Below are 144,179 nucleotides of genomic sequence, written 5' to 3'. Positions count from 1 at the left end.
CGGCACTATGTGCCAGGAGCGATCACGGACCGCCCCCGGCACATTAACCCCCTGGCACACTGCGATCAAACATGATCGTAGTGTTCCGGCGGTATAGGGAAGCATCGCACAGGGAGGGGGCTCCCTGCGGGCTTCCCTGAGACCCTCCGAGCGTCTCTTACCTCCTCCTCCCTGCAAGCCCCGGATCCAAAATGGCCGCGGGGCTGCATCCGGGTCCTGCAGGGAGGTGGCTTATCAAGCGCCTGCTCAGTGCAGGCGCTGGTAAGCCAGGAGCGCTGTAAGTCAGATCGCTGATCTGACAGAGTGCTGTGCAAACTGTCAGATCAGCGATCTGTGATGTCCTCCCCTGGGACAAAGTAAAAAAGTAAAAAAAAAAATTTCCACATGTGTACAAAAAAATAATTCCTAAATAAAGAAAAAAAAATATTATTCCCATAAATACATTTCTTTATCTAAATAAAGAAAACCAAACAATAAAAGTACACATATTTAGTATCGCCGCGTCCGTAACGACCCAACCTATAAAACTGTCCCACTAGTTAACCCCTTCAGTGAACACCGTAAAAAAAATATTAAAAAAACGATGCAGAAAACAACGCTTTATTATCATACCGCCGAACAAAAAGTGGAATAACACACGATCAAAAAGACAGATATAAATAACCATGGTACCGCTGAAAACGTCATCTTGTCCCGCAAAAAAACAAGCCGCCATACAGCATCATCAGCAAAAAAATTAAAAAGTTATAGTTTTCAGAATAAAGCGATGACAAAATAATAATTTTTTCTATAAAATAGTTTTTATCGTATAAAAGCGCCAAAACATAAAAAAATGATATAAATGAGGTATCGCTGTTTGGTCATTCTGCCTCATAAAAATCAGAATAAAAAGCGATCAAAAAATGTCACGTGCCCGAAAATGTTACCAATAAAAACATCAACTCAACAAAAAACAAGACCTCACATGACTCTGTGGACCAAAATATGGAAAAATTATAGGTCTCAAAATGTGGAGACGCAAAAACTTTTTTGCTATAAAAAGCGTCTTTTAGTGTGTGACAGCTGCCAATCATAAAAATCCGCTATAAAAAACGCTATAAAAGTAAATCAAACCCCCCTTCATCACCCCCTTAGTTATGGAAAAATAATAAAATTAAAAAAAATGTATTTATTTCCATTTTCCCATTAGGGTTAGGGCTAGGGTTAGGGCTAGGGTTATGGCTAGGGCTAGGGTTATGGCTTGGGTTAGGGCTAGGGTTGGAGCTAAAGTTAGGGTTAGGGTTGGGGCTAAAGTAAGGGTTGAGGCTAAAGTTAGGGTTAGGGTTGGGGCTAAAGTTAGGGTTAGGGTTTGGATTACATTTACAGTTAGGATTAGGGTTGGGATTAGAGTTAGGGGTGTGTCAAGGTTAGGGGTGTCATTAGGGTTACCGTTGGGATTAGGGTTAGGAGTGTGTTTGGATTAGGGTTTCAGTTAGAATTGGGGAGTTTCCACTGTTTAGGCACATCAGGGGCTCTCCAAACGCGACATGGCGTCCGATCTCAATTCCAGCCAATTCTGCGTTGAAAAAGTAAAACAGTGCTCCTTCCCTTCCGAGTTCTCCCGTGCGCCCAAACAGGGGTTTACCCCAACATATGGGGTATCAGCGTACTTGGGACAAATTGGACAACAACTTTTGGGGTCCAAGTTCTCTTGTTACCCTTGGGAAAATAAAAATTTGGGGGGCTAAAAATCATTTTTGTGGGAAAAAAAAGGATTTTTTATTTTCACGGCTCTGCGTTGTAAACTGTAGTGAAACACTTGGGGGTTCAAAGTTCTCACAACACATCTAGATAAGTTCCTTGAAAGGTCTAGTTTCCAAAATGGTGTCACTTATGGGGGTTTCTACTGTTTGGATACATCAGGGGCTCTGCAAATGCAACGTGACGCCTGCAGACCAATCCATCTAAGTCTGCATTCCAAATGGCGCTCCTTCCCATCCGAGCTCTGCCATGCGCCCAAACAGTGGTTCCCCCCCACATATGGGGTATCAGCGTACTCAGGAAAAATTGGACAACAACTTTTGGGGTCCAGTTTCTCCTGTTACTCTTGTGAAAATACAAAACTGGGGGCTAAAAAATATTTTTTGTGGAAAAAAAATATTTTTTATTTTCACAGCTCTGCGTTATAAACTGTAGTGAAACACTTGGGGGTTCAAAGTTCTCACAAAACATCTAGATAAGTTCCTTGGGAGGTCTAGTTTCCAATATGGGGTCACTTGTGGGGGTTTCTACTGTTTGGGTACATCAGGGGCTCTGTAAATGCAACGTGACACCTGCAGACCAATCCATCTAAGTCTGCATTCCAAATGGCGCTCCTTCCCTTCCGAGCTCTGTCATGCGCGCAAACGGTGGTTCCCCCCACATATGGGGTATCAGCTTACTCAGGACAAATTGGACAACAACTTTTTGGGTCCAATTTCTCCTGTTACCCTTGGGAAAATACAAAACTGGGGGCTAAAAAATAATTTTTGTGGAAAAAATGTTTTGTTCACGGCTCTGCGTTATAAACTGTAGTGAAACACTTGGGGGTTCAAAGTTCTCACAACACATCTATATAAGTTCCTTGGGAGGTCTAGTTTCCAATATGGGGTCACTTGTGGGGGGTTTCTACTGTTTGGGTACATTAGGGGCTCTGCAAATGCAACGTGACGCCTGCAGACCAATCCATCCAAATCTGCATTCCAAATGGCGCTCCTTCCCTTCCTAGCTCTGCCATGCACCCAAACGGTGGTTCCCCCCACCATATGGGGTATCAGCATACTCAGGAAAAATTGGACAACATCTTTTGGGGTCCAATTTATCCTGTTACCATTGTGAAAATACAAAACTGGGGGCTAAAAAATCTATTTTGTGAAAAAAAAAAAATTATTTTCACGGCTCTGCGTTATAAACTGTAGTGAAACACTTGGGGGTTCAAAGCTCTCAAAACACATCTAGATAAGTTCCTTAGGGGGTCTACATTCCAAAATGGTGTCACTTGTTTGGGGTTTTAATGTTTAGGCACATCAGGGGCTCTCCAAATGCGACATGGTGTCCCATCTCAATTCCAGTCAATTTTGCATTGAAAAGTCAAACGGCGCTCCTTCCCTTCCAAGCTCTGCCATGCGCCCAAACAGTCGTTTACCCCCACATATCTGGTATCAGCGTACTCAGGACAAATTGCACAACAACTTTTGGTGTCCAATTTCTTCTCTTACCCTTGGGAAAATAAAAAAATGGGGGCGAACAGATCATTTTTGTGAAAAAATATGATTTTTTATTTTTACGGCTTTGCATTATAAACTTCTGTGAAGCACTTGTTGGGTCAAAGTGCTCACCACACATCTAGATAAGTTCCTTAAGGGGTCTACTTTCCAAAATGGTGTCACTTGTGGGGGGTTTTAATGTTTAGGCACATCAGGGGCTCTCCAAACGCAACATGGCGTCCCATCTCAATTCCAGTCAATTTTGCATTGAAAAGTCAAATGGCGCTCCTTCCCTTCTGAGCTCTGCCATGCGCCCAAACAGTGGTTTACCCCCACATATGGGGTATCAGCGTACTCAGGACAAATTGTACAACAACAGTTGGGGTCCATTTTCTCCTGTTACCCTTGGTAAAATAAAACAAATTGGAGCTGAAATACATTTTGTGTGAAAAAAAGTTAAATGTTCATTTTTATTTAAACATTCCAAAAATTCCTGTGAAACACCTGAAGGATTAATAAACTTCTTGAATGTGGTTTTGAGCACCTTGAGGGGTGCAGTTTTTAGAATGGTGTCACACTTGGGTATTTTCTATCACATAGACCCCTCAAAATGACTTCAAATGAGACGTGGTCCCTAAAAAAAATGGTGTTGTAAAAATGAGAAATTGCTGGTAAACTTTTAACCCTTATAACTCCCTAACAAAAAAAAATGTTGGTTCCAAAATTGTGCTGATGTAAAGTAGACATGTGGAAAATGTTACATATTAAGTATTTTGTGTGACATATCTCTGTGATTTAAGGGCATAAAAATTCAAAGTTGGAAAATTGTGAAATTTTCAAAATTTTCGCCAAATTTCCGTTTTTTTTCACAAATAAACGCAAGTTATATCGAAGAAATTTTATGAGTATCATGAAGTACAATATGTCACGAGAAAACTATGTCAGAATCGCCAAGATCCATTGAAGCGTTCCAGAGTTATAACCTCATAAAGGGACAGTGGTCAGAATTGTAAAAATCGGCCCGGTCATTAAAGTGCAAACCACCCTCGGGGCTTAAGGGGTTAATATGCACCAAATCTTTGGCGTCCTCCTAAAGCTACTGCGCATGTCTGTGACGTGTACTCAAAAGGACTCATAGCATTATGGTCCACGTCTGTTCAGCGCCCCAGAGTCCTGGTCGTTGCAGTACTGTGGCTCCGCCGCTAAGGGGGGCTATGGTACGTCTGATGGCACTGAAGGAGTTCATCTGACCAGGTATCACAGACACCAATACATTTCACAGTCGGGCCTCCAGGGGGAGCTAAGGGTACTATTCATTAGGCCACTCCTCACAGTCTGGTAAAACTGGGGGTCAGGCAGGAAGTTAGTGAGAAAGCTGGCTGGGTTGGAACCAGGCAACACCTTGTGGCAGAGGGTGTTGTAGGGGAAGATTCGGTAGGGTCCCTGTCAGGGGTGGGATCCTGACAGAGGCCTGGCAATCAGAGAGAAAGCTACGGGACCGCGCCTGCACTTCATAGCGGCGGTGCCCTAAGAAAGGACGAGAAGCGAGATTTATTGTGCTGAGTGAGAAACGAGATCAACGCAACAGGGAGAAATACCAGTAGGAGTCGTGCTGTTAGACCGAGGCAACATCCTACTGAGGCGTAAATAACCAGTGGCCGGAACGCCGAGGAAGTACAGAGCTCTAAGCATTACTTCAAACCAACGGCAGGGCAGAGAGCTATAGGCTGGCTGTGTCACCTACATCACCTACGCAGACATAGGGGGCAACCTTTGGAGAGGGGCAACTCTAGGGTCCCGGAAGAGCTCCGAGCCTTCCCGTCATACGGGTGCGTCCTACCATAAGATCTGGGGGGCGAGAAGAAGAAGAACATCAGAATCGAGTTGTTGTGAGGGAACACGAGGAACAGACACAACAGTTGTGGGGTACTATCCCGTAAGCACAGCAGGGGAGGACCACAACACACAAGCGCTAGAAGGAAGGCACAGATTTCCACCTGCAACGGGAACTCTGGAGGTGCCATCGGACCGGCCGGACATGCGCAGCCCGGTTAACCGTATTCCGGACTGAGGACCCAGAAGCCTTCAGTAAAGAGGTAAAGAGACTGCAACTTTGTGTCCTCGTTATTAACTGCGACCGGCACTACACCGCACCACTACCACCATCCACATCTATTACTGTACGCCCCTCAGCAGGGTCACGGACCGGGTCTAGCCACCGTGACAACCCCAGAGCAGAGACTCAGAGGCCCGGTACCAGGTACCCCTCGGCCCTGCGGCAGTGGGGGCGCTACATCTGCACCGAGCTATTCTGAGGATAACGGCGCCATGTTGGTTAAGGTATACCCCATATTTGCAAAAAAAAAAACTTTGCGGTTTTTTGCAAATATGGGGTATACCTTAACCAACATGGCGCCGTTATCCTCAGAATAGCTCTGCGCAGACGTGGACCATAATGCTATGAGTCCTTTTGAGTATACGTCACAGACATGCGCAGTAGCTTTAGGAGGACGCCAAAGATTAGGCACATATTAAGGAATACAAGTGTAAGTGTGCTGTGATGTTGTTTCATAAGACGGGGACACCTGATTTGGTTTAATTGATTGTTTAGTAAATTTTATTAATAATCACATTGCACCTTATGCTGTCTATATATAAATAATGTATTTTAATGAATCAAAAATGTACTTAGGCACTTTCTTTGATCACCGATCATGAATGCACTGACGTTTAAAAACTCTAAATATTGTTTAATAATTTATTAATGAAGAACATATGTGTTCTCTATAAAAGTGTATCTCACTTGTATGTTCATTGCTTGAAAAAGGATATCACATCCGAAACGTTGCCACGCCGTTCAGGCATTGAAGTCCACTTTTTTCTATTTTTTGTGTGCTGTTTTCCTTTTTTATTCTTATGATTGGAAACCATTGGACCAGTGGTTGGGAAAGCTCTGCACAACAATTGCGGTAATATTGTATATATATATATATATATATATGTATATATACACACAGGTATATATATATATATGTATGTATATATATATACACATATACACACTAGATGGTGGCCCGATTCTAGCGCATCGGGTATTCTAGAATATGTATGTATGTATATAGCAGCCACACAGTATATAGCACAGGCCACGTAGTATATAGGAGGCATGTAGTATATAGCAGACAAATAGTACGTGGCCTGTGCTATATACTGTGTGGCTGCTATATACATACATACATATTCTAGAATACCCGATGCGTTAATACAGGCCACGCAGTACATAGCACAGCCCAAGTACTATATAACACAGCCCACGCAGTATATAGCAGCCACGCAGTATATAACACAGGCGACGTAGTATATATCACAGGCCACACAGTATATAACACATCCCACGCAGTATATAACACTGCCCGTGTAGTATATAGCACAGCCCCCGCAGTATATCACACAGCCCACGTAGTATACAACAGCCCATGTAGTATAAAGCACAGCCCCCGCAGTATATCACACAGCCCAGGTAGTATATAACACTGCCTATGTAGTATGTAGCACAGCCCCCGCAGTATATCACACAGCCCACGCAGTATATCACACTGCCCATGTAGTATATAGCACAGCCCCCGCAGTATATAGCACAGCCCACGTAGTATATAACAGTGCCCATGTAGTATATAGCACAGCCCCCGCAGTATATCACACAGCCCACGCAGTATATCACACTGCCCATGTAGTATATAGCACAGCCCCTGCAGTATATCACACTGCCCATGTAGTATATAGCACAGCCCTCGCAGTATATCACACTGGCCATGTAGTATATAGCACAGCCCTCGCAGTATATCACACAGCCCCCGCAGTATATCACACAGCCCACGCAGTATTTAGCAGTGTGGGCACCATATCCCTGTTAAAAAAAATAATTAAAATAAAAAATAGTTCTATACTCACCCAACGGGATCCACCGAAGCTTTGGCGATGCACGCGCGGCTGCCGCCACCTTCCGTTCCCAGGATGCATTGCAAAATTATCCAGAAGACTTAGCGGTCTCGCGAGACCGCTAAGTCTTCTGGGTAATTTCGCAATGCATCTCTGGGAACGGAAGATGGCGGCAGCCGCGTGCGGCTCAGCGGACTACGGAGGGTGAGAACAGCAGGTTTTTTATGTTTTTTTTATTATTTTTAACATTACATTTTTTTACATAGTTACATAGTTATTAAGGTTGAAGGAAGACTTTAAGTCCATCTAGTTCAACCCATAGCCTAACCTAACATGCCCTAACATGTTGATCCAGAGGAAGGCAAAAAAAAACCATGTGGCAAAGAGTAAGCTCCACATTGGGGAAAAAAATTCCTTCCCGACCCCACCTACGGCAATCAGACTAGTTCCCTGGATCAACGCCCTGTCAAGGAATCTAGTGTATATACCCTGTAACATTATACTTTTCAAGAAAGGCATCCAGTCCCCTCTTAAATTTAAGTAACGAATCACTCATTACAACATCATACGGCAGAGAGTTCCATAGTCTCACTGCTCTTACAGTAAAGAATCCGCGTCTGTTATTATGCTTAAACCTTCTTTCCTCCAGACGTAGAGGATGCCCCCTTGTCCTCGTCTCAGGTCTATGATTAAAAAGATCATCAGAAAGGTCTTTGTACTGTCCCCTCATATATTTATACATTAACATAAGATCACCCCTTAGCCTTCGCTTTTCCAAACTAAATAGCCCCAAGTGTAATAACCGATCTTGGTATTGCAGACCCCCCAGTCCTCTAATAACCTTGGTCGCTCTTCTCTGCACCCGCTCTAGTTCAGCTATGTCTTTCTTATACACCGGAGACCAGAACTGTGCACAGTATTCTAAGTGTGGTCGAACTAGTGACTTGTATAGAGGTAAAATTATGTTCTCCTCATGAGCATCTATGCCTCTTTTAATACATCCCATTATTTTATTTGCCTTTGTAGCAGCTGCCTGACACTGGCCACTGAATATGAGTTTGTCATCCACCCATACACCCAGGTCTTTTTCATTGACGGTTTTGCCCAGAGTTTTAGAATTAAGCACATAGTTATACATCTTATTACTTCTACCCAAGTGCATGACCTTACATTTATCCCCATTAAAGCTCATTTGCCATTTATCAGCCCAAGCTTCTAGTTTACATAAATCATCCTGTAATATAAAATTGTCCTCCCCTGTATTGATTACCCTGCAGAATTTAGTGTCATCTGCAAATATTGAAATTCTACTCTGAATGCCCCCTACAAGGTCATTAACCCCTCTGTGACCTTTGACGTACTATCCCGTCGAGGTGACCTGGGCCTATCTGACCCTTGACGGGATAGTACGTCATAGCCGATCGGCCGCGCTCACGGGGGGAGCGCGGCCGATCGCGGCCGGGTGTCGGCTGCATATCGCAGCTGACATCCGGCACTATGTGCCAGGAGCGGTCACGGACCGCCCCCGGCACATTAACCCCCGGCACACCGCGATCAAACATGATCGCGATGTGCCGGCGATGCAGGGAAGCATCGCGCAGGGAGAGGGCTCCCTGCGGGCTTCCCTGAGCCCCCCGCAGCAACGCGATGTGATCGCGTTGCTGCGAGGGTCTTACCTCCCTCCCTGCCTGCTCCAGACCCGGATCCAAGATGGCCGCGGATCCGGGTCCTGCAGGGAGGGAGGTGGCTTCACAGAAGCCTGCTCAGAGCAGGCACTGTGAAGCAGCCTGCACTTCAATCAGATCGGTGATCTGTCAGAGTGCTATGCAAACTGGCAGATCACCGATCTGTATTGTCCCCCCCTGGGGCAAAGTAAAAAAGTAAAAAAAAAAAATTCCAAATGTGTAAAAAAAAATAAAAAAAAATATTCCAAAATAATGAAAAAAAAAAAAAATATTATTCCCATAAATACATTTCTTTACCTAAATATAAAAAAACCAAAACAATAAAAGTACACATATTTAGTATCGCCGCGTCCGTAACGACCCGACCTATAAAACTGGCCCACTTGTTAACCCCTTCAGTAAACACCGTAAGAAAAAAAAAATAAAAACGAGGCAAAAAACAACGCTTTATTATCATACCGCCGAACAAAAAGTGGAATAACACGCGATCAAAAAGACAGATATAAATAACCATGGTACCGCTGAAAGCGTCATCTTGTCCCGCAAATAACGAGCCACCATACAGCATCATCAGCAGAAAAATAAAAAAGTTATAGTCCTGAGAATAAAGCGATGCAAAAATAATTATTTTTTCCATAAAATAGTTTTTATCGTATAAAAGCGCCAAAACATAAAAAAAATAATATAAATGAGATATCGCTGTAATCGTACTGACCCGAAGAATAAAACTGCTTTATCAATTTTACCAAACGCGGAACGGTATAAACGCCTCCCCCAAAAGTAATTCATGAATAGCTGGTTTTTGGTCATTCTGCCTCACAAAAATCGGAATAAAAAGCGATCAAAAAATGTGACGTGCCCAAAAATGTTACCAATAAAAACGTCAACTCGTCCCGCAAAAAACAAGACCTCACATGACTCTGTGGACCAAAATATGGAAAATTTATAGCTCTCAAAATGTGGTAACGCAAAAAATATTTTTTGCAATAAAAAGCGTCTTTCAGTGTGTGACGGCTGCCAATCATAAAAATCCGCTAAAAAACCCGCTATAAAAGTAAATCAAACCCCCCTTCATCACCCCCTTAGTTAGGGAAAAATAAAAAAAAAGTATTTATTTCCATTTTCCCATTAGGGCTAGGGTTAGGGCTAGGGTTGGGGCTAGGGTTAAGGCTACAGTTAGGGTTGGGGCTAAAGTTAGGGTTAGGGTTGGGGCTAAAGTTACGGTTAGGGTTTAGATTACATTTACGGTTGGGAATAGGGTTGGGATTAGGGTTAGGGGTGTGTCAGGGTTAGAGGTGTGGTTAGGGTTACTGTTGGGATAAGGGTTAGGGGTGTGTTTGGATTAGGGTTTCAGTTATAATTGGGGGGTTTCCACTGTTTCGGCACATCAGGGGCTCTCCAAACGCGACATGGCGTCCGATCTCAATTCCAGCCAATTCTGCGTTGAAAAAGTAAAACAGTGCTCCTTCCCTTCCGAGCTCTCCCGTGTGCCCAAACAGGGGTTTACCCCAACATATGGGGTATCAGCGTACTCAGGACAAATAGAACAACAACCTTTGGGGTCCAATTTCTCCTGTTACCCCTAGGAAAATACAAAACTGGGGGCTAAAAAATAATTTTTGTGGGAAAAAAAAGGATTTTTTATTTTCACGGCTCTGCGTTATAAACTGTAGTGAAACACTTGGGGGTTCAAAGTTCTTACAACACATCTAGATAAGTTCCTTGGGGGGTCTAGTTTCCAAAATGGGGTCACTTGTGCGGGGCTTCTACTGTTTAGGTACATTAGGGGCTCTGCAAACGCAATGTGACGCCTGCAGACCATTCCATCTAAGTCTGCATTCCAAATGGCGCTCCTTCCCTTCCGAGCCCTCCCATGCATCCAAACGGTGGTTCCCCCCACATATGGGGTATCAGCGCACTCAGGACAAATTGGACAACAACTTTTAGGGTCCAATTTCTCCTGTTACCCTCGGGAAAATACAAAACTGGGGGCTGAAAAATAATTTTTGTGGGAAAAAATGTTTGTTTTATTTTTACGGCTCTGCATTATAAACTTCTGTGAAGCCCTTGGTGGGTCAAAGCGCTCACCACACATCTAGATAAGTTCCTTAGGGGGTCTACTTTCCAACATGGTGTCACTTGTGGGGGATTTCTACTGTTTAAGTACATTAGGGGCTCTGCAAACGCAATGTGACGCCTGCAGACCATTCCATCTAAGTCTGCATTCCAAATGGCGCTCCTTCACTTCCGAGCCCTTCCATGCGTCCAAACGGTGGTTTCCCCCCACATATGGGGTATCAGCGCACTCAGGACAAATTGGACAACAACTTTTGGGGTCCAATTTCTCTTGTTACCCTCGGAAAAATACAAAACTGGGGGCTGAAAAATAATTTTTGTGGGAAAAAATTTTTGTTTTATTTTTACGGCTCTGCATTATAAACTTCTGTGAAGCCCTTGGTGGGTCAAAGCGCTCACCACACATCTAGATAAGTTCCTTAGGGGGTCTACTTTCCAACATGGTGTCACTTGTGGGGGGTTTCTACTGTTTAGGTACATTAGGGGCTCTGCAAACGCAATGTGACGCCTGCAGACCATTCCATCTAAGTCTGCATTCCAAATGGCGCTCCTTCACTTCCGAGCCCTTCCATGCGTCCAAACGGTGGTTTCCCCCCACATATGGGGTATCAGCGCACTCAGGACAAATTGGACAACAACTTTTGGGGTCCAATTTCTCCTGTTACCCTCGGGAAAATACAAAACTGGGGGCTGAAAAATAATTTTTGTGGGAAAAAATTTTTGTTTTATTTTTACGGCTCTGCATTATTAACTTCTGTGAAGCCCTTGGTGGGTCAAAGCGCTCAAAACACATCTAGATAAGTTCCATAGGGGGTCTACTTTCCAAAATGGTGTCACTTGTGGGGGGTTTCAATGTTTAGGCACATCAGTGGCTCTCCAAACGCAACATGGCGTCCCATCTCAATTCCTGTCAATTTTGCATTGAAAAGTCAAACGGTGCTACTTCCCTTCCGAGCTCTCCCATGCGCCCAAACAGTGGTTTATCGCCACATATGGGGTATCAGCGTACTCAGGACAAATTGTGCAACAACTGTTGGGGTCCAATTTCTTCTCTTACCCTTGGGAAAATAAAAAATTGGGGGCGAAAAATAATTTTTGTGAAAAAATATGATTTTTTATTTTTACGGTTCTGCATTATAAACTTCTGTGAAGTACTTGGTGGGTCAAAGTGCTCACCACACCTCTAGATAAGTTCCTTAGGGGGTCTACTTTCCAAAATGGTGTCACTTGTGGGGGGTTTCAATGTTTAGGCACATCAGGGGCTCCCCAAACGCAACATGGCGTCCCATCTCAATTCCAGTCAATTTTGCATTGAAAAGTCAAACGGTGCTACTTCCCTTCCGAGCTCTCCCATGCGCCCAAACAGTGGTTTATCGCCACATATGGGGTATCAGCGTACTCAGGACAAATTGTACAACAACTTTTGGGGTCCAATTTCTTCTCTTACCCTTGGGAAAATAAAAAATTGGGGGCGAAAAATAATTTTTGTGAAAAATATGATTTTTTATTTTTACGGTTCTGCATTATAAACTTCTGTGAAGTACTTGGTGGGTCAAAGTGCTCACCACACCTCTAGATAAGTTCCTTATGGGGTCTACTTTCCAAAATGGTATCACTTGTGGGGGGTTTCAATGTTTAGGCACATCAGGGGCTCCCCAAACGCAACATGGCGTCCCATCTCAATTCCAGTCAATTTTGCATTGAAAAGTCAAATGGCGCTCCTTCGCTTCCGAGCTCTGTCATGCGCCCAAACAGTGGTTTACCCCCACATATGGGGTATCGGCGTACTCAGGACAAATTGTACAACAAATTTTGGGGTCCATTTTCTCCTGTTACCCTTGGTAAAATAAAACAAATTGGAGCTGAAGTAAATTTTTTGTGAAAAAAAGTTAAATGTTCATTTTTATTTAAACATTCCAAAAATTCCTGTGAAGCACCAGAAGGGTTAATAAACTTCTTGAATATGGTTTTGAGCACCTTGAGGGGTGCAGTTTTTAGAATGGTGTCACACTTGGGTATTTTCTAAATGACTTCAAATGAGATGTGGTCCCTAAAAAAAAATGGTGTTGTAAAAATGAGAAATTGCTGGTCAACTTTTAACCCTTATAACTCCCTAACAAAAAAAAATTTTGGTTCCAAAATTGTGCTGATGTAAAGTAGGCATGTGGGAAATGTTACTTATTAAGTATTTTGCATGACATATCTCTGTGATTTAAGGGCATAAAAATTCAAAGTTGGAAAATTGCAAAATTTTCAAAATTTTTGCCAAATTTCCATTTTTTCTGCAAATAAACGCAGGTAATATCAAAGAAATTTTACCACTATCATGAAGTACAATATGTCACGAGAAAACAATGTCAGAATCGCCAAGATCCGTTGAAGCGTTCCAGAGTTATAACCTCATAAAGGGACAGTGGTCAGAATTGTAAAAATTGGCCCGGTCATTAACGTGCAAACCACCCTTGGGGGTGAAGGGGTTAATATATATGTTAAAAAGAAGAGGGCCTAATACTGACCCCTGTGGTACCCCACTGCTAACCGCGACCCTGTCCGAGTGTGCTCCATTAATAACCACACTTTGTTTCCTATCCCTGAGCCAGCTCTCAACCCACTTACACATATTTTCCCCTATCCCCATTATTCTCATTTTATGTATCAACCTTTTGTGTGGCACCGTATCAAAAGCTTTTGATACTATGCCGCATAGGCAGCATCAATAGTAAAAAGTTGGGGACACACAGGGTTAATAGCAGCGGTAACGGAGTGAGTTACCCGCGGCATAACGCGGTCTGTTACCGCTGCCATTAACCCTGTGTGAGCGCTGACTGGAGGGGACTCGGGATTATGGAGTGGGCGCCGGGCACTGACTGCGGGGAGTAAGGAGCGGCCATTTTGCTGCCGGACTGTGCCCGTCGCTGATTGGTCGTGGCCGCTTTGCCACGACCAATCAGCGACTTGGATTTTCATGATAGACAGAGGCCGCGACCAATGAATATCCGTGACAGACAGAAGGACAGACAGACAGATGGAAGTGACCCTTAGACAATTATATACTGTATATATATATATATACAGTATATAGACTGTATATATGTTTTTACGAATATTTAAGGCCATGGATCCATTATATGTCCATTTTGCAAGCCGGCGAGAAAATCTCGCCGTACGGATGCCATACGGATAATTTTTGGAGAAAAAAAAAAATCACATCCTCACATTGAATACGGATCACTGTTCAGGAAATTTTCTGTGTATCTCGGCCATCAAAAACGGACCGTATTTTTATACGTTGTGTGTGACTCCAGCCTATAGCAGATTTACTGACTTACTATGAGCGCCGACCACTGGGTGGCGCTCACAGCAAGCCGGCACTGACAACCATAGAGATCTCCAGGAGACCTCAGGTTGTCATGCCAACACACCGGTGACCCGCGATCACGTGACAGGGGGTCACCGGTGTGCATATTTCCGGCACGATTTAAATGCCGCTGTCAGAGTTTGACAGGGGCATTTAACTGGTTAATAGCCGCGGGTGGATCGTGATTCAACTTGCGACAAAACAGCTGACATGTCCCCGGAAAGATGTGGGCTCACCGCCGGAGCCCACATCAAAGGGAGGGAGACCGACATCGGCATACTATTACGCCCGATGTCGGTAAGGGGTTAATGTTATTATATAGTGATTAAATGTCATAGTGTTTAGGGAAACTTTAGAGATAAGGATAGAGCATAGATCAGGATAGGATTGGGAACAGCACAGTGGGGGCACAATAGAGTTAGGAAACTAGGGTATAAGTATAGGAATAGTTAAAAGGAAAAGGGATTTTCCCAGTTGGGAGAGGTAGGAGTGAGTGAGTTTTTCAAGGGGAGACCCAGATCCACAGACTTTCTGATTCCCAGTCAGTCAGGGTTAGCTGCGGAAAGTAGTGTATTATAGTTGTAATGTTAAGAAAGTGCCAATATGGTGTCTGTTCCTGAGTGTGTGATATCGTCTGGAGATGAGATCAGCAGGATCTGCAAACGCGTGGGAACATACCCTAGGGTAATTTACGCAGCAGAGACTGAGTGTCTCCACTACATAGACATGTTGCAGTATGGAAAGACGTGCTGCATGTCCGTCTCTGCGTGTGGTCCGCGGGCATCGGTGCACGCATAGTGGGCATGGGATTTCTTCAAATCCCATCCACTATGCTGTAACATCTGGACGCTGCGGGTTGGACATTGCATACAGCCGCAGCATCCAACCCGCAGCGTTTACTGACCGTGGGAACATACCCTGAAAAACAGGAAATCACTTCTTTTTTTTTTCCTTCCCAGAAGACAATTTTCAATTAGCTTTATTTCAAGTGACAAAAAAAAAGCATGCAATGAAAATCCGCATCAAAAACGCAGGTGACCTGCCAGTGACCTCAGATGCAGATTTGGTGCAGATTTCTGCGTCAAATCCTGAGCAAATACTGAGCCATTCCTAACCATGGAGGTATGTTTCCACTGGGTGTTTTCTTATGCTAATTTTCAGCTGCTTTTTGAAAAAAAACGCTGCAACATCGCAGCAAAAACACAGGTATTATTTGCAGCATTTTTTTTCAGCAGAAAAGTCATGGGGGCACTATGCACAAAGAGACACAAGTTAGCCCAAAAAATGCACCAATACCTGTGTTTTTGCCACAGCTTCTTTCCTGCCAAGAAATCAGGTTTTGCTGCAGGAAAAAGCAGCAAAAACACCCTGTGTGAACTTACCCTAATAGTGGATGTAGGAGAACCTCAGCGGATGACCGCGCTGTTACTGAAAATAATCTCTATATAAAGACCAGCACTGATATTACAACCATATAATGATATGTAGTGGTAGATACCAGTCCTACAGATCATATAAGAGATTACAGCACAGTCAATCATACATGGTGACTTACCGCTGATGTTCTTTCTAATGGAATTGTTCATTTTTCCCATCTGGCCCAGACCGACATGACAACTTCTTCCAGCCACGACTTGGCTGCAGAGAATACAACAAAGACACATTTCACTTCTTACATTCCAGCCATCACCATCTATTTCCAACCTGCACAAATTCCTCATCCTGCTGATACCCCAATGTGTGGTTCTGTGTGCCCTCTAGATTCTAAAGCACCCTTCTATAAAATATAGTAATGCCGGGTGCAAGTGCCCTAGAAAACAGTGCCCACATTTTGCCTCCTAGAAAGAATGCCCTGTGTGCCCCTTTGACAGTCACAGTACCCCGAGTTCCCCTATAGAAATGAGTGCCCACTTAACATTTAATAATATCCTGAGTCTCCCCCCTGTACAGCTCCCCTATACACAGTATGATGCTCTCTTATACACAGTATAATGCCCCCTCACTGCATATATACTGAACTCTTAGTATCCCCCCAAACTGTTTTATGGCTCCAACACTGTATGATTGCCCCATCACTGTAATCTCCACACTGTATGATGGCCCCTAGATAGCTTCCATATAGTATAATGCACCAAATAGTCCTCAATAAGGTATAATGCACTCCCCAAAGGTAGACTCTATATAGTATAATGAACTCCCCATAGGCAGACTCTATAGTATAATGCACTCCCCATAGGCAGACTCTATAGTATAATGCACTCCCCATAGGTAGACTCTATATAGTATAATGCACTCCCCATAGGCAGACTCTATAGTTTAATACACTCCCCATAGGCAGACTCTATAGTATAATGCACTCCCCATAGGCAGACTCTATAGTATAATGCACTCCCCATAGGTAGACTCTATAGTATAATGCACTCCCCATAGGCAGACTCTATAGTATAATGCACTCTCCATAGGCAGACTCTATAGTATAATGCACTCCCCATAGGCAGACTCTATAGTATAATGCACTCCCCATAAGCAGACTCTATAGTATAATGCACTCCCCATAGGCAGACTCTACAGTATAATGCACTCCCCATAGGCAGACTCTACAGTATAATGCACTGCCCATAGGCAAACTCTATATAGTATAATGCACCCCCATAGGCAGACTCTATATAGTATAATGCAGCCCCCCATAGGCAAACTCTAATATAATGCACTCCCTTAGACCTCTATAGTATAATGCACCTCCATAAAAAAATGAATACAATACTCACCTCTCGTCCTCCTAGTTCCTCCGTTGCTCCCAGCGTCCACACATCTCCGGACAGCGGGCACTGAGTAGTGACGTCATCATGCCCCTTCAGTGTCTGCGTCAGTGATGGGAGAGGGAGCGTGATGCTCCTCTCATCAATGCGGTCAGCTGTATTGACATCCAGCCGATAAGGTTGAACCTGCAATGATGGGTGGGAAGGGGGGGGCCCACTGCTGGCACAGGACCTCCCTCCTGCTCAGGGGCCCCATAGCGGCCGGGTGGCAGAGAAAGTAGATACATTCTATGGCAGAGCAGGGAGAACCTAACTGTATCAGCGTGCCTATAATTACAGTAGCCTAGCTCCGGGTGGGCCCCATCAGAGCGCGGGGCCCAGGGCGACCGCCCCCTCTACCCTCCAGTAGCTACGCTACTGCTCCCACACCACACAACAGACAAGGCATTATATTTTCTTGGCAGGGTGCTAGGGTGTGTTGAAACAGCAGCCCCTTGCCACGACTACCACCCTAACAACCTCACGGATTAACACTTAGATTAACACTTGTCTTCTTTCTAATGACCACTAGGTGGCACCATAATACAAGCACCGACACTGAGCATAACGTTGTATTACATGTTCACACTATGACTATTGGATGCAATATCTGCAGTTATGTCTGTGTTTGGAGTGTTTCTTTTTAGATTCCTTTGTAATGGTAGACACCAGGGGCACCTGTCAGGCCCCAATCACTTTCAGTAGCCTCTGTTGGCTTACACTGATGTTGCAGCGCCCCAGAGTCCTGGTCGTTGCAGTACTGATGCTCCGCCGCTAAGGGGGGCTATGGTATGTCTGATGGCACTGAAGGAGTTCACCTGACCAGGTATCACAGACACCAATACACTTCACAGTCTGGCCTCCAGGGGGAGCTAAGGGTGCTATGTATTAGGCCACTCCTCACAATCTGGTAAAACTGGGGGTTGGATAGGAAGTTAGAGAGAAGCTGACTGGGTTGGAACCAGGCAACATCCTGTGGCAGAGGGTGTTGCAGGGGAAGATTCAGGGGGGTCTCTGTCAGGGGTGGGATCCTGACAGAGGCCTAGCGAACTGAGAGAACGTTACGGGACCGCGCCTGCACCTGATCGCGGCGGTACCCTAAGAAAGGACAAGAAGCGAGGTTTATTGTGCTGAGTGAGAAACGAGATCAACGCAACAAGGAGAAACACCAGTAGGAGTCGTGCTGTAAGACGAGGCAACATCCTACTGAGGCGCGCAGCCGGTGGCCGGAACGCCGAGGAAGTATTGAGCTCCAGGCCAAACTTCAAACCTACGGCAGGACAGTCAGTTATAGGCGGGCTGTCTCACCCAAATCACCTAAGAAGACATAGGGGGCAACAACAGGAGAGGGGCGACACTAGGGTCCAGGAAGAGCTCCGAGCCTACCCGTCATACGGGTGCGTCCTAGCCATATCATCTGGGGGACGAAGAAGAACATCATAATCGAGTTGTGAGGGAACTTCAGAAACAGACACAACAGTTGTGGGGACTATCCCGTAAGCACAGCAGGGGAGGACCACAACACACAAGCGCTAGAAGGTAGGCACAGATTTCCACCGGCAAAGGGAACTCTGGAGGTGCCATCGGACCGGCCGGACTTGCGCAGCCTGGTTAACCGTATTCCGGACTGAGGATCCTGAAGCCTTCAGTAAAGAGGTAAAGAGACTGCAACCTGGTGTCCTCGTTATTTACTGCGGCCTGCACCACATCATAACATCATCACCATACCTCCACCTTCATTGTACGCCCTGTTGTGAATTCTGTTGTGGGTTCTGCTCTTGGGCTCCCTCCAGTGGTTATAAGTGGTAGTGCTGCTGTTTGTCCTTCACAGCAGTCATCAGGTGCTTCCACTTTGGACGGGGCTATTTAGTCTGGCTTCACCCTTTAGTGAGTGCCAGTTGTCCACTGTTTTTCTGGAGGATTCACATCTCTGCTTGGTTTCTCCTGCTGGATTGTCCATATCATCAAAAATAAGTCCTGGCTTTGTTTTTGCAGTCCACATGCGGTGGACTTTATAGTTCAGTGAATTGCTATGTTTTTTTCTTGTCCAGCTTTGTCTGTGTAAAGATTTGTTCAGCCAAGCTGGAAGCTCTGGAGTCGCAGAGTTACCCTCCATGCCTTTAGTTAGGTGTGGAGATTTTTGTATTCTCTGTGGTGGATTTTTGTAGCATTTTAATACTGACCGCACAGTACTCTGTCCTGTCTTTTCTTTCTAGGTAGCGTGGCCTCCTTTGCTAAATTCTGTTTTCAGTCTGCGTTTGTAATTTCCCTCTCCTCTCACAGTCAATATTTGTGGTGGGCTGTCTTTCCTTTGGGGATTTTCTCTGAGGCAAGATAGCTTTCCTGTTTCTTTCTTTAGGGGTAATTAGTCCTCCGGCTGTGACGAGGTGTCGAGGGAGTGACAGGAACATCCCACGGCTACTTATAGTTGCGGTGTTAAGTTCAGGGTCTGCGGTCAGTATAGAGGCCACCTACTCCAGAGCTCGTCCATGCTGCTCCTAGGCCACCAGATCATAACAACGCCCCTCAGCAGGGTCACGGACCGGGTCTAGCCACCGTGACAACCCCAGAGCAGAGACTCAGAGGCCCGGTACCGGGTACCCCTCGGCCCTGCGGCAGTGGGGGCGCTACAACTTGGCGTCACGAACAGGATCTACTTAAGCCTGAAGAATCAGGTCTTGTGTGCCTTGGAACTGTGATTTATTATACTTGGACTGTGACTTATTGCAAAGACTGTGTATTGCCACTTGCCGCCAAAAGTTCCCGCCAAAACCCGCCGCCATTGCAGCGCCACAGGGAGCGCAGAGGAAGAAGAAGGGCGTGTCATGGGAGGAGACTACCAAAGCGGCGCCAAAAGCAGCGACCGCCCCCTCCGACTTCTACTGCGAGATGACGACCTGCCCAGCAGCAGAGGAGAACCGTCCCCTGATTTGCAACAGCGGAAGCGAGGTGAAGAGGGAGCTCGACCTTGGAGAAATGGCGGAGCCAGGTGCATGCGTTGCCGCCGAATGCCGGACAGCGATGATGATCAGCAAGTGCCCGAGCGACGGTGCAGTGATCCCGGCTTACCCTCACCCTCCAGAGGCGGAACCGCATCCACCGCAGCTGAAGGATCTGAACTCCATGGAGCCGCCGGTGGAGGATCCAAGCCCGCCTATCAAGACCACGGAGCCAGCAGGTGCGGAGCCATGGAGAGCGGAGCCACATCGAGAGGCCACCTTGGAGGAGCCGTGGTCCGGGCTGCAGCCGATTCCAGTGTCCTTGTCAACGGAACAGATCGACATCGGTGGAATCACATCAGGCGCAGGTATGGAAGGCGCCCCTACTCCCCCGGCCGATTCTGCTCCCCCGACCGATCCTGCTCTCCTGACCGATCCCGCGACCGCTCCTCACCCCAACAATAACTGTTTCCTCTCGGTGGAGCGGGTGATCCTCACCCCCGACACGATGGGGAGGCTGGTACCTCCACTACCGACCAAGATGGGGGAACCCATAGACGTGAGCGCAGACGGGGTGGTCCTCCGGTGGGACACCCCCTGGATCGGGCCAGATGGAGCTCGAGAGGAGGGCCTCACCCTTGCTGTGCTCACTTGGGAACAATATAAACAATGCCTGATCTTACAATGGAAAAACCGAAAAGAGACAGAACAAACTGATGTGCCAAAAGTGAAACACCCGAAGCCTGCGCATGGCAGGAAAGACGTGATAAAGCGGGGAACTGTGCTGGCCTTTCACCCAAAGCGGGGTTGGGGCTCCATACAGGAACCGGGACTACCGACTGACGTCTTCATTACTAGTCATGATGTGAAGACTCCTTTCCGCAACCGATATGGTGACCCACTATTGCAAAGGGGGGACCAGGTGACCTATACCCGCCACCGGAGTGCACAAGGATGGTGCGCTCGGAACGTCCAACGATGTGGGCCTGAGGGGGCGTCACCTGTTGCCTCGACCATGATTGAACCAGACTTGACAGATCTTGCTACTATCGCCACTGTAAGCCTTGTTGCGGCTACTGAGCTTGCAGCTAAAGTTAGCCTTCGAATCCAGACACCGGGTGACCTGACTGCACCCGAGAGACCAACCACTGACACTGACACTACATCAGCCGGGGACCAGGGGCCGAAGCCTGTACGGTCAGGAGATGTATTGTCCACTATCGGCTGATGTCTTGCAATATACTATGAAGCCCTGATGCTCGACAAGGATGTAAATAGTTAACTGTTCGTCTTTCTATGTGTCTTCTTGCTGCTACAACCCGACTAGGGTTAACTATTAAAGGGATCCCTTTGTTTACCCGGGATCCCTTCTCCTGCTTTTGTTTCCTGTTTTATCATTGTTAAAAGAACTGCTGGATCATGAACACTGCATGATTACAAACTCATTGTAAATAGTTTGCACCTTCTTAAAGGTGCCCTCTACTGGTTTTACAAAAGAAAGGACTCTTTGCGAAGAAACTTTTCCTGGAAACAGCACCAGAGTCCTTACTGCATACGGACTTGCAGCTTGAGAAGTTGCACTACCTCATAGAGACTTGGTCCCCTCTTAAAGGGAACGTTCACCCATAGCACTTAAAGTATAATGATGCCTTAAGAGAAATAGTGATAATGCTTACATGTAAAGTTATATGTAGTCAGACAGTTGATAGTAAGAAATGTTTAATGATGTGTCAGAGAATGAGGACAGGAAGTGGACCCGTACGGGGTTAGTCGGTGAATCCTCTTAGGAGCCATACAGAGATGGCTCAGTGATCTTGAACTGAGAGATGGATGATACGTTCTATACTGTGTATAGTAGCAGAAAGGCAGTAGGCTCGGGCGGAAAGGGGCGGTCCTGCAACAGAACGAGAGGCAGTAGGCCTGGGGCAGATAGACAGGCGGTCCTGCAGATGTAAAGATGGAAAATGAAGAAAAGTTGATTAGCCTTATAGTGTTTTATAAGAAGGTCTTTAGTGGATTCAGTGTGTACGTCCTTAAAGGCAACGTTAAATTATTGTTCAAAAATTTGCACTTAGTAGAATACCCGGTTGGGTAAGAAAAAGTTATTTATAGTACGTTATTTAAAGTATTTAACCATGTTTGTAACGTTCAAGTGTCCGGCCGGACTTGCGCAGCCTGGTTAACCGTATTCCGGACTGAGGATCCTGAAGCCTTCAGTAAACAGGTAAAGAGACTGCAACCTGGTGTCCTCGTTATTTACTGCGGCCTGCACCACATCATAACATCATCACCATACCTCCACCTTCATTGTACGCCCCTCAGCAGGGTCACGAACCGGGTCTAGCCACCGTGACAACCCCAGAGCAGAGACTCAGAGGCCCGGTACCGGGTACCCCTCGGCCCTGCGGCAGTGGGGGCGCTACAATGTGTTCAAAAATCATGTTCAAAGACGTATAAGCTCTGTCCACATCGTCATTGGAGATTAGGTTGGTATTAGGAGCATTCATCACAAACCCCATCAAAAATATGAAAAAAAGCGAAGGACAATTCTGAAAACCTTACAGACTCATCATACCTGAATAGGGTCCATCATGTAATGGATCCAGTCCTATGGGGGAGCAGAACAGCGCCACTCTGCATTCCTCTGAGTCTAAATGGATGCCAACGAGGATAATCATCATTATCACATGACCGGAAACTTTTCTTAAGGGGCACCCATATGTTTGCATAGTTTTAAAACAATAAGAAACTCATAGCATTCGCCGTCCCGGGATCTGCACCGGCTCTGCCAGGGTGCCACATCTGCAAGTGTTATTCACGGCGCCATGTAACCATGTTATGGTCTCTGTGTTTTGGCAGCAGCAGTGACATCAGGACAACTACACACATCACAGCTGCAGCCAATCACTGAACTCGTGCAGTCTGTATCATTAGAGCCACTGAGCTAAGCGATTGGCTGCAGCAGTGCGCTTGTAGTTATGTCACCAGCGACAAAACACAGAGACAGGAATAGCGTCGAAGAACCGACTCTGAATGAGGGGAGGGCGTTTGTTACAATGGTACAGGCACCCACATTCATGAAAGTAGGAGATTTTCCTTTCCTTTTTTGTGTTAATTTTTCTCCTCCTTTTCTTCCAATATATTTCCTTTTCTATTGCCATAGCCATATGTGTTTTCAGGGACAAGTTACTGTTGTGACTGACACCATTCATTCAGGCACTGAAACGTCTAAAGTTTATATTCAGTGATGAAAAAAAAAATGGAATTTCTAAAGATAAAAGAAGTGTGACATTTGTCTTCATTTACTGAGATCCGTAACATTTTCATTTTTCAGTTCATATATGTGTGAGGGCTTGGTTTTTTTTTGGTGAGCAAATTTTTTTAAAATTGTACCATTCTGCTACATATGAGGTTCTGATTGCCTTTGTGAGAGGCACAGCAATTAATACAATATAATTTGGCCCGTTTTTTTTTCTTGCTTTTTAATGTTTACTTAACAGTTACATTTTATATTTTGATAGATCGGGATGTTATGGATTCAGCAACATCAAATTTGTATTTCTTTTATTTTGAAACTCACAAGATGGGGTGCAAATATACAAAAAAAATAGGTATTAGACCTACTGGTAATTATGTTTCCAGGAGTCCATCCTGACAGCACCATGGAGGTCATCCTCCTCCTCCTTACAGGGACAGGAAACACACGAGAGGTTAAAAGGCCCCTCCCCACCCACCTCCCTCAGTGTTTTAACAAATACCACACCATGATTGATGCAACTTAACACATTTATTTCAACCGATATCATATTAAGACATCATTGAAACAACACAACAGAGAGGGAACTAACCATGCTGTCAGGATGGACTCCTGGAAACATGATTACCAGTAGGTCTAATACCTATTTTCCACGACGTCCCTCCTGACAGCACCATGGAGAATACCAAAGTACCTCCTCAGGGTGGGACCACTGCCTGGAGAACCTTTCTCCGAAAGGCAGTTTGTTGACTAGATAATACGTCTAATTTAAAATGCTTGCAAAACATATCTAGCCTGGCACAGGTTGAGGCCTTACAAATTTGCTCAACTGATGCCCCAGCCCTCTCAGCCCAGGAGATGGAGACTGCTCTAGTTGAGTGGGCTCTCAATCCTTAGGGGGAATGTTCCTTTCTGACTGGTAGGCTAGGGAAATTGCTGAGGTGATCCATCTTGTGATGGTGGTTTTAGAGGCTTTGTTGCCCCTATTTTTTCCTCCAAACAAGACAAACAAGTTAGGATTTAGTGGCCTCAAGATATTCGATGACTGCCTGACTGACGTCCAACGCATGCAAGGCCTGCTCTTTCTGATTTAATGGATTTTCACAGAAGGAGGGTAAGATAATCTCCTGGTTTAGGTTCTGCGAGGACACCACCTGACACCACCTTAGGTAATAAGGCAGGGTCTAATTTTAGAATTATGCAATCCTCCCATATCCGAAGGTATGGATCCTGAGTGGACAGGGCCTGAATTTCTCCTACCCTTTTTGCGGTAGTAATAGCCACTACAAACGCCATTTTAAAGGTCCGATATGAGATGGACATCTCCCCTGGTATATAAGGGTCTTTACAGAGGGCTTTAAGTACCAGATTCAAATCCCAAGAGGGAACCGTCCGCCTTATAGTAGGTCGCAATCTCTGAATTGCCCTGATGAACCTAGCCACCCAACGAATAGTCAAAGAACTTAATGCCGATATCTGGACTTTTAGGGTGCTAGGTCTGAGCCCCTTATTAAAACCCGCCTGGAGAAGATCTAGGATCCTAGGGATATCGGGTCTACCCGGAATGACATCAGACCTGCCACCTTCCAAACAGAACCTTTTTTAGATTTTGTTGTATATTGCAGCTGTGACCTGCTTCCTACTAGCCTGAATCGTGGTTATAACCTGGTCCGATAACCCCTGAGTTCTCAGGATGTCCCACTCAGGATCCAAGCTGACAGATGAAGTCTTCCTGTTTCTGATGAAAAACTGGACCCTGATGGATTATATCTTTCCTCTGAGGAAGCATAACTGGATCCTCTAACGCCATGGCTCTTAGCAGTGGGAACCAACTTCTCTTTTGCCAATACGGGGCGATCAGAAGTACTTTCAGCCGATCCTCTTGAATTTTCCTGAGGATTCCTGGAATAAGCGCCATTGGGGGAAAGGCATAAGACAGGGACCTGTCCCACCTCTGACTCAACGCGTCAACAGCCTCTGGATTGTCCGTTGGGTTTAGGGAGTAAAAGCTGGCGACCTTTGTATTCTTCCTGGTTGCGAACAGGTCTATTTGAGGCGTACCCTAGGGATGACACAAGTACTGGAAAACCTCCTCGTTTAGCTCCCATTCCGTTGGACAGACCTTCTGTCTGCTCAGGTAATCCACCACTGTATTCTGGGATCCCTCGATATAGACCACCACCACCGAAAGGACCGTTTCCTCTGCCCACGAGAAGATTCTGAATGCCACGTCCTGGAGTGCCTGGGGCCCCCTTGGTGCCGCAAGGAAGATACCGTTGTTACATTGTCCGATAGGATCTTTACATGTCACCCCTTCAGATATGAACATAAGGACGAATGACCTCGGGGAGATCAAAACATCCAACACCGCGGAGACACCATCACGTGTTTCTCAACGCAGTGATCCAGAACACTGCCCCCATCCCTTATGGGAAATATGCAAATGCATGTAGAAAAGCCGCGGAGACACCATCACTGTGGTGTCTGTGGATGGATATCCACTGTCTGTTGAGAAACACGTGATGGTGTCTCCGCGGTGTTGGATGTTTTGATCTCCCCGAGGTCATTCATCCTTATGTTCATAGCCTTTTCACTAGGCACTGCTCCTAATAATTTTGATAGAAAGTTAGGGAGAAGCTGACTGGGCTTTGCCCAGGCAACACCTGTCAGGCAGACAGGGGGAAAGAAGGAACATCTGAGCTGCAGACAGAGGGCCCTTGTCAGGGGTGGGATCCTGACAGAGGCCTAGCACGAGACAGAAAGACACGGAGCTGCGCCTGCTCCACGTGCGGCAGCATCCTAAGGAAGGACAAGAAAGGAATTGTGTTGCAGGGAGTGAGAAACGAAGTCACAGCACAAGGAGACAACACCAGAAGGAGTTCTGTCCTGTAAGAGGCTGCCTCCTTCTGAGGCGTAGCCGGTGGCCGGAATACCGAGGGAGTAATTGACTCTATGCATTACTTCAAAGACCGGCAGGACAGTCACTTCCAAGTTGGCTGCCCGACCTTAAAACCTAAGAAGACACAGTGGCAAATTGTGGGGGTCGGGGCGTCTCTAGGGTCCCTATAAACAAGCCTCAGGCCATCAGTCATATGGGTATTTCCTATCCATACCATCTGGGGGACAGAGAGGAAGAGATAACATCTAGAACATCTACAAAGGTTGTGAGGACTATCCCGTGGTGCTCAGCAGGGAGGTACTACAACACACAGGCGCTAGTAGGAAGGCTACTGATTTCCACCTGGATAAGAGAACTCTGGATTTGCCTTCACACCGGCCGCACTCTGCCTGCCCTGTGATCTGTACTCTGGACTGCGGATGCTGAAGTCTTCAGTAAAAGGTAAAGAGACTGAAACCTTTGTGTCCTTGTTATTCACTGCGCCTTACATTGTCCACCATCACCACCTACACATCTGGGAAGCCCTGGGGACATACTTCACCTGTGGGAAGGTATACCATCTAGCTGCCATTCCATCACCCCAGCGGACCCCTAAGCAGCGTCGGTCACCCTGACCGAGTACCACAGGTGGCGTCAGGAACCTTATACAAACTACACTTTTAATTGGACACCCCTCAAAAGGGCCACGGACCGGGTCAGGCCACCATGACATCCCCAGAACCGAGAGAGACCCGGTACTGAGTACCCCATTGCCCTTACGCGTGGGGGCGATCCATATGCACAAGCATTTTAGTAGATTGAGGGTTGAGGAAAGGACGGATTCTGGAAATATTTTTGAGCTGGAGGTGACAGGAGGTGGAAAGAGCTTGGATGTGCAGTTTGAATGACAGTGCAGAGTCAAGGTTTACTCTGAGGCAGCGGAGTTCTGGTACGGGGGAAAGCGTGATGTCATTTATTGTGAGAGATAGATCAGGTAAGGAAGATCTGTGACATAGAGGAAAGATTATCTCTTTGTTCCTTAAATAGGCTACCATCTCTGATACCAATTTGGTAAACACTAGTGATGAGCGAACGTGCTTGCCACTACTCGGTACTCGCCCGAGTATCACTATGCTCGGTGGACTCAGCGAGCACGGAGTATTTCCCGGATTATTCAGCGGGAGCTCAGGTCTCCTCCTTTTAATTTTGGCACTTTTGAGAGCGCCAATCAGCATTCAGGGATTGTCTGCCATGCACTGTAATACTGCAGCCATTTTTGTTGTGGTATTACAGTGATTGGCTGGCCGCACAGCGTCATCAGGTCTATAAGAGACCTGGCGCCGCCCTGCTTGCCACATTCTTCTCCAAACTCAGCTAGTGTAGGGAGAGCTGCTGCTGAGATAGGTTCAGATTCTTATATTTATTAGTTAGTATGGGTCTACTAGTGTTCAATCCACAAATCCTGATAAACCAAGAGTCCTTTTTAGGACTAATTCGGGGGTACATAGATTGCAGCGCTAGGTAGGCAGGGGAGTCTATGTGCACATATCCACATCAGTGCAAGGCATGCAGGCACTGTATGTCAGTATACAGATCTCACTGCATACCTCAAAAAGCTCCATTCCTGTCTGCTGCTGCATATTTTATATATACGTAGCTGCAGGTATCCGTGGCAATTTTTTTTTTTGCAGCTTATACCTGCTAATTTTATTAGAAAGCAATCCATAGCCCCCTTATTCTACATTTATTTGCTTGGTCACGCTGCAGACTACAGCCAGTTCATTGCAATACAAGAGCGTGAAAATCTAACAATTTAAATTTTTTTTGTCCCAGGCATCAGATGTGAGTGCACAGAAAAATCTGGCCTTTTTTTGGTACTATATTATTTTTTGGAGTGTCTTACAACTTTTTTGGACACCATTTTGCTGCCCCAAAAATCTGTAGCTGGCCCAAAAATATTTAGCTACAGTTTATATATATTTATCACTGTGATTTGTATGCAACCCGCATCGCATATCATTGTGCTAATATTTTACAATTTTAGTACTCCAATTAGCCTACTTATTGACACAATTTTGGTGGGCCCCAAAAAATCAAGGCCACATTTTGGTCAGTCTGTTATCTCTGTCTGACGCCTGGTCTATATGTGGTCTTCAACTTCTTACTTTTCAGGCATACATTGCATTTTTTTGGTCTGCTGACTTTGTTCTCATTATTTTGTGGTTTAATTTAGGCCACATATTTAAACAGTCTGTTATCTTCGTCAGATGCCCGGTGTATCTGTGGTGTCAAAATCCTCGCTTTGCAGGCATAAATTGCATTGTTTTGTCTGCTAGCCTTGTTCTACTCAGTATTTAGTGGCTTAAAAAATTATTTTTTTTTAAAAAGGCCACATATTTAAACAGTTTGTTATCTCCATCAGAAGCCTGGTGTATCTGTGGTCTCCAAATACTTGCTTTTCAGGCATACTGATCACATATAAGTTTTCTCAAAATTAATCCATTTTTTATTGAACTTTTAAAATATTTCAGTAGTCCATTTAAAATGGGCAAGGCAAAGGACTAGGGACGGGGAAGAGGACGTGATGCTGATGGTGCATGCAGAGGATGAGGCCGTGGCCAAGCTGAAAGTGGGTCACAACAAAGACCCACATCTTCTCACTATACCTTCCTGTCCCAGTTTCTAGGGGACCGCAGCAGACCACTATTGAAGCCAGAGCAGTGTGAAACGGTTGTTGGTTGGATAGCGGATAATGCTTCCAGTCACTTAGCCATCACCCCCACCACGTCTTCCACACGGTCAAGTCTGAGTAGCCGTGAGTGTGAACCGCATATTACTCACCCTGATCCTTCTTCCTCCCACCATGCTGAGTGCCCTGAGACAACTGATTCCACACTTGGACACTCCGAAGAGCTGTTCAGTTTTCCCTTTAAAGATTCCGGAATCTCGGCCGGTCAACTTGAAGTGGGCCAGATTAAATCGCATGTAGCGATGCACAAAGATTTGAACAGCCACAGTCACACGAAGGTGATGGTGGGAAAGTGTCACAAGAGGAGGAAGATCCTCACAATTGCCAGAAAGTCAGGAGAAGGAGCAGGGTGCGGATGTGGAAGACGATGTGGTGGATGACATAGTAACTGACCCAAGCTGGCAGGTGGACATGCAGAGTGAGGACAGCAGCACACATGGGGAAGGAGGCATAGCACCCAAACAGGCAGGAAGAAGCAGTGTGGTGGCCGCAGATAGAAGGTGTTGCATCCGATCCCCGTAACACCGACATGACGGAAGTTGCCATTCCAACTGTTAGATCTTCCCGAGTCTGGTTATTTTATAAAGACTCTGCCGATAACCCCAAACAGGCCATTTTCAGCACATGCCATGCCTGCATCAGCAGGGCTAGCAAAACTACCAGCTTAACAACCACCATCATGATCAGGCATATGGCAGCAAAGCACCTGACTTTGTGGGCCGAACCCCAGGCTCCAGGAACACTGCCTGCAGGTGACACCACTGCTTTTTCCACTGTTTTGTGTAGAAGCTAACCCCTAGTCCACGGTGCATGCGAAGATGCCTTGTGCCCTGCACCTGTTGTTGCCCACAGTCAGCCAGCACCATCATCAAGCCAGTCCATGTCCTTGTCCCAGCGCAGCCTTCAGTTGTCTGTACCCCTGTCATTGGAACGCAAGCGGAAATACCCAGCCCTCGCCCCACAGGCCACAGTACTAAATTCCAACATTTCTCGTCTGCTTGCGCTCGAAATGTTGCCTTTTAGGCTAGTTTAGATGGAAGCTTTCCGCAACCTGATGGCGGCCGCCGTCCCAGGGTACTCAGTCCCCAAAAGCCACTATTTCTCCCGGTGTGCCGTACCGGCATTACTCCAGCACGTGTCCAACATTACCCGTGCCCTCAACAATGCTGTTTCTGGGAAAGTCCATCTAACCACAGACACGTGCTTGTGGGCAGGGACGATACATTTCACTGATGGCACACTGGGTTAATATAGTGGAAGCCGGTACCCAGTCGGACCTTGGGATGGAACACATCCTCCCGACATAGAGGATTGCGGGCCCTACGTCAATCAGGGTTGCCCCCACAGTCTACAGCTCCTGCACCACCTCCTCTTCCTTTTCAGCCTCCATCTCTGAAATGAGCACATCAGTCAGAAGCTGGAAGCACTGCAGCACTGCCTCAGCCAAGCGGCAACAGGCTGTGCTGAAGCTAAGCTGCTTAGATGACAAACCGCACAATACTGAAGAGTTGTGGACAGCGCTGAAAGAGCAGTCATATTTTTGGATGACACCGCTGATCATACAGCCAGGCATGGTCATGTGTGACAATGGCCGGAACCTGGTAGTGGCTCTGAGGCAAGGTGAGCTCACACACGTACCTTGCCTGGCCCATGTGCTTAACCTCGTCATTCAACGTTTTCTCAAAAGGTACCCAGAGCTGCCATGTCTGCCCATTTTAGAAAGTCAGCTACAGCTTCAGCCGCCCTTGCCGTGTTTCAGCAGCGTTTGCAGCTTCTGGCTCACCGACTGGTGTGTGATGTCCCCACGTGTTTGAACTCTACACTGCATATGTTGGAAAGGATTTGTGAGCAGAAGAGGGCAGTTGTTGACTACCAGCATCAACAAGGCCATCGTTATTCAGTTCAGACTCCACACATAAGACCTCAGGAGTGGACATGGATGTCAGACATATGTACCATCCTCAAAAACTTTGAGGACTGCACCAAGATGGTGAGCGGTGATGACGCCATAATTAGCATCACCATGCATTCCGAAAACCTCTCTCCTCACAATTAAAGAGGATACATTGCAGGCGGAGCACGAGGACATGGAGTAAGGAACCATACAGGGTGATTACACTCAGCCCAGCCTCATGTCGTCCCAACGTGGATTGGTAGACAATGAGGAAGAGGAGGAGGAAGAACAGGAGCTACTTTCATGCGCTATAGATGGTACTACAAGCACAGCTGTCATACAGTCTGTTCAGCGTGGATGGCCTGAGGACAGGGAGGAGGACGAGGGCAGCATGGTCAGTCGCATAGAAGTCTTGCTTGTTAGCAGTCTGGCACACATGGCTGACTTTATGTTGCGCTGCAGTTCCCGAGACCCTCGCATTATTAAAATTTTCGATGACAATCATTACTGGTTCGTGACACTTCTAGACCCATGCTCAGGGCTGGACTGGGACTAAAATTCAGCCCTGGCATTTGAAGTCACACAGGCCCACTTGTCACATGGTGACTGTATAATATCTTTGTACACTTGTAGGCTACAAGAAGTGAGGGGAGTGTAACACGACTATATAACATATAATTACAGCTGTATCCAGCATTACAGCTCAGCCCCCATAGAATGTAATACAGCACAGCCCCCATAGAATGTAATACAGCCAGCCCCCATAGACTATAATACAGCACAGCCCCATAGAATGTAATGCAGCACAGCCCCCATAGAATGTAATGCAGCACAGCCCCATAGAATGTAATACAGCCAGCCCCCATAGAATGTAATGCAGCACAGCCCCCATAGAATGTAATGCAGCACAGCCCCCATAGAATGTAATGCAGCACAGCCCCCATAGAATGTAATGCAGCCAGCCACCATAGAATGTAATGCAGCCAGCCACCATACAATATAATGCAGCACAGCCCCATAGAATGTAATGCAGCACAGCCCCCATACAATATAATGCAGCACAGCCCCATAGAATGTAATGCAGCACAGCCCCATAGAATGTAATGCAGCACAGCCCCCATAGAATATAATGCAGCACAGGCCCATAGAATGGAATGCAGCACAGCCCCATAGAATATAATGCAGCACAGCCCCATAGAATATAATGTAGCACAGGCCCATAGAATATAATGCAGCACAGGCCCATAGAATATAATGCAGCAGAGGCCCATAGAATATAATGCAGCACAGGCCCATAGAATGGAATGCAACACAGCCCCATAGAATATAATGCAGCAGAGGCCCATAGAATGGAATGCAGCCAGCCCCATAGAATATAATGCAGCAGAGGCCCATAGAATGCAATGCAGCACAGGCCCATAGAATATAATGCAGCAGAGGCCCATAGAATGGAATGCAGCCAGCCCCATAGAATATAATGCAGCACAGGCCCATAGAATACAATGCAGCACAGGCCCATAGAATATAATGCAGCACAGGCCCATAGAATGGAATGCAGCCAGCCCCATAGAATATAATGCAGCACAGCCCCATAGAATATAATGCAGCACAGGCCCATAGAATATAATGCAGCACAGGCCCATAGAATATAATGCAGCACAGGCCCATAGAATATAATGCAGCACAGGCCCATAGAATACAATGCAGCACAGGCCCATAGAATATAATGCAGCAGAGGCCCATAGAATGGAATGCAGCCAGCCCCATAGAATATAATGCAGCAGAGGCCCATAGAATGGAATGCAGCCAGCCCCATAGAATATAATGCAGCAGAGGCCCATAGAATGGAATGCAGCCAGCCCCATAGAATATAATGCAGCAGAGGCCCATAGAATGGAATGCAGCCAGCCCCATAGAATATAATGCAGCAGAGGCCCATAGAATGGAATGCAGCACAGCCCCCCCCCCCCCAATAGCTCCACAATCCAGTCATCACTCATTGATAAAAAAAAAACAAAAAACACTCTACTCACCTTTCCTCCTGCCCCGCGCTGCTCTGGTCTCAGCAGTCGCAGTCTGCCCGCCCGGTCACACAGCAGGTGCGCGATGATATGGCGTCATCGCGCACCCGCAGTGTCAGCGGCAGGCAGAGCGGGGAATGATGGGAGAGGAAGTGTCAGCAGACGCTCTCTCCTCCATCATTGCATTCAACTGTACCGGCGTCTATGACGCCGGTATAGTTGAATGCGGGGCCGGGAGTGCGCCGACAGCGGGGAGAGTGTGCCGACAGCGGCACACTCGAGCGGCCCACTACTGCCACCGGCCCTTCTGGCATTTGCCAGAACTGCCCGATGGCCAGTCCGGCCCTGCCCATGCTACAAGGAGAGCTTTCAATCTCTTCTTCAGGCAGACAGGTGTACTAAAATGTTGCAGTACCAGAAGTCCGTTGTAGCGGAGTTAATAAAAAAATTCCCATCTGAGAACGCTGGCATCAGATGTCAGAGTTTGTCGTACAACCAAGGAGTCCAAGCGAGAGAGACAGAAGTACAATCCAGCACACGCAGGGGAACAATGGCAAAGTTCTGCCACAGTTTTCTCAGACCCTCCCATCGTGCCTGCACACAGAGGTGCTGTCACAAGAAGTGCAATGTTTGGGAAGATGCTGAGGGAGTATCTTGCTGATCGTACAAACATCCTCCGTGATTTCTCTGTGTCTTTTAATTATAGGGTATCCAAGCTGGACACGTGGCATGATCTGGCTCTCTAGGACTTGGAGGTCCTAGCCTGCCCTGCTGCTAGCATTCTGTCAGAGCGGGTTTTCAGTGTCACTGGTGGAATTATAACAGATAAACGCATCTGCCTGTCAACTGAACATGCTGACAGACTGACTCTTATAAAAATGAACAAGGGCTGGATTGGGCAAGACTTCTGTACACCACCGAATGAAAACAGAGAAATATAACTGCCAATATATTGTCTTTTTTTGTGGAGGTGTATTCTCGTGCACCTCTTCACAACCACACATGGGTATACGCTTCATGATTTGGTCTGTTTGGTGTTATCCTCCTCCTTACCCTCATACTGATCATCCTCAACCACTAGAACACCAGGGTGAACATATTCAGTGATGTAAAAGTCACTAAATTTTTGTGCAAGGGTGTTTTTATGATGCCCGTTAATAATTTGAAACCCAAAATAATTTTACTCCCCCAGGGGGAAATGTTTGTCAGCCCATGCACTTAGTGTATGGGCATTACAAGTCTAGGAGACCCGCTCCTTTACATTGGGCCTTTTCAATGTGGCCTTCATCAACGTCTGTTCATTCTCCGCTAGTGATGAGCGAGTGTACTCGTTGCTCGGGTTTTCCAGAGCACGCTGGGGTGAGCTCCGAGTATTTACAACTGCTCGGAAATTTAGTTTTCATCACGGCAGCTGAATGATTTACACCTACTAGCCTGCTTGATTACATGTGGGGATTCCCTAGCAACCAGGCAACCCCCACATGTACTCAGGCTGGGTAGTAGCTGTAAATAATTCAGCTGCCGCGATGAAAACTAAATCTTCAAGCAGTCATAAATACTCGGAGGTCACCCGAGCGTACTTGGAAAAACCTGAGCAACGAGTACACTCACTCATCACTATTCTCCGCCATTAGGTCACCAGGGTTAACGTGTTCCTTTCTGCTACAGCCAGTCAATTTTTTGGCAAGGGTGTCTATGATCCCCATAAAATATTTTTTTTAAATGTACCCCACATGGGGAAATGTTTGTCAGCCCGTGCACTTAGTGTACGGGTATTACAAGTGTAGGAGACCCACTCCTTTGTAATGGGACAATTTTTTTATGAGGCCCTCCTCCATGTTTCTTCCAAGGGGGATTGTGTTGCATGCAAATGTGGGTCAAGGCGGCCCTTGCATTCAATGCATAAGGAAACAGTATGGCAGGACCAACTGAAGAATGTGAAGTGGGTTTTCCTGTGGCCATCCAGTACCTGGGTTCAAAGGCTTATTGGGGTGCATATGACTTGGTAGCAGGGCAGGCCTTGCAGTTAATACATAAGAAAACAGTATGGGACTACAAAATAAATAATGTGACGTGTATTTTCCTGTGGCCATCCAGTACATCCTGGGTTCAAAGGATTCTTGGGGTGCATATGACTTGGTAGCAGGGAAGGCCTTGCTCTTAATACATAAGAAAACAGTATGGCAGGACCAACTCAATAATGTGAAGTGTGTTTTCCTGTGGCCATCCAGTACCTGGGTTCAAAGGATTCTTGGGGTGCATATGACTCAATAGCAGGGCAGGCCTCGCATTCAATGCAACATTTTTTTCAGAAAGCCCTCCTGTACCTCTCATGAAAGGGGTATTGGGGTGCGTCGTAATTCTTGGCAGCCCAGCCACTCACTGCATAGGCAATAACAGCATAGGAGACCCACTGTTTAATACTGGCCCTTTAAGAATATTATTGCCGCCTGATGCACCAGTAAAAATAGGCTCTGTGACTTTAAGAGTCCCTCCTTCATAAATGAAACAAGATGGGTCTGCTTATGTGTCGCACACCAGGGGTGTCAAACTGCATTCCTCGAGGGCATCAAACAATGCGTGTTTTCAAGATTTCCTTCTCATTGCACAAGGTGCTGGAATCATTCAGGGGCATTAGGGGCAGCACGGTGGCTCAGTGGATAGCACTGCAGCCTTGCAGCGCTGGAGTCCTGGGGTCAAATCCCACCAAGGACAACATCTGCAAAGAGTTTGTATGTTCTCTCCGTGTTTGCGTGGGTTTCCTCCAGGCACTCTGGTTTCCTCCCACATTCCAAAGACATACTGACAGGGAATTTAGATTGTGAGCCCCATTGGGGACAGCGATGATAATGTCTGTAAAGCGCTGCGGAATATGTTAGCGCTATATAAAAATAAAGATTATTATTATTATTCTGTGCAGGTGATTAAATGATCACCTGTGCAATACAAGGAAATCCTGAAAACATGACCTGTTTGCAGCCCTTGAGGAATGCAGTTTGACACCCCTGTCGCATACCACATTGCCAGCTAGAGTTGTTAAATGTTACAATGCCATTTCCCAGTGAATGCATTTGTATTGGTTGAAAGCAATGTTAATGTTGAAAAACAGATCAAAAACGCTGCGGGTGAACATAGCCCAAGTGGTGGAGGAACATTTTGGTCTGGGGTTAATTATTTTGCCTTATATACAAGTCATTACCCTGGAAAAGATGTACCTTAGCATATTCCCCAGCATAATCCATTTTGGTTTCGTTTTTGTATGTTTTTTGGTGCACCTGTAAAAATGGCGTGAAACTCTGACAAGATTGCTTACAGCTGTGAACTAGGAGTCAGGAATGCTTCCAGGGGCGATCCCCATGATGTCCCTGTGTCTTTTGAGCAGTGTTTCCATAATTTTCAGACGTATTTAGACCTTAAAAGGACCCCCGGGGGGATCGCAGTAAAAATACTCAGGTTTCCCATAGACTTACATTGGGCTCGTTGCTCGGGTCGAGTACCCTAGTATTCCAATTTGCTCGACCCGAGCAACGAGCACCCGAGTATTTTAGTGCTCGCCCATCACTATTCCTTACCATTCACTCTGTCCTGCAACTTAGGGTTTTGTCTATATTACCCACTTCCTATGATGATTCATTTGAGAATCCCAAGTGCATGATGGGATACTCAAAAGAATCATCATCTGCTGGCAGAAACTTCTGTCACTCTTCTTTCCGCCCTGAAAGTGTCATCAGAGGTCCAGCGGGGAAGGCCGAGACATCTCGACACTCCTCTTGCTTTGTTTGCCGCCCTGAAATAAATCATCATTAGAGATGCTTGTTTCAGGCTGGTCCCTGCTCTGTCGTCCTTGTGCAGTGTCTCCCCCAGTGTCCAGTGCGATGAGTGTAGCATCCGATCTGCTGTCTGCTTAGCTGAATAGTAATAAGCAGGCAGCAGAGCAGTGTCACTATACCTGGTGTTCAGGAGACATCTCTGCTCTCTGTCGGCATACCTCCCAACCGTCCCGATTTCAGCGGGACAGTCCCGCTTTGGCACCGGGGTCCCGCTGTCCCGCTTCGGGCATTTAAAATCCCGAATTTGCGGCCGCCGGTGAAGCCCCGCCCACTTCCGGGACGTAGAGACGATTAGGACTAGTCCCGCACTCCGGGCGGGGTCAGTGACGTAAGCGGCCGGCATGATCACACTCTGCAGCCTTTGTTTAGTAAATCTGGGCCAGGAGATCGGGGAAGGAGGGACCAGCTGCGTGCGCGGCGCCGACTCCAGCCTGGTGTCTCCCCCACCACGCACCGCAACGCGCATGCGCGGGAATCTGTGGTACCCGATGCTGAGGCGCAGAGTCTGGTCCTTGTGTCACTCGGAGGCGGCAGCGGCGTGTGAGGGGGAGGGAGGCGGTCATCATTACCGGCACACACCGGCATGCATTGTGTATGGCGGATAAGGGGCGGCAGGGAGAAGCCTGCAAACCAGATAGTGCAGTGTGTCCATGCACCTCTCCATCCACAGGTAGCACTGTAACACCTCTAACAGTGCCAGCCAGCACCCTCCTAGTGCCAACCTGGCTGTGGGTGTGTGTGTGTGATGGCTGGGTGTGTGTGTGATGGCTGGGTGTGTGTGTGTGTGATGGCTGGGTGTGTGTGTGTGATGGCTGGGTGTGTGTGTGTGATGGCTGCGTGTGTGTGATGGCTGGGGTGTGTGTGTGTGATGGCTGCGTGTGTGTGTGATGGCTGCGTGTGTGTGTGTGTGTGATGGCTGCGTGTGTGTGATGACTGCGTGTGTGTGTGTGATGACTGCGTGTGTGTGTGATGGCTGTGTGTGTGTGTGTGTGAAGGCTGCGTATGTGATGCATTTGTGTCAAAGCTGCATGTGTTTGTGAGCTGCGTTTGTGATGCTGCGTGTGTATGTGTGATACTGTGTGTGTGATGCTGCATGTGTGTGAGCTGCGTGCGTGTGTGAGCTGTGTGTGTGCTGCGTGTGTGTGGGCCGTGTGTGTGAGCTGTGTGCGTGTGCATGTGTGTGAGCGTGTGTGTGTGAGCTGCGTGCCTGTATGTCATTATACAGTATGGAGAACTGTGGCCATTATACAGTATGGAGCATCATGTGCGGTCATTATACAGTATGCAGCATCATGTGCGGTCATTATACAGTATGAAGCATCATGTGCACCCAGCATACAGTATGGAGCATCATGTGTGGTCATCATACAGTATGGAGCATCATGTGCGGTCATTATACAGTATGGAGCGTCATGTGCGGCCATTATACGGTATGGAGCATCATGTGGGGCCATTATACGGTATGCATGCCGTCATTATACAGTATGGAGCGTCATGTGTGTTCATTATACAGTATGGAGCATCATGTGTGGCAATTATACAGTATGGGGCATCATGTGCGGTCATTATACAGTATGGAGCGTCATGTGTGGCAATTATACAGTATGGGGCATCATGTGCGGTCATTATACAGTATGGAGCATCATGTGCGGTCATTATACAGTATGGAGCATCATGTGCGGCCATTATACAGTATGGAGCATCATGTGCAGTCATTATACAATATGGAGCATCATGTGCAGCCAGTATACAGTATGCAGCATCATGTGCGGTCAATATACAATACGGAGCATCATGTGCGGTCATTATACAGTATGGAGCATCATGTGCGGCCATTATACAGTATGGAGCATCATGTGCGGTCATTATACAGTATGGAGCATCATGTGCGGCCATTATACAGTATGGAGCATCATGTGCGGTCATTATACAGTATGGAGCGTTATGTGTGGCCATTATACAGTATGGGGCATCATGTGCAGTCATTATACAATATGGAGCATCATGTGCAGCCAGTATACAGTATGCAGCATCATGTGCGGTCAATATACAATACGGAGCATCATGTGCGGTCATTATACAGTATGGAGCATCATGTGTGGCCATTATACAGTATGGAGCGTCATGTGTGGCCATTATACAGTATGGGGCATCATGTGTGGTCATTATACGGTCTGGAGCATCATGTGCAGTCATTATACAGTATGGGGCATCATGTGCGGTCATTATACAGTATGGAGCATCATGTGCGGTCATTATACAGTATGGAGCATCATGTGCGGTCATACAGTATGGAGCATCATGTGCGGTCATTATACAGTATGGAGCATCATGTGTGGCCATTATACAGTATGGAGCGTCATGTGTGGCCATTATACAGTATGGAGCATCATGTGTGGCCATTATACAGTATGGAGCGTCATGTGCGGTCATTATACAGTATGGAGCACTGTGTGGCCATATTTTTTTGTTTATAACTATTGTATATGAAACAGTGTGATCAGCAGTGCTAAATGGGTGTAGTTGGGACGTGGATATGGGTGTGACTAATTATGAATGGGTGTGGTCAGAGGCGTGGCCTAAAATTTGCCGCGGCGCGCTTCGCGCGCCGCTAACTTTGTCCCTCTTTCCCATCTTCAAAAGTTGGGAGGTATGCTGTCGGATATCGTGACACTGCTCCTCTGCCGGCCTAATACTATTTATCTAAGCAAGAGGAAGACGACTGTGCACAGAAGGAGACTGAGTAAGGACACAGCAGGGATCAGTTCCTGAAACAAACGTCACTGATGATGCTTTATTTCAGGGCACAAAAACAAAGCAAGGGGAGTGTTGGGATGTCCCAAGACCCCTCTCGATGATGATTCATTTCAGCAGTGGCCTCCCTCTTAGGCTACTTTAACACATCCGTTTTTCGCCGTCAGGCACAATCCGGCGAATTTAGAAAAAAACAGATCGGGCAAATGACGCTGCTGGATCCGGTTTTTCCCCATAGACTTGTATTAGCGCCTGATTGCCTTCCGTTTCGTCCGTTTTTCACTAGCAAAAATTGTGGATTCGGCGGCCAGACAAAACGGACAGAGGAACATGTTTTGTGTCTGTCGAAAAGCCGGACAGCGCCTGACCTGGCGCTGTCCGGCTTTTCCTATAATGGAAGCCCATGGCGCCGGAATTAATCAATGACGGATTCCGTTTTTTAACACTGCACATGCCCAGAATTTGTTTTTTCGATTCTGGGGTCAATCTCTCTCTCTGATCTGGCAAAAAAACAGATCCGTTGCATCTGTTTTTCACAATTTGCAACGGATCCGTTTTTTAAAAAATTCACCAGATCCTGCCTGACAGCAAAAACCTGATGTGTCAAAGTAGCCTTACCAAACTCTCCCCTCTCCAATCTGTTCTGAATGCTGCAGCCAGGACCATATTCCTCACCAATTGTCATACCGATGCCTCTACCTTGTGCCAGTCATTGCACTGGTTACCCATCCACTTCAGAGTTCAATATAAACTTATCACTCTCACCCACAAAGCACTCCATGGCTCAGCACTACCCTACATCTCCTCCCTGGTCTCAGCCTACCACCCTACCCGTGCTCTCCATTCTACTAATGACCTGAGGTTAACATCCTCAATCAGAACCTCCCACTCCCGTCTCCAAGACTTTTCATGTGCTGTGCCAATTCTCTGGAATGCACTACCCAGGTTAACACGATTAATCCCCAATCCCCACAGTTTTAAGCGTGCCCTAAAAACGCATTTGTTCAGACTGGCCTACCGCCTTAACGCATTAACCTAACTATCCCTGTGTTGCCCATTCAAAAAACTTAAACCATAATCAGGTTCCTCTCATCATGTTCTCATACACTTTATGCAGTTAATAGCCCTCTGTGTCTGTACTGTTACATATTTAGGCTGGTGACTGGTTCATGCAGCATTACATGAACACCCGAGCCTTACGCTATGGCTGGTCCGAACAACGGAAGCAATTGTTACCATCCACCTCTCGTGTCTCCCCTTTTCCTCATAGATTGTAAGCTTGCGAGCAGGGTCCTCATTCCTCCTGGTATCTGTTTTGAGCTGTGTTTATTGTTATGCTGTAACGTCTATTGTCTGTACAAGTCCCCTCTATAATGTAAAGCGCTGCTGAATATGTTGGCGCTATAGAAATAAAATTAGTATTATTATTAGCAGTGACAGCAGTATCAGCCAGCCGATGACGATTCATTTGAGTATCCCATTATGCATCGGGATTCTCAAACAAATCGTCATAGGAAGTGGGCAATATAAACAGAAATCCAAAGTCTGTCCAATTCTAAACAAAATGGCGTCTCTCCTATCTTTTTATCTTAATTCTAGCCCGAGATAAGATAAAAAAAAATGAAGTCATACCAAAAAATTATAACGGATGAAGATAAAAATTCAAAATGTATTTTTAATTTACTAAAGTAGCACTTCAAAAAACACCAAACAAAAAAATATCCTAAGATGTCAGGTAAAAAAGTAATCAGATTTGGACCACTTGAAATGGAATGACCCGTATGTGAGAAAAACGGACGTCTGACTGAGGCCTCAGCCTGGGCGTCAGTCTCCGCACAGCAGGCTTGATGACTAAACACATGATCGCGTTTCAAACTCAAAACCCGTAGGCCAAATCTGGGTTGTGACATTTTATGTGGCCCACTAGATCCGGATGCAGAAGGATGTTTCTCTACATTCCCATATGGGAAAATGGAGAACCAGTCCCTCTGCTTTCACAGTCTACATAGAACACAGACTGCGCTTAGCAGTGGGGACAGCGCCTGTACAGGGAGTGGGTGCCATCTGGGATTACGAGCTCTGGTGCACACTACAATACGGCTCTGTTCAGCGGCACACAGCTAGGAGACCCCTACCCCGCCGCAGCTCCAAGACTTCTACCCCACCGCAGCTCTGTGACATCGTTAATAAAGATTCTAAACTAGACCAAGCTCAGGTCACACATGGACAGCAACCGATAAAACAGGCTGACGCAGCACAAGACCTAAAACCAAACAGACACTTTGTTCATGGAAAATGGTGTCACACATGCAACCAGAAAATAAAACAGGTAAGCATGTTTTAAAAACCTGAAATAAAAACATTTAATCCAAGAAATGTAGTTAACTTTTCATTTAAATGGTTGCTCTTGCATTTTGTTGTGTTAGTTCGTATTTTAAGAACATGATCAATGGACGTAGACGGTGTGTTATCTGGTGCCCCAGGTTACTAACAATATGCTAAAGCAGGTTCTCCAAGTATGTAATAAAATGACCCCGATCACATAATTCAAACAGCCTGTCCTAATTACGTGTCAGAACGCGCTGCATGACGATGAAACACAGCTCTTGAGACTGGTGTCTCAACTAACAGAGCAGTGGTATTGTAAGCACACATACCAGTAAACTACTGGAGAAGGGCTGTGACAGGTGGAGAAAAAAAATCTTTTTTGCTGATGATTGCACAGGGAGAACTGAAGCTGGAGAAAAAAAATAAATGTATGCTCTGTCAGCAGAGATTTATTTCTCCTCCTGTCACAGCCATGCTCCAGGAGCTCACCCAAGTGCTGATGATACAGCTCCTCTGTCAGTTGAGATGCAGGTCTCAGGAGCACAGTTTCTTCAGACTGAAATCTGTCCTGACACGCAAGTACGACAGGATACCATTTGAATTTTGTGATGGGGGCCGTTTTATTACATTCTTTGAGAACCCGATGTGGTTGTAGTTACATTTATACAGTCTTAGGCTATGGTCACGCTATCAGTATTTGGTCAGTATTTCACATCAGTATTTGTTAGCCAAAACCAGGAGTGGGTCAAAAATACAGACTTGGTGACGTGTTTCTATTATAGCTTTCCCCTCTGTTTGTTCCACTCCTAGTTTAGGCTTACAAATACTGATGTAAAATACTGACCACATACTGATCGTGTGACCGTAGCCTTACTATGAAAAACAGACATAACGCAGATGAGACCTGCAGTGAAAAAGAGTTTGTCATCCTTGAACTTGATCATGCATGCTACATAAATCCAAACAGCACAGACCACCGCAGTGCACTATTGTTTAGGGAAGAGTTACACCATACTGTAGGGACAGAGTGCACAACCATTTTTTTTCCTAAGAGCCACCGTGTCATACTGAATTAATCAGGGGGCCACACAAAATTAAAGCGGTATTACAGTTTGTGACATTTCAAAACGTATATACAGGTACTTCTCACAAAACTAGAATATAATCAAAAAGTTTATTTTAGTTCTTCAATACAAAAAGTGAAACTAATATTATATAGAGTCCTTACAAACAGTGATCTACTTCAAGAGTTTATTTATGTTAAAGTGAACCTGCCACCCCCAGGGCTTTTTTAAGTATAAGAGCCACCTTCTGCATATTGTGAAGGTGGCTCTTATGTTTATTATCCCTAGGAACGCTGAAATAATCACTTTTATAAATTTCCCGCCATACCTCTATTGAGTCAGGGAGGTATGTTCTTGGACCCCTGGGTGAGTATAATCTAACCTTTTTCTCATCTTTCAGGATACATCGGGGGCTTATCTACAGCATTACAGAATGCTGTAGATAAGCCCCTGATGCTGGTGGGCTTAGCTCACCTTCGATTTTGGGGGTGACAGGTTCCCTTTAACCCATACGGAATCTATGGGGTATTGTCAAGAGGAAGATGAGAGACACCAGACGAAACAATGCAGACAAGTTGAAGGCTGCTATCAAAGCAACCTGGGCTTCCATAACACCTCAGCAGTGCACCCAGGATGATCGCCTCCATGCCACGCCGCATTGATGCAGTAATTGATGCAAAAGGAGCCCTGACCAAGTATTGAGTGCATTTACTGAACATACAATTCAGTAGGCCAACATTTCAGATCTTAAAATCATTTTTCAAGCTAGTGTTATAAAGTATTCTAATTTACTGAGATAATGACTTTTGGGTTTTCACTGGCTATAAGTAGTGATGAGCGAATATACTCAATACTCGAGATTTCCTAAGCACGCTCGGGTGTCCTCCCAGTATTTTTTAGTGCTCGGAGATTTAGTTTTCATCTCCACAGCTGAATGATGTACATCTGTTAGCCAGCATAAGTACATGTGGGGGTTGCCTGGTTGCTAGGGAATCCTCACATGTACTTATGCTGGCTAACAGATGTAAATCATTCAGCTGCGGTGATGAAAACTAAATCTCCGAGCACTAAAAAATACTCGGAGGACACCCGAGCGTGCTCGGGAAATCTCGAGTAACGAGTATATTCTCGCTCATCACTAGCTGTAAGCCATAATCATCAACATTAACAGAAATAAACACTTGAAATAGATCACTCTGTCTGTAATGTCTCTTTAATATATGAGTTTCACTTTTGATGTTGAAGAACTGAAATAAATTAATTTTTTGATGACATTCTAATTTTGTGAGAAGCACCTGTACCAGAAATGTCTCATAGATGCAAATTCTACTTACAGGACTCTTACCTCCAAAAGCATGTTCACGAGTTTTTTTTTTGTTTTTTTTAACGAAGATTTAGAAATAGAATCTGCTTCTAAAATACACATCAAAAACCGAGCCAAATACTCTTTGGATATTTTTCTGACCGATTTTAATGGCAAAAGCTCCTTTAGTACACGCACTGCTACATTTTTTCCCCATGTTATTTTGCAGTAAAACTAATAAGAAGCTTACTCAAAAAGTATTTGAAGGATTTGCAGCAAAATCTGCTCCTAAATGCTCAAAAAGAAAACTGAAGCTCCAGAGTGGTCTACACGGGGCACCATTAGTACTTGCCAACATTTGTGTATAGCTGTTCACATACAGTTAAACTGTCAAGCATGTTTGTGTTTATACGATAGGGGGTTGCACAGAATGGCATCGTGGGCCTCAGGTTGGGCACCCCTGCTGTAGGGGGATCGTATTGTGTTGTTTCGGGACACTACAGGGACATCAAATTGTGATGGGGCGTGTAAGAGATAGGCCCAGTACCAAGCCACCATGTGCCATTTATCGCCCTCCCCCCCAAACATGTGCCATTTACCGTTCAGTGCCCCCCCACATGTGCCAATTATCGCCCAGTGCTCCCCCTGTGTCATTTATTGCCCAATGCCCCTGAGTCGCCCGCCAGGGCCGTTGGGTACTCGGTATCGGGTCCTGCGGTTCACAGGGGGATGTCACGGTGGCGACCCGGTCTGTGGCCCTGGGCGCCGATGTAAAAGGGGAAGGTCTTTAAAGGGAATAAAGTTTATGTTCGTGACGCCACCTGTGGTATTCGGTCAGTGGGGACCGATGCTGCTTTAAGGGATCCTCTGGGGTGATGTTATGGCAGCTAGATGGTATAACTTCCCACAGGTGAAGTGTATCCCCAGGGCTCCCGGTGTGTAGATGGAAGATGGTGAATGGTGCAGTAAAGAACAAGGACACAGGGTTGCAGTCTCTTTATCTTAGTTTACTGAAGACTTCAGGCAGCCACAGTCCAGAGCACCAGATCACAGGGCAGGCAGGGTCCGGCCGGCTTGGAGGCAAGTTAAGGCCCCGTCTCACTAAGCGATTTACCAACGATCACGACCAGCGATACGACCTGGCCGTGATCGTTGGTAAGTCGCTGTGTGGTCGCTGGGGAGCTGTCACACAGACCGCTCTCCCCAGCGACCAACGATCAGGGGAACGACTTCGGCATCGTTGAAACTGTCTTCAACGATGCCGAAGTCCCCCTGCAGCACCCGGGTAACCAGGGTAAACATCGGGTTACTAAGCGCAGGGCCGCGCTTAGTAACCCGATGTTTACCCTGGTTACCAAAAAAAACAAACAGTACATACTCGCCTTTCGGTGTCCAGGTCCCTTGCCGTCTGCTTCCTGCTCTCACTGAGCCGCCGTACACTGAGAGCAGAGCGCAGCGGTGACGTCACTGCTGTGCTCTCACTTCTCACTGTACGGCCGGCAGTCAGTGAGAGCAGGAAGCAGACGGCAAGGGACACCGAAAGGCGAGTATGTACTGTTTGTTTTTTTTGGTAACCAGGGTAAACATCGGATTACTAAGCGCGGCCCTGCGCTTAGTAACCCGATGTTTACCCTGGTTACCAGTGAAGACATCGCTGGATCGGTGTCACACACACCGATTCAGCGATGTCAGCGGGGCCTCAACGACCAAAAAAAGGTCCAGGCCATTCTGACACGACCAGCGATCTCGCAGCAGGGGCCTGATCGCTGGTACGTGTCACACATAGCGAGATCGCTATGGAGGTCGCTGTTGCGTCACAAAACTTGTGACTCAGCAGCGATCTCGCTAGCGATCTCGCTATGTGAGACGGGGCCTTTAGGAGTCCCCTTATCCAGATGGAAATCAAAGCCTTCCGCTAGCGCTGTGGTGTTGTAGTCCCTTACTGCCTATGGCTTCACATAAGGTCCTCACAGATGTTCTCTCTCTGTCCCCCTCGTCTAGGATAAAACATAACCCGTATGACTGGTGACTTTCTGTTTACAGGGACTCTAGCACGCCCCGGACTCTATAGGTGTCACCGTGTCTCCTGGGTTTTAGGGCGGACAGGTAACTTGGAGTTCAGCTGTCCTGCCAGTCTCTGATGTAAGTCGTGGAGGGCCTTACGATCCTCGGTGTTCCGGCTACCGGTCTCTGCGCCTCAGGAGGCAGCTTGCTCGTGGCTGGTCTCCCACTGGAATCCTCTCCTGTGCTTCTCTCTCCTGCACGCTCACTGCAATATATTCAGCTTTCTGCATATCTCTTTCCAGGAACTGCAGCACTGCGGCTACACAGCTCCGTAAACCCTCTTCTGCCTCAGACTGCTCCAGTCTGTTTCCTGGCAAGAACTGACCAACTTTCCATACAGACTACCATATATATGGGGAGTCACCTAGTAAATAGGATCAAAAGCTCCCCCTGATGGCCTGGAGTGTGAACATGTTGCATGCTTGTGTTTACCTGGTTAGTTATCCCTTCTTGCCTCCAAACATAACATCACTCTCCCCGTGAGGGAAACAATGCTACTGTGAGGACCAGGACCCTGGGGTGCCACCCCCCCCCCCACATGTGCCATTTATTGTCCTCCTCCAAACATGCCATTTCTCGCCCAGTGCCCCCCCCACATGTGCCATTTCTCGCCCATTGCCCCCCATGTGCCATTTATCGCCCAGTGCCCCACATGTGCCATTTATCGCCCAGTGCCCCACCACACGTGCCATTTATCGCTCAGTGCACCCCACCACACGTGCCGTTTATCGCTCAGTGCACCCCACCACGTGCCGTTTATCGCTCAGTGCACCCCACCACATGTGCCGTTTATCGCTCAGTGCACCCCACCACACGTGCCATTTATCGCCCAGTGCCCCACCACACGTGCCATTTATCGCTCAGTGCAACCCACCACACGTGCCATTTATCGCTCAGTGCACCCCACCACATGTGCCATTTATCGCCCAGTGCCCCCACCACACGTGCCATTTATCGCTCAGTGCACCCCACCACATGTGCCATTTATCGCCCAGTGCACCCCACCACACGTGCCATTTATCGCTCAGTGCACCTGCAGCGCCCCAGAGTCCTGGTCGTTGCAGTACTGTGGCTCCGCCACTATGGGGAGCTATGGTGCGTCTGATGGCACTGAAGGAGTTCATCTGATCAGGTATCACAGACACCAATACATTTCACAGTCGGGCCTCCGGGGGGAGCTAAGGGTTCTATTCACTAGGCCACTCCCCACCATAGTGGGTAAACTGGGGGTCAGGCAGGAAGTTAGATCAGAAAGCTGACTGGGTTGGAACCAGGCAACACCTTGTGGCAGAGGGTGTTGTAGGGGAAGATACAGTAGGGTCTCTGTCAGGGGTGGGATCCTGACAGAGGCTTGGCAACTTGAACGAACGTAACGGGACCGTGCCTGCTCCGGGTAGCGGCGGTGCCCAAGGATTAGAAGAGAGATAGATTGTGCTGAGTGAGAAACGAGATCACGCAAAAGGAGAAATACCAGTAGGAGTCGTGCTGTAAGACCGAAGCAACATCCTACTGAGGCGCACTACCGGTGGCCGGAACGCCGAGGGAGTATCATAACATTCAGCTTCAAGCAATACTCCAAACAGCGGCAGGACAGTCAGTCTAAGGCGGGCTGTCTAACTTTAATCACCTATGCAGTCTTGGGGGGCAACTTGTGGAGAGGGGCGACTCTAGGGTCCCGGAAGAGCTCCGAGCCTACCCGTCAAACGGGTGCCGTCCCAACCAGAACAACAGGGAGGGACGGAGGATTAGCAGAACATCATCTAATCGAGTTGTGAGGGAACTTAAGAAACAGACACAACAGTTGTGGGGACTTTCTGTAAGCACAGCAGGGAAGGACCACAACACATAGCGCTAGAAGGAAGGCACCGATTTCCACCTGTGAAGAGAACTCTGGAGGTGCCATTGGACCGGCCGGACTTGCGCAGCCTGGTGAACCGTGTTCTGGACTGAGGACCCAGAGATCTTCAGTAAAGAGGTAAAGAGACTGCAACCTGGTGTCCTCGTTATTTACTGCATCGCACCAACTACCACCATCCACATCTACATCCGTCACCTCATTCACTGTGCGCCCCTCGGCAGGGTCACGGATCGGGCCTAGCCACCGTGACAACCCCAGAGCAGAGACTCAGAGGCCTGGTACCGGGTACCCCTCGGCCCTGCGGCAGGGGGGGGCGCTACATCTTGGCGTCACGAACAGGATCTACTTAAGCCTGAAGAATCAGGTCATGTGTGCCTTGGAACTGTACTTTATTACAAAGACTGTGCTGTGCCATTTACCGCCAAAACCCGCCGCCATTATAGCGCTGAGGAGAGTGCAGGAGAAGAAAAGGGGCGTGGAGTGGGCGTAGGCAAGCTGGAGAGCGCGAACAACAATGGCCGCCCAGTCTAAATACTGTTGCATCATAAGGGCGGGCCCGTCGACAGGAGAGATCCGCCTCTTGATCTTCTATGGCGGGCGGAGACCGAAGAAACGAAACTATGACTCAGATGAGGTGGGACAGGAGACCAGGACAGGCCTGCAGAAAAGAATGGCCCCGCATCGACCCCCGTCACCAGCGGATTATTCTGATATGCCCCCGCTGGAGGATTTGGATCCTTGGGAGCTGCCGATGGGGCATCCCGTGCCTGAATGGTCTCCGGTTCGTACGCCTTCCGCAGGAGAGGAGAGCGGCACCGGAAGAGCTACCGTGAGTGAAGGTACCCAATGCCGCGACTCCCGGGGAGGCCACCTCACCTCTACACATGACCCGGCCACTGCTGCGACCAGTGGCGCCCCGATGTCCCCGCCGTCTGGCACCAATGCACCGGGGGGGCATGACCTCGGGCCCTTCCCCTGGAGGGAATATCGAAACCACCTGATCGCAGAGTCCAGCGAGAAGTGGAGTGGGAGGCGCGAGGAGAACTGCTGGAGGGCTCCCTGCCGAAGTGGGGCGTTGTGGTTGTGTACCTGCCCCAGACGGGAAAGGGCTTCGTGCAGGAGATCGGGACAGCCCTGAGGGTCCGCATCACCTGGGAAGAAGTGGAGCCCTGCCTGTGTGGAGACGGCGCCAAGTCCTTCCTGAAGCCGGGGGACGTGGTCACATACCGCCGGCACCTAAAGGGGAGCGGCTGGTGGGCCCGGGATATGCAGCGCTGCACTGCCGTTCTGGCAGTATCCCGCACCGAGGGGGAGGAGCTCGCCGCTGAAGCCGCTGCTGCCAGTATTATCCATCGGCCCACGCAGACACTCATCGCAGCGCATGACCTGGTCGTGCAGGAAGCCCAAACCCACGGGGTGCACCTGGCCGCGGGAGTGAGCTTGGAGTCCGACCTGCCTGGCTTGCAGAGGGCCACCTGCCAGGTGAAGCCTCGGTGGGGGCTACCGAAGAACGAGTAAGCATGACTGCTTTAAACATGTAAATAGTTCCTTAACTGTTTGTTCGTGTCCTGTTTTGCTGCTAAACCCGTCCAGGGTTAACTCTTAAGGGGATCCTTCTGTTGACCCGGGATCCCTATTGTTTTGTTTTTGTTTGTTTTTCCAAAGTTTTTGCACAAGTTTTTAGTTGAAAAGAACTGCTGAAATCATGAACAGTGCATGATGCGAACTTTTTGTACATAGTTTGCACCTTATTAAAGGTGCTCCCTACTGGTTTTACTTAAAGAAGGACTCTTTGTGAAGATACCACACTGGAACCTTTGCTGAGTATGGACTGGTAGCTTGAGAAGGCGTGCTACCTCATAGAGACTTGGTCCCCTCTTAAAGGGGATGTTCATTTGTCGCACTTAAAGGATGATATTGCTTTAGGACAGGTAGCAATAATGTTTTGACGAAAGAAAGTGATGATAATGTTTACATGAGTAAGTTATATGTATTCAACTAGTTAATTGTGAAGAAATGCTGATGATGTTCTCTGAAAAGAAAAAGTGAAAGATAATAGAAGGATGCAGTGGGCCCGTAGGGGTAGGCGTGGTGTCCAGCATGCATGTTAGTGAGAAAGATAATGAGAAGGTTTGATGTTAATATAAAGAAAATGGTTGATAACGTTGATAGATAATTAGGATAGAAGGTAAACCCTGAGTCCTCATAGGAGTCATGTAGAAATGGCTCAGTGCTCTTAATCTGAAAGTAATGTTATGTTCTATACAGGGCAGTTTCTAGCCCAAAAATGACACAGGGCGAGAGTAGGAAATTTCTCCCCCCCCCCCCCCCCCCCCGGCACCGAAAATAATAAACATTATTTTTGTGGGCTTGAGTAATAAATAGAGAGCAGGCTTGTATCTTCCCTTTTTTTAATAAATTATAATTTGCCTTTAACTTATATAGAACTTGGGGAAAAGGGACAAGTATGCTAATTATTAACGGTGAGAACAAAGTTGTAGGTAAATAATATCTATTAATTATTTTGGAAACAGATCCTAAAAATTGTAGGTTGCAGATTTATGAGAAACTGACTCTTCTAGATTTAGCCGCTGCAAAAGCATTAATAGCTTCCGAATAATTCAGCTTTTCTGCCAGTTCATTTTCTAATTCCAGGTCACATTTACTAATCTCTTCTAAAAGGAGATTGGCGAGACTTTCCCCAGATGTATCAGTAGCAGGACGATAGCCAATAAAATGTTCCTTTATTGCTACGTGATCATCATCTATATCAACAAATCTTAAGGTGTATGACAACTGTTCAGTGTGACCTGCATCTTGTGTGCAGTCCAACATTATTGAAAAATACTTAGATCTTTTGGCTTTTTCTAGAATACATTTCTTCACCTGAGAGGCCATCAAGCAGATAATTTCATTTTGAATTAAATTTCCACAGTAATGTGTATGGATTTCCTGGGAAGTAATTCGTTTTAAATGATCTCTCATTACTGGTTCAAATTTTCCAAGAAGCTCTATAAGCCCAAGGAAATGTCCATTATTTGGTGTAAACAATGTATTTGACGATCCTCGAAAAGCTAAATTATTGGTTGCCAGGTATACAGTTACTGCCATAACTCTTTCCAACACTTCTCGCCTGGGTGAGGATGCCACCAGACTGCCAAAGATGAGGTAAGTCAGCTGGGCCCCCTCCCGGGTTTCATGCTGTGGGGCATGCCAAATCAGCATGCCCCAAGGGTGGTTGGGGGGGGGGCAGGTGTGGGGGTCCCCATCCAAAAAAAAAGGCTAGCCCAACCCATCCCATCCCTCAGACCCCCTCACCTGTTCAGTGTGTCAGTGCCCTCTGCCCTCTGAGTCTGAGCGCGCTCAGACTGCTAAATGGGGCTGCTGGGAAGGGAAGGACTAATCCATAGGCAGGGGGTGGGCATTTTTGCTATACTGCTACCACTGTCAGACTAGACTGCAGCCTGTCCTGTCCAGCATTGAAATTGGCAACAGCCAGGCAGCCTAGTCTGACAGTGATAGTGTGTGTGCTTAGCTCTTTGATCACTGTCTCAGGGAGCGCCCGTGCTCAGCCGAGAGCGCGGCGCCCCTGCTATCAGTGTGGGAGTGGCCGAGCTGCCTCATCCTGGCTGTTCATTCTCGCTGTTCATCCAGCGCGGAGCGGAGGTGAGTCATACCTCCCAACTTTTGAAGATGGGAAAGAGGGACAAAGTTTGCGGCGCGCTTTGCGCGCCGCGGCAAATTTTAGGCCACGCCTCTGACCACACCCATTCATAATTAGTCACACCCATATCCACATCCCAACCACACCCATTTAGCACTGCCGATCACACTGTTTCATATACAATAATTATAAACAAAAAAATATGGCCACACAGTGCCCCATACTGTATAATGGCCACACATGATGCTCCATACTGTATAATGAACACACATGACGCTCCATACTGTATAATGGCCACACATGATGCTCCATACTGTATAATGAACACACATGATGCTCCATACTGTATGACCGCACATGATGCTCCATACTGTATAATGACCGCACATGATGCTCCATACTGTATAATGACCCCACATGATGCTCCATACTGTATAATGGCCGCACATGATGCTCCATACTGTATAATGAACACACATGATGCTCCATACTGTATGACCGCAAATGATGCTCCATACTGTATAATGACCGCACATGATGCTCCATACTGTATAATGGCCGCACATGATGCTCCATACTGTATAATGGCCACACATGATGCTCCATACTGTATAATGACCGCACATGATGCTCCATACTGTATAATGACCGCACATGATGCTCCATACTGTATGACCGCACATGATGCTCCATACTGTATAATGACCGCACATGATGCTCCAGACTGTATAATGACCGCACATGATGCTCCAGACTGTATAATGACCGCACATGATGCTCCAGACTGTATAATGACCGCACATGATGCTCCAGACTGTATAATGACCGCACATGATGCTCCAGACTGTATAATGACCGCACATGATGCTCCAGACTGTATAATGACCGCACATGATGCTCCATACTGTATAATGGCCGCACATGATGCTCCATACTGTATAATGGCCACACATGATGCTCCATACTGTATAATGGCCGCACATGATGCTCCATACTGTATAATGGCCACACATGATGCTCCATACTGTATAATGACCGCACATGATGCTCCATACTGTATAATGACCGCACATGATGCTCCATACTGTACAATGACCGCACATGATGCTCCATATTGTATAATGACCGCACATGATGCTCCATACTGTATAATGACCGCACATGATGCTCCATACTGTATAATGGCCACACATAATGCTCCATACTGTATAATGACCGCACATGATGCTCCATACTGTATAATGACCGCACATGATGCTCCATATTGTATAATGACCACACATGATGCTCCATACTGTATAATGACATACAGGCACGCAGCTCACACACAGGCACGCAGCTCACACGCACGCAGCTCACAAACACATGCAGCTTTGACACAAATGCATCACACACGCAGCCATCACACACACACGCAGCCATCACACACACACACACGCAGCCATCACACACACACACACGCAGCCATCACACACACACACGCAGCCATCACACACACACACACACGCAGCCATCACACACATGCAGCCATCACACACACACGCAGACATCACACACGCAGCCATCACACACACACGCAGCCATCACACACACACGCAGCCATCACACACACACGCAGCCATCACACACACACAGCCATCACACACACACAGCCATCACACACACACAGCCATCACACACACACAGCCATCACACACACACAGCCATCACACACACGCAGCCATCACACACACACAGCCATCACACACACACGCAGCCATCACACACACGCAGCCATCACACACACGCAGCCATCACACACACGCAGCCATCACACACACGCAGCCATCACACACACACACGCAGCCATCACACACACACGCAGCCATCACACACACAGCCATCACACACACACACGCAGCCATCACACACACACACACGCGCAGCCATCACACATGCAGCCATCACACACACACGCAGCCATCACACACACACACGCAGCCATCACACACACACACGCAGCCATCACACACACACGCAGCCATCACACACACACACGCAGCCATCACACACACACACACGCAGCCATCACACACACACACACGCAGCCATCACACACACACAGCCATCACACACACACACGCAGCCATCACACACACGCAGCCATCACACACACACACACGCAGCCATCACACACACACAGCCATCACACACACACACCCAGCCATCACACACACACACACGCAGCCATCACACACATCACACACACACAATCTCCTCTGTGATGCAGGGGCGGCTGATGTCCATGTGCAGCTCTCTGCTGAAGTCTTCAGTCTCCTGCTCACAGCTCTGCACTATCCCGGCACCTCCCCCGTCTCTCCTTCTCTGCCGGGATAGCAGCTAAGAGCAGAAGCCGGAGCTCCGTGCACACACAGCCAGAGGTAGTGAATCGCTGACCTTTCTTCTTGATTGCTGCAGGCTCTCTCCTTCAGCGTGGCAGCGCCGCACAGGGGGCGGGAGGGGGGGGGGTGTTGCGCGGGCGGTCAGGAGGCAGCTTTTATATAAAAAAAAAAAAAAACAGGCTCTCTCTACGTCCCGGAAGTGGGCGGGGCTTCACCGGCGGCCGCAAATTCGGGATTTTAAATGCCCGAAGCGGGACAGCGGGACCCCGGTGCCAAAGCGGGACTGTCCCGCTGAAATCGGGACGGTTGGGAGGTATGGGTGAGTGGCGGCGCCGAGGTGGCCGCAACCATTATGTGCGGTGCGGGGGGGGGGGCGCGGCGACGCGAGGCGATGATCTGACCGCTCAGCTGTCAGATTTGCAGCTGAGTTCGGGCAGGGCGCGCCCGCGCTCAGCACTGAGCGCGGCATCCGCGCCCCTGACAGCCCTTAAACAGCAGCAGCAGCGGGCAGGGGACCACCGGGGCCCGAGGCCTCTCCTGCGCCCCCCGGCCCCACGGCGCCCCGTGTGGCCGCCCTGCCCGCCCTGTTGAAGAAACGGCCCTGGTTCTATACTGTGTATAGTAGTTGAAAAGGCAGTAGGCCCGGGCTGAACGGGGCGGTCCTGCATAGAAAGGAGAGGCAGTAGGTCTGGTGCCGTTAGGACAGGCGGTCCTGCAGATTTAAAGAAGGAGAATGGAAAAGTTAAATTACCCTATGTGATTATAAGAAGGTCTTTAGTGGATTCAGAGTGTATGTCCTTAAAGGCAATGTTAAATTATTGTTCAACAATTTTGCACTTAGTAGAATACCCGGTTGGGTAAGAAAAGTTATTTATAGCATGTTGCTATGATATCTAACCATGTTTGTAACGTTCAAGTGTCCTCACCTCCCATAAAGGGAAGCTCTGTTTAAGTATACTTATTGTTATTGCACTCCACAAAATTGTATGTCTTTTTGCTGACTTGTATTGTTGTTTTCTTCTCAGTCCCGGAGTACTGTGTTTAACCAGGGGGGAGTGCAGCGCCCCAGAGTTCTGGTCGTTGCAGTACTGTGGCTCCGCCACTATGGGGAGCTATGGTGCGTCTGATGGCACTGAAGGAGTTCATCTGATCAGGTATCACAGACACCAATACATTTCACAGTCGGGCCTCCGGGGGGAGCTAAGGGTGCTATTCATTAGGCCACTCCCCACCATAGTGGGTAAACTGGGGGTCAGGCAGGAAGTTAGATCAGAAAGCTGACTGGGTTGGAACCAGGCAACACCTTGTGGCAGAGGGTGTTGTAGGGGAAGATACAGTAGGGTCTCTGTCAGGGGTGGGATCCTGACAGAGGCTTGGCAACTTGAACGAACGTAACGGGACCGTGCCTGCTCCGGGTAGCGGCGGTGCCCAAGGAAGGATTAGAAGAGAGATAGATTGTGCTGAGTGAGAAACGAGATCACGCAAAAGGAGAAATACCAGTAGGAGTCGTGCTGTAAGACCGAAGCAACATCCTACTGAGGCGCACTACCGGTGGCCGGAACGCCGAGGGCGACTCTAGGGTCCCGGAAGAGCTCCGAGCCTACCCGTCATACGGGTGCCGTCCTAACCGGAACATCAGGGAGGGACGGAGGATTAGCAGAACATCATCTAATCGAGTTGTGAGGGAACTTAAGAAACAGACACAACAGTTGTGGGGACTTTCTGTAAGCACAGCAGGGAAGGACCACAACACATAGCGCTAGAAGGAAGGCACCGATTTCCACCTGTGAAGAGAACTCTGGAGGTGCTATTGGACCGGCCGGACTTGCGCAGCCTGGTGAACCGTGTTCTGGACTGAGGACCCAGAGATCTTCAGTAAAGAGACTGCAACCTGGTGTCCTCATTATTTACTGCATCGAACCAACTACCACCATCCACATCTACATCCGTCACATCATTCACTGTGCGCCCCTCGGCAGGGTCACGGATCGGGCCTAGCCACCGTGACAACCCCAGAGCAGAGACTCAGAGGCCCGGTACCGGGTACCCCTCGGTCCTGCGGCAGGGGGGGGGCGCTACACACCCCACCACATGTGCCATTTATCGCCCAGTGCCCCCCACCACACGTGCCATTTATCGCTCAGTGCACCCCCACATGTGCCATTTATCGCCCAGTGCCCCCCACCACATGTGCCTTGATCCCCCATCAGGCTGAGTGCAGGTATGAGGGAGGGGACTGGGCAGTGGGCACGTGTCGCCGCTGTAAAGAGCAACTGGGCTCCAGTTCATATTTTCCAGTCACCCTAGAAAATGAAAACCGAAGGTAATGTCTGCTGTCAGTGGCGCGTCTCCCGCTCCTCCGTCGTACACTGGGGCTTCTCACCGTGAGACGCTCCCCGGCCCCACACCACGTGGTCACACCGCACGGTCACCGGCACTCGCAGACTCCCCTACAGTTCTGTGACGGACAGCTGTCACAAGCCCCGCCCTCTCCATTTGACAGCTAGTCCCACCCACTGGTCACGTGTTCGGTTTCCAGCCAAGTCCATTATTGCACGAGGGTCCCGCGCTCCCCCTCCATACACAAGTGCGCGAGCGGTGCCGGTAATACGATGACAGCTCATGTAAATGACAGCGCGCGGTGCTGTGAGGCGGAGCTGTCAGTCCCGGCCGCGCCGTGCACGTTGTACCGCGCATCCTTCCAGCACAGCTCCGATAAAGGCAGCGCGGGAAAAGACCTGGATTCAAGTTAACACAGCCCCGCCCTACTTCTTAGCATCTCACTCCTCCCCACGTGTGTTCATTGGCACCGCCCCTTCATACAGAACTTTCTATTGGCTGATTGTGCTTGGTTGCCTGTAGGCCACGCCCCTGTTTCAGCGGCGCTGGGGAGTCCGTGCCAGGGACCAGCAGTGGGCTCGGGCCAGGGGGAGATCGAGACGTTGCCGTTGGCACCGTGCGCAGTTTCGACTTTCTTTGGCAGGAAGAAGCGGAGGTGCAAGTACAGGGTACTGGAGCCCCTGACATGTCGCCTGTGCCCCGCCTGGCACCTGTCACCCGGCTGTAGTACTCCATACACCGTGCGGAATGGCTGGGCGAGATCGCAGGTAAGAAGTGCCGGGGACAGCCAGTGGCAGGACAGCCGGGCACCCTCCAGCAGCCTGCAGACCACTAGATGCCCGGGCAGGGCGTGATGGGACTAGTAGTCCTTCTGTGGCTGCAGCAAAACCGCGGGGATCAAAGCGACGCCGGGGTCAGTCCTGTGTGTGTGCCCGGAGCTGTCACTGTGCAGGGGGCGACGAGCCGTGTGCACATCTGTCCTGGTCCGGTACCGGGAGGCGCTGCTACCTGTGTGTGTGACTGCGGCAGCGATGGTGAGGACATATATATATAATGCTCTGGTAGTCTGCCACCTGTGTGTCTGTGGGATGCGGTGAGTCTTGCTATGTCTGTACATTGGGGTCGCGGTGACGCTGCTCCCCATTATTTGTCTTTCTATCCTGCCCATCAGCATCTCTTGTAAGCATCATGTTTACCTTATAAAACCCCTTTATAAAGTTTACTACTAATATTGATGCTGCTGTCTGCATATGTGTGTGTGTTTCTTTTACTCCCTTATATAGCGCCATTAATTCCACAGCGCTGTACAGACCTCCTGATCTGACCCCTAATGCGCCCCCGCTCCAGCGCCCCAGTGCACACACAGCCCCAGTGCACACACAGCCCCAGTGCACACACAGCCCCAGTGCACACAGCGCCTCTACACACAGCCCCAGTGCACACACAGCCCCAGTGCACACACAGCCCCAGTGCACACACAGCCCCAGTGCACACACAGCCCCAGTGCACACAGCGCCTCTACACACAGCCCCAGTGCACACACAGCCCCAGTGCACACACAGCCCCAGTGCACACACAGCCCCAGTGCACACACAGCCCCAGTGCACACACAGCCCCAGTGCACACACAGCCCCAATGCACACACAGCCCCAGTGCACACAGCGCCTCTGCACACAGCCCCAGTGCACACACAGCCCCAGTGCACACACAGCCCCAGTGCACACACAGCCCCAGTGCACACAGCGCCTCTACACACAGCCCCAGTGCACACACAGCCCCAGTGCACACACAGCCCCAGTGCACACACAGCCCCAGTGCACACACAGCCCCAGTGCACACACAGCCCCAGTGCACACACAGCCCCAGTGCACACAGCGCCTCTACACACAGCCCCAGTGCACACACAGCCCCAGTGCACACACAGCCCCAGTGCACACACAGCCCCAGTGCACACACAGCCCCAGTGCACACACAGCCCCAATGCACACACAGCCCCAGTGCACACAGCGCCTCTGCACACAGCCCCAGTGCACACAGCGCCTCTGCATACATCTGTGTTTTTGGCTCCTACAATCACACAGTGCCACCTGTCCCCTTCACCTGTGCTGCACGGATACATGTAACTGTTTGAGACCTGGATTCTTTCATTGTATTTATTTCCGTGTTTACAGTGAGTATGATACACTGTGTCGTTCTACTAGTAGATGTGTGTGCAGCTCATATATAATGTGTCTTCTCTGGCTGGGAACAGGTCACATTAACCCCTGCAGTGACATCCAGTGTGACGTCTTTGACTCCTGTCCATAAGCGATTAGGGCACACTGATGATGGGCATTATGTATTGATGAAGCCTGGCTATAAGTTGTGTCCTCACATCTGCTGAACCTCATATTTACATATTCTTTGCATGTTTTTATATTTTCTTCCTCATTTTGATGCTTTGCTGCTCGGCTCAAAGGCTGTCAAAATATTATTAAAAACAGCAGCACTGACTCAAAGAAGTGTATTGTGCCCTTATCTGACTCTGCATTGGCTTGTTATATTGCAGATCAAGTAAAATTTTTCCTTTTCTTTGTTTCTACATTTTTTTTTAAATTTTTAATCAGCATTTTATTTATTTGGACCTTGAGGACTTGTTAAATTTATAATGAAAAGTATCTTTCGTCCAGGTATTATGGGCCACAGTTTGTCCTCGGAGTTGGCTTGTTACTGTTCACACTGCAAATGGTCATGTGAGGCATTCTGTTAATGTTTTGAAGTTTTTATTTGTTTTTTTGCCTCAAATTTCCATGTACTGAAAAGCAATTACAGGTATCCATTATATACAGGTGCCCATTATATTTACTGATTTTTGTATTAAGTGGGGTGTTTACAAGTAATCGCCTTTACATAGAATAGGGGATCATTTGCCAATTGCTGGGAATTTGATTGCTGGGGCCCCTAGCAATCCCCAAGACCTCTGACTCTGAAGAGCCTCATGTTGATAGAGCAGTAATCGATCATGGGCACTTCTGGACCATTCACTCTTATGGGAGTGCCGAAGACCTGCGGTCTTTTTAATAATAAGTGGTGCAGCAGATCGATCACCGCTCCATCCACATGGGGCTGTTTTGTCATGTGCATGGAGTGTTGTGTCATGCAATTTCTGCACTGCCTATATCACACTGCAGATTTACAATTCCTGACAGTGTGGAATATGTGCACTGTCAGGATTCTGCTTTCTTTACATGCTCAAGTGGTTATCATGTGACCAATCATGCCATTTTCATACTTTTACAGCATTTCTCAATGTTCTATTTAGAGAATCCACATGTATGGAAATTGCATGAGTGTTCAAGCAACAACCACTTGAGCAGGCAACAGGAGAATCTTGACAGTGTGCATGTTGCAAACTGTCACAGTTCATGAATCTACGGTGTGATAGAGGCATATTGCACACTGTCAAGATTTGGCAACCTGTAGTGCGATAGTGGTGCTGCATAAATTTATGTTTAGCCCATAAAATCCCTTTAACTTCCTCTTTAGTATTACAGTAGCTTTTCCGTAGAATCAGCCCTCACTTCCCCATATAACAATGAGTCCTGGCCGCTTATGACCCTTTTGCCAGTTCATATTTTACCGCACAATTATGAAGTGAAATTGTGGCCTGTTGGCTACCACGGGGGGTCGGCATTACAGCCACATAGTCTGTGGTGTGTTTATACACGAGCGATAGAGATTCACCAAGCAAAATGGCCTAGAATTCTGCACACATTGCTCCAAATAAACAGGAGGATGTGGTGTGTGCCATAAAATCTACTACTACCCAATTTGTTTTGAAAAGTGGTAAAAAAGGATGAAATTCCTGAAAGATGTTATTTTATTATGGTGCACAGTATTGATGTGTATGTATACAAAGAGGCTCGTGAAATAAATACAAGCAAATCATCCTATCAGTAAAATGTGCAAAATCAGGTTCCAGACTGTAGTTTTTGTATGGTTTGGGATTGGGGCGTAATAAACTTTTTGTTTTCATTCCATGGTATCACTGCATAGACTGAGTCCTGTGAGTAGTAGTGTAATCCTGATACATTGTAATCATGTAACTACAACTCAGACTTCAGATGCCATAAATATCAATATTCTCCTAGATGTCATGGATTTATTAATTCAAGTGTTCTATAGTTTGTTTCTGGATTTAGTTTTCCCATTCTAATCCAGATTATCGGCACTAGAAAATTGATTTGACTTTTGAAGCCTCTTTTCATATTAGCAGCCGTTCTGTAGAAGCCTCAGTGTAAGGTAACCCTGCTACGGTGCATAATTCATGTGCGTGTCCCGGATGTTTGTACAACTCTATGCCCAGGAAAAGCCTGAACTAAGAGGAGGACAAAGGCATCCAAGCCTGAACTAAAGGTGGAAAAAGGCATCCAAGCCTTATCTAAGATGAGGAAAAAGGCATCCAAGCCTGATCTAGGAGGTGGAAAAAGGCATCCAAGCCTGATCTAGGAGGTGGAAAAAGGCATCCAAGCCTTATCTAAGATGAGGAAAAAGGCATCCAAGCCTGAACTAAAGGTGGAAAAAGGCATCCAAGCCTCATCTAAGAGGTGGAAAAGGCATCCAAGCCTGATCTAAGAGGTGGAAAAAGGCATCCAAGCCTGATCTAAGATCAGGCTTGGATGCCTTTTTCCACCTCTTAGATCAGGCTTGGATGCCTTTTTCCACCTCTTAGATCAGGCTTGGATGCCTTTTTCCACCTCCTAGATCAGGCTTGGATGCCTTTTTCCTCATCTTAGATAAGGCTTGGATGCCTTTTTCCACCTTTAGTTCAGGCTTGGATGCCTTTGTCCTCCTCTTAGTTCAGGCTTTTCCTGGGCATAGAGTTGTACAAACATCCGGGACACGCACATGAATTATGCACCGTAGCAGGGTTACCTTACACTGAGGCTTCTACAGAACGGAAGGTAACCCTGCTACGGTGCATAATTCATGTGCGTGTCCCGGATGTTTGTACAACTCTATGCCCAGGAAAAGCCTGAACTAAGAGGAGGACAAAGGCATCCAAGCCTGAACTAAAGGTGGAAAAAGGCATCCAAGCCTTATCTAAGATGAGGAAAAAGGCATCCAAGCCTGATCTAGGAGGTGGAAAAAGGCATCCAAGCCTGATCTAGGAGGTGGAAAAAGGCATCCAAGCCTTATCTAAGATGAGGAAAAAGGCATCCAAGCCTGAACTAAAGGTGGAAAAAGGCATCCAAGCCTCATCTAAGAGGTGGAAAAGGCATCCAAGCCTGATCTAAGAGGTGGAAAAAGGCATCCAAGCCTGATCTAAGATCAGGCTTGGATGCCTTTTTCCACCTCTTAGATCAGGCTTGGATGCCTTTTTCCACCTCTTAGATCAGGCTTGGATGCCTTTTTTCCATCTCCTAGATCAGGCTTGGATGCCTTTTTCCACCTCTTAGATCAGGCTTGGATGCCTTTTTCCACCTCTTAGATCAGGCTTGGATGCCTTTTTCCACCTCTTAGATCAGGCTTGGATGCCTTTTTCCACCTCTTAGATCAGGCTTGGATGCCTTTTTCCACCTCTTAGATCAGGCTTGGATGCCTTTTTCCACCTCTTAGATCAGGCTTGGATGCCTTTTTCCACCTCTTAGATCAGGCTTGGATGCCTTTTTCCACCTCTTAGATCAGGCTTGGATGCCTTTTTCCACCTCTTAGATCAGGCTTGGATGCCTTTTTCCACCTCTTAGATCAGGCTTGGATGCCTTTTTTCCATCTCCTAGATCAGGCTTGGATGCCTTTTTCCACCTCTTAGATCAGGCTTGGATGCCTTTTTCCACCTCTTAGATCAGGCTTGGATGCCTTTTTCCACCTCTTAGATCAGGCTTGGATGCCTTTTTCCACCTCTTAGATCAGGCTTGGATGCCTTTTTCCACCTCTTAGATCAGGCTTGGATGCCTTTTTCCACCTCTTAGATCAGGCTTGGATGCCTTTTTCCACCTCTTAGATCAGGCTTGGATGCCTTTTTCCACCTCTTAGATCAGGCTTGGATGCCTTTTTCCACCTCTTAGATCAGGCTTGGATGCCTTTTTCCACCTCTTAGATCAGGCTTGGATGCCTTTTTCCACCTCTTAGATCAGGCTTGGATGCCTTTTTCCACCTCTTAGATCAGGCTTGGATGCCTTTTTCCACCTCTTAGATCAGGCTTGGATGCCTTTTTCCACCTCTTAGATCAGGCTTGGATGCCTTTTTCCACCTCTTAGATCAGGCTTGGATGCCTTTTTCCACCTCTTAGATCAGGCTTGGATGCCTTTTTCCACCTCTAAGAGGTGGAAAAAGGCATCCAAGACTGATCTAGGAGATGGAAAAAGGCATCCAAGCCTGATCTAGGAGGTCATCGTGCAGTTGTATGGCTAGATATACTGTATGGGTATAATATGTAATCTGTAAATATTGGATTAGTAAACTGTCGCAGCTGCTGTGGAAAATCTGTAAGTCGCCACAGCTATTGTTGGCTCTTTCCCATAAGAAGCGTGAAGCTGTTTCCCCTATTCTGAAAAACCCTAAAATTGAAAAAATCGAACAAGTATGGCCCTTTTATTCTTATTATAAATAATTAACAGGAATTGGAGCTCCACAATACACAGACGTACAATAACAAATTGTATTGTGGTACCGTGTTAGCCAGACAAATCAATGTGAGTACTTTTAGGCCCAATGATGACAGAAGTATTCTAGGATAAAGTATAAAGGTATCACTCCTAGAATACTTCTGTCATCATTGGGCAGAAAAGTATTCTCAACAATACACAGACAAAATTCCAATGAAAACAAGACAGAATATGGAAAACTGAAAAGCCATCAGAAGAATGTGTTGTAGACGGTGGGCTAGTGGGGTCCTCTTAGTGATTCTGTCTCTTGTTGAGGATTTGCTGCACATAAATATATAATATACATCTGTATGTAGCACTCTGCTTGTATCTTTCTGCACCCGCCGCTGCCTCCTCACTGCTCATGGCAGCTCTACAACAGCGGCCGCCCAGCCCTTGGCTTCACAGCAAAGGAATGCACTTCGGAAAATGTGACTCTTTATTGGATAAACCCATGTAGTGACAGAGACGCTTGTGTTGCATAATGACGAAGGTATTAACTGTTGCCTTGCAAGCAATTTGTGAGCATTGACTATAAACATGTATCAATGTATTGTGATTGAGCAGTCAGTGTAGTTCTGACAATACCAGGCATATAGGGCCCGATTCATTAGTGCTTATGCGCCTGATTTTTATTGAGTCTTTGGTGTTTTGCATTTTTTTTGTTCCAAATTCATTGTACCTGTTTTAATTTTTTTTTTTCTAGTTCGCCACTGCGGACAGAGTTAGGATTACTAGATGTTTTCGTCTGATTCATCATTTAAGACTTTTCAAAAAGTTGGAGATGTTTTTGAGCAACTTTTTGTTCTTTCAAAAAGTTGGAGATATTTTTGAGCAACTTTTTGTTTTAAAAAAATAGTTTGTCAAAAAAACCCAGTTTTTACTTTGCGCAAACTTCATGAATGATGAATTTGGGGTATAAAATGTAATCAAATGCCAAAAGATAAAACAAAGGAAATGGTCTTACGTGAAAGATAAATCGAGCCTGTGGTCTATATATCAGCATTATGTTCCACTGTGCGCAGTCTGAAGCTGGAATAGCGCATTTTTTTTATTTGTCACTGTGCAGCTGTCATAAGCGACCAATGGCCAAGATGATCCAGGGGCGACTGAGTGCCGAAATTTGAAATGCAAATATACCATCATTTTTCTGGTTGGTTAATAAAGGTGACTCTGGTAATAGTTTTGTCTTTTTTTGACAAGTGTAAGGCTTCATTCAAACATTGTGTTCTGTGTTCGGATAGAACACACGCCCAGTAAAGTCAGTGTGGATTTCACGTCTGTGCTTTTTTTTTTTTGTGGGCAGTATTCACAGAAAAAGGTAACCTGTCCATTTTTGATCTGTATTGTGGGTCAAACTCACAAATGCGAGTCAATGGTTGAGTGCAAGGCACAGTCAGGTGATATAAATCAGACAGAGATCGGAACACAATGCTCGGACTGTCCGGCGGCTCTCCTGACCCGATCGTGACAGCAGCATTGAAATACATTAAAAGCCGCCAGCCAGTCCGAGCATTGCTTTCTGACATCTGTCCGATTTTATCTAATGGTCTTACTGCACCGACTCGGATGCCATTCGTGTGACATCTGATTGCCTTCAGTTTTTGCTGTAAAACATTTTTTTCTGCATACAAGAAAAACGGATGCTACGCTGATGGTTAGAAAGATACATGGACCAGAATGGATAAAACATTCATTTTTATTTTTTTATTCAAAACAAGAAAGATAAAGCTAAACATGAGTGAGGCCCAACACTGAGGTGTAATCTGCATACTTGTTTGGTCAATTGCCACCATCGTAGGCTTGGTCTAAGCAAGTCACATGTGTCAACAGCAATGTGGGACTGTACAATAAAAAAGTCAAATTGTTTTAAAGAGGTTTTCTCATCAAGAGTTCTCCGCTCCCTGCCTCCCAGCTTCCTTCTTGCCAGGGCAGTGCACTAATGATTGAAAGCACAGATCAGTGGCATCATTACATAGTTACATAGTTACATAGTTATTAAGGTTGAAGGAAGACTGTAAGTCCATCTAGTTCAACCCATAGCCTAACCTAACATGCCCTAACATGTTGATCCAGGGGAAGGCAAAAAAAACCCATGTGGCAAAGAGTAACTCCACCATGGGGAAAAAAATTCCTTCCCGACTCCACATACGGCAATCAGACTAGTTCCCTGGATCAACGCCTTATCAAGGAATCTAGTGTATATACCCTGTAACATTATACTTTTCCAGAAAGGTATCCAGTCCCCTCTTAAATTTAATTAATGAATCACTCATTACAACATCATACGGCAGAGAGTTCCATAGTCTCACTGCTCTTACAGTAAAGAATCCGCGTCTGTTATTATCCTTAAACCTTCTTTCCTCCAGACGTAGAGGATGCCCCCTTGTCCTGTCTCAGGTCTATGATTAAAAAGATCATCAGAAAGGTCTTTGTACTGTCCCCTCATATATTTATACATTAACATAAGATCACCCCTTAGTCTTCGTTTTTCCAAACTAAATAGCCCCAAGTGTAATAACCTATCTTGGTATTGCAGACCCCCCAGTCCTCTAATAACCTTGGTCGCTCTTCTCTGCACCCGCTCCAGTTCAGCTATGTCTTTCTTATACACCGGAGACCAGAACTGTGCACAGTATTCTAAGTGTGGTCGAACTAGTGACTTGTATAGAGGTAAAATTATGTTCTCCTCATGAGCATCTATGCCTCTTTTAATACATCCCATTATTTTATTTGCCTTTGGAGCAGCTGCCTGACACTGGCCACTGAATATGAGTTTGTCATCCACCCATACACCCAGGTCTTTTTCATTGACGGTTTTGCCCAGAGTTTTAGAATTAAGCACATAGTTATACATCTTATTACTTCTACCCAAGTGCATGACCTTACATTTATCCCCATTAAAGCTCATTTGCCATTTATCAGCCCAAGCTTCTAGTTTACATAAATCATCCTGTAATATAAAATTGTCCTCCCCTGTATTGATTACCCTGCAGAGTTTAGTGTCATCTGCAAATATTGAAATTCTACTCTGAATGCCCCCTACAAGGTCATTAATAAATATGTTAAAAAGAAGAGGGCCCAATACTGACCCCTGTGGTATCCCACTGCTAACCGTGACCCAGTCTGAGTGTGCTCCATTAATAACCACCCTTTGTTTCCTATCCCTGAGCCAGCTCTCAACCCACTTACACATATTTTCCCCTATCCCCATTACTCTCATTTTATGTAACAACCTTTTGTGTGGCACCGTATCAAAAGCTTTGGAAAAGTCCATATATACTACGTCCACTGGGTTCCCTTGGTCCAGTCCAGAACTTACCTCTTCATAGAAGCTGATCAAATTAGTCTGACATGAACGGTCCCTAGTAAACCCGTGCTGCTACTGGGTCATGAGGTTATTCCTCTTCAGATACTCCAGCATAGCATCCCTTAGAATGCCCTCCAGGATTTTACCCACAGTAGAGGTTAAACTTACTGGCCTATAATTACCGAGTTCAGTTTTTGCCCCTTTTTTGAATATTGGCACCACATTTGCTATACGCCAGTCCTGTGGTACAGACCCTGTTATTATGGAGTCTTTAAAGATTAAAAATAATGGTCTATCAATGACTGTACTTAGTTCCTGCAGTACTCGGGGGTGTATCCCATCCGGGCCCGGAGATTTGTCAATTTTAGTTATTTTTAGACGCCGCTGTACTTCCTGCTGGGTTAAGCAGGTGACATTTAATGGGGAATTTTTATCACTAGTCATTTTGTCTGCCATGGGATTTTCTTTTGTAAATACTGATGAAAAAAAGTAATTTAGCATATTGGCTTTTTCCTCATCCTCATCCACCATTTCACCCAGACTATTTTTAAGGGGGCCAACACTGTCATTTTTTAGTTTCTTACTATTTATATAGTTAAAGAATATTTTGGGATTATTTTTACTCTCTCTGGCAATGAGTCTCTCTGTCTCAATCTTTGCTGCCTTGATTTGCTTTTTACAGAATGTATTTAATTTTCTGTATTTATTTAATGCCTCCTCACTACCTACTTCCTTTAATTCTCTAAATGCTTTCTTTTTGTCCCTTATTGCGCCCCTTACAGCTCTATTTAGCCATATTGGTTTCCTCCTATTTCTAGTATGTTTATTCCCATACGGTATATACTGTGCACAGGTCCTATCCAGGATGCTAATAAACGTCTCCCATTTTCTTTGTGTATTTTTGTGTCTCAGGATATCGTCCCAGTTAATTGCACAAAGATCCTCTCTCATCCGTTGGAAATTTGCCCTCCTGAAGTTTAGTGTCCTTGTCACCCCCCTACTACCCATCTTATTAAAGGTTACATGAAAACTTATTATTTTGTGATCACTATTCCCCAAGTGACCCCCAACCCTTATATTTGATATGCGGTCTGGCCTGTTGGTTAATATTAATATTATCATTGGGCCGCTGGCCTGAACCTTGCATTCTTTCAGACACTGCAACCAGCGGCTACTATGTATGTGCGTATATATATATATATATATATATATATATATATATATATATATATATATATATTGTAATTTTATACATTTTAAAAATTATAAAAAGGAAAATGGGCCGATGCAAAAGTTTGGACACTCTAGGAGATTTATCCAGCTGCACGTCTACCCAGCTGCACGTCTATCCAGCTGCACGTCTCAGCTGTGGCCATCCAGCTGCACGTCTCAGCACATCTCAGCTGCGGCCATACAGCTGCACAACTCAGCACATCTTAGCTGCGTCCATCCAGCTGTACATCTCAGCTGTGGCCATCCAGCTGCACATTTCAGCACACGTCAGGTGTGGCGATCCATCTGCACGTCTCCGCACATCTCAGTTGTGGCCATCCAGCTGCACGTCTCAGCACGTCTCAGCTGTGGCCATGTGGTCATCCAGTTGCATGTCTCCATCCAGCTGCACATCTCGGCACATCTCAGCTGTGGCCATCCAACTGCACAACTCAGTACATCTTGGCTGCGTCCATCCAGCTGTACATCTCAGCTGTGGCCATCCAGCTGCACATCTCCATCCAGCTGCACGTCTCAGCACATCTCTGCTGTGGCCATCCAGCTGCATGTCTCGGCTGTGGCTATCCAGCTGCACGTCTCGGCTGTGGCCATCCAGTTGCACCTTTCCATCCAGCTGCACATCTCAACACATCTCTGCTGTGGCCATCCAGTTGCATGTCTCAGCACATCTCAGCTGTGGCCATCCAGCTGCATGTCTCGGCACATCTCAGCTGTGACCATCCAGCTGCACAACTCAGCACATCTTAGCTGTGGCCATCCAGCAGCACATCTTAGCTGTGGCCATCCAGCTGCACATCTCAGCTGTGGCCATCCAGCTGCACATTTCAGCACACGTCAGGTGTGTTGATCCAGCTGCACCTCTCAGCACATCTCAGTTGTGGCCATGCAGCTGCACATCTCAGTTGTGGCATGCAGCTGCACATCTCAGCTGTGGCCATCCAGCTGCACATCTCAGCACATCTCCACTGTGGACATCCACCTGCACTTCTCCGCTTTGGCAATCCAGCTGCATGTCTTTGCACATCTCAACTGCTTCCATCTAGCTGCATATCTCGGCTGTGGCCATCCAGCTGCACATCTCCCCTTTGGCAATCTAGCTGCACGTCTTTGCACGTCTCAGCATATCTGAGCTGTGGAGATCCATCTGCGCGTCTCTGCTGTGGCCATCCATCTGCGCGTCTCTGCTGTGGCCATCCATCTGCGCGTCTCTGCTGTGGCCATCCATCTGCGTGTCTCTGCTGTGGCCATCCATCTGCGCGTCTCTGCTGTGGCCATCCATCTGCGCGTCTCTGCTGTGGCCATCCATCTGCGCGTCTCTGCTGTGGCCATCCATCTGCGCGTCTCTGCTGTGGCCATCCATCTGCGCGTCTCTGCTGTGGCCATCCATCTGCGCGTCTCTGCTGTGGCCATCCATCTGCGCGTCTCTGCTGTGGCCATCCAGCTGCGCGTCTCGGCTGTGGCCATCCAGCTGCGCGTCTCGGCTGTGGCCATCCAGCTGCGCGTCTCGGCTGTGGCCATCCAGCTGCGCGTCTCGGCTGTGGCCATCCAGCTGCACGTCTCGGCTGTGGCCATCCAGCTGCACGCCTCAGCACGTCTCGGCTGTGGCCATCCAGCTGCACGTCTCGGCTGTGGCCATCCAGCTGCATGCCTCAGCACGTCTCGGCTGTGGCCATCCAGCTGCATGCCTCAGCACGTCTCGGCTGTGGCCATCCAGCTGCATGCCTCAGCACGTCTCGGCTGTGGCCATCCAGCTGCATGCCTCAGCACGTCTCGGCTGTGGCCATCCAGCTGAGTGTGATTGATTTGTAAAAGTTTTGAGTCCCTTGTTACTGTAAAAATTCAGATAATGTTCCTGACAGCAGGAACAAGTCTTTATAAATCTGACCATGTGTTCTTCACATTGTATCATACTGTCTGCACAGTGTTTGCTTCAGTAATGTGATAAGCCCTATATTTGTATAGTGTTCATTAAATGGGCTCTATTATATAGCAGCTTTAAATGAACTCAGGAAGGAACATAGAAGATAAGGCTCATCATAGCAATAATGAGATTATATATTTACATAATTTCATTTATGCACCCAAATTTTGTGTCCGTTCTTCCCCCATCTTGGATTAGAGGACGACAATGTGGCCACAGGGTCTGTTCTCCGTTCTCTTTTATTATTGTTGTAGAGAAGAAGATTCCTGTGTATGGGGAGGATGCTAACATGAGCTGAGCCTAACTCCCATTGGACCCAATGCATGTGCCTTAACTGCCTGTATGGCTTGTTTGACTCCATCTCTCCTCGTCTTTATCCCCAGTGAGGACGAAGATGATGATCTTCAATACATTGACCATGATTATGAGATTCCAGTGCAGAAATCTGGGAAGAAAGTCTGGAATAGAGTTAAATGGTCCAAAGAAGAGGTAGTGTTTACAGGCTCCATATGTCTCACCATTCCTTCTCTTTATGTCTTCAGTTTTCATTGAAGATGTGTTTTTGTTTTTTTTTGTTTTGTTTTTTTTAGGATGCAAGATTGAAGAAACTAGTTGAACATCAAGGGACAGATGACTGGGCTCTAGTTGCTTGTCACTTCATGGTAAGCTGGCACAATACACATGGGCTTTCTACATGGACCTTAATGATCTAAAGGCATCCTGACTCATCCAATTAGTAAATTAGTATCTATGAAAAATTCCAAGACCTAGGCCCGGAGAGCTCCCACCATGCGGGAAGTAAGCGGATCATGTGCGGATGGTACCCAGGGTGGAGGAGAGGAGACTCTCCTCCAGGCCCTGGGAACCATATTTGTGTTTGTGTAAAAAAAAAAAAAAGAATTAAAATAAAAAATAATGATATACTCACCTTCTGGTGGCCCGTGAAGTCCTCCCACCTCTCAGCACTGCACGCGGCCGTCCAGTTGCAGGGTTGCTGTGCGAGCAGGACCTGCGATGACGTCGCGGTCACATGACCATGATATCACGAAGGTCCTTCTCGCATAGCATCTTTGGAACCGTGCAGCGCCGAGGAGATCGGGACGTCGGGCGGTGAGTATAACCATTTTTTAATTTTAACATTAGATCTTTTTACTATTGATGCTGCATATGCAGCATCAATAGTAAAACAAGTGCAGGAGTAAACCCACAGCGGAAACCGCAAGACAAACCGCGATAAATCTGCAGGGATAACCACAGCGGTTTTGCCCTGCAGATTTATCAAATTCGCTGCGGGAGAACCCGCAGAGGACTCTTCCTACGTGTGCACATAGCCTTAGTGGTCATAATCATGGAAAGCTGTCACTATGTGAGTGACTGTAACCATGGATATGTAAGCTATTGCAATGCCCTGCACATGGGGGAAAGGACATAGCGAATCAGGAGAACTATACTTCATTTCTAATTGGAGGTATATGCTAATATTATTATTATTATTATTACACCTACCATATATTGGGATAGGATCTTGGAGATGGGAATAACATTTTAGCTTGTGCCATATGTGGTGCTTAATAGTTGAGACCTAGGCCCGGAGAGCTCAGCTTTTCTGCTTGTCATTGTACATTTACATGGATTAGTTGCCAAATCTAACTGGCATGGAAGCTAAGCCTGAGCTCGCACCACACTTAAACTGGAAGAACAGGTGGTAAGAATGTAGTAACTTGATGTATTTGTGATCCAGGCCATGTGTAACGCAAGGTAACACGTTCCTAAATAATATTTCCAATTGAAATGTGTAGGTACATGTGTGTCACGCTGTTGCTTTGGGCAGATCTCCATCACAGTGGCTTGTCTTCTTTTAGAACCGGTCAGATATTCAGTGTCAGCATCGGTGGCAGAAGGTTTTGAATCCTGAGCTTGTAAAGGGACCTTGGACCAAAGAGGAAGATCAAAGGGTAATTTGTGTCTAGAGCGTCTTGTAAGACTTGGCTCATCATTTTAGATACATATTGTGTCTAGAACATCTTGTAAGACTTGGCTCATCATTTTAGTTACATATTGTGTTTAGAACATCTTGTAAGACCTGGCTCATCATTATAGTTACATATTGTGCCTAGAATGTCTTGTAAGACCTGGCTCATCATTTTAGTTACATATTGTGTCTAGAATGTCTTGTAAGACCTGGCTCATCATTCTAGTTACATATTGTGTCTAGAATGTCTTGTAAGACCTGGCTCATCATTTTAGTTACATATTGTGTCTAGAATGTCTTGTAAGACCTGGCTCATCATTTTAGTTACATATTGTGTCTAGAATGTCTTGTAAGACCTGGCTCATCATTTTAGTTACATATTGTGTCTAGAACTTCTTGTAAGACGTGGCTCATCATTTTAGTTACATATTGTGTCTAGAACGTCTTGTAAGACCTGGCTCATCATTTTAGTTACATATTGTGTCTAGAATGTCTTGTAAGACCTGGCTCATCATTTTAGTTACATATTGTGTCTAGAACTTCTTGTAAGACGTGGCTCATCATTTTAGTTACATATTGTGTCTAGAACGTCTTGTAAGACCTGGCTCATCATTTTAGTTACATATTGTGTCTAGAATGTCTTGTAAGACCTGGCTCATCATTCTAGTTACATATTGTGTCTAGAATGTCTTGTAAGACCTGGCTCATCATTTTAGTTACATATTGTGTCTAGAATGTCTTGTAAGACCTGGCTCATCATTTTAGTTACATATTGTGTCTAGAACGTCTTGTAAGACCTGGCTCATCATTTTAGTTACATATTAGTAAACGGTAGTACCGCAGTCCTTCTGCCGATGTTCTGGTACCGACCACACCAGCTACATCGTGAAATCGTGCGATCTGCAGTCATATTGGAGAGTGTGTTTAGCCTCCAGTGGGGAAGAAGAATCCGTTCTCTGCTGTCTCCAGAATGCTGTCACATGACACAACTTGGGGGGAGAGGGGCACGAAAGGGGTAGGGGGATGATTTAGAAGCGCAGAATCAGGTTATAGAAGAGTCAGCTGGATAACTGGATGCACTGACTTCTGGACAACAGAAAAAACATTCCGTGGTTGAATTAATAGTGCAGACAATGGTGAAAAAATAGTGAAATTTGTAAAAAATTTTAAAATTTACAAATTTGCTACCATTTGAGAAAATATTTTTTATTCTCCAGTATAAACTTTTTTCTAACCTAATAGAAAACGTTAACGTGTGCCTTATAGTAGCCATCCAAATTAGCTAAAAGGGGGCTAACTAGCATACCGGTACTTTTCTTTTTCCCATAAAGTATTACCTGGCCTATAAGACTCCTCTGCAGGCATTCTCCACAAGGGTCTAACATTATCCCTCATTTAGACGTCTGTTTTTCACATATATTACAAAATTTACCGTGTGCACTACTGGACAGACTGGTGCTAAGGTTAGGTTCCCACACCTTAATAGACTATATATAAAAAGAACCTAGCACTCAACTTGATGCTTAAAGGTGCGCTTTATTGTAGTGGTACTCAGTAAACGTTTCGGTCCTACACATGGACCTTCGTCAGTAACGTACTAAGGTTAGAGAAAAGACCATAGGGTCAAGTATCACAAAAGGAGCAGCGTCTTACATAAGGGCCAGAAGGGAGCGGTACTGTGGAGTACGTGGTGAGGAGTGGCGTAGACAGACGCGGATTCCACCGCTGGTCTCAGCGGTGGAATCCGCGTCTGTCTACGCCACTCCTCACCACGTACTCCACAGTACCGCTCCCTTCTGGCCCTTATGTAAGACGCTGCTCCTTTTGTGATACTTGACCCTATGGTCTTTTCTCTAACCTTAGTACGTTACTGACGAAGGTCCATGTGTAGGACCGAAACGTTTACTGAGTACCACTACAATAAAGCGCACCTTTAAGCATCAAGTTGAGTGCTAGGTTCTTTTTATATATTGTTTTTCACATATAGTCATGGCCAAAAGTGTTGGCACCCGTGAAATTGTTCCAATTTTTCTCCTAGAAAATTATTGCAATTACAGATTTTGTTATACACGATAATTTCCTTTGTGTGTATTGGAACAACACAAAAAAAATCTATATAATTTCCCCCCTCCCAAATTGACCAGAATTATTTACTGGCACCCTCAACTTAATATTTAGATGCACACCTCTTAAATTAAATAACTACAATCAATTGCTTCCTACAGCCATCAACAAGCTTCTTGCATGTGGAGCGCCCCCAGACGCAGGGCCGCGGGGTACTCGGTACCGGGCCTCTCTGTCTCAGTTCTGGGGTTGTCACGGTGGCTAGACCCGGTCCGTGACCCTGCTAAGGGGCGTCCAATGAAAGATGAGATAATGGTGCGTGGTGCAGGTCGCGGTGAATAACGAGGACACAGGGTTGCAGTCTCTTTACCTCTTTACTGAAGGCTTCAGGATCCGCAATAAAGAGTACTGTTAACAGGGCTGGCTGAGACCGGCCGGTCCGATGGCACCTCCAGAGTTCCCTTTGCAGGTGGAAATCTGTGCCTACCTTCTAGCGCCTGTGTGTTGTAGTATTTCCCTGCTGAGCACCACGGGATAGTCCTCACAACTGTTGTGTCTGTTTCTGATGATTTCTCACAACTTGTATCTGTTCTGATGTTCTTCTCCGTCCCCCAGATGATATGGATAGGACGCACCCGTATGACGGGTAGGCCTGGAGTTCTTCCGGGACCCTAGTGACGCCCCCCTCTCCCACAGTTGCCCCGTATGTCTGCTTAGGTGATCTAGGTGAGAGAGCCAACCTATAATTAACTGTCCTGCCGTTGGTTTGAAGTAATGCTTGGAGCCCAATACTTCCTCGGCATTCCGGCCACCGGCTACGCACCTCAGTAGGATGTTGCCTCGATCTTACGGCACAACTCCTACTGCTGTTATCTCCTTTTTTGCTGTGATCTCGTTTCTCACTTCTCCACAATAAACCTCGCCTCTTGTCCTTTCTTGAGATACCGCCGCAATGTAGTGCAGGCGCGGTTCCTTAACGCTCTGTCTTGTTCGCTAGGCCTCTGTCAGGATCCCACCCCTGACAGGAACCCCCCTGAATCTTTCTCCTGCAACACCCCCTACCACAGGATGTTGCCTGGTTCCAACCCAGTCAGCTTCTCTCTAACTTCCTATCCAACCCCCAGTTTTACCAGATTGTGAGGAGTGGCCTAATACATAGTACCCTTTGCTCCCCCTGGAGGCCAGACTGTGAAGTGTATTGGTGTCTGTGATACCTGGTCAGGTGAACTCCTTAAGTGCCATCAGACGTACCATCACTCCCCTTAGCGGCGGAGCGTCAGTACTGCAACGACCAGGACTCTGGGGCGCTGCACTTGTCTCAACTGGAATTTTTGACCACTGCAGGTCTCTCATATTTGAAGCGTGCCTTCTCCCAACAGCAATTTTAGGATTTCTCCACAGGTGTTCAATGGGATTTTGATCCGGACTCATTGCTGGCTACTTCTGAACTGTCCAGTGCTTTGTTACTATCCATTTCTGGATGCCTCTTGAAGTATATTTGGGGTTATTGTCCTGCTGGAAGACCAATGACCTAGGTAATCTTCATTTTTCAAGATGCCTTGCACACCCTCAAGGCATCCAGTGTCAGAGGCTGCAAAGTAACCCCAAAACATTTTTGAACCTCCACCATATTTTACTGTAGGTACTGTGTTCTTTTCTTTGTAGGTCTCATTCTGTTTTCGGTAAACAGAATGATGTGCTTTACCAAAGAGCTCTATCTTGGTCTCATCTGTCCACAAGATGTTTTCATGAGCATCATATGCTTCAAAGAAAAGTTGTTCACCCATATTTTTGGAAAGGTGCCAACAATTTTGTTTGGCCCGTTTTTGGGGTTTACTGTGAAATTATGTCCATTTTGCCTTTTTATATTGAACAATAGAAAAATGTGTAATTGCAATAATTTTCTGGGATAAATATTTCATATTCTGGAACAATTTAAAGGGTGCCAAAACTATTGGCCATGACAGTACATATGTGTTCTGCTAGTGTTTTCACAGACAGAAGACGTATCAATTATAGAAAATAAAATGCAGATGCCTGAATGAAGCTGTAGGCAGTAGTCACATTAGCGTATCTTATCGGATGCGACATGCTAATGACCCTTGGCTCCAGCTCTGCTGGGAACATAAGACAGATGTGCACTGTGCTCCAATTTTCTTGCATAAGGGAATGGCACCACAGGTGCTGAGGAGACGGAGAAAGTAATTTCTCCATCTCCTCTATATCCGACATCGGCATAATCACACTGCACTCAGATGACATCCGAGTGCAGTCCGATGTTTCACACACACCTATGGACTTGAATTCTCAGATGCAAATGCAGTATGCAACTAATATCTTCTCATACCAGATCAGCATGAGAAAATAATCACAGATTTGAGCTGCCCCATGGTATAGCACTGGTCGGAGGCCGTGTTATAGGCTCCTGCGACTCCAGCCTTAGACTAATGCTAGCCATGTAAGAGTATGTCTAAAAACACATATTTAACAATTTTTTTTTTAAGTGCATAATAGCTTATAAGATCTGCGTTGTATGGCTGAAATACTTTATGTAGCTTTTTTAGGACAAGAAGAGTTTTTGTATTACTTGTAACCGCATTTCTTCTCCTGCCTGGTATCAGGTGATTGAATTGGTTCATAAATATGGTCCCAAAAGGTGGTCTCTTATTGCAAAGCATCTGAAGGGGAGAATTGGCAAACAATGCAGGGAGCGATGGCACAATCACTTAAACCCGGAAGTAAAGAAGTCTTCTTGGACACTAGAAGAGGACCGCATAATCTACAAGGCTCATAAACGGCTTGGAAACAGATGGGCAGAAATTGCAAAACTGCTTCCAGGAAGGTAAGAATCTGTTCTTACTTGTGAATAGGTTGCATTTTTATATAAAATAAGACCGAGATCTGTTTTAGATGGATATTCCCATTGCTTGGTTTCCAGCTCCAAACTGTTATGCAGCACCCAACAACCTAGAAAACTAATTAGAAAAATGTTCTGAGCCTGGAATCACATGTACTGACCCCAATCCATGGAACATTTTGTCTGCCAGTCCTCGCCAACTTCACCAAATTTCTGAAAAGTGGCTACAACTTAGTCGGGATGGGGCATGGCCAAGCACATCACAAGTGGTGTAAAATCCTATAGACATGCACTTCTGCCTATGACTGGAGTACACTTCTTATGGTGGTGCACATTATACTCCTTTATACCATTCAAGAAGGTTAGCGGTACAAAGGACAAATAAAGAAGAAAATTGTTTTTTTTCTTTTAATACTTTTTACTTTTTTTTTAATGTGTTTTTCATTGTGGTGGTTGCTTCAAAAACTACACTTGTATTTACCCGAAAAAAAAAAAAAAAAAGTTTTTGTTAACATTTCAGCTCTAACTTTTGTTCTGAATGTTAGCTATTCTTACAATTGAGTTTTAATATACAGTACTTTTCTATAAATATGAATGTCCAATAATCCAGAATATCTCATATTCTGCAGGACTGAAAGAATTTGATAAATAATTATTATACAGTCTCTTCCTAAATTCAAAACAAATGGTTTTCTTTGCCATGTGCTATTTAGTAAATACATGGATCCATAAAGGGGTTGTCTACCGTTTTGCGAGCAATTTTTTTTCTGCTTTTCAATTGGACAAGGCTGACGGACAGGTCTGGTCACAGGCTCCTCCACCAGCAGCCATTGTATGGACAGGAGATCTGTGCGGAAACAGCACTAACCAGAGCGGGAGGAGAACCTGTCATTGTCAGACCTATATAATAGTAAGTGCCACAAAATCCTATCCTCAGCTCATCTGATAAAGCAAAAGATAATGTGGCCGACCTCGTCACCTCATTCTGCAGTGTCATACAGAGGCTAAAGGAAGCAAACGATGCAAAAAATGTTATGTAACCCAGCTGGAAAAATGATTTTTAGCCCCAACTGCATACATTTATGTAAGAAAAAAATTGCCCACAAAGCTGGACAGCCCCTTTAAGCAAGTAGCATTTCCTCTTCTCTTGTATCCCTCCCTTGATTATCCTCTTTGGAAATTTAGGATTAAATAGTTTAAATACGTTTAAATAAATTTAAGGGTTTGTCCATAAAGAATCTGATACACTCTTTAGATTATCCAAAGATCAATTTGTAAAATTAGAGAGTCAACCAAGATCTCTGGCAATCTTACAAATCTATGGAAAGAACTCCAATACATGTATGTGTGTATAGTATATACCGTATATAATTATATTATTGCCTACAGGCATATGGAGTCACAAAGTCCACAATAGTCTAAGCGAAAAGTATTTTATTACTGAACATGTAAAAACTATTAAAAAGATTTAATAATTAGATAATTAAGGTCCACAGTGAAGAGTGAACTAAAGCAACGCTGATGAGCAAAAAGAACATTGTCAACAAGTCATATTGTGTAGACAATATCAAGTGTAAATAATGGCATAGTTCAGGGACAATAATGCAGGTAAAAGATATTATCCCGGTTGTAACAAAATACCATTAGCTCAAAAAGCCGTGCTTACCATAGTTCAAAGTCCCCCTGTGCATTCCTGCAAACCCCAATGTGTGTTTCACATCGGCTTCCTCAGGGGGCTCCCTGAACTAGGCCATTAGGTACACTTTTTATTATCTATATAGTACAGGGTGGACCATTTATATGGATACACCTAAATAAAATGGGAATGGTTGGTGATATCAATTTGCTGTTTGTGGCACATTAGTGCATGGGAGGGGGAAAACTTTTCAAGATGGGTGGTGACCATGGCCGCCATTTTGAAGTCTGCCATTTTGGATCCAACTTTATTTTTTTTTTCAATGGGAAGAGGGTCATGTGACACATCAGACCTATTGAGAATTTCACAAGAAAAACAATGGTGTGCTTGGTTTTAACGTAACTTTATTCTTTCATGAGTTATTAACAAGTTTATGACCACTTATAAAATGTGTTCAAAGAGCTGCCCATTGTGTTGGATTGTCAATGCACCCTCTTCTCCCACTCTTGACACACTGATAGCAACACCACAGAAGAAATGCTGGCACAGGCTTCCAGTATCTGTTGTTTCAGATGCTGCACATCTCGTATCTTCACAGCATAGACAATTGCCTTCAAGGGAACCTGTCACCCCCAAAATCGATGGTGAGGTAAGCTTACCGTCATCAGGGGCTTATCTACAGTATTCTGGAATGCTGTAGATAAGCCCCCGATGTTACCTGAAAGAGGAGAAAAAGACGTTAGATTATACTCACCCAGGGGCGGTCCCGCTCCGATGGGTGTCGCAGGTCCGGGGCCTCCCATCTTCATTCCATGATATCCTCTTCTGGTCTTCATGCCGCGGCTCCGGCGCAGGCGTACTTTGTCCTGTTGAGGGCAGAGCAAAGTATTGCAGTGTGCAGGCGCCAGAAAGGTCAGAGAGGCCTGGCGCCTGCGCACTGCAGTACTGTGCTCTGCCTCAACAGGGCAGACAAAGTACGCCTGCGCCGGAGCCGCAGCGTGAAGACCAGAAGAGGACGTCACGGAATGAAGATAGGAGGCGCCAGAGCGAACCTGAGACACCCATCGGACCCGGACCAGCAGCGGGACCGCCCCTGGATGAGTATAATCTAATCTCTTTTTCTCCTCTTTCAGTTAACATCGGGGGCTTATCTACAGCATTACAGGATGTTGTAGATAAGCCCCTGATGACGGTGAGCTTACCTCATCATCGATTTTGGGGGTGACAAGTTCCCTTTCAGATGACCCAAAAGATAAGTCTAAGCGGCTCAGATTGGGAGACCTTGGTGGCCATTCAACTTGCCCACAACGACCAATCCACTTTCCAGGAAACTGTTCATGTGGGAATGCTCGGACCTGACACCCATAATTGATGGTATAGTGTGTTATATGGGGTACAAAGATAGTGGGGCCATTCTTCATCAATGGAAACCTCAGTGTCACTGGATATCTGAAATTGCTATATGATGATGTGTTGCCGTCTTTATGCACTGAAGATGTCACTCGTTGTCACGAGTTTTTCCAGCAAGATGGTGCACCACTACATTATGGGTGTCAGGTCTGAGGATTCCTAAAAGGAATCTGACCACCTAAGACTAGCATTTCTTCTGCGGTGTTGCTATCAGTGTGTCAAGAATGGGAGAAGAAGGTTGCATTGAAAATCCAACACAATGGGCAGCACTTTTAAAACATTTTATAAGTGGTCATAAACGTGTAAATAACTCATGAAAGAATAAAGTAACGTTAAAACCAAGCACACCATTGTTTTTCTTGTGAAATTCTCTATAAGTTTGATGTGTCACATGACCCTCTTCCCATTGCAAATATTATAGTTGGATCCAAAATGGCCGACTTAAAAATGGCCACCATGGTCACCACTCATCTTGAAAAGTTTCCCCCCTCCCATATACTAATGTGCCACAAACAGGAAGTTGATATCTCCAACCATTCCCATTTTATTTAGGTGTATCCATATAAATGGCCCACCCTGTATAACTTGTTACCCATGTTATTTTGCTTGTCTGGGTTCTTTTTACTTGACTCTTCACTGTGGACCCCATTTCTTAAATCTTTTTAATAATTTTGGGCTATGCTCTTTGGGTTTTATATGTTAGGTAATACGATACCATCTGGGCTTTGTGACACCATATGTTTATAGGATATATAAAATGGGATTCGGGCAGCACTGATTGGACAGTGTCACCCCACTAAGTGGTTACACCCAGATGTGAACTTGTTCTTCTGTTTCTCAGAGGGATAGTGGAGGTGTGTGGTGGCATACATCGTGAATGTATAATTCTTTATGTTCTGCATTTTTTTTTATTAATTCTAGGACTGATAATTCTATAAAGAATCACTGGAATTCTACTATGAAACGCAAAGTGGAGCAGGATGGATATTTGCAGGATTTAACAAAGAAGGAACAGCCTTCAAAACACCATCCTAAAGCGTGTGCTACATTTGCTCACTTGCAGCCGCAGAACATGTACTATGTGCCAGTCCAATCTCAAGTAATTATCCTCTCCATTTCCATACGTTAACCTTCGCCATCTCTAAAAGTGCAGCTTTATCTTCCACACAGTGGAGGTATCTATTTAGAGCGGAATCAGTGCTGCCCCTCATTCTTAGTGAATCAAAGATGATTCTTTCATTACTTGTCCCCTCAGTCCACGCCATTCTTGTGGCTCGCTCTTTGTAGATGACCTCCACCCTTGGCTCCTCTCTCCATATGGCATCTGCACTACTACTTCATACGTGCATCCATCACTGTCACCTAGGAAGAATCGCCCATTTTGTTCAGCCTTTCTATACCACTGTCTCTAGGGATGGGGTATATCTGGCCCATTTGTGGGTTTTTTCCTCCTATTTTTACATACTTCCTTTACCTCTTGAAACTCCATATGTTTGGATTAGTCATAACCTGCCAGGATCTCTGTGTAGATGAAATATATATGTATTTCATGATTATTATTCTTCATGTCTCTGTATCGTGGGCCACCCACTTCTCATTTAAAATTCTTTTGTCCTCTTTGACATGACTTTCTCCATTCTCGTTCACACTCCATCTGTTCTTCATTGTTTCCTTCTCTTTAACTTGTTTTTTAGAGTATTTCAGTGCTCCGTCTTCATCTTTTCTCTACTTGTCCCCAGATCCTTATGTGTTGAAAAAGAGAGCAGGATAATGACCTGACGGGGTTTGAGTAATGGAACTGAGGCCCAGTGTATAACATACTATAGTTTATTGTAAAGTACCGAGTTACCAAGTACCAAGGGTCAGTTACAAGTGATTGGCTGCAGAGCTTGAGAATTGCTCTATAAGAAAACCAGATGGTGAAATGTCCAGAATGAGAATAGTTGTGTAGGTAAATTGGGTAAAACATTAGCTAAAAAAAGGGACTTTTGGCTACAAAAACTATATTTTAAATAATGGTGAGCTAAATGTTCCTTAATATCTTAACATGGTCACATATAAATCTTGGTTCTAAGCTCCCTAAGAGTATGAGGATGATTGTTTACTTACATCTCATGCATAAGATATCTGTACACTGTTCCCCATCTATGGAACTCCTTTAGTTCAGTCTTTTGAGGTGTAGTGGTATTATGATGGGCTGTATTAGCAAATTTAGAACTTTTTTTTTAGTATGAGGTTCAGTTATTAAAGGGTTTATCCAGTTAAAACAAGCTCTTGCCTATCCACATAACTTGCTGATCATTGGAGTCAAAGCACTGAGACCTGTACCAACCAGCAAATGTATTGCTTAAAGCAGATTCCTTTAATGTAACAACGCGTCTTCCCAAAATCTGAGTAGAGATTAGCAATGTGTTAAGGGAGCCCCAATATTATGACAAAATGTGAGTGAAAATAAATGTATAACACTTTGTTTATTCAATGATTTATTTCACTGAGTCAGAAAATAAATTCTTTTGTCGTTCTGGTTCCTCAGGTTCCAGGATACCATTATGTGCCTTCTGATAACATCCGCATGGAAAGTGCTCACAGCTCCTATGCTTTCATTCAGGTAACGTGTATTGTGTGACGCGTCTGCCTAAACGTAAAGGTAGATAAGAGCAGTAATACTATAAAGCCTGTTTATAGAAAGCATGTTCTTATGTAGTAACAATAGGCTTTATGCTTACATACTATATATAAGGACCATTTTATTACTATGGAGCTGTCCCCCCAGACGTGCAAGTCCTCGTCTTCTCCTTATTTAGTAAATGCTTCATAGCTGTATCAGTTTCTAGTTGTCCTAAGTCACTATTACTACAAATGATATGTTAATATTATATTAATGTTAATATTAAATAATAATGATAATATGCTGTAGACCTCAAGGAGGTTCAGGATGTCTTTAGAGCCTTTTCATTTTGCTGGTTCAAGAACTTACGGTATATTTTACCAGTGACCTAATAAAGTAACTAGTGCAATATTTTCTTATAAAATAATACTTTCACAATAGAGAGGTGTACATGCATTGTGTAGGTGAACTGAGAAATGCAGATGAGTGAGTGTTTATTCTATACCAGTGTTCCACTATTGTATATAGCGCAGCACAGGCGACTTTAATCTACCGATCTTCATTGTGCTGCACTTCCCTGATCTGCTACTGTGTGAAGCCTCTTCTCTGTCTCCATGACTGTTGTTTCCCCTCTTCTCTGGTTCTTTTACATGCCTCTCAGCAGCCCTTTGTTGATGTGGATGACCCTGATAAGGAAAAACGGATAAAGGAACTTGAGTTGCTGCTTATGTCAGCTGAGAATGAAGTCAGAAGAAAGAGAGTGCCATCTGTAAGAAGGCTCTTTGACTCTTTTTCTAATCTTCTCTCACTATTGCATGCTCTGTTTTCTAAATTCCTTACAATCAATAACTGAAAACCTGTCAGATGATTTATGCTTCCCTATGGAAGAGCAGGAGAGAAGCTGAGCTCTGTCATATACATTGGGGAAAATACTTGATACACTGCTGATTTTGTACACACTATAGTAGGGATTTTGGTGTCATGGGGCAACATTGACTTTCAGCTCCCTCCAAAGATTTTCTATTGGGTTCAGGTCTGGAGCCTGGCTAGGCCACTACAGGACCTTGAAATGCTTCTTACAGAGCCACTTCTTAGTTGCCCTGCCTCTGTGTTTCGAGTCATTGTTATGTTGGAAGACCCAGCCACGACCCTACTTCAATGCTTTTACTGAGGGAAGGAGGTTGTTGGGCAAAATCTTGCGATACATGACCCCATCCATCCTCCCTTCAATACAGTGCAGTTATCCTGTCCCATTTGCAGAAAAGCACCCACAAAGTATGATGTTTCCCCCACCATGCTTCATGGTTGGGACAGTATTCTTGGGGTTGTACTCATCCTTCTTTTTCCTCGAAACACGGCGAGTGGAGTTGTTACCCAAAAGTTCTATTTTGGTATCATCTGACCACGTGACCTTCTCCCATGTCTCCTGTGGATATTCCAGATGGTCATTGGCGAACTTCATACTGGCGTGGACATGTGCCGGCGTGAGCAGGGGGACCTTGTGTGTCCTGCAAGATTTTAATCCATGATGGCATAGTGTGTTACTAACGGTAATGTTTAAGACTTTGGTCCCAGCTCATTGACTAGGTCCTCCCGTGTAGGTCTGGGCTGATTCTTGATCTTTCTCAGAATCATCCTTAACCTACGAGGCGAGATGTTGCATGGAGCCTCAGACCGAAGAAGATTGACAGTCATCTTGTGTTTCTTCCATTTTCTAACAATTGTGCCCACAGATGTTGCATTCTCACCAAACTGCTTGTCTATTGTCATGCAACCCATCCAGTCCTTGAGCAGGTCTACAATTTTGGCCCTGGGGTCCTTAGATAGCTTTTGGTCTTGGCCATGATGGAAAGGTTGGAGTGTGATTAATTGTGTGGACAGGTTTCTTTTTACAGGTAATGAGTTCAAACAGGTGCACTTAATACAGGTAATGAGTGCAGAGTAGGAGGACTTCTTCAAGAAAAACTATCACGTCTGTGGGAGTTAGAATTCCTGCTGGTTGTTAGGTGATCAAATACTTATTTCATGCAATAAAATGCAATTTAATTATTTAATAATCATACAATGTGATTTTCTGATTTTTATATTTAGATTGTCTCTCACAGTTGAAGTGTACCTACGATAACAATTACAGACCTCTCCATTCTTTCTAGGTGGGAAAACTGGCAAAATCGGCAGTGTATCAAATACTGATTTACCCCACTGTATAGGTTGATATGATATGAAGTAGGCTTTGTCTGTAAATTGTGTTATGACTGAAGAAGAGGCAGGGAGAGTCCTGATAACCCCACCCAAACCCACTGAGTGAAAGGTCTGAAATTTTGGGGACATATTGATTCACTCACTTCTATACCTTTATAACGCCAAAATACATTGGATATTTATTGTGTAACAATTATGTTGTTTTTTTTAAAGAGCAGCAGCCTTAGTTTTAAGTATATGCAGTAATGTGATTAAATTCTATGAATTTCCAAAGTATTAAGGACTTGGAAATAGAGGGTAGAAAATGAGCCTACGTTTTTTTTTGTTTTGTTTGTTTGGTTTTTTTTTTTTTGTCATCTGTTTGCATTCGATAGTTTAATTCATCTTCTCATTATTGGTGCCTTTATTCTTGAAGTACTGCGTACATGCCCTGCAGAATTAAATATTTGAGCTTGTTTAAAAATGTTTTTAGGAAAACTGTTATTCCAGGTGTGCGATTTTGCTCTAGGTTCTGCATCGCTAACTGAAGTCAGCATATATTGTGCAGGGTAGTTTTTTTTTCATAGGGCGGTGAGAGGTCAGTGAAAATTTTTACTTGTAATTTTATATTTCTTAACATATTGTTGTGGGAAGAATCATTAAAGGTGTTGTCCGGTCTAACAATAAAAGTCTACAGTCGCTCTGTGTGGCTGCTGAATCATGACTGTGTGCGATGTGCACACTGTTGTGATTCTCCTGTATGACCCAAAGGTTCTTGATAAAAAAAAAAAAACATGAACTCTATTCCATATTAGTTAAAACAGGAAGACAATGTGGGCAACGTTTCGTCCATAATTGGCCTTTTTCAAGCCTAAAAAAATACAGCTCCATCAAGAACCTGTGGTTTTAGTGCCTTGGCTTCTCTGAATTTTCTACATTTTTTTTGGACTGTGGTGGATGATCTTGTTGAGCAATGCACAAGTTTGGTCAATGGTTCGTCTGAATCTACTATTCTCCTGTATGACCCAAGTCAGTGGGTGATCACGTGACCACATGTATGAGATTTCCACACTTGCGGTCACTTTCCTACTTGTCTCATTCGCATTCTTTCAATTGTCGTCTATTGAGGGGAGACGGATAAGACTAGTAGACCAGTGACCGTAAGTTTGCAAATCTCATACATGTGTTCACATGATCACCCGCTAGCTTGGGTCATACAGGGGAGTCCTGACATTGTGCACATCACACACTCTCACTTCTACAGTCTATAGTCAGATAAAGTGACTGCCTTTAAGATTGTAAATGGCGTAGGTTACTAATCAATGCCAGGTCGTACTGGCTCATACCCAGTTTGTTGGTCCGTTGCACTTGGTATGACAGAACCCCTTTTAACTAACAGGAGCTTTTAATCTTCTGTGCCACAAGTTATAATGTCTTGAGATACTAATATTTTTTTGCCACCACCCACATGAAGAAGTGATCGACCTTTACATATTAATAGCAGTCAAATAAAGAAGAGAAAGGAGATATGTCTACAATGTTATTTATCAGGGTGGTCCAGGTTGGGTGGACCCATGTCCTATACAGACTTGGTTGGTATTGTGGTCTTTATGGCCATCTTTGTGTTCCTTTTTAAATACGGTTACACTTTTGTTTTTGACTTGTCTTGTCATTTGTTACTTAATAAAATATTTTAAGTTGATCACTGTAGACATATCTTTTCTCTTGTCCTGTTTTCATCTTCACTCATCTATGTCATCAGACTGGGAGTTTGTCAAGTTGGTCTGAAACTATTATTGTGGATGACAGTATGTCTAACACCATGGCCAGTTTAGAGGAGCACACCAGTGAAGTCTACGGTATGGATGACTCCAAGAACATGATGGACCAGAGCACATCCCCAAGGAATAAAATGGTCATGGAAACCAGTTCTGTTATACCCTCTCTAGACCCCATCCCAGAATATGGTGAACCATTTGATGACCTTGAAATTGTGAGTACAAGAATGAAGGGAATGTATCATCTGAAAATTACCTATTGTTTAAATCAGGTTTTTGTGTTAAAGTACTTTTTTTTTTTTTTTTTTTTTTTTTTACCAACAACTTTTTTCCTTTTATCACAATCTATTAAACATTTAAAATAAAAACTTGCAGTTTTCACACTGACCACTGGGTTTTTTAGACTTTAACTTCCTGTTGTTTCAGTAAGCACACATACATGGGCAAAAGTGCAAACCCCGACGCTATTTTTTGTATTCACGCATCTAATGTGCGTGTGCACAGATCATTGTGAAGTAGGGGGAGCAGGGTCAGCTGTGACATCAACTATTGTGATTGGTGGATCCTGAGTTATCAGCTGAGTATGGAGGTCATACCTGTCAGTGTAATCCTGTCTGTAATGATAATGAACCTGCTGAAAATCCTTCCTATAAGCATAGGTAGTATGACTCCCATCATGGCGGAGCCCTTTTTCGTTTTTGCGTTTTCGTTTTTCACTCCCCTCCTTCCCATAGCCATAACTTTTTTTATTTTTCCGTCAATATGGCTACGTGAGGGCTTATTTTTTGCGGGATGAGTTGTACTTTTGAACGACAGCATTGGTTTTGCCATGTCTTGTACTAGAAAACGGGAAAAAAAATTCCAAGTTTGGTGAAATTGCAAAGAAAGTGCAATCCTTCACTGGTTTGTTTGGTTTTTTTGCTAGGTTCACTAAATGCTAAAACTGACCTGTCATTATGATTCTCCAGGTCATTACAAGTTCATAGACACCAAACATGTCTAGGTTATTTTTTTATCTAAGTGGTGAAAAAAAAATTCAGAATTTTCCTAAAAAAAAAAAAAAAAAAAAATTGTGCAATTTTCCGATACCCGTAGCGTCTCCATTTTTCGGGATCTCGGATCGGATGAAGGCTTATTTTTTGCGCGCTGAGCTGACGTTTTTAATGATACCATTTTAGTGCAGATACGTTCTTTTGATCGCCCGTTATTGAATTTTAATGCAATGTTGCAGCGACCAAAAAAACGTAATTCTGGTGTTCCGAATTTTTTTCTCACTACGCCGTTTAGTGATCAGGTTAATCCTTTTTCTTCATTGATAGATCGGGCGATTCTGAACGCGGTGATACCAAATATGTGTAGGTTTGATTTTTTTTTTTTTATTGTTTATTTTGTATGGGGCGAAAGGGGGGTGATTTAAACTTTCATATATTTTTTTTAATTTTTTTTCATGTTTTTTAAAACTTTTTTTTTTTACTTTTGCCATGCTTCAATAGCCTCCATGGGAGGCTAGAAGCTGGCACAACTCGATCAGATCGCTCGTATGTAGCTGAATTCCTGCATTGCTCTGAGCATCGACCACAGGGTGGCGCTCATAACAATCTGGCATCAACAACCATAGAGGTCTCAAGGAGACTTCTGGTTGTCATGCCGACACATCGCTGACCCCTGATCACTTGACGGGGGTCAGCGATGCGTGCATTTCCGGCCCGATGGCCAGAAGCGCTAGTTAAATGCCGCTGTCAGCGTTTGACAGCGGCATTTAACTGGTTAATAGTGGCGGGTGGATCGCAGTTCCACTCGCCGCTATTGCACGCACATGTCAGCTGTACAAAATAGCTGACATGTCCCGGCTTTGATGTGGGCTCAGCGCCGGAGCCCACATCAAAGGGGGAGACACGACAAGAGCAGTACTAGTACGACGCATGTCGTAAAGGGGTTAAAGAGCCCCAGTGGCTGATGAAAATAATTGCAAAATTTCTAATTTTGCAAGTCAAGTTAAATTAGCTGATTTCCCACTTGGAAATTTTGACTGCCTTTTACGCTTTTATGAGAATATTGGTCTGGTCCATATACGTGGATAAATATACCACATATTTGTCCACATAGGAGCTTCCGTCGTGGAACGATGTCACAGGTTTTGATGCTTCCATCGAGATCACGCCGGCTAAGCTGAACCCAATAAAGATAATTTCGGTTCAGCAAGAAGGTTCCCGCGACTGTTCATTAAGCTGCAGTTTGGAGCTGTATGACATGGATTCTGCTAATGTGGAACATAAAGTACCTTGTGTTTCACCCATTATATCGAAGTTTAACACGCCTCCAGTGATCCTAAGGAAGAAAACACTACGCCCCAGGCCTTCTCCTTGCTTTAGAGGGAGTGAAATGTACGATTCGAACGATGGTGTGCTGAAAAGTACCCCGGTCAAGGCACTTCCCTTCTCGCCATCACAGGTTGGTACAAGAAGGTATCACTTTTATTTTGTGCCATTATTTACCTTGTCCTGATCATGTCCATTTTGTATGTATAGTGAAGTCCGTATTCTCCCAGGTCTGCAAACCTTTTATTGAAATTTCATGCATAATTACGCTCCATATTTTTATTGCGGTGGAACTAGTGGCCAAAGCTTTAAGTGGTCTGCAGAGTATTACATTTATGAAATCAGAGTAAAAAATAGCGGCACTTGTTTGATCACACATCACATACGAAACAAAAATCAGTTGCGGATTTTGACGCAGATTTTCTTCAAGGTGCGCATGCAGAACATGCTGATGTTGGTGTTGATTTCACCCAACGCGTAGAAAAGAGTGAAGTCCATCTGCAGGAGGAATGGTCAGACTGCTAAAAATCCACAATGTGCAGAAGCGATTTGCTGCTGTTGTAATTCACTGCTGATTTTCCGTCTGCAAATCTGAAAAGAAAATCTGTAGCAAATTTGTAGTCTGTGAACAACCCCCTATATGTAACCAATCATGTAAGAAGCTGGTGGACATTTTGGAGCCAATTTTACATATGTGCAGCACATTCCTTTGGCATGACCTCAGTTAGTAAAGAATATCTGGGATCTGATTTTTTACCATTTGCAATTTCCCCGTCAGGTTTGTTTTTTTTAACCTATGATGCACACACGAGTCACTGGCTGGTAATCCTACCATCACGTTGCCTCCACTTTCTATGCAGCCACTTTAAGGGAATATAAGCGGAATCCAACTATAAGATCTTGCCAGGAACTAGTCGGCTATGTAACATCAAGGAACTATTGGCAGAAAAGACGTTATGACTATTGGACGGGAGATTTCCTCCCCTGCACATTTAGCTTCATGATTGTTGTGCCACTTATGTCGGAGTTAGCAGAGAAGGATAACAATGCATCCGATTATATATTTTATTTTTTAAAATGTATTACTTGTTTTTTTTTCTAGTTTCTCAATATCTCTGCTGGAAATGTTCAAGAATATTTCAGTTTTGAAAATCCAGCTTTCACTTCCACGCCAATATGTGGACAGAAGATGCTCACAACTCCCCTGCGGAAGCAGACAACCCCTAAAAAGGGAAAGGAGAATATCGGGCAAGTAGATAAGGAGCTCCCGAGCATGTCAGCGATGTTTTTTATTTTTCATATTTATACTTGACAAGGATATTGGGTATTCTATATGTACATGTCATAACTGGCATTAAAGAGGTTTGTCACCAGGTCATATGTTGCTGGTGTTTGATATTTGTTTATTCCTTCTGCTCCCCTTAGGTTTCTGTTATTTAGGCTTCTTTCACCTTGATAATTTTACCAGTAAGCAGCCATTTGACAGGCAGACAGCACAGGAAATACCGGAGTTGCCAGTTATATTGATTGACAGTCAATGACCCCGATTCATTCAGACTGGCACGCCACTTGATGAATTTGGGGCATCAGTGTGGTTCACCCCGCTCCAAGTGTTACTCCAGGGGTAACGTTTCTGGAGTAAGAAGCGCCGCCACTTTTGAAGACTTCTACAAGTCGGCGGAGCCACACCAGACTCTTCCCCAGCTCCGCCCCTTTGGCAGAGCTGCCTGAAACTGGAGAAACACTTGCAAAATATTTGTGCATCTTCGCATTACGCACAATTTTATGACTTTTCAAAGTTGTTTATGCCCTTTTTTTCAGGCGTAAGCACTGATATAGTATTTTCTGTGCTGGGTGGGATCAATGAGGTCAATTTGTTAAGTACAAGTTTGGCTTTAGCAGCGGCCCAGTAAGGTCAGTGGGACTTATCTGGTGATGGTTGTATTCAAGTAGGTAACAATTACTGGAAAATATGGTGCTCCATGTACTTACCAAATTGCTGAATTTTTTTTTTGCCCACAGTTTAACTTTAAAATGAGTTACTATATGATTACTTGTGTTCTGTTGGTTTTGTTATGTCCTACGTGAAGAATATATCATCATGAAGGAGTGTGTACATGTGTCATTCTTTCATTGTGAGTCTTCTGATCAGGACCTGTTAATTTATTTATTTTTTATCAACACATTTGTTTCTTCAGATTTCGCACCCCCACAATAAAGAAGTCCTTGCTACGATCCCCTAGAACACCAACCCCTTTTAAAAATGCTCTTGCTGCACAGGAGAAAAAGTATGGACCATTGAAAGTTGTGGTACGTATGGAGAGTTTGTATTAGGGCTTGTTTCCACTTGCGAGAAACACGTCCATGTCTCGCATGTAAAAACCAAGCTGTGGCGCCGGCACTCCAGAGCGGGGCGTGCGGTCGCATAGGAGCACATGGAGCTGCACGCTCCGCTCCCAAGTGCCGGCGCCACAGCTTGGTTTTCACATGCGAGACATGGACGTGTTTCCCGCAAGTGGAAACAAGCCCTTATGCTTACATTCATTTATACAGCCAGGAGCCCAACTGTAGATTGTAGCAAGGTGACAGGGTACAGACTGCGCTTTTTTGCTTCGTTTTTTTTTGGAGGGGAGGGGGGAGCAAACGGTCTTTCATGTGTAATGCCTCCGATGGCATTGTCATCAGTCAGAATAAAGACTGGATACAAAGTGTTTGGCCAGATTATTATTATTTATTTATTTATTTATTTATTTATTTATTTATTTATATAGCTCCATTGATTCCATGGTGCTGTACATGAGAGGGTTACATACAAATTACAGATTTCACTTACAGTAAGCAAACTAACAATCACAGACTGATACAGAGGGGCGTGGACCCTGCCTTTGCGGGCTTACATTCTACAGGATAGTCATCCCAATGATTGCAAAGGATACAATAATAATGGGGTTAAGTCACAAGAATGATGGTAGGGTATGTAAGAGATACAGTGGGTGCGGAAAGTATTCAGACCCCTTTAAAATGTTCAATCTTTGTTTCATTGCAGCCAATTGGTAAATTCCAAAAAGTTCCTTTTTTTCTCATTAATGTACACTCTGCACCCCATCTTGACTGAAAAAGATAGAAGTGTAGAAATTTTTTGCAAATTTATTACAAAAAGAAAAACTGAAATATCACATGGTCATAAGTATTCAGACCCTTGCTCAGTATTGAGTAGAAGCACCCTTTGGAGCTAGTACAGCCATGAGTCTTCTCGGGAATGATGCAACAAGTTTTTCACACCTGGATATGGGGATCCTCTGCCATTCTTCCTTGCAGATCCTCTCCAGTTCCGTCAGGTTGGATGGTGAACGTTGGTGGACAGCCATTTTCAGGTCTCTCCAGAGATGCCCAATTGGGTTTAGGTCAGGGCTCTGGCTGTGCTAGTCAGGAATGGTCACAGAGTTGTCCTGAAGTCACTTCTTTGTTATTTTAGCTGTGTGCTTAGGGTCATTGTCTTGTTGGAAGGTGAACCTTCGGCCAAGTCTGAGGTCCAGAGCACTCTGGAAGGCATTTTCATCCAGAATATCTCTGTACTTGGCCGCATTCATGTTTCCTTCAATGGCAACCACTCGTCCTGTCCCTGCAGGTGAAAAACACCCCTATAGCATGATGCTGCCACCATGTTTCACTGTTGGGATTGTATTGGGCAGGTGATGAGCAATGCCTGGCTTTCTCCACACATACCACTTGGAATTATCACCAAAAATGTCTATCTTCGTCTCATCAGACCAGAGAATCTTATTTCTCATAGTCTGTGAGTCCTTCATGTGTTTTTTTTAGCAAACTCTATGCGGGCTTTCATATGTCTTGCACTGAGAAGAGGCTTCCGTCTGGCAACTCTTCCATAAAAGCCCAACTGGTGAAGGGCTGCAGTGATAGTTGACTTTGTAGAACTTTCTACCATCTCCCAACTGCATCTCTGGAGCTCAGCCACAGTGATCTCGGGGTTCTTTTTTACCTCTCTCACCATGTCTCTTCTCCCACGATTGCTGTTTGGCTGGACGGACAGGTCTAGGAAGACTTCTAGTGGTCCCAAACTTCTTCCATTTAAGGATTATGGAGGCCACTGTGCTCTTAGGAACCTTGAGTACTGCAGAAACTCTGTTGTAGCCTTGGCCAGATCTATGCCTTGCCACAATTCTGTCTCTGAGCTCCTTGGCCAGTTCCTTTGACCTCATGATTCTCATTTGGTCTGACATGCACTGTGAGGTCTTATATAGACAGGTGTGCGCCTTTCCAAATCAAGTCCTATCCATTTAATTAAACACAGCTGGACTCCAATGAGGACCACAAGGAAATGGACAGCATGTGACTTAAATATGAGTGTCTGAGCAAAGGGTCTGAATACTTATGACCATATGATATTTTAGTTGTTCTTTTTTAATAAATATGCAAAAATTTCTACATTTCTGTTTTTTGTTCAGTCAAGATGGTGTGCAGAGTGTACATTAATGAGAAAAAAAATGAACTTTTTTGAATTTACCAAATGGCTGCAATGAAACAAAGAGTGAAAAATTTAAAGGGGTCTGAATACTTTCCATACCCACTGTATACAGTTGAAACCAGTAGTTTGCGTACACTATATAAAAAGACACATGTGCATGTTTTTCTCAATATATGACATGAAATCAGAATAAACCTTTCCAGTTTTAGGTCAATTAGGATTACCATAATTATTAATATTTGCCCGAATAATGAGAGAGAGAAAGTGAATGTTTTAAGGCATTTTTATTTCTTACTGCACAAACACAAAAGTCTCCCCTTCCCCATTGACCTGTTTAGCTATTAATTCAGCTTCATCAGGGGTACAGGGACATTTGTTCTTAAGCTTCTGTATCCCTGAGGAAGCTGGATTAGTAGAAAAGTATGTCAATGAGGGGTTGCAGGTGGCTTGTGTTAGGTTGTATCAATTGTGGTGACTGCCCCTTGCACAAACCACCATAATATCCACTGCAGCAATAGGAGAGTTGACAAGTAATGCTCTCTAGTAGACAGAAATATTGAAAAATCCACACACTAGGAACTTAGTCCACTAGTTGTAATTTAGTACTTGGTTAGTGTTTGGTAAATTGCATCATTCATTTTAAATAATACCTAATACAAGTAATGCTTTAATAATGCTAATGAATACGGTGGGGAAAAGGGAAAAAAAATGTTCTGCCCATTTGGAAAATTGTGTATGGTAATTGTAAGGCTAAGTGCACACGTTGCAGAATTGCCGCGGAAATTTCCACGTCAATTCTGCAACTCCTGCCGTATATTGCATGTAGAATTGGCATGCATATTCCTAGCGTTTTGCAAGCGTAATTGGCTTGCAAAATGCTAGCGTTTTACAAGCGATCTGTAGCATCGCTTGGAAAACTGATTGACAGGTTGGTCACGCTTGTCAAACATAGTGTTTGACAAGTGTGACCAACTTTTTACAATTGATGCTGCCTATGCAGCATCACTAGTAAAAAGATCTAATGTTAAAAATAATTAAAAAAAAAAAATGGTTATACTCACCTTCTGATGGCCCCGGATCTCCTCAGCAATGCACGCGGCGGCTTCCGTTCCTATAGATGCTTTGTGTTCAGGATCTGCAATGACGTCGCGGTCAAGTGACCGCAACATCATCTCAGGTCCTTCACACAAAGCATCCATGGGAACGGAAGCGGCCGCGTGCATCGCTGGGAGGCGGGAAGACTCCGGGGGCCATCAGAAGGTGAGTATATGACTATTTTTTATTTTAATTCTTTTTTTTTTTTTTTTTTTTTTGTTTCAATAATTTTTTATTTAGAAAACAAAAATTTCACAATAATCTCCCAACGTGGGAGTGCACAAAATACAAAAATTTGCATTATTATCAACACTAACATTGTAAAGTATGGGGGTAGTATTAATATTGAATAATGAAAGACAAGACAAAGACAAGACAGAAACAAAAGGGAATAAGATCATGACCAAATACTGTGTAAGACCACTCTACCATTATTACAATAACAATATTCTCACATATCAGCAAGTATTAATCGGTAATCAATATTATCCAGATCAGGATTCCCACTCCTTCGAGGATAGTAATAAAAAGTAATATCTCAGGGAGACAGAGTGAGAGCCGACTGCATTTGACCATCCGGATTTAGTTCAAGCCATGGTGACCAGATTTGGAAAAAGGAATTCCAGCTATCAGTTCTCGTCGCTTGAATACGTTCGTATAACATGATAGTGTTCATTCTATCTTTGACAAGAGAAATTGAAAGTATAGGTGATCTCCATTTTGACGCTATATGTATTTTGGTTGCCATTCCCAATAACACCACCAGTCTGTGCATTTTTTTAGATAACCCCTGCGGTTTTAATCCCAGAAGGAGGGTCAATGGGTTCATTAATGTCTCTTTTCCAATCATCCTATCCAGTAGAAGCTTCACCTCCCGCCATAGATCAGTAACCACCGGGCAGGACCACCATATGTGACTCATGTCTCCTGGTGCGTCACAACCTCTAAAGCATTTGTCAGAGACCAGTGGATATATAGTATGCAGTCTCGTAGGGACCAGGTATGTCCTATGTAAGACTCTAAGGGAAGACTCGACCAAAGACACCTGATGGGAGCCTCTAGACAAGGCATCACAACAGCTCAGCCACTCCTTCAGCGAGATATCAAATCCCAGATCCTCCTCCCATTGACGCATAAATTTAAGCTTTTTCTCCTCTTGTAAACTAGCAAAGGAAGAATACAAAAAAGAAATTACCCCCCCACCCAGAGGATCATTCACACATTTCTGTTCAAACCCTGTGATTTTAATAGGTGATCCACGCGGTATAGTCCTTCTGACAAAATCAAAGACTTGGTTAATACGGAAAATTTCTCGCGCTGGCGGATCGTACTTTTGAATAAACTCTTGTTTGGACAGGACTATGTTAAACGGGGAGCAGAGATGTCTTATCGTAGTTATTCCCCTGAGTATCCACCAGGAGAATGGTTGTGGATCAAGACCCGGAGGGAAGGCAGGGTTACAAAATAGTGAGTTTAGTGGCGTATTCCTGGTTTGCAATTCATTCTTGAACCTCTCCTTCCTCCAAAGGAGTAAAGACTGAGCTGCAAAAGGTGAAATATTAGTGATATGTTTAGGGAGTTTAGCTTCTGACCACATCAGGCCCATCAGGGAGTAGGGTTTTAATTGAAAAGACTCCAGTTGTACCCATCTAGGTTTGTCAACTATGGAACATACTCTAGGTAGATGGGCAATTTGGGCCGCTTTAAAATAATTTATAAAGTTAGGTAAGGAGAATCCTCCCTTCTTCCGATGAATAAACATGACCTGTTGCTTGATCCGGGGTTTTTTCCCCTGCCATATAAATTTGGACACCATAGAGTGTATATCTCGTAATATTCTCGAGGGGATTTGAATGGGGAGGGAGCGAAACAAATATAGAAACCTCGGGAGGGAGACCATTTTTATAGCGCTTATTCTACCTAACCATGAAAGTGTCAGTGACGACCATCTAGTCAAGTCTCGTTGGAAATTCCTTATAAGAGGGGCGTAGTTCCATTTATACAGGGTGGATCTGTCAGACGTCAAGTTAATCCCCAGGTAGGTTAGAAAGTGTTCTTTTTTCTCAAACCCAAACTGTGACACTAAATATGCTTGATCTTTTAAAGACATGTTCAGGAAAAGGGCCTCTGATTTGTCTATGTTTATTTTAAGCCCCGATACCGACTCAAAATCACGAAGCAATGAGAATAAATTTGGAAGGGTGGAATGAGGGTTAGAAAGGGTTAGGAGCAGATCGTCAGCGAATAAACTGACTTTGTACTGATCGCCCAGATCCGTAGGCCCTAAGATGTTAGGGTTTTCCCTTATAGCCTCAGCGAGGGGCTCCATAACCAAAGCAAACAGAGCTGGCGAAAGAGGACAGCCCTGTCTAGTTCCTCTCATTATATTTATTGGGGTGGGCTTTAATGACGGGAGCTTAAGGTACGCAGTCGGTTGATCATAAAGTAAAGTTAGGCAATTGACTAATTTGCGGGGAAGACCGAACAGTGATAATATCTCAAAGAGGTATGGCCATGACACAGAGTCAAAAGCCTTTTCAATGTCTAAGGCTAAAAGCATAGCAGGTCGCTGGTTATTTGCTGCCGAATGTATAATATTTAAATTACGCCTTATATTATCAGGTCCCTGTCTCCGTGGTATAAAGCCTACTTGGTCTCTATGTACCAGTGAGGGGAGTACTTTGTTTATTCTATCTGTAATAATAGATGTGAATATCTTTAAGTCTACATTAAGTAGCGAGATTGGTCTGTAATTTTTAGTTAATAGGTGATCTTTTTTGGGCTTGGGAATAACTGCTACATGTGCTATGTAGAATTCTGGAGGCATTTGTTTACCATTTAATAGTGCATTACAGAACTTTGTAATGTGTGGAATGAGGGTTTCTTTGAATTTTTTATAGTATGGGGCTGTAAGGCCGTCAGGCCCAGGAGCTTTATCAGACTTTAGTTTTTGAAGTGTTAACTCCACGTCTTCATCTGTTATCTCAGCTTGTAATGACTGGGAGGAGGAGTCATTTAGCTTGGGGAGAGTCAGACTCTGCAGGAAAGTTTGTAGAGAATGCGGGGGAGGGGTCCTAGGTGAAGAGTATAAATTTTGATAAAAGTTATGGAACTCAGTATAAATATCCTCAGGGTGAGCAGAGATAGTTCCGTCGCTTTTTCTAATCGAGTGGATAGTGTTTAAAGTTTCTTTTTGCCGTAGTTGACGCGCTAATAATTTGCTTGGCTTATTTGCCATTCTATAAAAAGAGGCTTTTGTCCATGCTAGGGCCCGCTCCGTTCTGTGAGTAAGGACAGCGTTTAACTGAAGTTTAACATCTTGTATCTGTTTAATTAGGTACCTTGAGGAGGATTGTTGATTTGCTTGTTCAAGATTAAGTAATTTGTTTTCTAGTTTAATTTGTAACTCAGATCTATTTTTTTTCTTAGTTGCTGCCAACTTAATTATAGTGCCCGTGATAAATTTTTTATGTGCTAACCAAACAATCCCCGGTGATGTCTCTTCGTTCACGTTCGTTTGAAAATATAGCTTAAGATCCTTACTGATGGACGCTACTATGTCTGGGTCTGTCAGAAGAGAGTTATTTAGTCGCCATCTGAACAGTTTAGATGCGTTTGCAGTAAATTTAAAAACTGTAAAGACTGCATCATGATCCGACCAAGAGGACGGAACATGACGGGAGAACTGAACCCCCAGCAGTGTGTTTGCTGTGGTTAAATGTAAATCTATTCTCGAGTAAGTTTTATGTACTGCAGACATAAAAGTGTATCCCTTTGTGGAGCTATTCATCTCCCTCCAAACATCGACTAGTCGATGCTCACCCATCAGTCTAATTATTTTTTGCCTGTCTCTTCTAGATATGTCTGTCCGTTTTACTGCAGTGCAATCTAGAGCAGGATTCAAAGTGAGGTTAAAATCCCCACACCAGATCAGATGTTGATAAGATACTGTCGATATCTTTGATAATATTAATCTAAATACCAGCATCTGAGTTGTAGCGGGCATATAACTGTTAACTATGCAGAGGCTTTGACCTTGTAATTTGCCATGTATGATGATAAATCTTCCCTCCGGGTCTTCGACAGTGCCCTCTATCTGAAATGGTAGACTATTTTTAAGTAATATGGCCACGCCCCTAGTCTTCCGCTCCCAAGTCGCGAGATAAAAACGAGAGTAGTTGGAGTCAAGATATTTAGGGCTGGAGGTTTTTGAGAAATGGGTCTCCTGTAAGCATAGAATGTCCGGTTTGTGTTTGTGATAGTCTAGAAATGCCTTTTTGCGTTTCATGGGTGAATTGAACCCATGTACATTATGGGACAATACTCTGCACATAGGTGCAAGAATTATTACCGCTAATGGCCCGCCAGTGGTTTTTGTCCGATTTCATCAATTTGTCATAAGATCGCATTAAAGATAAGTAGAGCAGTAGGTCATTTTCACATCTGTTAAGAGACATAAGGGAAAAAACAACACAAAGGGAGACAAAAACATTAGACAAAGAACAATTAGACATTTGGGTTAAATACCCTTTGTAGGCAGTGTTCCGGGATCCCATAATAAAAGAACCCCCAGAAGTCGGCCTGGACGGGCAACATGTACCAAGGCCCAACAGCCTAACCCTTGCTAATTAAAAAAAAAAAAAAAAAAAAAATTTATAAGTGAGTGGAAAACATGCTACTCATAGGTTATAACCAACTGTAAAATGTAACTTCAAAACGCCGCTGGTTGACTTTACCAGAAGCCATCCAGGGCAGTCATTTATATAATTACAGTGCAAAAATAAAGGCTCAACAGATTCGGTCATAAAGGAGTTCACCGTATGGTCTCAGGAGCAAGTCAGGTAACCCGCGCATTCTGGCTCCTGGTCCTAGGGGCCTGTATCCATTCTCTCTGCGGGCGTGATCTACGCTTCGGTTGAGGAGGAATGGGGTCCAAGACTTGTATTTCTGCGCGTTCTAGTGCTGTTATTCCTTCTTCCAAAGACCGGCATATAAACGATTCGCCTTTATGAGTAAATAATAAAGCAAACGGGAACCCCCATCTGTACTTAATATCCAGTGCCTGGAGTGCTGCTGTGACTGGTTTAAGTGCCCTTCTCCTCGCAAGCGTAGAGGGTGATAAATCAGCAAAAAGTCGCACTGAATTAGGTAACCCGGGTAGGGATGACATTTCTCTGGTTGCTGAGAGAATTAGGTCTCTGGATTCTTCATAATGCATTTTAAGCACAACATCCCTAGGGAATTCAGTCGTCCTAGGTCTGCCCAGGGCTCTATGAATCCTTGTTATGTGTAGCAGCGCAGGGTCTACATCAGGGAGTAATGCTTTAAACAGTGCCATAGCAGTGTCTTTAAGGGCTATGATAGACTCCGGGAGGCCTCTAATACGTATATTGCCTCTGCGAGACCTGTTCTCAAAGTCTTCACACTTTAGCTCCAGGTCTGTTATGCGCTCAGTGTGTACCTTAATGTTCTCCTGATCCTCCTCCAGGGCTCCTATTGTCTCCTCCATCTTGTCCTCTAGGCTGGAGGTACGCTGTATGATTTCCTGGATTTGTGCTGTGACGTTATGCATTGCTGATTTCAGCTCAGAGCGGAATGTTTCCTGCAGTGTCTTTATTAGGGTTGCCGTGGGGACTACTGTCTCCCCTGCTGTGCTGGTGTCCTCCATTTCAGCGTCGCTGCTTGCCGCTGTGAGGGAGGCTGAGGAATGTGCTGCTGCGGCGGCCATCTTGCCCACGCCGCTGTGTAACAGGAGCTCTTCTATTGTGCGGCTTGCCGCTTGTCCTGCACCTCCTTTCCTTGGCATAATCGTTCCAGCGGTGTCCTGTGGTGAGTCCCCGCTATTTCTATATCTTTTCGCTATGTTTCCAGCGCTGTGTGGGGTTATACTGGCCCGTTGGGATGCGGAGCTCAGCCGGTCATGTCCGTCCCAGCCAAGACCCGCGCATGCGCCCCATTCTTTTTTTTTTTTTTTACCAATTATATGGTGCCCAGTCCGTGGAGGAAAATCTCCTCTCCTCCACCCTGGGTACCAACTGCACATGATCCGCTTACTTCCCGCATGGTGTGCATAGCCCCATGCGGGAAGTAAGCGGATCAATGCATTCCTATGTGTGCGGAATCCCCGCGATTCCGCAAATTTAATGAACATGCTGCGTTTTTTTCTGGAAAGCGTTTCTGCTCAGGAAAACAATGCAGCATGTGCACAAAAAATGCGGATTGCATTCTATTAAATAGAATGCCGCCTCAAACTCAAAAACATTTCCCGGATCCGCGCATTCCTTGACCGTGACACCACAAAAACACTAGTGCATGCCCTTATCATCTCCCGCCTCGACTACTGCAACCTCCTACTCTCTGGACTCCCCTCTAGCACTCTGGCACCACTCCAATCCATCCTACACTCCGCTGCTCGACTAATCTACCTGTCTCCCCGCTATTCCCCAGCCTCTCCCCTATGCCAAGCCCTTCACTGGCTTCCTATTGCCCAGAGGCTCCAGTTCAAAACCCTCTCAATGACCTACAAAGCCATCCACAACCTATCTCCTCCATACATCTGTGACATGATCTCCCGGTACCTACCAACACGCAACCTCCGATCCTCTCAAGACCTCCTTCTCTACTCCCCTCTCATCTCTTCTTCCCACAACCGCATCCAAGACTTCTCCCGTGCTTCCCCCATACTCTGGAACTCTCTACCCCAGCACATCAGACTCTCGCCTACCATAGAAACTTTCAAAAAGAACCTGAAGACTCACCTCTTCCGACAAGCCTACAGCCTGCAGTGATCCTGAACCTACTGAACCGCCGCACAACCAGCTCTGCCCTCTCCTAGTGTATCATCACCCATCCCCTGCAGATTGTGAGCCCTCGCGGGCAGGGTCCTCCCTCCTTATGTACCCGTGTGCCTTGTTTTTTTTTTTTTTGCTCATGTCTAATGTATTTGTCTATATTTGCCCCGTATTTCACATGTACAGCGCCATGGAATAAATGGCGCTATAAAAATGAATAATAATAATAATAATAAATAGGATGCTTAATGTGAGCGTTTGTTCGCGGTTTTATAGTGTTTTTATAGCGAAAAAAAGCGACGTGTTCACACAGCCTAATGCTTTAGTTCTTCTGTGATGCTGCTGTAGGGAAATGGCGGGACACACTGTTGTCTGGTTATATATATATATATATATATATATATATATATATATATATATATATATATATATACAGGGAAATTTAAAGAAAAAAAGGATTATTCAAAACTAACAAGATATGCAATATAGAGAATCAAGTATGTAATCGGATTAAGGCTTTTGATGACTTAGGATGTTGCAGCTGTCCTTATGCGCTACATCTGTATAGGCAAAAGGATAGTTTTGTGAACATGTTTGCTTCATTTATCTATATGACCATGTCATAGTGTATGTAAATTAAACTAGGTTTGGATAATTTCAGGCACAGCCTCTTGCATACCTTGAAGAAGATATACGTGAGGTACTAAAACAAGAAACTGGGAAGGATATATTCCTTAAAGAGGAAGATGATGAGCCTGGTTATAGGGCACAAAAACAGGTAAAATATAATTTTTCTGTTTTTAATTTACTGTCCTAAATATTACCAAAAAGATTACTAACACCCATCATTATTATATCTAGCGTTCTGCTGTTAAAAAGGTCCGAAAGTCACTGATTCTTGATGCTTGGGACAAGGATGAGTTGGGTGCTCAGCTATTAGCTGATGACACTTCTGACTTGCAGGTATGTAATGATTGATCTGGGATCTCATTTCTTGTTCTAATCAACTGGTTACTGTAGGGAAGAATTAAATCTTCCGTTCTCTATACAGTGGCATTGAAAAGTTTGTGCACCCCTGGTTAAAATTACTGTTATTATAAAACCTTCAGCTTGCGCCTTTTGAGGTAGTCTATTGTGGATTTTTAGGTGTGTTTAGGATCATTATTCATTTGTAGAAGCCATCCTGTTTCAACTTCAGCTTTTTTTACAGATGGTATTATGTTTACATGACGAATTTGTTGAAATTTCATTGAATCCATTCTTTTTTCTATCCGTGAGATGTTCCCCGTGCCGTTGACGACAACACAACCTCAAAGCATGATTGTTCCGCCTGCATTCTTAATGGTTGGCGAGTTGTTTTTTTGCTGAAATTTTGTGCCCTTATTTCTCTACAGAGTTCTATTTTAACCTCATCGGTTCACAGGACTTTTTTCCAAAATGCATTGGACTTGTTTAGATGTTCTTTTGCATACTTTCAATTTTATGATAAAGACGCAGGAGAGGTTTTCTTCTGATGACTCTTCCAGAAAGGCCATATCTGTGCAGGTGCTTCTGAGCAGTAGAACAATGTACCACAACTCCAGAATCTGCTAAATATTTCTGAAAGGTTTTTTGCAGTCAAGCTGGGGTTTTGATATGCACCTCTAGCAATCTTACGAGCAGGTATCACTTAAGATCTGGAAGACCAAGCAAAATTTATCTTGATCTCCACTGTTCGTGTTAACTGCCATTTCTTAATTACATTTTGAACTGAGGAAAGGGCAACTGGAAAACGCTTTTCTGTCTTCTTGTAGCCTTCTGCTCCTATGTAGGCCTCCACCATTATCATTTTCAGAGTACTAGACAGCTGCTTAGAAGAACCAATGGCTGCTGTTTTTTGGTACAAGGTTAGAGGAGGCTGGGTTTTTATAAACTGGGAAATTTGCATCATCATTACTGCAAGGAGTTTGTAAGCTCTCCCTGTGTTTGCGTGGGTTTCCTCAGGGTACTTCGGTTTCCTCCCCCATTCCAAAGACATACTGATAGGGAATTTAGATTGTGAGCCCCATCAGGGACAGCGATGATAATGTGTGCAAACTGTAAATCGCTGCGGAATATGTTAGCGCTATAAAAAAATAAAGATTATTATTATCATCATCTGGCCTTTCCTAACTATGATGGTGAACAAGTCATAACCCGAATAGGCTAATTAAGGTATGAAGCCTTGGTCAAATTTATCTGAGCACATAAATCTCTAAGGGTGCCCAAACTTTTGTATAGGCCCATTTTCCTTTTGTGTAATTTTTAAAATGTAAAAGATGGAAATATACTAATTTTGCCTAAAATACAAAGGAAATGTGTCATTTTTAACTTTAGGCCTTTTAGAGATTATTTCATCGTCCACTTGCTTAACTGTTCACTATAACAGTAATTTTGACCAGGGGTGCACAAACTTTTACCTACCAATGAAGGTCAGTGCTGCCCCATACAGTGCTTAGCCCGGAATCATGCAAACTGTAATGAAAATATGTTCTTAAATGTGAAAGTTTTGCTGCCTTCATTCCTCCAATTTTCAGGAAATGGTTATTTTGGCACTAAGACCCCGATTCATCATATTCGGGGTCTTTTTAATTCACTTCTCCTGTTTTGTCAAAAGATATTTGCTGACATTTTTCACACCTAATTCTTTAAAATGGTGCACCCAATTCATAAATTTGGCATATAGTCAAAAGTGGTCTTTTCTTATTCTGTACGAAAAGTTACACATTTCAAGAAATTATGCAAAAATTGTGCCAAAATACTGGCTTACTCAAAAATACACCAGGAAGGAGGGTGCGGGAAGCTGGAGTGGGGTTGCTGCAGAGTTTGCGACTTTTTTTGAAAAGTCGCAATTGATAAATCGAGTGAAAACATATGGAATCATTAAACCCTGCCCACACAACGGAAAACAAAATAAATAAATAAAACAGGTTTGCACATATAAAATGGACTTAAAGGTAATCTGTCAGTAGGAGCGCCCACCCAAGTCCTCTATAAGGGCATGTAGGTAATTGAAAGTTGAATAAAACGATACCTTGATATGTGCAACCTGATCTTTTATTACAAAGAAATCCACATTTTTTTTCTAATATGTAAATGAGCTGTTCAGGACTGTGGGCCTGATCTGAATGAGATTCTGCTTCCAGAGATTATTTTAAATAAAAGGGGGTGTTATCAGAGTGAGACATGTCTGTAATTCAGAACACTGAAATTGAACTGTCGTCTTATTACAAACACATTTTTCGCAGCTCTCTGAGGTCTGCTGATTTGTAATAATATTGCAGCCCTGTCTGCCTGTGAGATGAAAGCTGAGAGGAACCTGCAAATGTGTCAGGTATCATCACACACAGCTCTGCAGTGAGAACAGAACAGAAGAGCAGGGTGCAGCCATTACATATCAAACTGGTAATGACCCCTTCATGTAAAATAAGCTCTGGAGGCAGATTCTCATGCAGATCTGTCTCTGCCCATAGTCTTAAACTGCTCATTTACATATGAGAAAAATATGGATTTCTCTGGAATAAGACATCAGATTGCAGATATCAAGGTATCATTTTTATTCCACTTTCTATGACATACATGCCTGTATAGACGGCTTAGGAGGGACATCCTACTGACCGATTCCTTTTAAGATAAGGCGCAAATACAATAGTGAATTGGATCCAAACAAAAAAGTGCCAAACACTTAACACTAGACAAAGAATAGGCACAAAGACAATGATGAATCGGTTTCTGAAAGTGTCTACAATTAGACGGAAACACTTAAAGTATAGGGCAGATGTCCATATTTCATCAGTTGATGGCACAGGCATGCTCTAATTTATTACGTTACTACGTTTTATTATCTTTAAAGAATGAAAATAAAATTAAGAGTGAAAATAGTCCAGTGGCCGAAAAGGATGACTGGAGATGCAAGTATAGCGATGAAAAGCATAGCCATATGGTACTTTCAAGAAAGAAGCCAACCCCTGACTCCAGAACAATTAAAATGGAAAGATTTGACCAGGTATCTTTACTTTGAGCTCTATAAAGTACTGGCAGTAGCTTTGGTAGATCTTTTATGTTGCCTGTTACATTTGCACTTTTTTGACATTTCAGCATTGAATGCTATAGTTTGAGCATGGCACTTAGTTACAGAAAAAGATGCGCAATGACCAGGGTCAGACTGGGCAACCGGAGAACCGGAGCATTCTCCGGTGGGCCCAGTCCCTGACACCTGCTGGAATACAGGGCCAGCAACTGCCTAGGGCCCCCGATGCTCCAAGGGCCCCCAGCCAGTGGGGTATCGCTAATAGCGGCACACCACGCAGCTGCTATGGGGCCCCCGGTGCCAGCGGAGCAGCAGCGGATGACAGGAAGCCTAAGCCTTTTCCCGCTGCTAAAGTGAAATGAATATATTCACGCTTCCCCACACCCCAATGGGCGTGGAGAGGAGTGAAATCATTTCACTAAAATAGCGGGCAGTGTTTGCCGCATGCTGCAGCTAACACTGCCCGCTATCCGGGTCCGCAGACAAGGGCCCCCACCCCCTCTCAGGGGCCCCCAGCCCACACAACCACTATGGGGCCGTAAGCCAGGGGGACCCGTCGCTAGCGCTGCCCCCAGTGCCCATTAATGGAGTAGAGCGCGTCAGATAACGCTCCCTCTCCCATCATTCCCCTCGCCTCTGACACACAGCGGGTGCGCGATGACGTGACTTCATCGCGTACCTGCTGCGTGCGAGGCCGACTGCAGCGCAGCTCCTGACATCGGAGCAGAGCTGCCGCTGGAATCAGTGTGGCAGCGAGGAGGTGAGTATTGTGTTTTAAATTAAAAAAAAAAATTATATAGATTATATAGTGTGTGTATATATGTGTGTGTATATATGTGTATGTATATGTATGTGTATGTGTGTATATATATATATATATATATATATATATATATATATATATATATATATATTAATATATTATACACAATATATACACTCACCGGCCACTTTATTAGGTACACCATGCTAGTAACGGGTTGGACCCCCTTTTGCCTTCAGAACTGCCTCAATTCTTCGTGGCATAGATTCAACAAGGTGCTGGAAGCATTCCTCAGAGATTTTGGTCCATATTGACATGATGGCATCACACAGTTGCCGCAGATTTGTCGGCTGCACATCCCAAAGATGCTCCATACAAGGCAGGATGGATCCATGCTTTCATGTTGTTTACGCCAAATTCTGACCCTACCATCCGAATGTCGCAGCAGAAATCGAGACTCATCAGACCAAGCAACGTTTTTCCAATCTTCTACTGTCCAATTTCGATGAGCTTGTACAAATTGTAGCCTCAGTTTCCTGTTCTTAGCTGAAAGGAGTGGTACCCGGTGTGGTCTTCTGCTGCTGTAGCCCATCTGCCTTAAAGTTCGACGCACTGTGCGTTCAGAGATGCTCTTAGGCCTACCTTGGTTGTAACGAGTGGCGATTTGAGTCACTGTTGCCTTTCTATCAGCTCGAACCAGTCTGCCCATTCTCCTCTGACCTCTGGCATCAACAAGGCATTTCCGCCCACAGAACTGCCGCTCACTGGATTTTTTTTCTTTTTCGGACCATTCTCTGTAAACCCTAGAGATGGTTGTGCGTGAAAATCCCAGTAGATCAGCAGTTTCTGAAATACTCAGACCAGCCCTTCTGGCACCAACAACCATGCCACGTTCAAAGGCACTCAAATCACCTTTCTTCCCCATACTGATGCTCGGTTTGAACTGCAGGAGATTGTCTTGACCATGTCTACATGCCTAAATGCACTGAGTTGCCGCCATGTGATTGGCTGATTAGAAATTAAGTGTTAACAAGAAGTTGGACAGGTGTACCTAATAAAGTGGCCGGTGAGTGTGTGTGTGTATATATATATATATATCTCTATATAATCAGTAAATTGGGCAGCATTATACCTTTGAGGGGGGGCAGCATTATTCCCTATGGAGGCAGCATTATTCCCCATGAGGAGGGCAACATTATTCCCTATGGGGGCAGCATTATACTCTTTGAGGGGGACAGCAGTATTCCCTATGAGGGGGGCAGCAGTATTCCTTATGAAGGAGGGCAGCATTATACCCTATGAGGTGGACAGCATTATTCCTTATGGGGGAGATACATTATACCCTATCAGGGGGCAGAATTATTCCCTATGGGGGCAGCATTGTTCCCTATGAGGGGGGCAGAATTATACCTTATGAAGGGGCAGCATTATTCCCTATGAGGGGGGCAGCATTATTCCCTATGGGGGGAGATACATTATACCTTATAGAGGGCAACATTATTCCCTATGCGGGCAGCATTATACCCTATGAGGGGGGCAGCATTATTCCCTATGGGGGAGCTACATTATACCCTATGGGGGGAGCTGCATTGTATCCTATGAGGGGGTAGCCTTATTCCCTATACGGAGAGCTGCAATATACCCTATAAGGGGGGCAGCATTATTCCCTATGGGGGAAGCTGCATTATACCCTAGGACGGAGGGCTGCATATTACCCTATGGGGGAGCTGCATTATACCCTATGAGGGGGGCAGCATGATACTCTGAGGGGGCTACATTATATTCTGTGGGGAGCTGCATTATACTATTTGAGTGGGGCTGCATTATATTCTATGGAGGGGCTGCATTATACTCTGGGGGGGCTGTATTATACTATGTGAAGGGGGCTGCATTATACCGTATGAGGGGGCTACATTATATTCTATGGGGAGACTGCATTATACCTTATGAGAGGGTTGCATTATACTCTGAGGCTAGTTACTTTATATACTATGAGGTGGCTGCATTGTACCCTATGAGGGGGCTACTTTTTATTCTATGAGTTGGCTACTTTATATTCTATGAGGGTGGCTACCCCAACCCCTGCTACATAATGAAGACGTGTACTACCTTATATTATACCCTGATATTAGCGTGTTTTTTGGCACAATTGGTGGTCTTGTATTTATTTCTATGTACAGTGGCATGTAAAAGTTTGGGCACCCCTGGTTAAAATTACTGTTATTGTGAACAGTTAAGCAAGTTGAAGATGAAATCATCTCCAAAAGGCCTAAAGATAAAGAGGACACATTTCCTTTGTATTTTAGGAAAATATATATATATATTTTCTCATTTTTTACATTTTAAAAATTATCAAAAGGAAATTGGGCTTATGCAAATGTTTGGGCACCCTTGGAGATGTGTATGCTCAGAGATAACTTTGACCAATGTTTCAGGCCTCACTTTGCCTGTTAGAGTTATGGCTTGTTCACAATCACCGTTAGGAAAGGCCAGGTAAAACAAATTTCCCAGCTTTATAAAAACTCAGCCTTCTCTAACCTTGTGCCAAAAAAACAGCAGCCATGGGTTCTTCTGAGCATCTGCCTAGCAGTCGGAAAATGAAAATGGTGGAGGCCAGCAAAGCAGGAGAAGGCTATAAGCAGATAGCACAGCGTTTTCAAGTTGCCCTTTCCTAAGTTCAAAATGTAATTAAGAAATGTAAGTTTACAGGAACAGTGGAGGTCAAGATAAGGTCTGGAAGATGAAGCAAAATTTCAGTGAGACCTGCTCGTAGTATTGCTAGAAAGGAAAATCGTAACCACTGCTTGACTGCAAGAGACCTTCAGAAAGTTTTAGCAGGCTCTGGAGTTCTGGCACATTGTTCTACTGTTCAGAGACACCTGCACAAATACAACCTTCATGAGTCATCAGAAGAAAACCTCTCCTGCATTCTCACCGTAAAATTTAGAGTCAAAAGTATGCAAAAAAATCTAAACATTCATTGTGGAAACAAGTCCTGTGGACCGATGAAGTTAAAATAGAACTCTTTGGCCACAATGATCAAAGGTATGTGTGGAGAAAAAAGGACACAGTATTTCAGAAAAAGAACATCTCGCCAACCATTAAGCATGCAAGTGGATCAATCATGTTTTGGAGTTGTCTTGAAGCCAATGGGATGGGGAATATTTCACAGGTAGAGGGAAGAATGGATTCAATGAAATTTCAACAAATTCTTGATGCAAATATGTAAAAAAGCTGAATTTGAAAAGAGCATGGCTTCTACAAATGGATGATGATACTAAACACATGTCAAAATCCACAGTAGACTACTTTAAAAGACACAAGCTGAAGGTTTTACAATGACCCTCACAGTCCCCTGATCTGAACATCACTGAAAATCTGTCGCTAGCCCTCAAAATAGCAGTGCATGCAAGACGACCCAGGAATCACACAGAACTGCAAGAATTTTTCAAGGAAGAATGGAAAAAAATCCCTCAAACAAGAATTGAAAGACCCTTGTATGGCTACAAAAAGCATTTGCAAGCTATAATAGTTTTAAAAGGGGGGCTACTAGGTACTAACCATGCAGGATGCCTAAACTTTTGCATGAGCCCATTTTCCTTTTTGTAATTTTTAAAATGTAAAGATGAAAAATATATATATTTTTTTTTTTACAAAAATACAACGAAAATGTGTCATCTTAAACTTTAGGCCTTGTAGAGATAATTTAATCTTCAACATGCTTAACTGTTCACAATAACAGTAATTTTGACCAGGGGTGCCCAAACTTTTACATGCCACTGTAGCTACATAGTGGGCCCCAAGAATGATTTTCTCTGGTGGGCCCAAGGTGTTCCAGTCCGACGCTGGTAATGACCTTTCATGGAATCATCTGGTGTGTATTTGGGGTCAAAGGATAACTATCCTCCAGAAATGTCTATTAGAGGTGTCGGAGTTCCCAGGAATGGAGCACACGCTTGCAACCTTTTGGTTTAGAGACTACAAGTGTTGCTCTAAATTTTACTGGATCCAGCTAGCTTTAGTGTTCTGCTCTTCTCCGATTCTGTAGAGGCAAAGCATTGCACAACATACAGTTCAGACCAGCGGCTCAATCATGCTGTTAGTGGAAGTTTCAATCTTCCCCAGCAAACGGAAAGCTGGGAGACAGGAGAGCAATGCGCTCCGAGGAAAGAAAATGAGAATAAAACTTTAGCAATCTTGGTATTGGAGTGTGTTAGTACTGATGACTGAGGGCAGTTATTTACATTGAGCTTATCTATAGAGGCTGTTCCATGGATGAGGATCTTGAAATGAAACAATGTCCTCCATCCCTCCTAACTTCAGCTGCTGCCACTGGGGACTACCTTTTCTTTCAGAAAGCAGATGTGCTGTATTAACTTATTCAGCTTTGCAAAATCCCTGAGAATCCCTTTTTATCACTTTCTGTCGAACCTTTGGGATTTTTGTCATTTGACCTTGAAAGTGAACCAAACAGCTAAAGGCAAATTTTAGGTTGTGTTGTCTCAATAAGGAATTGTCCAGAGATCATTTTTGACTATTGGGATATCAACATAAACCTATGGGCTTGGAAGCATCTGCTTGGAAGTTCTCTTCTTCTCTCAGCCTTCAACAGAGATTTTTAGATAACTAAGGTTCTGCAAGGTTTTGCAAAATGTATAGATATGACAGCTATATTGTTTCTACTGCTTCAGATTGATGATTTCTTGAGAGCCTGAATCATATCCATTAATTTCAGCCATCATATGTATTAACAACTGTATTTTGATGTGGTATGATCAGACCAGGTTCCTGTACGGTCAGACACGGCCATTATACAGTACACATCAGGGACACATTTATAAGATTATCTCAGCACAGGAACATTTTATTTAACCCCTTTCTGGCATAGGATGTACTATTCCGTCTATGTAACCTGGGACTTAATTCCCATGGTCACGGACCGCTCCCGGCACCTTAACCCATGGAACACTGCGATCAAACAAGATCGCAGCGTTCCGGTGGCTCCCTGCGTGCTTCCCTCAGACCCTCAGAATAACTCAATGTGATCGCATTGTTCTGAGGTTCTCCCTGCCTGGAGACCCCCGGATCCAAGATGGCCGCAGGGTCCTTCCGGGTCCTGCAGGGATATGGCTTCTCAGTGCCTGCTGAGAGCAGGACCTGAGAAGCCTCCTTCACTGTCTGTCAGATCGCTGATCTGACACGGTGCTGTGCCAAGTGTCAGATCAGCGATCTGACTTTATACAGTGATATCCCACCCTGGGACAATGTAAAAAAGTAAAAAAAAGAAATATGCTGTGTAAAAATATATATATTTTTTAAATTCCTAAATAAAGAAAAAAATAAATATTGTTCCAATAAATACATTTCTTTATGTAAATAAAAAAAACAATAAAAGTACACATATTTAGTATCGCCGCGTCTGTAACGACCCAACTAGTAACTGTCCCACTAGTTAACCCCATCAGTGAACACTGTAAAAAAAAAAACAAATAAACAAACAATGCTTTATCATACTGCCGAACTAAAAGTGGAATAACACGCGATCAAAAAGACGGATATAAATAAACATGGTACTGCTGAAAACGTCATCTTGTCCCGCAAATAACGAGCCGCCATACAACATCATCAGCGAAAAAATAAAAAAGTTATAGCCCTCAGAATAAAGCGATGCAAAAATAATTATTTTTTATATAAAATAGTTTTTATTGTATAAAAGCGCCAAAACATAAAAAAATTAGGTATCGATGTAATCGTACTAATCCAAAGAATAAAACTTCTTTATCAATTTTACTACACGCAGAACGGTATAAACGCCCCACCCAAAAGAAATTCATGAATTGCTGGTTTTTGTTCATTATGCCTCCCAAAAATCATAATAAAAAGCGATCAAAAAATGTCATGCGCCCCAAAAATGTCAAATGGCGCTCCTTCCCTTCCGAGCTCTGCCATGCACCCAAACAGTGGTTCCCCCCCACATATGGGGTATTAGCGTACTCAGGACAAATTATAAAACAACAATTGGGGTCCAATTTCTCCTGTTACCCTTGGTAAAATAAAAAAAAACGGATCTGAAGTACATTTTTGGTGAAAAAAAAAAAGTTAAATCTTCATTATTTTTTTAAACATTCCAAAAATTCCTGTGAAGTACCTGAAGGGTTAGTAAACTTCTTGAATGTGGTTTTGAGCACTTTGAGTGGTGCAGTTTTTAGAATGGTGTCACTTTCTTGTATTTTCTATCATATAGACCCCTCAAAGTGACTTCAAATGTGATGTGGTCCCTAAAAAAATAATGTTGTTGTAAAAATGAGAAATCCCTGGTCAAATTTTAAGCCTTATAATTTCCTAACAAAAAAAAAATGTTGGTTCCAAAATTGTGCTGATATAAAGGAGACATCTGGGAAATGTTACTTATTAACTATGTTGTGTGACATAACTCTGAGATTTAAGGGCATGAAAATTCAAAGTTGGAAAATTGTGAAATTTTCTAAATATTTGCCAAATTTCCATTTTTTTCACAAACGCAAGTCATATCAAAGAAATTTTAGCACTAACGTGAAGTACAATATGTCACGAGAAAACAATCTCAGAATCACTGGGATCCATGGAAGCGTTCCAGAGTTATTATCTCATAAAGGGACAGTGTTCAGAATTGTAAAAATTGGCCTGGTCATTAACGTGCAAACCAACCTTGGGGGTTAAGAGGTTAAACACATCCGATTGTGGAACTTATTTATGTTCCAAGATCTATTGATCAAAATCAACTTTTGTTCGTGGGAAAACCTTTTTTAAGGCCTCATTCTTACAGCAATCTAATATGCTGTAACAAAGATCTCAATCTACTCTGCATGCCCCCCAAAAAGACCTTTTATTCTACTCACAGACAGCGCAGTCTGGCCCGCTGGGCGTCTTTGGTCTTGATCCGGCACCTCCGCTCTTACTTCAATCGCCATTCTCCTCCTCTGCTTTGTGTGGATCAGGCATCCTACATCATCCACAAAGTGTCCCCCAATTGCGCTCCTGGGCAAACGTACTTCTCTTTGCCCACAGTACAGATAACCGTAATTAACGCGCATGTGCCGGAAAAGGTCGAAGAGCGCTAATGACGCTAAGTAAAGTAAGCACATCAACAGGGCAGAGAAAAGTGCACTTGTGCATGAGCGAGAAGGCAAAAACTGTGTGGATGACGTAGGACACGTCATCCACATGAAGTAGGGTAGGAGGATTATGATTGTACGAAAAGAGGAGGCGACGAGTGAAGACAAGAGACACCTATCAGACCGTACCATGCTGTCGGTGAGTATGATTAAAGGTCTTTTTGGGATCTGCACAATGAGACTGGGGAGTTGTTGTTTTTTATTTTTTAACAGCATCCTAGTATTCTGTAACAGAGGCCTTAATGGTGGTGTCGCACGCTATATGGAGAAAACCTGGTGACAGGTTTCCTTTAATGTAATAACTGATTAAAATTTTACATGTGTTATAGTAAGTCCAAATACATCAACCACTGTGTGTCTGTTTTCAGTCTTTTTACGAATGGGAAGCAGTTGTATTTGGGAAGACTGAAGACCAGCTCATCATGACGGAACAAGCAAGACGTTATCTTGATACCTACAAGATGTCCACCAGCTCTACATCCAGACCTCTAGTTTTATGAATGTAGGATACTGAGGATACTGAACTGGTGAATCCAGTTTCCTTCTATACATGCACTAAAATAGGACTTTTCCAAGCTGTTAATCAGACAGTGCTTTGTTTTGCAGGCCTGTATTATGCATGAAGGCTACAATGTAGCAGCATTTTATATAAAAGGCAGATACCAGTTTTCTAAAAACTCAAAAAGTTCACATAGGGAAATATTTGTAAACCAAAATCAGAACTTTTCTACATAATTACAATAACCTCTGGTCTAGGTTTTTTTTTTTAAGGCCTCTTTCAAGCAGATAACAAACTTAGTCGACGAGTCTACATCAACCTGTCAAACAAAGTAAGTCAACTTTTGACCACAACCTCACTCAAGCATTTGCTTTGAAAACTAAAAACTAACATTCTTGGGATTTGATCTGGTCTAGTCTGTTGAGTGATTATGTTGACTTTAGTTATTATTATTACTACGTAAAAATGGATTATTATCCCATAAGATTTTCAAACATTCAGTTGGACATCACATCACATCACATGGAGTTTAGGAACGTCACTGATGTCCTAAACAAGTGGTTCTTGGTACGTGTTTTTGGAGAAGAAATGTTCTCTGTACTTTGATTGCCTTTCAAATAGGTGGAAGTTGCAGAAACTTGACATTACACAAGTTTGAGCATTTTTTTCCACTGAGGACCCTGTCCAATCCTCTTGTTGACCTTATGATTTGTTAGAAGACATTGCTGCAAGACTCTACTTTTTGCTGTGGCATAATGTTTGTTGTTTTTGGTTTTGTAAGCAAAGCTTCTTTTTCTGAGTACAATGTACTGGTGATGAACCATTTGTACTTAGATGAATCTATAAGCGTTGCAGTAAATGCAGAATCCAGTATAGACTACTTGTGGCAACCGAGGGAGAGCTGATCTCGGCTCATTCAAGGTTTTAGACATTTTTACATTCTTTTCTTTTAGTTGTTTTTTATGTTTCAGTTACTTTGAGTTCTTGTATTTTCTCTCCATATTTTTCTTTTGACATTAGACCTGTGCAGAGAGCGCTTGCATTAATACTTCCAGCTTCCAGACGTCTGTTTATACAGTAGATGTTTGAGTGAACAGGAAGTTGCACTAGTAGATTTGGTATGCTGCGTAGTAACACATGAATGAGCTACAGTGTTATGTATTTATATACTAAGGTACTTCATGCAGAACTAGGCGAAATGCAGACTTAGGTTTTCCTAATTAGAATTTATCAGTATTTTTATTCTCGAGGTGAGGATAATACTATGTTTGAATGTAATGTACAGGGCAAAGGAACGAGGAGATGTTGATCCTGGGATCTTTTTAACTTATTTGATGCTTACAAGTAGAGATTCGTGTTATTACTGTATAAAGGGTTTTATTGAAGCCTTAGCGGCTTCCTGATTTGCTAGCATCTGGGACGTTTCTGACATTTTATTCTGGCTTATTCCTTGTAAAGGATTGCTAAACCTGAAATTCAAGTTGGCTTACATAAAGTATAGATTTAATGCATAATCTGTAACAAACGGACAATCTAGTGCAGGCATTACAGGGTTAATTAAAGTTGCCCAGTGAAGATAAAAATGAAGCTAAATGTGGGTAACGTAGTAAGTTATGTATCTTACTAATATAGACCATGCCTGAAGGGTGCCACCATCTTCTGCCATAAGCTTCATTCCCAGCAGGTCTTCATCTGCTTTTCCTGTGACCGCACATGACCAGGCTGTGAGTGAAGTTAGGATGGCAAACTCTTTTTAATAGCTATGCTGCCCTTTTTATGTGTTAACAGACAATGTATAGATAGAGAAGGGGCTGGCTTAGCTATGTAAATGAGCAGTTCACCAGCCCCTTCACCCCCGCAGCTGTGGTCACATAATAACACAGGAAAAGCAGTCCTGTGCTGGATACACCAGGAGAGGGTCTCCAAGGATCAGAACCTGTAACTAAAGACCAGGGCACCTTTCTACAATGTTTGTTTAATGGACAACCCCCTTTAAATTTGTAATATAAAATATTCAGGCCAATTCAAAGTCAAAATTTCAAGCTCCCAATGAGTTTTGAACTCCTTTAGGGTAAGTTACATATTATATTCTTTGAGTGCCAAATGGGTGGCGTTCATATAGATATGTTTTGAGCACTAATCACCTGCTGTATGGGGCCATGCTGATGGCTTACTGCCCCCAAATCTGCTGACTGGTACCCTTTATCTGTATCTATTTCACATCAAAAGGAGGATCTGGGAATAGAAAAAATAAATAAAAAGTTATTGTATATACATTCCCAAATAACCTTAATAAGCAAATCACACTCCATTTGTCTAGGGAGGTAATCACTATAGTACTTTCTATTAACTGCTGCCTTGTTGCATTGAAACCTGTTTTAAATGTTAAAGCAGCAGGATTGTGCACAGTAACCTACAGACAGTGTCAGGTTGGCGCTGTTATACTGATTACAATGATACCTGGTGCTGAAATCCGTCCTGTGGTGGTTGTTTAATCTTTATTTTCAGCTTTGAGTTAATGATCTGCTCGTGCCCCGGGGCGGCCTGTGGGGGGGTGGGTCTTCATGTGGTGCTCTGCTTAGGTATTCATAATGCAGACTGCTGACAGGTCACTGATCCATTTTTTGACCTGCCCCGTTTTACATACTGATTACTATATGTATTGGAAAAAATCCCCTTCAGCAGGCAGGTGCCTGCGCTGCAGCATGATCGCATGCATAAAGTGCATTAAATTGTTTTATTTAGTCTTATTCATTGATTCTGAAAATAAAATAAAACTTTCTCAAAATGGCATCATCCGCGCCTGCACATTAGCATCTATTGGCGATCCGATAGATGCTACAGCGCAGGCACCAGCGGCACCATTTTGCTAGAGGAAAAAAAAAAAGTCTCTTCCAAGAGGGCACCGCCTGCACAGTAGGATCTATTGGACCGCCGATAGATGCTACTGCACAAGTGCGGTCGGCGCCATTTTGAGAACATGTTTTTGTGTTGTTTTTTTTTTAAGAATCAATGTATATGACTAAATAAAACAATTTAATGCAGATTATACATGCGATCATGCTGCAGCGCAGGTGCCGCAGCCAGCTCCTGCCTGCTGAAGGTGATATTTTTTTTTTAATACATATAATAATGTATGTAAAACAGGGGGCAGGTCATTGAGGGATCAGTGACCTTTCATAAGCCATCAGTATGAATAGCAAAGGAGAGCACCACATGAAGACCCCCACAGGCCGCCCCGGAACACGGGCATATCATTAACTCAAAACTACAAATAAAGATTACACAACAACCACAAGACGGATTTCATCAACCAAGGTATCATTGTAATCAGTATAACAGCGCCGATCTGACACTGTCTGTAGGTTACTGAGCGCAATCCTGCTGGCAGGTTCACTTTAAAGGGAGTCTGCCAGCACAAATTGACTGCTCAAACCAAGCAGAGGCGCTTGGTGCACCGTTGATGTGGACAAGCAGTTCAGTGCACCTTCCCATCCACTTGTTTCCATCTATCTCTGCTCCCTATTTTCTGTGATTGACCGCTCTTTCTGTACAGAAGCCTGAGGTTGGAGGCAATAGATGGTAAAACAAGTAGATGGGAAGGTGCAGAGCTTCCTACTGCACATGCTCACACGTGCCGGTCCAACTAACATTTGTGGACAGGTTTCAGACAGTGTAACCAGATGACGGCCATTTTAATGATTACCTCAAAATGAATGTGATTTCCACATTTAATGGATATAGGAATGCATTATTAATGTCATTTTATTTCTATGCTGGGAATGAGGTTGCTATCTCGCATTGTGTAAGCCCACATGAATTACAGGTTTTAGCCTCCTGAAATAAGCCAAAATGTTTTTTTCCTCAGACAAACTGCGGCCATTTTCCCCTTTATCTGTTTCCATCCAATCTGAAAACCAGCTGTACATCTTGTGACAAGTTTTTCACATCAGAACTGTGTGGCCTGTCCTCAGGACTTCGCTTACTTCTCACCAGTAGGTCCTGTTGCACTATATCAATAATTTTGTACATAAAGGCTGGCAGATGGGACCATCACTAATAGAGTGAAGCGACATTTCTGACACGTATATCTTCTTGCTCAGTTCTTTCGGATTGCACTCCAGTCCATCCTAGATCGCATTATAGCCATAGAGTTGCTTAATGCCTTTGGTCGCTCTAAGCTTTGCACATCTATAACAGGCGACATCAGTTGCTTTTTTGCCTATATTTAGGTATTTGCACTTATTATTTATTTCTTTGTTTTTGTTTTGAAGGATTGTTTTTGCTTGTACTGTAGAGAATGTAATGGATGTAGCATAGTGGTGCGCTTGGCTCTGTATTACTGATGGGTAAATAGTGCTGTACTGTAGTGTCTGGGGTTTATTTTGTCGTTATTTATAGATCTTGCGTTCCTCTCCACTCCTGAGATGTGCTGCTATACCTGACAGCAGATTCGGCTTGCTGCTACTGAGAGACGGAATTAAAGAGCATTTTATGCACTGTACGAGGGTTGTAACATAGTCCCGCTTTCCCAATACAGCACAAAGTCCTTTTTCTATGTACCATATTACAAGGCTTCAGTAACCTTGCAGACCATTGCAGGATACGTCTTTGGCATTATACAGGAGTACGGTGGTGTCCTTCGTGGAGCCGGGATTCAGGGGGATGGCTAGATTTCATATTTTTAAAAATTGGACCCAATGTAAATTTTTAGTAATAACATTTTAAAGATTTAAAATGTTTTGGGAGCAATTTTAAAACCGAATTTGATAAGGAAAATATACAGTAGATGGTGGCCTTCAATGTGACTGTTTTTACTTAAAGCGTTTCTCCAGACATATGATATTGAAGGCCTAAGAATGGTCATCAACCTCAGATGGGTGAGGGTGCGACATACGGCACATCCGTCAATCATTTATAAACTCCAGAGGCTGGGTATACACATTGTGTAGCTTCTGTTAATGTGTACCTGATGCTGTAGAATATTGGCTCTTAAGTGCTGATCTACGGCACCTGGCAGCGGCTACTACGCTTTAAATCAAAATGCACAGTGCATCTCCACTCAGTGAGTACCACTGGCCAGAGCTAATTACAGCTAAAGGGCTAACAGACCCCTAGCCATCTGAAACTGATGACCTAACCTAGATATAAGATTTTGATATCATATACCCTGAGAACCCCTTGAAGGGGTTGCCCAGGAATTTAACATTGATGGACTATCCATAGGATAGGTTATCAATGTCTAATCTATAGGGGTGCGACACCTGGCACCCCCTACGATCTGCTGTTCCCAGTGTCGTGGTGGACGAAACTGGTCAGTTGCAGAGCTGCACAGCTCCACTGAGTGTATAGTGGCCGCGGACGGGTACTGCACATCCACCCCTTATTCAAGTCAATAGGGGGTGGATGTGCAGTACCCAGCTGGGCCACTATTCCATTAACAGCTGTGCAGCTCCGTAACTGAGCAGTTCCAGCCGCTACAGACACCGGAAACAGCTGATCAGACATTGATGAACTATCCTAAGGATAGGCATCAGTGTTAAAGTCCCCGTCAACCCTTTTAAATGTATATTCACTTTTTAAGAAATTCTCCATGAGTGTATAAGTATAGCCGAAAAAAATAAGCATTAGATGGATGGGGAGTTATCAAAACTAGTGCAAGACACAATTTTTGTCACAGCAAACATATCAGATCCTAGCTCTCATTTCTGAAAGGCCATTTGGAGAATGAAAGCCGTGGTCTGGATGTTATAGACAACTGCTCCGTTTTTACTGGGCTCCTATTCTGGTATATATCCCTCCACAATGAATGAGATCTTAGTAATAAAATCATCATTCCAACAGTGCATGCTCTATTGTTAAGGCTACATTTATGTACTTCTGTCTCCAAAGGAGAGCTCACGTAAAAACGGGTTTATCTGTGCCATCTCCCACCACGACAACTCATACTTAACTTGGTAAGCAATTTATCATGTATTCACTGGATAAGTGACCATTGTTAGATCGGTGTCAGTCCAGCTGCTGGGACCCCCACCAACCACCGGAACAGGGCACCAATGCCCCCTGATCGTTCTGGGCCAGACTGCTGCAGCCAGGAGGAGTGAATGGAGCAGCAGGTGGTATAAAATCCATGATGCTGAAGATACGAAGCTGGACTCGACAATCGGCGCCATAAACTGGAATAGAGATGCAGTGTGCAAGTGCAATCGGCCACGCCATTCATTCCTCCTAGCAGCCATGCTGTGGCCTGTGGAGAATGGGGGACGCATGTCCTTAGTTACTGCCAACCAGTGAGGGTCACAACAGTGGAACCAGCTCCAGTCTATCAGTTACCGCCTGTCCAGCGTATTTGTGAAAATTTGCATAGAACGAATACCCGTTTACCTACAGGTTTTTTGGTTGTAATGCGGACCTGAGGTTTTCATTACACGGTTTGGTGAACATTTTAGAGCAGCAAAGAAAATGTGTTGTGCACCTGTATAAGAAAGTCACTCCTCTAGGGGCTGCTTTCCCTTACACCAACCCACATGATGCACATTTTCCTCTAGCTGCTATGAGTAATTGGTGCCACTTCTGTATTTCCACTTGTAACTTGAGGAAATTGCAAAGAAGTGCGGCCATTACAGAGCCATGCAATACATGGGATATGTGTGTAGTAGGTGAGCAGTGGTAACAAAACGCGCACCCCCGATGTTTTCATAGAAAGAGGGTCAATGGATTACTTTTTACCTGTACTGGTTGAGCTCCTCTTTGCCTACTATATCCCCCAAATCTTTGCTTATACACTTCCATAATAAACCTCTATTACCTTTCCGTAGTGACTTGTTTATGGCCATTTTATATATTTTGTTTGTATGTTTTGCCTTTATGTTTTACACTACCAACTTTCTAATATGTAACTATTAAAGATGAATGAACTAAGAATGGATCGCCTGCATTATTATCACTGGGCGGAGGATAGTCCTAGTTCAATAATCTATTGTTATCATTTACAAACCAGTCTATCGTCTGGCTGATGGAAACACTACAGTCCTGGGTGTACAGTTATTTCATGAGCAGTACACTTTACCAGTAATAAAAAACAAACAAACATATTTTAACACTGTCTGTTTCGTGTCTATTTTTTTTTTTGTCACTTTTGTTTTTTTTGCACATTGAATTGTGGGTTGGCAGGAGTGTGCCTTCTTTTTTTTAAATGATAATTAAAGAGGACTTGTCTGCTGAAAAATTCTGCAGTGTGGTATGTTTAAAAAAAGGGGAGAAGCCAGCGCTGCTTAAGGTCAGAACGCAAAACATAAAGTGCAAATGTACATATTGATTTCCAACTGTATTTCAAAATTAGACATTTAGCAAACAATTGATCAATTCTTTAAGCCACCCCGCCACGCCAAGGCATTCTCATAATGAGTCAGTCCTACTCTACGTTTTTTATATTCGCTGTGCCATTATGGTCTCCTAAATGTATTAAAAGTAAGACCACATTAAATGCAAACTGTACCTGAAGCATTTCTGAATCACTCCCGTGGCACCAGAGAGGGCAGTACAGATAAAGGTTGACCAGGTCTGGACACAGACATTTCAAGTACAACCTCCACACTGCCCAACAAGCACCACAGATAAAGTGTGAGACAGGCTTGGACACAGGTGCACAATCAAATAAAGCCTAAGGCAGGGCAGGGCTGCTGTATGTGTGTACAGCAGCCTAGGTCATGGTATGTATAGGTATGTTCACACATGATTGCTGGGCTACAGATTTATTGTCTGGATTCATAGATGGAAAAGGGACAGTATATTACAATAGCAGCGAAGCGGAGGAGAGAAATCCAAATCTCATCTGTATTTCAAGAAATGAGAATGCAGAAGGTGAAATTTGCATACTGTGACAAATTCATGTATAACGTGGATTTTGTCATCGACATTCATGGGATTTTCTGCAAATTAGTAGCAAAAGTCACAGTGGTAGGAATTTTCCAATAGGCTTAAATAGAAAGCCTGGTATCTTCATGGAGTTGAGAAGGTTACCTCCTCATGTTCCTAAAACTAGTACAAGGAGAAGTGATCATCGTCATCATCTTCTTCCTGAAAGGCATCCATTGCATCTTTTAGAAAGATAAATACATTTCCAACACCTGAATGAAATGCATTAGCGCACATTGGTGGCTGAAATCCCTTGGTGAGTCATTTTCTGAGTCCATTTCATACCGGACTGACTCACCAGCGGTGTCAATGGGTCTATATTATTCTCTATTATAAGCTGCCACAATATTGTCCCCTTTTACTTTATCACTGTGTGACTTAGGGCCAGTACCTAGGGCTGATTTTACCCTTTGGAACAAAATCCAAATCGGCAACATGTGATGATAGTGAAAGGCCAGAACAGGTCGGCTGGATGTAGCACCAAGTGTGGCATGTAATAATCCCATTGACTACCTTTTGTCTCAGCCTATAGAGCGAATGCGTGAGATTGCACTGTGAGCATGAGCGCCACTCCAAGCCGTCAATAGCCTGTCTGTTCGGGACAGAGATTTGCTCTGGATCATTTTGGACAAATGTGTTGATTCCTAACCGCACGTCTCACCCCTCGGTGATGTGAAGTGTGGGATGCAGGTGTCTGACTGGCAGTGTTGTCACAATTAATTGACGTTACACAACTGAGGAAGAAAAAGCTGTCTGTCCGAAATATGCAAATGAAAAGCCTCATTTATGGCTAATGAGATGTCAGAGATTTGCATGCATGGTGTAGGAAGGACGACTATTGTCTGACTTTGTGCGCAACTTCTGTTAGAATACGAGGCCTGTCTGCTGATAGGTTAATGGTAACGTACTGTGCTGTAACGTCAATTGAACTCGGCTGTTAAGTAAAGTTGGACTGTTTGATAAGAAGCAAGTGACCCCTGGATTGTGTGCGGCTGATCCTAGACTAAAGGACATGGAAGCAGTGGAGGCCGCCGGTCTGAATGTGAATACAGTGCATTGTACACAGAGTGACATTAAGGAACTGGGACACTGTTCATTTGTGGGGTGCCAGGGTGTGGGAACACAGCCCCTCGACCATGACTACCACCCTCTGTACCTTACACCTACACCACTGTAGGAATTCCCATAGTGGTATAGTGAGCATTTTTAAACTGCTGGTCATACACTGAACTTTATACAATTTGATGGTAAAAGACCTTAATATAGACCCAAATTGTTTATTTTCACAAGGGTTAATAGAAAAAAGTTAACTTTTTAATGCAAGTTATCCAGAGTATGCAAATCTCTGATATGTAGTCAGAAACTATAGTTTCAGTAAATAGTAGGGCTAAGAAGTAAAAAAAAAAAGGGGGCCATTTTGGAGTGCAGATTTTGCTGAAATGGTTGCCATGTCAAAGTTTCAGAGTCCCTAAGATGCCAGAACAACAGAATACCCCCAAAAGTGACCCAGTTTAAAAAACATACACACTTCAATAAGTTCATCTATAGGTGTACTGAGCATGTTACACCGCAGGAGTTTCTCAGAATTTCATACCATTGGACCATAAACATTTTTTTTTTAATTTAAAATGTGGTATTCGCATTTATTTAACTTTGATCACAGGTAAAAGATGAAAATGGACCCCACACTTTGTTACATAATTTCTTTCAAATGGGGAAAACTCCATTTGTGGTTGTAAACTATTTAGCACTTGGAAGGGCAGTAGTGATAGTCTGGAATACAGACTTTTCTGGAATAATTTAGACACCATTTGCAGAACCTGACAGGACCTGACACCCATAATATATATGGTGGTGCACCATCTTGGGTGTCAGGTCTGAGCATTCCTACATGAACAGTTTTCTGGAAAGTGGATTGGTCGTTGTGGGCCAGTTGAATGGCCCCCAACGTCTCCCGATCTGACCCCCTTAGAGTTTTATCTTTGGGGTCATCTGATGGCAATTGTCTATGCTGTGAAGATACTAGATGGTGCAGCATCTGAAACAACAGATACTGGAAGCCTGTGCTAGCATTTCTTCTGCTGTGTTGGTATCAGTGTATCAAGAGTGGGAGAAGAGGGTTGCATTGACAATCCAACACAATGGGCAGCACTTTGAACACATTTTATAGGTGTTCATAAACTTGTAAATAACTCATGAAAGAATAAAGTTACATTAAAACCAAGCACACCATTGTTTTTCTTGTGAAATTTTCAATAAGTTTGATGTGACACATGACCCTCTTTCCTTCGGAAAAAATAAAGTTGGATCCAAACTGGCTGACTTCAAAATGGCCACCATGGTCACCACCCATCTTGAAAGGTTTCCCCCCTCCCATATACTAATGTGCCACAAACAGGAAATTGATATCACCAACCATTCCCATTTTATTTAGGTGTATCCTTATAAATGAACCACCCTGTATACTCAACGTTTTCCTGCTGTCACCATGTGCAAGCCAGACCGATATGTCGTACCTTCAGTTCCAGGAGGTAGTGATCAAGGCCTTAATCTTTGGAGATCAGGAAGGACAGGGCCCCAGTACTTCCGGCTCTGAATGTGCTCGTATAATACCAGGTCAACATTTCCCGAGGGAGGTCCCTCAAAGTGAGAAAAAAAGGTAAGTCACAAAAGAGGTGCAAAAGGAAACCATTTATCAACACTACACTTGCCCCAGTAAACCTGGCCTTTGAATGAAATTATGCTTTAGACTGTACCACACCTCCCGTGTACTACTAAATTCATTTCTGACTTACACAACTGACGTATGACAACCTGACAAACACTACACAACTGACGTATGCCACTACATTATAAAATTCACATACCAGGAAACAGTAGATTAGTTCCAAAATGGGGCACTTGTTGGGCATTGCCACTGTTTAGTCACATCTAGATAAGTTCCTTGGGGGGGTCTAATTTCCAAAATGGGGTCACTTGTGGGGGGGTTTCCACTGTTTAGGCACATCAGTGGCTCTGCAAATGCAACATGACGCCCACAGATCATTCCATCAATGACTACATTCCAAAACGTCACTACTTCCCTTCTGAGCCCCGACGTGTGCCCAGTCATTTTCTCCCACAATAGGGGTATCAGCGTCCTCAGGACAAATTGGACAACAACTTTTGGGGTCCAATTTCTCTTGCTACTCTTGTGAAAATAGAAAATTGGGGCTAAAAGATCTTTTTTTGTGTAAAAAAAAATGATTTTTTATTTTCACGACTCTACATTATAAACTTTAGTGAACCACTTGGGGGTTCAAAGTGCTCACCACGCATCTAGATAAGATGCGCCTAAACAGTGTTTTTTTTCCCCATATATTGGGTATCTGCATGTTCAGGAGAAATTGCATTATAAATTTTAGGGTTAATTTTTTCCTGTTACCCTTGTGAAAATAAAAAAAAAAGTCTAAATTTACATTTTGGTGAAAAAAAGTTAAATGTTCATTTTTTTCCATCCACATTCCATTCATTCCTGTGAAGCACCTAAAGGGTTAATACACTTCTTGAATGTGGAAAATAGTTTCAAAAATTGTGCTGATGTACAATAAACATGTGGGAAATTTTATTTATGAACTATTTTGTATGACCTATTCTCTGATTTAAGGGCATAAAAAGTCAAAGTTTGAAAATTGCAAAAATTTTCTCCAAATTTCCATTTTTTACATGGATAAAGGCAAGTTATATCGAAGAAATATTAACACTATTGTGAAGTACAATATGTCACGAAAAAATATTCTCAGAATCGCCAAGATCCGTTGAAGCGTTTCTGAGTTATTACCTCATAAAGGGACAGTGGTCAGAATTGTAAAAATTGGCCCGGTCGTTAACGTACAAGCTACCCTCGGGGTAAAGGGGTTAAGGCTTGGTTCATATTGATCCTATGCGTTATGCTGAACAACTATATAAGGGTTTCTGTCTAACTCTGCTAAATTTGCTTCAAACAAAACCATTTACTATTATGAGGCAGATGGAGAAACTGTGACTTCTGTACAGCCCCCTGTTCTGGTGATTTTTGTCTTTTCTAGAGGTACAAAAAAGTGTGGTCAATGTTCTATCTTTTTAGTTTGTTTATGCCTAAAAAGATAGAACATTGCCGGGAAAGAGGCAAAATGGAGTCCAAAGTGACTCTGCTTCATTTTAGCGAATGGTTCCCTTGGCTATCCTGTCTGAATCTTCTTTTTCAGAGATTTAGACAGAAACCCCGACTTAAATGATTAACATAAACCTCAGAATAAAAGTGAACTTAACCTTAGACTAAGTTCAACTGAGCATATAAAAATTCGTCCAATTAACTTTCAGAAGAAAACAGACAATTTACATCTGTATGGCATCAGTTTTTTAAAACAGTAATTTTTTTACATATACATGACCAAATTCAGTTTCCTATGTTAAGTTTTGCAATGTATCTGTAAAGATCGGATACTATTCACTTGATCCATATGGTATCCAATTTTTTTTTTCACATAATAGACTTGAATAGGCGAATCTCCTCCAACATACGGAAAAAAATAGTGCGTGCTCAGACTTTTTTTTTTTCTTCACGAGCTGATTTCGTTCATGAGAAAAAATGCTCACCAGAACAGCCCAATTGAATAACATTAGGAAACAACCGAAACCAACATTAGGAAACAACCGAAACCAACATGCAAAATTAATTAAAGCCTAGAATCTATTTCTTTAAGCTAAAAACATGTATTCAGTGAGATTCCACAAATGGGAGATGAATATTGCTCACGCATTTCAAAATAAACAGAAGTTCAACAATCGTTTTACATTTTTTATAACACCGTTCACCATGCAGAATAAGTCATAAGATGGCCTTATTTGGGTCAGTACGATTACAGCAATACCAGATTTCTATAGTTTTTTTTATGTTTTGCTACATTTACACACAGAAAATGCATTTTTTTTTTTATACAAAAAATATTTTTTTGCATCACCATGTTTTGAGAACTATAGCATATTTTAGTGTTCCAACAACAAAGCAATATGAGTGTTTGTTTTTAGCACAATGATTTGATGTTTATATTGGTGCTATTTTGGGGTACATAACATTTTTTGATCACTTTCTATTCCCATTGTTCAGAGGCAAAATGAACAAGAAAATAGCAATCCACAAGCTTTTTTTTTTTTTTAAACTGCTTTTCACTGAGTGGTAAAAGTGACCAGGCAGCTTTATTCTTCGGGTTAGTGCGATAACAGTGATACTACATATTAGGGTTTTTATCTTTTTGCTTCTTTTGCATACAAAAAAAATACAGATAAAAAAAAAAACATTTGTTTTTGCATTGCTAGACGTATAACTTTTTTATTTTTCCACCGATCATTTTAGGGCTTGTTTTTTGCAGGACAAGATGACTGATGATATTGTAAAAAATAAAATAATACTTGTAAAGCGAATAAATCCAAAAGTTGTGGACAGCTTTTTTTTTTTACAGTCAAATTGGAAACACATAATGAATTAAGGTTATAATTAATATAGGTCTATAGCTTGGAAAACTGCTATAAACACATAACCAATATTTATCGTGGGCTGTAAAATGCTAAGAATTACAATCATACTAACATGTTAAAGCTTCTTCGGTTTAAATAAAAAATCACAGCCTTGTTAAATTGTAGAAAAAAATATTACAGATACTGAAAAGAGTCTACCATTTTTATGGATTGACAAGGAATTTTCGGGCAGTTGACATAGACCATTCAGACACTTCTGAAGATGGCATGCCCATCATAGTCAGATTGGGGGGGACTTTGTATGGGTTCATTAATTTTTGAGTCACAGTCCACACACCGTTCATTAATTTTTGAGTCACAGTCCACACACCTCAATCAAAGATTGGATTAATTCTGAGGATATTTAAAGTGAATATCTAAAACTGTTTCCGTACTATGCACTATGTGTACAGTGTCTTGCGGTTTTACATGTAATGTGATTAGTGATAGGCGGCTTCTATATTGTAAGATGGTAATGGTTAGACTTTGGATAGTATGAGTACTGTTCATATGCCATAGTTAAGCAGCTAATTTTTAAAAGGAGCCTATCACCAGTTTTTTTTTCCATATAAAGTAGGGCCAGTACCTGTACCCCCACATTTACAGCATTCTAGAATGCTATACAGTCGCATGTAAAAGTTTTGGCACCCTTAGTTAAAATTACTGTTATTGTGAACAGTTAAGCAAGTTGAAGATGAAATGATCTCTTTTGTCTGATATCTTTGTGCAGGAGTGTGTTATAATGCTTTATATATACACTGATTTAGTCATTTCTCAGTGTAACACATTTGGATATGCCGCTTCTTTTAATATTAGTGCATCACTACTGCATATCTATATAGTAAATAAATAAATTATGCACATCATCATGACTTCTTATTTCCTTTTTCTTCTGTCTGCATGACTTACCGAGGGTCATTTTATACCTAGTCCGGGCTCATATGCACACATTATTACATCACTATAAGATGAGCTGTGCACATATATTTGCCCATTTGTGTTTTTTTCTTCTTGCTTCAATGGTTAATACATAGTCGCTTCCCCTTTTGCAAGTATCACAGCTTGTAAATGCTTTTTGTAGCCAGAGAAGTCTTTCAATTCTTGTTTGAGGGATTGTCATCCATTCTTCCTTGGAAAATTCGTCCAGTTCTGTGAGATTTCTGGATCGTCTGCTATTTTGAGGTCTAGTCACAGATTTTCAATGATGTTAAGATCAGGGGACTGTGAGGGCCATTGTAAAACCTTCAGCTTGTGCCTTTTGAGGTTGTCTATCGTGGATTTTGACATGAACTTAGAATCATTATCCACTTGAAGAAGCCATCCTCTATTCAACTTCAGCTTTTTTTTTTTTAAAGATGGTGTTATGGTTGCATCAAGAATTTGTTGAAATTTAATTGAATCCATTCTTCCCTCTATCCGTGAAATGTTCCCTGTATCGTGGCTCTGTACAACTTCTGAATTACTGAGGTGTCATAGAGTGCCCATATTTAATAATTCATAGGACTCTACTGTGTATTCATCTCATTTTCCATAGTTTCACGACTAGTTACTTAAGTTGAATAAAGACGTGTCCATCAAGTTCAGCATTTCTGGGAAAAATCACACATTTGTATGCTAAATATTTATAGCGAGAGATGAACAGATTGTTTTGCACAACAGTGGTCCAGGTCAGTGTTCTCTGGCCATGGACAGGAGATGCGTGAAATTCCTGACCTTACAGGCTCTCGGGATCATGTTATGATTTGCTGTGATGGCGCGTCATCCCCTGCGCATCACACAGTGTACAGATGTCATCACAACAGGCTGGTGAATCAAATGCCGCACCATGGAGCCCGGAAGGCCAGTAAATATGCGCAGCCCCTGTTAACGGCCATTGAGCACTGACCTGGACTGTGGACCAGGTTTCCACTCATCTCCATTTATAATCCTCAATGTCATCAAACCCTTACTTGAATGCTGCCCTACCTGCCATTTTACTACCTCTAGAAGTAGTGTATTCCTTAGGCTATGTTCACATGCAGTATTTGGTCAGTATGTTACATCAGTATTTGTAAGACAAAATCAGGAGTGGAACAATCAGAGAAACATGTCACCACTTCTGTATTTATCACCCAGTCCAGGTTTAGGCTTACAGATACTGATGTAAAAAACTGACCAAATCCTGAACGTGACCATGGCCTTAGTTTGACTGCTTGAACGAAAAAAAACATCCTTTCCTATACTGTTATCTGAAATGCCTTTTCACCTTATGAAATGAACATTCCCAAGTCCTTTGTACGGTTTTCGGACTGAATAAATCATCTGCCGGTACTTCATATTGACCGCAGTATATACTACGATATGTTCTAAGACAAAAACAGAGATTTTGTCAAAATTGAAAGTTGAAAATGTGCTCTGTTCCATCCAATTACAGATGTATCCTCCATATGTAGGTGCCGTATCGTGGCGCAGATCGTGAGCACAACCAAGGGAACTATATGTGCTGAGGCTCTGCAATTCCTCAACATTATAATTATAGCATTTTTTATTTTATTCTAATGATTTCTTTCCCTTATATTAAGGACAAGGATATTCCGGTTCCACTTGTATCTAACAATAAATAGTGTATCTGAAGGCTTCCAACGTTAGACCATAGTAAAATATTGTTTTATTGCTAAACCCATGCCTGTGCCATATTATTTTCCAGGGAGTATTAAGTGCAATGTATGTGCATTTAGAAGCAATCACTATCTAGTTAAATGTACTGAAAGCAATATTAAAATGTGACCTTTCATCCAATAGTAAAATGCTGTTGTTCTTGGGCTTTGTTCCGCTGTGATTAAACTGTCGTATTGTGCATGTGATGGATATCCAAAGTTTGCCTTTGTCTTTTGTAAAGGCCTCTTGACTGACAGAAGTGTGCCGCTGTTTAGAGAGGAAAGCCGAATAATTCAATAGACAATCAGTTTACAAATTCATGAATGGTCCTTCAAGCTAAAGAAATGGCCGGGTCAACATGTGTTTGGGGTGTTTCTTTATAAGAGGGCTAGGATATATACATCCCCCCTGCTCTGACAAATGCCCGTGCCTTTGTCTATTCCAGACACCAGATGGGAAGCAATTATATGAGTGACAGGCAGGTCATCTGGCAGGCATATGAGGAACCTGCATGCATTTTCATGGAAAGAGGCACTTTTTAATTCTTTCTTCAGCTGTAAAGTACGACTCTAATGATCCCCTACCGGCGGCTTTTGTGGTTATGGTTTAGTCTAGGGACAGTGAATTTTGTTTTTATAAAGAGAGATGCATTTATCTCAATTTCTGCTTAATGCTCGGACTAATACATATTTTTCTTTTCTTTTTATTAATATTTATAATTGCATTTTAGATTTGCATTTAACATTTGTTGCATTTGTACATTAGTGAAATTGCTTTCAAATCAATATGGTGCTAATTAGGTATAATATAGGTATAATAATAATAATCTTTATTTTTATATAGCGCTAACATATTCCGCAGCGCTTCACAGTTTGCACACAGCTGTACATACACAGAAATGACGATTATAGTTTTTTATATATCCTTCATACCTAATTATCTTTTATTTTGTTGTCAAACAAACCATAATAAAATATTATTTTGTAATTCTGTTATATAATATTCTAGCAGACGTGTATATTGATTAGTGCAGCATATGCTGTGAACACCACGACGTGTCCTATTTAAGGAAAACCACACAAGGAAAACCACACAACCACACAATGATTTAGAAATATAATCTCTCATACATTGTCTATACACTATGTTCCAAATTATTATGCAAATGACATTTTTCTCTGTTTTTCCTAAATGGTCGGTGCAAATGACAGTCAGTCTAATAAAAGTCATCATCCGTTAGATTATACATCGAATTTTATTGAAGAAACCTCCCAATGATAACAGTATAATCTCCAAAATGAATAAAACCTCACAATGCACTGTTCCAAATTATTATGCACAGTAGAATTTCTAAACATTTGATCTGTTTTAAAGAACTGAAAATGCTCATTTGTGGAATTTGCAGCATTAGGAGGTCACATTCACTGAACAAAAAAGCTATTTAACGCCAAAACATCCCAACAGGCCAAGTTACATGTTAACATAGGACCCTTCTTTGATATCACCTTCACAATTCTTGCATCCATTGAACTTGTGAGTTTTTGGAGAGTTTCTGCTTGTATTTCTTTGCATGAAGTCAGAATAGCCTCCCAGAGCTGCTGTTTTGATGTGAACGGCCTCCCACCCTCATAGATCTTTTACTTGATGATCCTCTAAAGGTTCTCTATAGGGTTGAGGTCAGGGGAAGATGGTGGCCACACCATGAGTTTATCTCCTTTTATGCCCATAGCAGCCAATGACTCAGAGGTATTCTTTGCAGCATGAGATGGGGCATTGTCAGCATGAAGATGATTTTTCTCCTGAAGGCACGTTTCTGCTTTTTAGACCATAGAAGAAAGTTGTCAGTCAGAAACTTTATATACTTTGCAGAGGTCATTTTCACACCTTCAGGAACCTTAAAGGGCCTTACCAGCTGTTTCCTATGATTCCGGCCCAAAACATGACTCCTCCACCTCCTCGCTGATGTTGCAGCCTTGTTGGGACATGGTGGCCATCCACCAACCATCCACTACTCCATCCATCTGGACCATCCAGGGTTGCTCAACACTTATCAGTAAACAAGACTGTTTGGAAATTAGTCTTCATGTATGTGTGGGCACAATACAACCATTTCTGCTTGTGAACACTGTTTAAGGGTGGCCGAATAGTAGGTTTATGCACCACAGCAAGCCTTTGAAGGAGCCTACACCTTGAGGTTCGAGGGACTCCAGAGGCACCAGCAGCTTCAAATATCTGTTTGCTGCTTTGTAATGGCTTTTTAGCAGCTGCTCTCTTAATCTGATGAACTTGCCTGGCAGAAATCTTCCTCATTATGCCTTTATCAGCACGAACACGTCTGTGGTCAGATTCAGCCACAAATCTCTTAACAGTACGATGATCACGCTTATGTTTTTGGAAAATTTCTAATGTTTTCATCCCTTCACCAAGGCATTGCACTATTTGATGCTTTTCAGCTGCAGAGAGATCCTTTTTCTTTCCCATGTTACTTGAAAACTGTGACCTGCTTAATAATGTGGAACATCATTTTTAAGTAGTTTTCCTTTAATTAGAATCACCTGGAAAACCAATTATCACATGTGTTTAAGATTGATTTCAGTGATCCATTGAGCCCTGAGGCACAATAACATTCATGAGTTTATTTGAAAAACAAAACAATTAAATCTTTGACACTTAAATCCAATTTGCATAATAATTTAGAACACAGTGTAGATACAACACATTTGGGAAAAAAAAAACAACTTGTTTTCTTTTTTTTGTTGTTGAAATATAAATGTACCAAGGAGTGATGGGCACAGCCAAATGCTAAAAAAAGCAAGGAGGTAAAATGACTTGGCTAGATAGCATGGCACCTAAAGGACTCATCTGCCTCCATGTTTCCTGCTGGGTGCCGCGCTCCTGAATAGAGTCTCAACCAGCAGCATGGTTGAGTCATTGGAAAACTGTGCGCTCGCCAATGTTTCCAGCCAAGCCTTTGCAGCATTGGAGTAGCCCATGGGCACCAAAGGTGGCCGAATCCAGAGATCTGGCCAGACTCACAGCAGCACTTGCAAACTCTATAGCAATGAGCTTCCTAGAGCCGCGCTCCTTGCCGAGGATACCGGCCACTGCTGATAGACTGCAGTACAATCAGGACACAAAAGAATTAAAAACCCCTCCATTCTCAATAAAGGATATTTTCATAAGAGGTAAATTGCAAAGTTCCTTGTTTTTACAAACAATTTTACCCACGGTATGATGTTGAGAAAAAAACTTTAAATAAGGACGTTAATTCCGAATATTTTAAGGACGTGTTATTCGTTTGTATACTAAAGGGGTTATCAACTAATGGACAATCCTTTATTAATAGCCCCAGGGTGCAGCATAAAGTAATACAAAAAATCTATACGGGTATGTGTCCACGTTCAGGTTTGCATCAGGATTTGGTCAGGATTTTTCATCAGTATTGGTTAGCCAAAACCAGGAGTGGAACAATTAGAGGAAAAATATAATAGAAACATATGCTCCACTTTTGCATTTATCACCCACTCCTGGTTTTGGCTTACAAATACTGATGAAAAATCCTGACCAAATCCTGATGCAATCCTGAACGTGGACACATACCCTACTTACCCTGAACCAGCGCTGTTCCTCTGATGTCAAGGTTGTGCCCCCTGTAGTCACACAATAATAATCGTCTGCAGCCTTCACTGCTTTTGTCCGAGCGGAAACAAAGTATTTGCCATACATTTGATTTATGATTAATTGCTGAATTGAATTAATTTAAAAAATTATAAAAATTAAATTGTAAGGATATAATTAAATACGTTATTTGTAGCAGTTTTTGGCCCAGTTATGTTTGGTGACATATTACAACTTTTTTGTAACATCATTTGTAGCATTGGAGCAACTAGATAGACAGTAAAGAGTAGAGAGAAAAGACTACAGTGGCAACTTCAGAGCATGATACCAGGAGTGCTTCTTGCTTTCCTGCTGCCCAAGGGTAAGTTCCCCCGATGAGCTTTTGCGAGACAAAAAATGCAGTGTATCACAGTTCCAGCAAAGTGGATGGGATTTAGGCTATGATCACACGTTGCGGATTAGGCTTAGGAATTTCTGGTGCGGATTCTGCATCTCTTGGCAGAAAACGCAGGTGCGGATTTGTCGCGTTTTTTGTGCGGATTTTGTGCTGATTTTTTGCAGATTTACTGCGCTTTTTACCCCTGCGGATTTCTATAATGCAATGAGTACAAAAACGCTGCAGATCCGCAAAAAAGAAGTGACATGCTATTTCTTTTAATCCACAGTGTTTCCGCACGGAATTTTCCGCACCATCTGCACAGCAGGTTTTTTTCACATTGATTTACATTGTACTGTAAATCACTTGCGGATCTACAGCGTTTCTGCACCGCAAAAGACACTGCGGATCCGCAGGAAATCCGCAATGTGTGCACATACCCTTATAGAAATATCATGCCCACTGTGCTTTTTTTTTTCTTCCTCTGAGTAAACTGAGTTTTTCAAGTCCGCAACATGTCAATTTGTTTTGCGAGTATGCTGAGTTTTATGTGTGAATTTTCCCCATAGAGTGGAATTAGATACAGAAAATCTGTGGGGAAAAAATGCCATATGTTTTCAGTGCATTTTCAGGACCCTAGCGCTGCAAAGCAACAGTGCTAACCACTGATCCATTATGCTGCGTGCAAATGACTGCATAAAGAAAGTTTTGTCAAAGCCAAGGAAGTATCAAAAACAAGCTACCAGGTAAGCACACACATGCACCACATTCTGAATCCAGGCCAGAAGGGGGAGCTCTAAACCTGGATTCAGGGAAGCGTCCCCCAACTTTTTGTGCTCTGGCCTGGAGGAGGAGAGAGAGTTGGTCCAGAGAGACCAAGGAGAGCAGAAGTCTAGCAGAGACGTGGAGCAGACAGCCGAAGCCGTGCAGCCAGCGAAGTGTTGCAGCTCCAGGAAAGGATAGAGAACCTGAAGGGTGAAGTGCAGTGGAGCACAGAGCAAAGGAGCACGGGAGTGGGACAGGGCTCAGCAGGGGAACAGGGGCAGGACACCCTCAGAGCCAGAGCGCAGCAGCCGGGTACCGGGAGCCCGAGGCCTTAGGGCTCATTTCCACTTGCGAGAAACACGTCCGTGTCTCGCATGTGGAAACCAAGCTGTGGCACCGGCACTCCAGAGCGGAGTGTGCGGCCGCATAGGAACACATGGAGCTCCACGCTCCGCTCCAAAGTGCCGGCGCCACAGCTTGGTTTCCACATGCGACACACGGACGTGTTTCTTGCAAGTGGAAATGAGCCCTTAGTGGAACTGTAGGACACTTGGCAGAACCGGAGGACTAAGAATTTTATGTGATTGGCCCATACAACACCTGAGACGCAGCAGCACTTGAAGAGCCCGGGGCCTGATAGAGTCCCTGTAAAATGGCTCAAGCTGCCCGTCGTGCAGGTATCTGTCTTAGGACAGGGGGAAAAGAGGACTTTGCTAAACAGCTTCAAGCAGCAGGGACCTCATAGGACAGCGCTAGTTGGAAAGGCTTATGGACCTCACCTGGGAGAGGGATTCCCCAATTGTCTCCAAGCCGGCCGGACCCTAACTACACCTGTACCTGGTACCCTAGCTGAGGCCTGTTACATCTACAGTAAACCAGGTAAAGACTTTACAACTTGTGTCCTCTCCTTATTCGTCGGCTTATACCATCTAGCCTTCACACCTTGGGAGCCCTGGGGACCCCGCTTCACCTGTAGAATGCATCAGCATCACTGCTGCAAACACATCCCCCAGAGGACCCTTTTAAAGCAGAATCGGTCCCCCTATTGACCGAACACCACAGGTGGCTTCGCAACAGACTTTAGCACAATTCCCCTTAAAAGACCGTTCCCCTTTAATTGGGCACCCAGGGCAACGGACCATGTCGCAGCCACCGTGACATCCCCTTTAAGAGCGACCGGACCCGATACAGAGAACCCCGCTGACCTGGTAGGGCGCCGGAACTCCGCCCCCTCCTCCCCGGAACTCACAATGGGCAGCGGATGCATCGTAAGACTGCATCCGCTGCCCACGTTGTGCACAATTGTGCATAACGTCCGTCGGTACGTCGGGCCGACTGTTTGTGACGGCCCCGTACCGACGGAAATGTGAAAGACGCCTTAGGCGGATTCGACGGACGAAAAAACGTTACATTGAACGTTTTTCATCTCGACGGACCGCAAAAACACGACGCATCCATCGCACGACGGAAGCGACGTGTGTCCATCCGTCGCAATCCGTCGATATTTCAAGTCAATGGCAAAAAAAACGGATCCTGCGGGCACATTTGCAGGATCCGTTTTTTTGCCATAACCACGGATTGCGACGGCCCCCAGAAGACGGAAATGTGAAAGAAGCCTAAGCAGCCAGACAAGCATTAGCACTGGTGAGATTTAATAGGGTCCCGCAGCCCACCCATTAGGTAATCCAGATAAATGATTATTGATATCCTGGTGTCACAGACAGAGATTGTGCTTTCCATTGTTGTGGAGACTTCTGAGAATTGATCTCCACACAAGGAGCACCTGTCTCTGCTGGTAATACTTTCACCACAAGCCAAGGATCTTTTTTAACAACCAGCTGGCATAGAAAAGGGCAAAAGGGATTAAAGTGTAATCAGGCAATGACTGCAATTACTTTAGTATAGATGCTGATTTACAGTCAATAAATACCACAGGACTTCGTGCAGGATCTCACATATGGTAACCTCCTTGGCTCAGTACTAGGGTTCCCATTATAATAATATAGTAGTTATTTTGACACTTCCTTGCAGCAGTGAGAGCTGTAATCTCTAGGGGTCGGAAAACACAGCAGACTCCTCATAAGTAGAGATGAGCGAACATTGTCGGCTCCCTCCTTATTGGGCAAGCTATAGCGCTTACCAAAGAAGCTGCATCAGAAACCCGCATACATGAAGAACTCCTGATAATAAGGTGTCCGGCGCCGCAGCTGCATGTGTCGCGGTTGTGTGACTGTCATAACACATGCGTGGAGAGCCCAACACACAGGCTCTCCATGCATGGGTTGTGACTGTCACACAGCCGTGTCACATGCAGCTGCGGTGCCGGACACCTGATCATCGGGAGCGATCCAGGTATCCGGGTTCCCAATGCAGCTTCTTCGGTAAGCGCTATAGCTTGCCCAATAAGGAGGGAGCCGACAATGTTCGCTCATCTCTACTCATAAGGCCATGTTCACACATTCAGTATTTGGTCAGTATTTTACATCAGTTTTTGTAAGCAAGGCCAGGAGTGGGTGATAAATACAGAAGTGGTGCATATGTTTCTATTATACTTTTCCTCTGATTGCTCCACTCCTGGTTTTGGCTTACAAATACTGCTGTTAAAAGCACACCAAATAATTGTGTGCACGTGTCCTCAAACACAGATGGCATCCCAGTGCGGTACATGTTTTTTCACAAACTTATAGACTTGTCATCTGTGCTGCCGGAAAAAAATGAACATATCTCCTTGTGTTTTGCATGGCCACACGGTCTATGAAAGTCACAGACATGTGAATAGCAGCCTAGGTTATAATGGTACCTGTTGTATGGGTGAATACAAACGGATACAACGCATACTGCAAACATGGACGTCTGAATGAGGCCTAAAGTTGAGTGGATTCAGGAGGTGAACCACATCACACTCCTGAGGAGATGGTCTCTGATGACTCGGGTACCTCAGAAAAGTTTGTAAAACTCTGGAGGCCATTAATCTTTTTTCCTGACTTTCCAAATCTCTTAACATAGTCCTGTGTTAACAAAAGGTAACTTATTAGTCCAAATGTGTGCTATCAGGTAGTAACTCATACAAGGAGAAGAAGTGCACGCCCCCAGTGAAAACTATCTGGTAACACCCACTTTGTTTAACTAAAGTAAGCTTATTAGGTGCCAAATTCTATGATTGCTAATATCTCTGCAACAGACAGGTGAAGTAAAAAACAAAAACATTTTCTTCCGCTCTGCAGCCAAAATTATATTGTGCGTATAGTCAGTAGTGTAACTAGAGTCTGATGGGCCCCGATGCAAGATTTGCACCAGGGCACCCCCCCCTCATCCTGAATAAATTATATACTTATATATGCACCCTCATCCTGGTATATATGTCCCTTATCCTGGGCCCCATCCTGTTATATATATCCACATCTTCGTATATGTCCCCCATTCTGCTGCTATTCTTTAATGTATGGAAGAAAATAAACCATTATACTCACCAGGGGCGTACATAGAAGTCATGGGGCTCCATAGAAAAAGTATAATGCACCCCCCATATTCCTCCATATAGTATAATGCACTCCATAGTCAATCACAAAGAATAATGAACAGCCCATAGTCATCGATAAAGTATAATACACCCCATAGTCATTTATGTAGCATAATACACCCCATAGTCATTCATGTAGCATAATACACCCCATAGTCTTCTTTAAAGTTTAATGCACCCTGTTGTCATCCATAAAGTACAATGCACTCCCAAAGTCATCGATAAAGTATAATGCACCCTCATAGCCATCCATAAAGTATAATGCACCCCCTTAGTCATCCATTAAGTATAATGCACCCCCTTAGTCACACATAAAGTATAACGTACCTCATAGTCTTCCATAAAGTATAATACACTCCCATGGTCTTCCATAAAGTAGAATACACTCCCATGGTCTTCCATAAAGTATAATGCACCCCATAGTCTTCCATAAAGTATAATACACCCCATAGCCATCCATAAAATATAATGCAACCCCATAGTCATCCATAAAGTATAATGCTCTCCCATTGTCATCGATAAGTATAATACACCCTCATAGCCATCCATAATATATAATGCTCCCCCATAGTCATCCATAAAGTATAATGTACCCCATAGTCTTTCTTAAAGTAGAATGCACCCCATAGCTATCCATAAACTATAATTCACCCTGTTGTCATCCATGAAGTATAATGCACCCCCATAGTCACCCATAAAGTATAATGCCCTCCATAGCCTTCTATAAAGTTTAATGAAACCCCATAGTCATCCATAAAGTACAATGCACTACCATAGTCTTCCATAAAGCATAATGCATTCCCATAGTCTTCCATAAAGTATAATGCACCCCGTAGTCTTCCATAAAGTATAATGCACCCATAGTCTTCCATAAAGTATAATGCACCCCATAGTCTTCCATAAAGTATAATGCACTACATAGTCATCTATAAAGTTTAATGCACCTCATAGTCATCCATAAAGTATAATGCATTCCCATAGTCTTCCATAAAGTATAATGTACCACATAGTCTACCATAAAGTATAATTCACTCCCATAGTCATCAATAAAGTATAATGTACCCCATAGTCTTCCATAAAGTATAATGCACTCCCATAGTCTTCCATAAAGTATAATGCACCCCATAGTTATCCATAAAATATAATGCACCCATAGTCTTCCATAAAGTATAATGCATTCCTATAGTCTTCCATAAAATATAATGCACCCATAGTCTTCCATAAAGTATAATGCACCCATAGTCTTCCATAAAGTATAATGCACTCCATAGTCATCCATAAAGTATAATGCACCCATAGTCTTCCATAAAGTATAATGCACTCCATAGTCATCCATAAAGTATAATGCACCCATAGTCTTCCATAAAGTATAATGCACCCATAGTCATCCATAAATTATAATGCACCCATAGTCATCCATAAAGTATAATGCACCCATAGTCATCCATAAAGTATAATGCACCCCATAGTCTTCCATAAAGTATAATGCACCCCATAGTCTTCCATAAAGTATAATGCATTCCTATAGTCTTCCATAAAGTATAATGCACCCCATAGTTATCCATAAAGTATAATGCACCCATAGTCTTCCATAAAGTATAATGCACCCATAGTCATCCATAAAGTATAATGCACCCATAGTCATCCATAAAGTATAATGCACTCATAGTCATCCATAAAGTATAATGCAGCCATAGTCTTCCATAAAGTATAATGCACCCCATAGTCTTCCATAAAGTATAATGCACCCCATAGTCTTCCATAAAGTATAATGCACCCATAGTCATCCATAAAGTATAATGCAGCCATAGTCTTCCATAAAGTATAATGCACCCCCATAGTCTTCCATAAAGTCTAATGCACCCATAGTCTTCCATAAAGTATAATGCACCCATAGTCATCCATAAAGTATAATGCACTCATAGTCTTCCATAAAGTATAATGCACCCCATAGTCTTCCATAAAGTATAATGCACCCATAGTCTTCCATAAAGTATAGTGCATTCCTATAGTCTTCTTAATAATAATAATAATAATTTTATTTATATAGCGCCAACATATTCCGCAGCGCTTTACAACTTATAGAGGGGACTTATACAGACAACAGACATTACAGCATAACAGAAATCACAGTTCAAAACAGATACCAGGAGGAATGAGGGCCCTGCTCGCAAGCTTACAATCTATGAGGAAAAGGGAAGACACGAGAGGTGGATGGTAACAATTGCTTTAGTTATTTGGACCAGCCATAGTGTAAGGCTCGGGTGTTCATGTAAAGCTGCATGAACCAGTTAACTACCTAAGTATGTAACAGTACAGACACAGAGGCTATTAACTGCATAAAGTGTATGAGAACATGATGGAGGAACGTGATTATGTTGTTGTTTTTTATTAATAGGCCACACAGGGATAATTAGGTTAATGCGTTGAGGCGGTAGGCCAATCTGAACAAATGAGTTTTTAGTGCACGCTTAAAACTGTGGGGATTGGGGATTAATTGTATTAACCTAGGTAGTGCATTCCAAAGAATCGGCGCCGCACGTGTAAAGTCTTGGAGACGGGAATGGGAGGTTCTGATTATTGAGGATGCTAACCTGACATAAAGTATAATGCACCCCATAGTCATCCATAAAGTATAATGCATTCCTATAGTCTTCCATAAAGTATAATGCACCCATAGTCATCCATAAAGTATAATACACCCATAGTCTTCCATAAAGTATAATGCATTCATATAGTCTTCCATAAAGTATGATGCACCCATAGTCTTCCATAAAGTATAATGCACCCATAGTCATCCATAAAGTATAATGCACCCATAGTCATCCATAAAGTATAATGCAGCCATAGTCTTCCATAAAGTATAATGCACCCATAGTCATCCATAAAGTATAATGCACCCATAGTCATCCATAAAGTATAATGCACCCCATAGTCATCCATAAAGTATAATGCAACCATAGTCATCCATAAAGTATAATGCACCCATAGTCTTCCATAAAGTATAATGCACCCCATAGTCATCCATTAAAGTATAATGAACCCATAGTCTTCCATAAAGTATAATACACCCCATAGTCATCCATAAAGTATAATGCATTCCCATAGTCTTCCATAAAGTATAATGCACCCATAGTCATCCATAAAGTATAATGCACCCATAGTCTTCCATAAAGTATAATGCATTCCTATAGTCTTCCATAAAGTATAATGCACCCATAGTCATCCATAAAGTATAATACATTCCCATAGTCTTCCATAAAGTATAATGCACCCATAGTCATCCATAAAATATAATGCACCCATAGTCTTCCATAAAGTATAATGTGCCCCATAGTCATCCATAAAGTATAATGCACCCATAGTCTTCCATAAAGTATAATGCACCCCATAGTCATCCATAAAATATAATGCACCCATAGTCTTCCATAAAGTATAATGCGCCCCATAGTCATCCATAAAGTATAATGCACCCATAGTCATCCATAAAGTATAATGCACCCATAGTCTTCCATAAAGTATAATGCACCCATAGTCATCCATAAAGTATAATGCACCCATAGTCATCAATAAAGTATAATGCACCCATAGTCATCCATACAGTATAATGCACCCATAGTCTTCCATAAAGTATAATGCATTCCTATAGTCTTCCATAAAGTATAATGCACCCATAGTCATCCATAAAGTATAATGCACCCATAGTCTTTCATAAAGTATAATGCATTCATATAGTCTTCCATAAAGTATGATGCACCCCGTAGTCATCCATAAAGTATAATGCACCCATAGTCTTCCATAAAGTATAATGCACCCATAGTCATCCATAAAGTATAATGCACCCATAGTCATCCATAAAGTATAATGCACCCCATAGTCATCCATAAAGTATAATGCATTCCTATAGTCTTCCATAAAGTATAATGCACCCATAGTCATCCATAAAGTATAATGCACCCATAGTCATCCATAAAGTATAATGCACCCATAGTCTTCCATAAAGTATAATGCACCCATAGTCATCCATAAAGTATAATGCACCCATAGTCATCCATAAAGTATAATGCACCCATAGTCATCCATAAAGTATAATGCACCCATAGTCATCCATAAAGTATAATGCACCCATAGTCTTCCATAAAGTGTAATGCAACCATAGTCATCCATAAAGTATAATGCACCCATAGTCATCCATAAAGTATAATGCACCCATAGTCATCCATACAGTATAATGCACCCATAGTCTTCCATAAAGTATAATGCATTCCTATAGTCTTCCATAAAGTATAATGCACCCATAGTCATCCATAAAGTATAATGCACCCATAGTCTTTCATAAAGTATAATGCATTCATATAGTCTTCCATAAAGTATGATGCACCCCGTAGTCATCCATAAAGTATAATGCACCCATAGTCATCCATAAAGTATAATGCACCCATAGTCATCCATAAAGTGTAATGCACCCATAGTCTTCCATAAAGTATAATGCATTCCTATAGTCTTCCATAAAGTATAATGCACCCATAGTCATCCATAAAGTATAATGCACCCATAGTCATCCATAAAGTATAATGCACCCCATAGTCATCCATAAAGTATAATGCATTCCTATAGTCTTCCATAAAGTATAATGCACCCCATAGTCATCCATAAAGTATAATGCACCCATAGTCATCCATAAAGTATAATGCACCCATAGTCATCCATAAAGTATAATGCACCCATAGTCATCCATAAAGTATAATGCACCCATAGTCTTCCATAAAGTATAATGCACCCATAGTCATCCATAAAGTATAATGCACCCATAGTCTTCCATAAAGTATAATGCACCCATAGTCTTCCACAAAGTATAACGCACCCATAGTCATCCATAAAGTATAATGTACCCCATAGTCGTCTATAAAGTATAATGCACCCATAGTCATCCATAAAATACAATGAACTCTATAGCCATCCATGTACTAGTACGACCACTGATTTAAAAAATAAATAAGTGAAGCTGGCAGCTGACTTCAGCCTGCAACAGGAGTGTGTGACGTCACTGCCATGTGCGCCGATGTCAGCTACTGGCCTCTGATTGTCCAGCAGCGTGTATTGTGTCATGCGGACCTGATGTGTCTGTGCTCCACAGTACACTTTAACTCAGTGTTCCCCAACTCTAGTCCTCAAGAGCCACCAACAGGTCATGTTTTCAGGATTTCCTTAGTATTGCACAGGCGATAATTGCATCACCTGGACAGGCAAGCATTCAATCACCTGTGCAATACTAAGGAAATCCTGAAAACATGATCTGTTGCTGGCTCTGGAGGACCGGAGTTGTGGAACATTGCTTTAACTGGATATGCGTCTGAGGACAGCGGTCTTTACACAGTTCAACATGAAAAATTTGGTGAAAGATTCTCTTTAACTCCTTTTCTGCCATTAGACGTACTATCCCGTCGAGTTGGGGTGGGCCCGTATGACCACCGACGGCATAGTACGTCATAGCGATCGACCGCGCTCACGGGGGGAGCGCGGCCGATCGCGGCCAGGTGTCAGCTGACTATCGCAGCTGACATCCGGCACTATGTGCCAGGAGCGGTCACGGACCGCCCCCTGGCACAATAATTCCCAGCACACTGCGATCAAACATGATCGCAGTGTTCCGGCAGTAGAGGGAAGCATGGCGCAGGGAGGGGGCTCCCTGCGGGCTTCCCTGAGACCCTCTGAGCACCGCGATGTGATCGCGTTGCTCCAAGGGTCTCCTGCCTTCCTCTCCCTGCAGGCCCCGGATCCAAAATGGCCACGGGGCTGCATCCGGACCCTGCAGGGAGGTGGTTTACCAGCGCCTGCTCAGAGCAGGCGCCGGGAACCCTCCAGGAGTGCACGTCAGATCGCTGATCTGACACAGTGCACAGCAAAGTGTCAGATCAGCGATCTTACACTATAACGTGATGCCCCCCCGAGGCAATGGTATAGTGTAAAAAAAAAATATTCACATGTGTAAAAAAACAAAAACAAAAATTCCTAAAAGAAATATATATATTATTCCCATAAATACATTTATCTAAATAAAAAAAAACAATAAAAGTACACATATTTAGTATCGCCGCGTCCGTAAGGACCCGACCTATAAAACTGTCCCACTAGTTAACCCCTTCAGTGAACACCGTAAAAAAAAAAAACGAGGCAAAAAACAACGCTTTATTATCATACCGCCGAACAAAAAGTGGAATTACACGCGATCAAAAAGATGGATATAAATATCCATGGCACCACTGAAAACGTCAAAACGAGCCGCCATACAGCATCATCAGTGAAAAAATAAAAAAGGTATTGTCCTCAGAATAAAGCGATGCAAAAATAATTATTTTTTCTATAAAAAAGTTTTGAAGCGCCAAAACATAAAAAATGATACAAATAAGGTATCGCTGTAATCGTACTGACCCGAAGAATAAAACTGCTTTATCCATTTTACCAAACGCGGAACGGTATAAACGCCCCCCCCCAAAAGAAATTCATGAATAGCTGGTTTTTGGTCATTCTGCCTCACAAAAATCGGAATAAAAAGCGATCAAAAAATGTCACGTGCCCGAAAATGGTACCAATAAAAACGTCAACTCATCCCCCAAAAAACAAGACCTCACATGACTCTGTGGACCAAAATATGGAA

The 144,179-nt window shown here is 44.0% G+C and overlaps 1 protein-coding gene across 3 annotated transcripts; it reads left to right on the top strand.

The window, feature by feature from the left end:
* The first annotated feature begins 56,871 nt into the window (after positions 1-56,871).
* On the top strand, positions 56,872-115,398 carry MYBL1 (MYB proto-oncogene like 1). Of its 3 annotated transcripts, none has more exons than XM_077270595.1 (16): positions 57,011-57,170; positions 69,877-69,982; positions 70,084-70,155; positions 71,356-71,448; positions 76,151-76,371; positions 80,354-80,531; positions 81,966-82,040; positions 82,705-82,809; positions 85,984-86,214; positions 88,106-88,450; positions 89,420-89,565; positions 90,516-90,627; positions 101,351-101,467; positions 101,551-101,652; positions 104,561-104,713; positions 113,023-113,303. In XM_077270595.1, the coding sequence occupies exons 1-16, from the start codon at positions 57,151-57,153 to the stop codon at positions 113,152-113,154; spliced, it is 2,208 nt and encodes a 735-aa protein (XP_077126710.1). In that variant the 5' UTR covers positions 57,011-57,150; the 3' UTR covers positions 113,155-113,303. The 3 variants fall into 3 exon arrangements, with proteins under 3 accessions (XP_077126711.1, XP_077126710.1, XP_077126709.1); XM_077270594.1 differs by having other exon boundaries at positions 82,702-82,809; XM_077270596.1 differs by lacking the exon at positions 82,705-82,809 and having other exon boundaries at positions 56,872-57,170; positions 113,023-115,398.
* The last annotated feature ends 28,781 nt before the right edge of the window (positions 115,399-144,179 follow it).

Source organism: Ranitomeya variabilis, chromosome 6 (assembly GCF_051348905.1).
Source record: "Ranitomeya variabilis isolate aRanVar5 chromosome 6, aRanVar5.hap1, whole genome shotgun sequence".
NCBI lineage: Eukaryota > Metazoa > Chordata > Amphibia > Anura > Dendrobatidae > Ranitomeya > Ranitomeya variabilis.
The sequence above is the reverse complement of the archived record's forward strand: the minus strand, read 5'-3'. Positions and strand labels throughout refer to the sequence as shown.

Coding starts and splice junctions, on each gene's coding strand:
- MYBL1 (XM_077270594.1), top strand. CDS start 57,151: ATGGCTGGGCGAGATCGCAG. Junction 70,156..71,355: donor TAGTTGCTTGTCACTTCATG/GTAAGCTGGCAC, acceptor GTCTTCTTTTAG/AACCGGTCAGATATTCAGTG. Junction 76,372..80,353: donor GCAAAACTGCTTCCAGGAAG/GTAAGAATCTGT, acceptor TATTAATTCTAG/GACTGATAATTCTATAAAGA.